This window comes from Amphiura filiformis, chromosome 1 (genome assembly GCF_039555335.1).
Source record: "Amphiura filiformis chromosome 1, Afil_fr2py, whole genome shotgun sequence".
In the NCBI taxonomy this organism is placed as follows: Eukaryota; Metazoa; Echinodermata; class Ophiuroidea; order Amphilepidida; family Amphiuridae; genus Amphiura; species Amphiura filiformis.
Window position 1 is genome coordinate 89672622 of NC_092628.1, and position 117643 is coordinate 89790264.

Consider the following 117643-nt stretch of genomic DNA (forward strand, 5'->3'; position numbering starts at 1 on the left):
TTATTAAAAATAAAAATTCAGCCATTTCCAATTCAGAATATACCAGAAATATGTGTTTTTTGTTTATTTATTTATTGTTGTTTTGTTTCTGTTTGTTGTTTATTTGGGTTTTTGCAGGTTCGTTTGTTTGGTTTTTCGTGCGAGTCCTTTTAGTCATGTTAGTTGACGAATGCATTATTATATTATCATACTCACGACATGTGTTGCAACTCCTCTGACAGTTTACCGGCATCCAGTCTGACGTATCACAATACCCATCGTTAGCCCAACGTACGCATTCATCTGAACTATCCTCACAGCCTTAGCAATGATTAACAAATAAGTTTTCTTCACGTATCACTTTTTATGCTTACATAAAATGACTTTTATTTATTTTTATTTATGACTATTGGGAACTTATTGACCAAGACTTTTTATTACCAAATATGAATCTTCACCACGCAGAGCTATCTTTTTGCTTGAAGAGAGAAAACAGAGCTAAGCAGAGGGTGAGATAATTATACAAATACTACCAAAGTGGTTGTAATGGCTAATTTCGGGAGGAATTTTTCTCATATTCAGATAGATGAGACTTTTCTTGTTTTAACACACGGAGTAAATACCGTAAAATGGTGGTGCGCCCTCGAATCTGAAGGTTACAATTGGGTAGGGCGAATATTTACTATATTAAACTGATGCCGCGCGGATGAATGTTAATAATATTTCAACAAAATGATGTAGGCCTAATATAATGAGATAAAATATAGAATTTCGAAGCATCAAACCAATAAATGCACTTTTTTGGATATATAACTTGGGTTAATTTCAATGATTTAAAGCAGCCTTGTCAGATGGCCCACAAACAAATAGTTCCTTTTCATGCATCGCCCAGGCCTATTAGTGGTACATAACCTCTAGCGTTTTCTAGAACTATTTTTTGAATATTAATTTTGTATATATACTACTATGTTACAGTCTTCTCGGGCTATAAACGTTACCTAATGCTCGTTTGACTCGTGTCCCAACACCTCCTTCATCTCTTCTACCACCTTGTCCTGCACTATCACCTGCTGGCATAAATCATAACAAAAGAAGCCCCAGTTCATGAAAGTAAATTTGTTCGTACCTCTGTATTTGCAGATGGCACTTCATCTTTCGTCAGCGTGAGTAAGACTCCGTATCTACTACTATTTCCATGGTGAGACTGTGATCTGTATCTGCATTATCAGGTCATGACCTCTGTGACTTTAGACTAGATCACAGTCTCGTATACTCCTGGAAGTTTGAACCTACCATCGTCTTGATGATGGCTCTTTAACTTTGATGTGCACTGCCTCCGGATCCTTGACGCCTCGTTCAAACCAACTGTGATACGTCCAAGATATTAACCTGGTCCAGGTTCACAATCATGACAATATGTCCAGGTGATTCAATATGAATGTGAATGTGGTTTGAGACTTCTGAGCTAGTAGAACTTGGTCTCTTGTGCTCGAGAAATCTCGGGTGCTGAAGCAGCTGCACACGAATGCAGCATTCTGTCTCCCTTACGTGGGAGACCGGTTGTAGTTTGGGATGTAATAAACAGGACCAGTAGGCCTAATGTATTTTTGTTTGCGTTGTCTTTCCGTATGCACTAAATATTCTCGAAGGCATTTACTACTTGTACTCCTTTCGAAGGGCGTTCGCGTTTATCACCTGCCAAAGGCTTTTTGATTAAAAGGCTGAGTTGCTCTCCCTTGTGATTGCCACATTTACGGAGGGCGTTGTTGGTGAAAATTTTCTGTGACTCTACAGTAGTTCTATCCTGTAGTATAATGTCCGGATCACTCCGAGTTTATGATACACCGGGTGGTTGGATGCGAAGTTCGGAGCCCGGGTTTTCGGAGATTGGTCCGTGTATAAATTGCTGATTTTCTTATTTTCTTCTCTATTGGTAGTGAATGTCCTGCTTGATCAAGGGATTACAGATGGTCAGCGACCTCCAGCGAATAACCTTTCTTGGTCTAACAATGCGTGTCATCTACATAGCGATACCACCACAAAGAGAGTGTAATGTTCATTACACGTATTCTATGTAAATATTGCACAATATCGGTGACAATGGATGGTCCATTACTGCACCATGGAGTTGTGCGTAGAACAGGTAGCTTGAACGAGACGGCAAGCAGGTAGTCCATTGCACAAGACCAATTTTGTCAAACGAGGCGTCAAGGTGCTATGCAGTGCACTCAACAAAGACATGGACATGCTCAGACTTCCACATCTATCGAATCAACAGCGAAAAATGGACCTTATATATATATATAAAGTTACCTAAACTTCAACATGACCGGAATTCACTTTATGACACGGGTATCCGTGCAAAAACAAGCGTGATTGGTTCCGGGGACTGGTATCGCTTGAGTGTTTCATGCAATTCCGGTCGTCTATAGGGTCTGTGGTGTGATCGCAATGTGCGCTGGGAAGAGGTTACTGGCTTCTCTGGTTTATTACGTACCTTGTCGCTGTATCAACTTAGGATGCTTAAAGAACAATTGATTTGATGTCCCCAAGTTTTGACTCATCACAAGTACCGGTAAATGGAACATCAGCAATATGACATTGCCCAACATGGTGGTGTGCATAAAAGAAATCTGAAAATAATTGGGTACATTTAGGTATAATAAGCTATTGTAAATACTTTCTGGACAAAGGTGGCGCTTGTCCTACGAACAAAATCTCAATGGATGTATAGATACGGCACTCAATTTGATGAAGAATGTCTCCTACCATGATAATTTGTACATAACACCCAAAACTACGGTGTACCATAAGTGCCAAAATTCACCCCAAATGGCAAAAGGTAGTTACCAACAACAACAACAGACGTCTTATTTAGTTCGATATTTGATATTTGTTTCTCGTGTATTTTGTACGATTGCTCCTTTTCTCTTCTTGGACGTGTCTTTTTATCATTTATGTTTATTTGTTTCAGAGTTTGATTTTGTTTTTCAGTTTCATCGATTTTAAGCACCTCCTACAGATTCCTTTTACTTAACTTTTGATGAAACGATTTCATCTTCAACAATGATCTCTTTTAACTACTGCATATTATTATCATCATTGTATAGTAAGCTGTAATAATCCAGCAAACACAAAACGTTTTCGACATCATTCGCAAAAGGTTACCAGAAAACGTTTAAATGTCGGGTTATGTAAAGGATATAAAACGTTTCATAACATTCAAAAACATTTTATGATAACTTACTGCAAATATTCCAACGTAATGTTACGTAAGTGTTTACAAAATATTTGGCAAAAAAATGTTTTCAAAACATATTTTACAATAACATTTTTATAACATTTTACAAATATTTTTCACGGTGAGTTTTCACACAAAACGTTTTAAAACGTTTTCATGACCTTTATATAAGCCGACATATAATGTTATTAAAACGATTTTTCCAAAACCAAAATCCCAAAATATAACCTGTATAAAACCTTTTAAAAACGTTTTGTGTTTGCTGGGAACATACAACCTGCACAGTCTCTAAACACGAATGGTGTCATGGAGTCATGGACACACATCGTGATCTAAATATAAAATGAAATTGAGATATGAAAAGAAGACCATTTTCAAATGATCATGCTTGTATCCTATTTCAAGAAGAAAATTTCAATGAATGCTCTGAAATTGACCAGGTCACCTAGTCCAAGAGAATGAAAGACTAGTCCTATCCCGGGTCCTATCCTACTGAGGGTGACATAAATAACAATCACTAAGTATGTAATAGCAGTCTCAAGTTGCGGTGTCTATTACTGACTAAAAATATAGCTAAAGCTTTTCTCATAATAAGTTGAGATAGTTGAAGTTCTATTGAAAACTGAAAACGGTTGCAGCCACTGTATATACATGCTGTATCTGAAATATGTTATTGAAATGTTTTTGTATAAATGAGCCGATACCTACAAACAATATAATGTCTGAATATAAATTTTGTTAAACCTGATGCAGTGAGTGTCTATATAACAGACTCCCACAAAGGGTCTTAATCATGAACTATGTAATGTTTAATGTTGTGCATTATATAAGCCACTTATTTATTTATCAAAGAACTATGACAACACCAAACTGGATGGAATAAAAAGCGTTGTAACTTAAATTACGCAAATTTAAAACTGTCATATAGTACAAATCGGCCATGTTTGGTTCAACCATTTGGGACAGGCTGTGCAGTATAATGCTTTTCTCATACGTTTGAGATAGTTAGCCTAGTTCCTATAGAAAACTGTTACAGACAAACTATGTGAAACTAATGTTATTGAAATGTATATATAAATGATAATGATGAATATAAACATTGTTATATCTAATGCACTGCAATAGGCTTTCACATAGGTCTTTTAATCGCAAACTGTAAAATAGAAACCCAATGAGACACTATAAAAGCATTAATAATAAACATCATAAATGTGCTAATATTAAAACGTTAATGTAAATGTTTATATCGACACACCAAACACACTTAAAATGTTACTAGGCTCTAGTGTTTATAAATTAACACATATTCCGTTTACGTTATTTAGATGTATAAAATGTGCTTTAAACAATTGATCACATTTTTTATATTAGCGTTTAAAAAAAATAACAGTATTACACACGTTAACCTTAATTTTATAAATGGGTGCCAAAACGCTCGGCAGCAAATCCGGCAGCAACTTCACTCATTACTTCAGGCATCGGTTATGAGACAAATTTGTGAAAATGCTGATAACGCGTTTAACCTAACTTTATGTCCTTATACCATGCATATACAGTCAAATTGAAAAATAAAAATATAACTTACCTTATTGAAATAATATAAACCACCTTATTCCATAAATGAAGACGTTGGCTATGTGCCTTAGTATGACGACGTAGGCGAACAATGCGACCTATATTAGGTCACGCTGGTGGCAGTGATGAACTTGTCCAGGAGACTGATGAGAGGGGTCATGTATCAGATAGTACCAAAACGAATCACTGCTTGAAGGTAATTCAATTTATTAGTTCAATCCTACTTATTCCATTCATTCCAATATTTAAACAAATATCCCGACAAATATGACGTGTTTGTTTGAATCAATTTCAAACTGGGTTTATTTAGTTATTTTATCAATACACACAGCGACAGGTTTGAACTTCAGCTTACAAAGTGTTTAAATTAATCGCGGAAACCTTTTTTCTTCTTCAAATAACAGAAGAAAAAATGATGGAAATGATTTCAAAGAAGCAGAAAAGGTATAACTAACATGGTTAATGTATAACTTCAACGAACATTTGAAAGATCAGGTGGAGTGGTCTATGATTTGTACCCGCTGACCGCTGTGTCAACTTTTCTGTTACGGGACAACCGTCACAAACATTTGCTGGTCCGAATAAATTAAATTTGCCTTCCTCTATTTGAGTGTATTTACAGATGGTACAAAGATTACATTTTGAAATGAACAATTTCTGGTACTAAATAATATACAAATAATTACTAAATTGTGTATTTTACAAGATAATAAGCGGTGCGTGACTACTACAAATTATTTACATCTCCAATAATTCATATGCCGATATATCATTTCTTTGGGGTGGGGCCCGGGGTGGTGCCACGGTGGGTATATCGACAATGTTTTGGGGGTATGGCCAGTATTTTGACAATGACAAACTTATTTTGCTAACTTGGCACACGTACGTGGAATGCTCTCGATACATTCTTATGTCAAAAGTGATCATGTAGAGCAGATACCGTAAACGTTCGCCTAATGGCGCTATGGAGTGCATGGAAATGAGAGAGCGCCATCCCTGTAAAAGCCGACTATTATCACTGATCATTAAGGTGATTTAAGGGTACGTGTAGTTAAAGGGTGAAACCTATCGACACATACAATTATGAACAAGATCGAACAAACTTGTTCATGATAATGCGGTAATCATTCACCTGATACGTTGTGGCCCAGTGAGCAGAGCATTAGACTATAGTGCGAGGATAAAGAGAACTTGTGGAGAAGATGGTTGGTTCGAATTCTCATGCAGTAATTTCTGACAGATTATGATGTCTGTCAATGTTTTTTTTCTGATTTGAGGAAATTTTATTCTCTATTTTATCTTTAACATTGTTTATATAATTTTATTATTTTATCTTGTGTGTGTCTTTTTTCATGCTTTGTTTTTATCGTTTCATTTTAATCAAATGTTGTAATGAACCTATTTGATTGTAGGCCTATAAGCATTTGTTATGTGTGTGAGACGAACTGTCGTGTGCGACAAGTCTTTCAATTCGCGCGAGTGTCCTTGCCTATGCATCAGTGGTCATAAGAGGTATATCATTTTATTCGAAAGGGGGGTCCCAAATATACGGGGGTCATAAAGTCTTGGAAAGAATAATAGGAGGGGTCATAAAATGTGTTATTTTATTCAAAAAGACTGATTTCAATACAATTTTGGGGTTTGGGATCATAAAATTTTTGTTGCCGAAATAGGGGGTGCGCAATTTTATTGACGCAGACTTTTTGTAAATTTGGGACCCCCCTTCCGAAAAAAAAAATGATAGCCCTCTAAGAGGATTCAAAAGATATCCTCTGCCCCAATAATCCCTAGCTATATTTGTTTGAAACTGTTCCACGAAGGATGTATCATAATAGGCTCAGCCTTCAAATGATATAAATAAAATTTGAATGAGTGAACGAACAAAATAATACAACGACCAACTGAATAGAGGCTGTGCATATGACGTATCATCCCGTAAATATGGCGGACTACTCAAATGCATTCAACAAAAGCATGATTGCATCTACTGCGACAGTTTGTCTCACACACATAACAAAATGCACTACGATCAAATAGGTTGATGACAACATTTGATTGAATGGACTGCACTGCGCCATGATTACGGGGAAGAAACCGGTTCAAATCCTTTGTTTGGAGCTAATCGATAAACGCAAGGCCTCTATAGCTATCATTGAATACTGGCTAGGATTCCACAACACAATGAGAACATGTTATAGAAGATGATAAAAGAGGAGGTCGCTCGCTGCCCACATCAAATAAATAATGTGTGCATCCGCCTATTGATGGAAACAATGATCTAATCCGATTGATCAACTAATACGATAAGTGGCTTTGCGAGTCACGACTGTCTAGCTCTAAACGACGCATGCCCGGATATCAATTTGTTACGTCAGTTGACCGCGAAATATAATTTCTGTATTGTTTGGCATGACTGGCTGCTAAGTTTGACCCGAGATCCCTGTGAAAAAGACCCTCATTTTGGATCCAAATAACATTTTTGGACACGTTTGGACACAAAACGGGAGTATATGGAGAAACTGACACGAGTTTGAATTACTGATTACACTGGTTTTATGTTTCCGTAAACTGCCGCAAATATTCAAATAGTTATCATTTAAATTTGTTTTCCTTTGACCTTATATTAATTTGACTGGAAAATTAATTATGCTTGACTTTCCATAACTTAACAATTTTTGATTTTTTAATGGGAGTTGCGATATATATAATGCTTTTTCACTCGTTTAAAAATCATGGTCACCCTGGTTAGTATTATTTTTGTTAACAAAAAAGCATGATTTGACTGCAAAATTGGGACTTCAACGATGTACTTCCGTGTGTGGAATATTTTCTCCACTAGAGAGAACTACCAAATCAGACGAGCGTGTGGCGGATGAACAGATTACCACAAAGGAAGTTTCAAGTGGTGTTTTAAGTAGGCCTACCCCAAACAAAGAAAAGTGAATAGAGGTTAACTGTGGGTAATCGGATTATATGTTCGAGCGATCTCCTCTTTTCTCATCTTCTCTGCTATTATAAGGCGCTTTGGAAGGCACACAATACCCCAATGGCTTTCCATATTATATGCACTCAACAACTATTCAATATCGAAGCCCGGTATCGAAGTTACGTAATGTTACTATATCAACGGGATCACGCGCTTAAAATATTAAGTAATGAACCACGATCGAAACAATCAGTACAGAAAAAAGGTATACCAAAAGAGCGTGATCGTAATGATCGCCATACAAACAGTGCTTGGTTCCGATACCATCACGGAGTTACGTAACTACTTCGTGGTCTGATAGTTATATGATCAATGATCAATGGTCTGATCTACTTGGGTTCGATCCAAAAGAAAAAATAGCTGATCATTTATAATGCATAAATAAATAAAGTAATGTGGTTACACAATTTGAAACATTGAGGCCGTTCTATTTTTCAAAGGTCATTTAACTGTTAAATGTAGTGGAATATATCACGCATTGATAGGTAGCAGGTGGAGCAAATTTTGTCAGCGGTTTTTGCTGCCGTTTGTTCGCAGTGCCTATTTATCTTAAAAAAATAAGAAAATTTAAATTAAATTTTTAAAAAATTCACAATATTCATTCGTAAAATGGGGACAAAATCCAAAAACATTTCTTGACCCTTCTTCACATAAAAGTGGGAACAGAAATCAAGATTCGAACAAGTACCATTCACCATTCAAGGCGCACCCTCTACCGACTGAGCTAACGGGTCAGACAAAAGCAGGGTGTAATTTTCAACTGAAGAATATTAAAAAAATATGAAGATATTACAATGTTATAAAAAGATTTACCAAAATGAGTTAGGTATAACGTATGAATCGATTTACAAATTAAGTGAAATGGCACTTTGAGAAAGAATACCTGAAGAAACCCCAAAACATCTGCTGCTCTAGCAACTAACCTAGTGACCTAAAGTATTGGGTCATGTCACGATATTTTTTTCTGAGGCACTATGGCCAGGTTGCTCAATTTAACATACACGTATCCTTAATGCTGTTGAGATTTTACAAGGATGGCGCTCTCACATTTCTAAGAATCCAAAAGCGCCATTAGGCGAACGTTTACGGTATATAAGCACATCAAAAAAAGAAAGTCGACACTACTTTGAATAGCCATAACTTTGAAGACAATATTATGCAATAACAATAACATCCATAATTATGAACGTTTGAAGAATTTTGTTAGCTTAAGGGCTCTGGTATGACCTTTTTGACAGTATTTTTTGTGGAACATAAGAGCACATCAGACATATCGAATTGAAATTTGAATACGAGGAATGTCCTTCTCGTATCAAATAATTTTGATTTTTTTTTAAATTCGCGATATAATAAAAAATTTTGGTATTTAACAGTCTTCGAAGTAAACCTTCTAAATCTAATGATATTGTGGAGAATGGATGTGCGATCTTACGCCCCCCCCCCCCCTTCCTGAGCGGTGCTCCCTGAGAAGAAGGGATCGTGGTAGTTCTGACTTCTTGTTTTATGGAGAAACACGAATGTAGCTGGGATGAAAAGCCGACGATCAATTGAAAATTTTAACCTTTCATATTGAAGATATAATTTTTTTCCCCAAAAGACCCAATTGTTTTTGGTGTTTGTGGAAAAATCCATATCTTCAATACGAACTTGGGTCAAAATTTTCAATTGATCGTCGGCTTTTCATCCCAGCTACATACACTTTAAGTACATAATTAGCTTTATAAAGTGTACTTCGATGACTATTTTAAAAATATAAAAAACATCAATTTTTAATCATTTGCCATAAAATGTGTATTACATCGCAAATTTAAACAAAAATCAAGATTACTTGATATCATCAGGACATTCTTAGTATTGAACGAGAAATTCACGATTTAATTAAATGAATGGAATTTGATGCGATTTGAAATTGCATACCTTACCTCACCTAAATATTTTACGTCTTTTGGGGAAAATGTATATCTTCAATACGACCCTAAATTTTCATGATGAACGGCTTTTCCTCCCAGCTATAAGTACATATCATTAGATTTATAAAGTTAATTCCAAGACTGTTAAATATCAAAAATATCAATTTTAATAATTTGGTGCGTCTGATGTGCTCTCATGCCCACAAAAATACTGTGTAAAGGTGAGTGACCGACCCCTTAAGTTAATTGAGCTAAAATTATGACCACTAAGTAGTGGAGACTTTCTTTTTTTGACGTGTTTACTAAAATAACATTGTAGAAAAAGCTCATGTGCACTTGTTTTTAAAGGTAAACCCATCAGCCAAGACATACGTTTTAAGGGATTGTGCAATAATTATGTGCAGGGCCTACCCCGGGGTGGTGAATTCTCAATGTGGTCTGCTACCCGGGGTGGTGAATTCTCAATGTGGTCTGCTAAAAATCGCTTGCCCTCTCCCCTTTGCCCCACCCACCCCCCTTGACGTGCCAAAAAATCTTTGCGCGCCCCCTTTACACACTAAGATTTTGGGGAACCCGAATTTAAAACCTTAAGGTAAGCAACTATTTTAAACTGTTGCGATTTGGTAGTTCACAGCATTTTGCGAATGGTAGTGAGCTTTTGCAAAAATTGCATTGATTATTTCATAGCGAGTGTGTAGAATTCAAATGTGGTTCTTGAGTATGTTGTAAAGAGGGCTGATCAGCCCGGCTTTAACAACAACACTTTTGTAAAAATGTACATAACTCATTAACAACAATAAATCAAGCAAGTTTTCAAAGTATATGATTTGTAGAATGAACTTTTGCAAAACATCAAAGTGTTATTTTTCAATAATATATTGATTTAGAAAATGGAAATTGATTTTTTGGTTGCTTCGACCGATAATATCTAGTCTACCCTTAAATTGTCTTATTTGAACGTGTTCATGTTTCCTACAGGAGGTAATATAGAAACGATGCCCAAAATATCTGTGCCAAAAATTGCTCCCCCCCTCCCTTTCGACTTGTCAAAATCGCTTGACTCCCCCCTCGACCTGCAAAAAACTTGCCCCCCCTTTTTTAGTCTGCTAAAATCCCCCCTATAATTCACCACCCGGGGTACACATAATTATTGCAAAAGGTAATTTGACCATTTTGGCTGCAAGGACACAAAGATGATAGTTTTTGAACTCCTTAAGACCTCTGTTTTGACCCTGTTTATATGCTTCCGCTAACATCATTAGAAAGCATGGTATGGAGTCAGGGCCGGATTTTGGGCCCCTGTGCATGTTCATTTTCGAGATTTTGTGAGACCGTGAGAAACTGACCCAATGCGTGAGACTCACGGCCAATGCGTGAGAGTTGACAGCCCTGGTTTGACTCATCACTTCAGAACTCATAAATGAATTCCACTGGCTTTCAATCAAACAACACATTGATTACAAAATTCTCTCACTTGTATATAAAGCACTTCACGAACAAGCTCCATCTGACATCATTGATATGCTTCAAATTCGAGTTACTCAAAGGCAGCTTAGATCACCATGCTCAGATGGCACCTCTCTTGTTGAGCCAAGAACGCAATGTTATTGAACAGCAAGGATGAATATAACTGACGAGTTTCTTTTTGTGCCTGGTGTACTTATCATCATTACTTTTAAAGATACAATACAAAACAATGTCTAAAATGTCCCACTTTGAGTGATCATGCCTGTCCCCTTAAACATCACATTAGGCCTATATGCCACTTTGAATTTTGGCTGATTCCGACAAGCACAGATGTCTTCTGTTGCAGGGCTTTACAAATGCACACCAACTCCCATTTTTAAAATGGATACAGTTTTGTCTCAAACCAAAAAAGAAGCAGGAAGAAACCAGAAATACATGTTGATATAAGTTTCTTAATCGAAACTATTATTTATTTTAGTCCTATTAGGACATAATATTAAATCTTTTATTCTCATGTGACAGTTACAAACAATCAATTGCACTATACAGCAGTTTTACTGTTTACATTACAGGCAAGATGGACATTAGGATGTGCCCATATCAGCTTTCATGATATGATTTAATTCCTTTGTAGTCCACATCATGCATACACTACAGTGTTGTAACATGTCATGACTTGTGACTTGAGGCAAGTGACTTGACCCCATTGAATTTGTACAGTGATTTGAATTGAGCTAAAAATTCAGCCAAGTTTGATCTGAATTTTTGCGACTTGTTACAATACTGCAGCATATAAATACACAACCTCGACTTGTGCACAATTACATGTAATAGTATGTAACATGTATGCAATCTTTTCAGTGACCGTACTCTCTTGTCTAGCCACATTTGCTGGCTTCAATTTTTACTTTGGTTTGCATTGTCACTCAACCGATAGATCCAATAACGGAATTGTACAATAATTGAGCCTCATTATACTTATGCTGAGATATGTGGCATTTGATAGTGATACCATATGGAAGTGCACTTATGTCATGACAGATAGAGACCTTTTTAACAAAATTGTGACTATTTAGAATACTTTACTTGTGATCTTTATAATTTCAAGTTCAACTGAATGATTAGTAATATATTATTATTTCTCAAAATCTGACTATGGCATTGTCTATGAAACCATGCCTGTTACAAAATAAGGGAAGTTTGTGGAATCAATCCTTTGTTTGGCAAATGAGCAGACCTCTTAAATCTTGTAGAAGATGCTTATTAGATTTGGGTGTCGTTTGTTGATAATGGATGTAAACCAGAAAATTTAGGAACCATTCTTTCATGATTTTATTTCAGGGCAGCATATAAATTATAGCAAATTGGCAAACTTTACATGTTGCCAATTTTGCAACAGACCCCAACACAATGACTTACATTAGTTCAAACTAAACTCATAATTGTATTCAATTGGACTAACAACATTCATGAAAATAAATTGCCTCAAAACAGTATACAATTGCATATTTCTATTTTGCTGTGAAAATAAGTTACTTTGTCGCACCATAGTTACTTGATAACAAAGTATTAGCTTGAACTTTTCTGTATTGGTAATCCATATCTAGAAAATCTAACTCTTGATCTAAATACAAAATATTTACCTCCCAAAATTTCCAGATGCTGTCAGTGGAATGACCCAGTCTAGCTTACTTCAAGTGTGATGAAATGAATGGGTCATAGACCATTGGTAGCTTGTAGCCCCTGTCCTTGTTCACAGATGGTTGGTTGGCTAGCCCTGATGTAGATATCTTGAACTCCTCTCTTAAATTATCAGGGCTCCTAACCAAGATGAAGCAATGTGTGGATATGTTGGGAGACCTCAGACAAAGTGGAGCTCTGTGTTCAAGAACTCTGGTCCTGGCCTAAGAACTGATCATTACGTCACAGTTCAAAAAAGCTAGATCGGGTCATTCCACTAAAGGCAGCTGTACTAACAATAGCTGATAACGTCAGAGGTAAATATTTTGTATTGAGATCAAGAGTTTAGTTTTCCCATATGATTATAAAATATTTCAGAGCTCCTTCCTATGTGTCCTTGTGATAGGTGTAATTAGTATTTAAAACTTAACCAAGTTACCAAGTATTTCCTGATTGTCAGGTATCACACTGGACTTCCATGAGTCGTAATTCCACAATATATTATGAATATTCTTCAGTCTACTGTTGTTCTCTAAATCATTCTGTTGCTCTCTACTTAGGTCACAAAAAGGTACAAGAAAACAAAGTCTCACTACCCTGCAACTTCAAGCACAGGTATGTGAAAATAAATTTCAAATCAATTCTATGATTGAAAATTTTGCACCTTTTAAAATGTGTTAAGGTCGCCAGAACACAACACAAATTTGGACAAAACATAGAAAAGAAAAGTTTTCCAAAGAATAAAATAGATAAAGAGATTCTGTAAAGCACCTAGCTTTTTTTTCACTTATAAACAAAAATTATGAAATCAAATAGCACATAGCTTTTAGGTCATATATTTTCTGAGACAATTCTCTCTTTTTGGCTTAATAGGTATAATCTGTAAAGTCTTCTACAGCTGAAGTTTTCCTGATTGAGCTAGTAGTTGGTGTTGGTTGCCTTGGAGCCAGTAGAGCTGACGGTAGGTTTGATTTCCGTTGGCTCTCCATCTGGTGTACCTTTTGTCGGATATGACGGATCTTCTTCAATCTCTCTAGCCAGTTGGATGTGTAGGCTTCTCCTGGGGTGGCTCGATATTGGCTCTGGAAGATCTGGGAGGCCAACTGGTAGAATACAAATGTAAATAAAATATGTGCAAATATTGAATATTGATGATTCCAAAAAATGGAGCTCCTACAAAGACAACAACCCAAACATTATTTTTACCTAATTGTGAGTGCTACAAATGTCAGCCATTAGTCCTAAGAAAATGAACATAACCATTGTTATCATAAAGACTTATTTCTATTCATATCAAATAAAGGATGATCAAAGTCATCATTGAAATAAAATACTGCTGAAAACAAACCAGTTATGACAAGTTTTGCCCCATGTAAACATGGTAAAAGATGAACATATGACAATAATCTTGATGGTTTCACTTACATTGGCATGAAGAGCAACTTGTCGTACCAATAAAGCTAGGTTCTTGTTGGATATCATCCTAGCTCCTCGGCTGCCGATCAAAGATTCCAAGGCTGACAAAATAAAATTATACAAGCATTAAAAAATTGCTGATATCAAATTATCACATTCCGGTTATAATATGTTATATTTATTGTATGTTATCTTTAAGGATTCTCTGTGATTTTGTGGGGGAAAATATTTTATAATGTCAATTTCCTGACTTGCAGATAGAGCACATTCCTAACTTAAGATAAACTGTTTTATGTCAGCAACTTATTTTGATATGGCTTTGCTTGTATTGTAACTAAGTTGGTTTATTCTGACATTAAGGCATGCAGGTTGATTCCAATAATTAATTATGTACCTACCTGGCTTTGCTTGTATTGTAACAAGGTTGGTTTCATTATTGAGGGGTTTATTCTGATATTACTACATGCAGGTTGATTCCAATAATTAATTATGTACCTACCTGGCTTTGCGTGTATTGTAACAAGGTTGGTTTCATTATCCAGGGGTTTATTCTGACATTAAGGCATGCAGGTTGATTCCAATAATTAATTATGTACCTACCTGGCTTTGCTTGTATTGTAACAAGGTTGGTTTCATTATCCAGGGGTTTATTCTGATATTAAGACATGCAGGTTGATTCCAATAATTACGTACCTACCTGGCTTTGCTTGTATAATAAGGTTGGTTTCATTATTGAGGGGTTTATTCTGATATTACGGCATGCAGGTTGATTCCAATAATTAATTATGTACCTACCTGGCTTTGCTTGTATTGTAACAAGGTTGGTTTCATTATCCAGGGGTTTATTCTGATATTAAGACATGCAGGTTGATTCCACTCCTTATCTTCCTACCTGGCTTTGCTTGTATAATAAGGTTGGTTTCATTATTGAGGGTTTATTCTGATATTACGGCATGCAGGTTGATTCCAATAATTAATTATGTACCTACCTGGCTTTGCGTGTATTGTAACAAAATTGGTTTCCTTATCCAGGGGTTTATTCTGATATTAACGCGGCTGTGTACTCTAGACATGGTTTCTTTCGCAAAATTGAGTTTTTTTGATAAGTTTGTACTTTGTTATGTTTTTATAAATACAAGGAATGAAAATCCAGATTTGTAAACTCCAACTGCAATATTTTAAGGATTTTATTTCACTATTCCACTCGTATTTGAAATTGAAAAGGAAAGAAAATCTTTGTTGTACCAGCAGTTTACTGCGCATAATCACAAGCATCGCGTTGCGTATCGCGTAATTTGTTAACGCACAAATACGCTACGATATGCATAACGCGTATCTACATGCCCGGCGCATCTTATGGAAGCACCACGGAAGCACTGATTTCACAAAACCTAGCGGTCAAATGGCTCCGTTTTAGCTGATAAAATGTGGGTTTTTTCAAGTTCTTTCCCCGATTTAAATATCAAGTTATGAATGGATTTCGCTCAAACTTCTCAAGGGGCTGTGGATTTACCCGATGTTCACGTTCTATAAGGTAGAAAAATGAAAACTGCCGCATTCTCCTGTAAGATTCGATGATAGTGCATAATGTGACCACTTTAAACTTCAACGGCCATTCTTTCAATGTTCATTTTCTCGGTAAAATGACGATTTAGGTACACGATAACTCAATAAATACAGCATCTATAGGTAAGCAAATATGATCATCGTAAAAAGCATGATCGACTCAAGAAACGGTTTTCTCATTTTTTTATATTTTGGTCTATTTATGATTTTAGGCATCATTTTGTGCAAATAGGCGTTTGTGAATTTCAAAAGTTCAATTTGATGCCTTATATGGTCAATATCTCAAAAAATAAGGCCAATATCAAAAAATAAAAAACCGTTTTTGGAATGGAGCCTCAAGATTGAGCTAAAAACAAAATAAAATATTTTGGAAAGAGTGTTTTTTGTTATGATGTACCTTACAAATATTGCCAAAAACTCACTGTTTTGTGATTTTCTTCATAATTATTGTTTTTACCCCAAATCTGTATCTATATTAAGATTTATTGATGTCTTGCCTACATAAAAAGGTGTACTTTTTATATATCTTGCGCGAATAATTACAAAGTTATTGCACTTTTACTACATGCATATCTGAGAGTACACAGCCACCTTAAGACATGCAGGTTGATTCCAATAATTACGTACCTACCTGGCTTTGCTTGTATAATAAGGTTGGTTTCATTATTGAGGGGTTTATTCTGATATTACGGCATGCAGGTTGATTCCAATAATTAATTATGTACCTACCTGGCTTTGCTTGTATTGTAACAAGGTTGGTTTCATTATTGAGGGGTTTATTCTGATATTACGGCATGCAGGTTGATTCCAATAATTAATTATGTACCTACCTGGCTTTGCGTGTATTGTAACAAAATTGGTTTCCTTATCCAGGGGTTTATTCTGATATTAAGACATGCAGGTTGATTCCAATAATTAATTATGTACCTACCTGGCTTTGCTTGTATTGTAACAAGGTTGGTTTCATTATCCAGGGGTTTATTCTGATATTAAGGCATGCAGGTTGATTCCAATAATTACGTACCTACCTGGCTTTGCTTGTATAATAAGGTTGGTTTCATTATTGAGGGGTTTATTCTGATATTACGGCATGCAGGTTGATTCCAATAATTAATTATGTACCTACCTGGCTTTGCGTGTATTGTAACAAAATTGGTTTCCTTATCCAGGGGTTTATTCTGATATTAACGCGGCTGTGTACTCTAGACATGGTTTCTTTCGCAAAATTGAGTTTTTTTGATAAGTTTGTACTTTGTTATGTTTTTTATAAATACAAGGAATGAAAATCCAGATTTGTAAACTCCAACTGCAATATTTTAAGGATTTTATTTCACTATTCCACTCGTATTTGAAATTGAAAAGGAAAGAAAATCTTTGTTGTACCAGCAGTTTACCGCGCAAGAATCGGCAAGCATCGCGTTGCGATCGCGCAATTTGTTAACGCACAAATACGCTACGCATACGCAACGCTTATCTACATGCGCGGCGCATCTTATGGAAGCACCACGGAAGCACTGATTTCACAAAAACCTAGCGGTCAAATGGCTCCGTTTTAGCTGATAAAATGTGGGTTTTTCAAGTTCTTTCCCCGATTTAAATATCAAGTTATGAATGGATTTCGCTCAAACTTCTCAAGGGGCTGTGGATTTACCCGATGTTCACGTTCTATAAGGTAGAAAAATGAAAACTGCCGCATTCTCCTGTAAGATTCGATGATAGTGCATAATGTGACCACTTTAAACTTCAACGGCCATTCTTTCAATGTTCATTTTCTCGGTAAAATGACGATTTAGGTACACAATAACTCAATAAATACAGCATCTATAGGTAAGCAAATATGATCATCGTAAAAAGCATGATCGACTCAAGAAACGGTTTTCTCATTTTTTTTATATTTTGGTCTATTTATGATTTTAGGCATCATTTTGTGCAAATAGGCGTTTGTGAATTTCAAAAAGTTCAATTTGATGCCTTATATGGTCAATATCTCAAAAAATAAGGCCAATATCAAAAAAATAAAAAACCGCTTTTTGGAATGGAGCCTCAAGATTGAGCTAAAAACAAAATAAAATATTTTGGAAAGAGTGTTTTTTGTTATGATGTACCTTACAAATATTGCCAAAAACTCACTGTTTTGTGATTTTCTTCATAATTATTGTTTTTACCCCAAATCTGTCTTTATATTAAGATTTATTGATGTCTTGCCTACATAAAAGGTGTACTTTTATATATCTTGCTTGAATAATTACAAAGTTATTGCACTTTTACTACATGCATATCTGAGAGTACACAGCCACCTTAAGACATGCAGGTTGATTCCAATAATTACGTACCTACCTGGCTTTGCTTGTATAATAAGGTTGGTTTCATTATTGAGGGGTTTATTCTGATATTACGGCATGCAGGTTGATTCCAATAATTAATTATGTACCTACCTGGCTTTGCGTGTATTGTAACAAAATTGGTTTCCTTATCCAGGGGTTTATTCTGATATTAAGACATGCAGGTTGATTCCAATAATTACGTACCTACCTGGCTTTGCTTGTATAATAAGGTTGGTTTCATTATTGAGGGGTTTATTCTGATATTACGGCATGCAGGTTGATTCCAATAATTAATTATGTACCTACCTGGCTTTGCGTGTATTGTAACAAAATTGGTTTCCTTATCCAGGGGTTTATTCTGATATTAAGACATGCAGGTTGATTCCAATAATTACGTACCTACCTGGCTTTGCTTGTATAATAAGGTTGGTTTCATTATTGAGGGGTTTATTCTGATATTACGGCATGCAGGTTGATTCCAATAATTAATTATGTACCTACCTGGCTTTGCATGTATTGTAACAAGAGGACTGGCAACTCTGGCGCCTACTGGCAGCACTTTTGCAGAGCTCTGTCAACTTGTGCCCATTTTACCAGCTTAAGGGCACTTGTTATTGCAATTTTTGCATAATTCATTTTGGAACATACACTGACTATTTTGTGCTATTTTTCCAGTTTGTGACATTCGTAATTTTGTGTATTTTCTTGAAATATGATTTTGATTTCAACTTTGTTGATCTACAATGTATGCACTACACTGCTACTGGTCACTACATATTGAACCAGTAATACTGTACTGAATTACTTGACTGGATTATTGATCTCTTTGATCACTTCATCACACACTTGGTGAGTTTTTGCCACTTTATATTGAACCTATAACTATTGAACTATAACTTCATCAGGAACCATGCTACTCAAGTACCTGATAATTACCCTGATACTCTCAGGTGTGAGATGTCAACAATGTACTTTGCTGAACTCATAGACCCCGTTTACACAGAGAGAAGTCGACTTCAATTGCGACATCGAATTCAGATTGCCACTAAGGATTAGCATAAATTATTTCTTGACGGGGTGTTTACACGGTAGTCGACTTCAAAACAAATTATGAATTCAAATTTTATGCCATCACTTGCTCATGTTTCAAATTACCATTATGAAGTCGACTTCTAATTACGTGTTCGTTTACACTGCAAAAGTCGAGTTTGAAGTCGTAAACAGGGTCGTCGCAATTTGAAGTCGACTTCTGAAGTCGAGTTCAAAATGCGACGACCCTGTTTACACACAAATGAAGTCGAGTTCAAAGTCTGCTAAAGTCGACTTCAGGCTCTGTGTAAACGGGGTCATAGTCTTCATCAATGAGCTACATACTACAGCATGACAAATTTGTTCAGAAATCGATTTCATTGTATCCAAACAGTACAATAACTTTCCAAATAGGGCTACTAAGTTGTGGAGATATACAGTCCAACCCAGGCCCTGATGATATCAATGAGACAAATGTTAAAATCTCTGCTTCTGATACTAACTCTGCTATACGAAAAATTAGCTACACACGCGATGAACTTCTTCAATACAGAAACAAACAAAACCAGTGGCTGCCAAATGACACTTGGTCAACAATTAAAGATCTGAAGATTAACTTCCCTCCTGTAACCCGGGGATGTCGAGCCGGCGCTCATATCAAACATCGTCGCAACCAAATGAACCTTTCTACTATAGAAAATGCTGAACCAACTGTCAAAGATGAGAAGATAACTAGTCTACCTGATCAAATGCAGGATCAAACGCAGCCTAAAACTATTAAACCCGATTCAAATATTGAGAACATGTATGACTGTTTCCACAGAAGGGGTTTACATTTTATTCATTTAAATATAGATTCAGTTATTCCTAAATTATCGCAACTTAAGATAATTGTTCAGAACTCTAAAGCCTCAGTAATAGGAATTTCAGAATCTAAGATAGATGAAACTGTTCCTGATTCAGAAATTGAAATTGATGGCTATTCTATACTCCGCAGCGATAGAACCCGGAATGGAGGTGGAGTATGTGCCTATGTAAGATCTGATTTGGCCTTTATGTTAAGAGAAGATATCCAAGATATGCACATTGAAAATCTTTGGTTTGATATTCTTCTTCCCAAGACTAGGCCTATAACTGTCGGCATTTGTTATCGGCCACAAACAAATAGTAAATTTCTGGATCATTTTCAGTCTTGTCTTTCCAAAGTCTCTCCTAGTAGTGAACTCATAGTATTGGGAGACTTTAATATTGACTTTAAAAAAAAGAACGAGTGTATGTTTAAAACGTACAAACAAACTCTGGACATGTTTAATTGTAGTCAAATCATTAACAAACCAACTCGTGTGACAGCTACTTCAGCTACGCTTATTGATCACATTATTTGTAATGACACTGATAAAATATGTCAATTTGGGAATTTAAATATTGGTCTCAGTGATCATATGGCTGTTTATTGCACCCGTAAGGTGTCGAGAGGTAATTTTAATCAACACAATACTGTCAAAATTAGATCCCTCAAAAATTACACCAAAGAGGGACTTCTAGTGAAGTTGAATGAAGTTGATTGGTCAGATATATGTAATTGTAATGATGTGAATTTAGCCTGGTTAAGATTTAAAAAGACTTTTATCTCCATCCTGGACTCAATTGCGCCTACTAAACAAGTTCGAATAAAAACTAGAACTGAGCCATGGATGTCAAATGAAATTTTGGAGAGTATCAAAGAAAGAGATCAATTACTCCACAGATTTAAGAATGAACAGAAATCTGAATTGTTCACTGAGTACCGTAGAATAAGAAACAAGGTTCAACGAGAGGTTAAAAAGGCGAAGTCTGTTTACTTCAGAGACAAAATTGATGAGTATAAAATGATTCTAAGAGATTATGGCAACAACTCAAATCTCTTGGCTATAGTAAAAAAAAAAAAAAAAAAAACAAAGTTGTTCTTGATATTAATGGTACAATGTGTTTTGACTCAGACAAAATTGCTAATCACATTAATATGTTTTATACCACCATAGCTTCAGAGCTTGTAAAAAAACTCCCGCCAGCTACGAATAGGTTTTGTGCTGACTCAAAAGCTCTCTCTGATTATTACAAAGATCAAGGCGTGCAACCAGATAACTTGATTCTTTCTCATGTTTCTAAAGAATTTGTTTTAAAAGAACTTAGCAAACTTAATGTAAGTAAAAGTACTGGCATTGATGATATTCCTTCTAGATTTCTGAAGGATGGTGCTTGTGTGCTTGTTGAACCAATAACACATATTGTCAATATTTCCATCACCACTGATACAGTTCCCAATGATTTCAAATTGGCTCGTGTCAAGCCCTTGTTTAAAAAGAATAGCAGAACTGATGTTGGGAACTACAGACCTGTCAGTATCCTCAGTGTCACATCTAAAATCTTGGAAAGAGCTGTATATGTCCAAGTTGAATCTTACTTGAGGGAGAAGAAATTGCTTTATGATTACCAATCTGGTTTTAGAGGATCATGCTCCACAGATACATGTCTCGTCCATCTTACCGATTACATTCGCACTCAAACTTCTCTAGGCAATTATACTGGTATGGTGTTATTGGACCTACAAAAGGCCTTTGACACAGTGAACCATGATATATTATGTCATAAACTTATCGCTATGGGCATTGGTTCTTCATCATGGTTCCGTTCGTATCTTTCAAATAGGCAGCAAATCGTTAGTGTCAATGATGTGGAATCTGATCCTCTAAACATCTCATGTGGAGTCCCGCAGGGAAGTATTTTGGGCCCACTTTTGTTTTTATGCTATGTAAACGATATGCCAATGAGTGTTAAGTGTAAACTACTTTTGTATGCTGATGACAGTGCTCTCCTCATTTCTGGTAAGGATCCTAGCGAAATTGGTAAATCCCTTAGCAAAGAACTTGATTCATGTAGAGAGTGTTTAACTGACAACAAGCTTTCCCTTCATCTTGGCAAAACCGAATCCATCCTCTTTGGTACTAAACAAAAACTCAATAAAGCTACTGATTTTGTGGTTAAATGTAATGATGAAGTTATTAAATGTGCGCATTCTGTCAAGTACCTGGGTATTTCTCTGGATCAATGCTTGTCTTGCGATGAAATTGCCTTCAATGTCATTAAAAAATCTAGTGCCAGGCTTAAATTTTTATACAGACAAGGTTCGTTTCTGAATGAAAAATCGCGTAAAACATTGTGTTCTGCCCTCATCCAATGTCACTTTGACTATTCATGCACTTCCTGGTACTCGGCTCTCTCTCAAAAACTCAAAAATAAACTCCAAATTATACAAAACAAAATGGTCAGATTCATCCTGAACCTAGACTCCCGGACACATATAGGGCAACAGGAACTTGACAGACTGCGCATGCTTTATGTAAAAGATCGGGTTACTCAACTTAAAATGAATCATGTTTTTAAAATTTTTAATGGCACCTCAGTTGCTTATCTTTCAGACAATTTCAAACTCTTCTCTGATATACATGGCTATAACACTCGTTCCAGTGAGTTTAATTTTATTCTTCCCCGTGCCAAAAGTCAAGCGTGCAATACTTTTTATTTTACCTCGATCCAAGATTGGAATTCACTCCCAAATCATATCAAATCCATCAAAAATCAGAATTGTTTTAAAAGTGCAATAATGACCTACCTAAGTGAAATCAATTCATAATTTCATGGTATTCTTTTAGTGTTTTTATATATGTTTATTTTTCAATTTCTCTTTAAATATGTATATAGATTATTTCTTGATTCTGTAATTGAATTCAGTGTGCTTTTCTTATTATATAATATATGTTTTTATAATTGGACCCCAATGGAAATAAGCCGCCTTTTGGAGGCTTTCTTGGGTAATCCAAGATTTTAATTCAACATTGTCTGATGCATTGTATATTTGTAATTTAAAGTTATATTGTATATTCTGTTTTTTGCTGTAATTTTATGTTGAATTTTAATCGAATAAAATCAATCAATCAATCAATCAGGTTGGTTTCATTATCCAGGGGTTTATTCTGATATTAAGCCATGCAGGTTGATTCCAGCAATTATGCACCTACCTGGCTTTGCTTGTATTGTAACAAGGTTGGTTTCATTATCCAGGGGTTTATTCTGATATTAAGCCATGCAGGTTGATTCCAATAATTAATTATGTACCTACCTGGCTTTGCATGTATTGTAACAAGGTTGGTTTCATTATCCAGGGGTTTATTCTGATATTAAGCCATGCAGGTTGATTCCAATAATTAATTATGTACCTACCTGGCTTTGCTTGTATTGTAACAAGGTTGGTTTCATTATCCAGGGTTTATTCTGATATTAAGCCATGCAGGTTGATTCCAGTAATTATGTACCTACCTGGCTTTGCTTGTATTGTAACAAGGTTAGTTTCATTATCCAATGGCTCAATAACAATCTCTGCAAAGTTAAACTGACCCTGATAAAGATACAAACATATGAATGGTGTTATTAGATTTTGCATCAACTCTTTCAATTACATTATGAAATGAAACCTACAATCTACATCCAAGTTTCCTTTACATGTATAAAAGTGAGAGCTTTAATAAATAATTGGTTGTCCTTGCTAAATACATACTATCAAAATAAAACTCATGTGTTATGTTTTGCTAACAGCGGGGGTCTCTTCCAATTCCTTTTTTTTTATATTGATACATCTGGAGACTTTTTTTTTTATACTGATACATCTAGACACATTTTTTTTGATATTGATACACAACAGGGTCTTAGCTAGAAATTGAGGGTTGCCCATCATTTGAATCAAATTGCCTGTCCTAATTTGACCTTTAAAAACATTTACCAGACATCTATAGCCCATTGGGGGTTCAAAGAGTTCAAATATGGGCTGAAATGGCCTTGTTCTACAAATTGGGTCTACTAAAAAGGGCAATTAGCTTCTCAAAACACACAATTTATAATATAGCATCTGTCAAAGGCATTAATTTTGCCTGTCCCAGGAGCAAACTGGCCGTCTAAAATGACGGCCAGACGGGTAGCTAGCTAAGACCCTGTTGATACATCTGGAGACATTTTTTTTCTCTTTTCCACTGAGTAAAGCTGGTGCTTCTATATTTACGGGGAAAACCCAAAAGATCAATGAAGTCATATCACCAAACTAGTTGCATTTGGTAGGGACGGGTTAAAATGTTGGCAAATTGAGTTACTGCTATTACTGACTTGCTCAGTACTGGGTACCTACAATTACTGATGTTGAATCCTCAGGTTTCTTGATACTTGGGTTGCAAAGTTATGAACCTTTTATATGTCCATTTTCTTATGTTTTTTATTGTTTTTTCTCCTTATGTTTAGCTTATATCTCAGTTTCATTATTGCCAACTTTAGCCTGATTGGACCAGATCTGGTCACATTTATAAGGAATTGATCACTCTTTACATTTGTTCTCTAACTATAACCATTTGCTTCCAATTCAAGAACTTTGTGGAATACATCGGTATGTTTTTTTAAACAAGATTTTAGCCAGACTGAATTTTGACCATGTATGAACTTATGACCTGTTCCTGCTAAAAGCTACTGATTCAATTAAGACCATGTGTGCCATGAAGTGAAATATCTAAGGTGCTTGTTCCAAACTCTATTATGTGGGTTTAGAGCATACCGCGGAAACATGGCATGTTGCCTCAGGGGATCGACGCTAAGTCAGGTACCGCGTAAGCAAACTCAAAAATAGCGCAAACAGCGAAAGCGTACCTAAAAAGAAACTTCAGCGTAAGATAAGCGATATCGCCAGGTCTGTACGCTGTACCGGCGTCAGCTGAATTCGAGTACGCTTAGAAGGCACAGGCATGAAAAACTCCAATCTGTGTATTAATAATCTAAGGTTTAGAGTATATACTCTTACATACCTTGATGGTTCCAAGTTGATATGGTTCTTTACTCTCATTGTATACTATAGACACAAAGTCATTGCCAATGTGTAACTTCTTGGCATTACATTTAGGGTCTACCTCCTTGTTGGGCATCAGTGTTGCTACATGGAAAATCACTGTAAAAGGATAAAGACATCCAAACTTTGAGTATTTTGCTCACAAATGTATAATTAAATATTACACTGATTTGTTTAAAAACAAAGAGAGAGACAGAGAAAGAGATGAGAGAGTGGATTAGCAAAAGATTAAAAACAAATTGTGAGACTGTATGTTTTGCTATCAATACAGCAGACTGGCAGGCTGGCTACAAGTGCTTGTGCTTATGATCATTGCGACACATAATTAATTCAAATTTCAAGCCACACATTGCACCAACCAATAAACTTCGACGAACCAATAGACTGCAACCTGGACGCAATGTTCCCGGAACCACCGCTAGGTGGCAGCACATGACGAAAGCTTTGATGGAACACCTTAATTACTTTCATATGGAAAAACCAGGTAATGCTCTGAGATGCCCGAGATATCTATGATGTAGCCACAATTTTGACATTGTAGCGCATGGAATGCCTTAGAATGGTTTCAAAAGGGTTGGAAATGCTGATAAATATACGAAACAGCACAGATCTGGGCAAAAAAAGTGCATTTAATCGACAGATCTAATAGTCCTGTGACGTCTGTGTGACATCACGGGTCTATACATGTACAGGTAGCCGGGTATAGCCCCCTTCATCTGGCCAGACGCCACCAACGGCATCTATCTCTAGTTCCGAAAAACTCTGGATTCTTGATTAGTTGAGGTGATAAGAGATCATAAGGTATCTACATGCCACAAAGCATCTGCTTACTCTGAATGAAAAAACAAAACAAAACATGAACCACATTTTCTGTGTGCTTATAAATTATTATTGAATGGGATATTGGATCCCTCAATTTTTGGTGCCATGGCTGCAGCAATATCATACAGAACACATATTGCATTATCTTTCTTACCATAAAGCAAGCACCTGTTTCTTATTTTGCTTCAATTACCTTGCATAATATCATCATGCCACCAGTATGCAAATTTTCCATCAGCTCCGGAGTGATCCAAACCACCAGTGTACACTGCATCTGTTGACATGTCCTTAAGAGATATCAAGGTACCTAGACCTTCAAGGAATTCCACATAACGTGATGACCCATAGACATTGGATAGGATGGCCGCTTCATCTTTAGCTTGTCCTGGTCCGACATAGAGTACACCAATCTTGTGTGTATCATATGGTGGGATTCTATCAAGCACCTTTATTGCCCTCTGTGCTATCTGAAATGCAATACAACAAGAAAATATTTGAAAAATAAGCGGACCCTCTGGCTTTCATTCATTTCATTTGACTACAGAGCAGGTGACTACTATGTTTCTCCATCCCAGCACCACAATCAATAGGTAGTGAGGCAATAACATCTGGTTGTATTGTTATCCCCCTACAACTCCAGCTCCTCTTGTTTAATGCTTATGAAAGTAATGTTAGAATAACTGACGGGCCATGATGCAATATTCTACTACAATTTGGGGTTCATTTTTGTGTTGGGCGCAAACACTAAGATGGTGACATCATCATCATCAGTCGGCTGCGGAGCAGGCGACTACAAGCTTTCTCCAACTAATGCGATCTTGGGCAAGCGAAACAATTTTGTTTGGCTGCAGCATCCCTACAGTATCTCCCAGGAGGTGCTGGACATACTGTAAGTACAGTGTGCGCGGCCGTCCCGGTTTCCTCTTCCCATGTGGTGGAATATAAAGCGTATATTCTTTCACAGGCTCGCCATCTTCAAGACGCAGTATATGGCCGAGAAATTTGAGTTGATGGATCTTGACTCTGGCAACCAGTGGAGTGGTGTTGGTCAGGTTGTAGATGGTTTCATTTGGAATGCGATCCACACGCTTGATGTTGAACATGACTCTGCAGCAAGATGGTGACATGGTGGGCATAATAGTTTGAATTTGGATTCTTTGCTGCTTTGAACATTGCTCACTTGGAGTTCAAAAATATAGGAAAAATAGGAAATATAGGGCCACAAAAGAAAACTGGATGCATGAATTAAAAAAAAATTGTCAATTCCAGCTTAAATCATACATATCGTCTGGTGTATTACATAGTGACGGATGTCAAAACCGGGGTTTGACGGGCCATGATGCAATATTCTACTACAATTTGGGGTTTATTTTTGTGTTGGGTGCAAGCACTAAGATGGTGACATGGTGAGCATAATAGTTTGAATTTGGATTCTTTGCTGCTTTGAACATTGCTCACTTGGAGTTCAAAAATATAGGAAAAATAGGAAATATAGGGCCACAAAAGAAAACTGGATGCATGAATTTTAAAAAAATTGTCAATTCCAGCTTAAATCATACATATCGTCTGGTGTATTACATAGTGACGGATGTCAAAACCGGGGTGCTTTACATAGTGATGGATGTTGATTGCAAATTTATCAAGACATGGACATCGGGAAAATGTTGAGTAGGTGAATTGTATTAGGCATAGATTATAAACTTGCCATTAATGTTCAGTAATTTATGCGTCTATTAAAAGTAGACCTTGGCTTTGGAAGTTATTTTCAAAACGTTAAAATCGTACATCTCACACATTGCCAAAGTTATCCGTCACTATGGATTTTACAGTATTGTTCAGATCCGTCAGTATGTAATACACCCGGCAAATATTTAATCAGCCATGTTAGTTTCACTTTTCTTCCTGAAAAAGGTCAAGTGAGACAAAAAGAGTCCAATAACAAATGACAACACTTCCAATCCCATATAATAGCTGTATGCATTACCCTGCACCAAACTTACCTAGTTCAGGAAAAAGGTGGACCAGGAAGACTACAGCTTTTTATTTCTAAACAAATGAGTGATTCTTGTTTGTATTTATTTACCTGTGATGTTTGTGATGAAGGAATATTGAGTGGTTTTTCATTCTCCTCACGGAACATTGATGAGTAGTAGAGTTGTAGGAATACAAAGCTGAAAATACAGCAACAAAGACAAAAACAGTTCAGAATTTTAAACACACTAAAATGAAAGTTTGGCCTTATCTTTGTCTGGCAAATAATTTTTATCAAACTATTTCTACTGAATGTGTGTTGCTACATAACTTGACACTATATTTCTTCTTCATGTGCAAAATTGAAATAATAATAATAAAAAAACAATTTGTAAGATCTGTTCTTTTAAAACATGATAGCAATGTGCATATTAATTGTAGAGAGTGACAATGTATATGAGCAATTATAAACATGCAACAAAACTAGAAACACTGTAAAAAGTGTGGCGAGTCGGCAGCTACAAATCTCTAGAAATTCATAGGATTCAGGTTACTTTGGCCTAGGCCTTACTAGTAACCTAACCTCACATGTTTGTTTTAGACTATACACCCTCTCATCTACTCATGGTGACTCATTAGCATCTCTGCTTATAAACCTCAATGTCTCACCTTAACTAAATCCACCTTGGGCCACAAAATGGCTGATTTACATGCATACAGCAAATTTTAAAAAGGAAAAAACCTAGTATTTCACAGTTCTCGACCTGTGCGGTTCTCGACGCAAAGCGTCGGCCGCGATGCCTGGCAGCAATGACGGACAACCAGGAAACAAAATACCTCCAGTGGAGGCATAAAAATCTGTGTAAATCAGGCAAGTTATTTAATTTACCTTGGACTTAGTCCTCCTGACTTGTTAGTATCTCTGCTTGTAAAGGTTGTACCAACACCTCTTTGTCCCCTCTGGTTAGCTTGTGACAGCATTGACCCTGCCACTGTATGGCCTCTTGGTCTCTGCATTGGTTTTATGTCCCCATCCTTGCTGGGTGTTACAGCTTGTTGCTGCTGTTGTGTAATTTTGGATGGCTGTGCTTCAGATTGCTGACTTGTTTGGACTGGTTGTTGTCCTGATTGGGATGATTGTTGTTGCTGCTCTGTGGTCGGTTGTTGTACAATGATACTTGGTTGGTTACTTTGGGTAGGTTGTTGGTTACTTTGGGTAGATTGTTGGTAACTTTGGGTGGATTTTTGGGTGGATTGTTGCTCATTTTGGGTAGATTGTATGTTGGATTGTAAACCAGATCGTTGCTGGTCTGTTGGTACACTAGCAATCTGTCCATCCACTTCAGTAATTGTAATATGACTGGGACTAGCTTGAGTTCTGACAACACTATGTTCCGTTATTGATTGCCCCTCTATTGTAGTAGGCAACATATGTCTGATGTTAGTAGCCACAGGTGTAGAGTTGCCTGGTTCATTTCCAACTGTATGTCGTCTGAATCTTGGTTGAATCTGTGGTGCTGCAATAGTATCTTTTTTAACTTCAGTAGTACTTGATTCTTCTGTGGTGACATCTCTACCATTTCTTTCCTGATTAAACTCACTTATTTCTTTGAGTTCATTACTAAGACTCTCTCTTCTAAGTGTGAACTCATCTTCTTGATAGATCTTTTCCAATGTAGATGTTTCTTTATAAGAACTTGGACCATGTGTGCTTTGCTCTTTCACTGATATAGCCAATGATCTTGGTGACGTGCTCATATCCTCTCGCTGTTTGGGGATGCTTTCCACTAGGCTAAGAATATCTGGGGCAGAGTTTGATCGAGTGAGTGGTGGCAGCAGATCTCCAAGGTTGCTGTATGTCAGACAGTGTCGTAGCGCACTAGCAAATTCAGGCTGAAAAAAGAAGGTTGTAAAACATGAAATTACTTTGAGAAATTACAAAAAGAAAACAAAATATGTAAATAAGCTCATTAATATTCAAAACGCATTATAAACTACTAGCCTGCTAACTTTGAAGTTATTCTGCTGTTGCATATAGAGCTATATAGGCAGTGGAGATGACTCACAATATCTTAGTTAAGATGTATGTACGACAACTTGATCTACAAATTCATCATCCAGGAGGACAAGTTGTCTGTAGGTCAATTTGTCCTGAACATGTGTGGAGTCTGTGTGTCTGGGAGCAAGTATGTGATAAGGTCTGTGCAAACTTGATATATGCAGGTTTAAAGGTCTGAAATGCTACACCTGCATGCCCCTATCAAATTCTGATGCCTCTACTTTATTCTGTGTTAGCTGACTTACTTACCCCAACAGTGCCATCTTCTGATCCCATACCATAAGGTTGTCTAGGTGCCATTGGTGATAGGCCTAACTCTGGCTGATGGAAATCCAAGCTCAAATTATTCACATCAAAGTCAAATTCTAACAAATTGAAACAAACACATTATCAAACTTTAATATCATACAACTTTATTTACTCTAGCTTCCTAAATATGAACAATTACTGAAAGACAATTCAAATTAAATTAATTAACATCTTGCATTTGTTTTATTGTCACAAATTTATCATAACGTTTGCTAGTTTCAAAGATTTGTTAGCACAAGTTGATTGTATTTTGTAGCCAGGATGTCTTGAAACTAACAACTTGCGACTTTATGCTAATTTTGTGGTAGCAGGTCACAAATGTATGCACTTACTGAGATGTTTTCTGTTGTTTGTGTTTGCTTGTTTGTTTAATAAAATGAAGTATTCACCAATTTTCCTTTTTATCAGCTGCTGATAATGTTGGTTTTTAACAAAGTGCTCAAATTGACTAATTGTTTCTACTGCTCTAGGAGTAATTCTATCACTATGATAATGCCAAGTGCTTTTCCAACTCATTTAAAGTGCACCACCACCATGTTATTCATTTATACTGTTGGGTCATTTGATAAAAGAATCATCTGCTTCATGTGAACAATTGTATGTGTAAGTATGACCAAACATTGGTAAATGAGGAAAACCCAGGGTGTGGTGGTCCATGCAACATTAGGAGAAGCTGTCTTCAAATGTGCATTCTTAGTCAGTGGGAGTGGTCTAGTTCGTAGACACATTTCTGATTGGCCAAACGCATGATTTTGGGTGCCGTCTATCAGGCCGTAGACGCGACCCCACGCCATCATGCGCCTTGATAATGCGTAACACGCGTGTAGAGATGCGCGTATGTATTGCGCTGGATGCGTAGACTAGTGCGGAATACGCGAACGCGCTAGCAATACGCGCAACAGAATACGTGAAGTTGTAAACAAGTTTTGTTCATTTTATAATGAGGGGAGTTTTATGACGGTAACTTAGTTTTTACTTTAAAAAAATTGTTTACAGTTATTAAAATAATATTTAACTGACTAAGAATGAGAATAAGCGATAGGAATTTTTATTTTGCCTATCCTCTACCTATGATAGCGACAGGCAGGTCCAATATTTTTATCGTAGTGGATACGGCGCGCCGGCATCCACTACTCAAAATATTGGACCTGCCTGTCGCTCTATCACACGGTAGAGGATAGGCAAAATAAAAATTCCTATCGCTTATTCTCTAATTTATAATCTGTCATCGTGTATTCAACTCAACTAATAACATCATGCCTAGCAAGCCAAGTGCAAATCATCATCATAACTTTATCGTTTGTTGTGTAGATCAAAATAAAAAACAAACAAAAAACCCAAAACAAAACAAACAAATATAAAAGCTTGAGAGAATAAAAATTAAACAGAAAATGCAATAAACCAAAGAACAAAACATAGACAAACAAAAGCAACATATTAGAATGCAAAATGGAGAATCTGGTTACAGAATGGTGTGTAAAATGTTGCAGGATTTCTACAAATGATATGAGATGAAAAAGAAAGGAAAAACACTGGAAATTGACAGTTTATATCTGGCATCTGTCTTATCATATAGCACACCAAGATTCACCTAATGACGCACATCAGCTCCTTTGCGTTAGGGTAAATTTCATGTATGAATAAAGAGCTCCCTCCTCTGTTAATCCCAACAAGAAATAACTGTACCTGCCCTTATTTGCAGGTAGGATTTTTACGGAAGGACACTTTTAGTTTGTGGCTAAAATTCCAGTTATGTCAAGGGAACCCATATGTGCTATTAAGCAAATCTTTACGGTATACAGCTGTATAGCCAGGTGCTGTTGGAATGGTTTTTTATACTAGAAGTGAAATTAGGTGGGATAAGTCCAGATCCCTGAAGTGGACACAGTAAACCCATACCACAACAGCTGGCAAGAAATTCTTACAAATTAAGTATATTCTCTGATTCTTTGCACCGCAGAGCAAAATCCCTACATTGATGTACAGAAGCATCTGCTGGTTTGTGGAATCTTTTTAGGTATTCAAGGAAAGGATTTTGCATGTTAAAACATGCCAAAAAGAGTCTAAAAATATAAGAAGAAGAAAAAAACAATTGCAATAAAAAATGTTGCATGCCACGCACGTTTCTTGAAATGATCAAGTATAATAAAGTCCACACCTAAGAAGTGGTTCATTTATAACATAAAAACTAGCAATCAAATTGATATGAAGGTGTGAAATTTTTTTTTTGTTAGCTACAGTTTGGTACCTCATAAGTTAAGGAAATGTCAAATTCCTTTTATTCAAGTGAGGTAACAACCTGCATCTATAAAACTATCAACACATTCATATGAATTATCGTATTTTAATTATGTTAAAAACTGTGACCACTTCATCAAGTGTGGCCTTTATTTCTATGCAGGATTAGTTGAAATGGCCAGTATTCAGACAGGGTAACCTGAATAGGTGGCTCCATTTGAAAACTACACTCCCTGTGTGGAAGATTGAGGCCATGTCTTCCATAGAGGGTGTATAGGTTTCAACTGGAATGGCCTAATGGGTATTTTGGACAGCAATGCTGAAGGTAGGACCGAGTTTGTAAAATAACTAGAAATAATAATTATATTGCCATCAAATATATGCCAATTCCTATCATAAAATATTGAATTCAGATGAAATCAATGCTCTTTCTTGGATATGGAATGGAAATATTTTGACAAGGAGATAAATTCTGACAGTTAATTTGATTTATAAATCTTTTATGGAACTAAAAACTTGCTGTTGGTGATTGTTGCATTTGACTGACATTTCAGAATATTTTCTTTGTATCAAAATAAAAGTAACGCTGAACTAAAATGGACTATAGAAAAAAAGAAAGAAGTAAAATGCATGCAATTAACAAAATAAAGCTGCTTACTTTAAGCTATATTGACTTATTGTTTTTTCAGAGCACCTAATCCTAACACAGCTATCCCCATAGCAACAATAATCCCAAATCTTGAGTCTGATGCTTAAACAAAGGTGCACTGGGTACTCCAGAATTTATCTTTTATTTTGTTAATAAGCTAATATTGTTAATGAGCTAACCATCAAGCATTGTTGGATCACAGGGTCCCAGGCTACTTTGATGGAATGACACACTATGCAAGGCAGACGGCATGTTATCTACAGGAGATGTGATGAAATCATGCTCAACGACGCTCTCATCCTCCTCAGTGATGATGGCAATGCTTCTCTGGTAGCATGAGTCTGTTCTCAATCACAAATACATTAGCAGTTGATGGTGTTAATAAAAAAAGAAACATAACATTAACAAACAAAGACAATGCAGAAGATGATCAGTAAAAAACAGTCAAACTTTTAGCTTTTTTATCTCCAAATTTATTGATTCATATAGTTTTATTATTTAAAGAGGCTGTTAGATGTTAGACAAGCAAGAGAGAGAACAGAAAATAGTTAAACCATGCACCATGCAGACACTACTGCAAGCTTGAAATGATCTATAGCACAGTATTATGTGACATGATCTGCTTCCACTCAGGCCAAACATGGCAATTATGAGCATGAAGGTTCTAATATTGCTCACAAACTATATAATGCTGCAAATTTCATACCATTGGCATACTTGATTGTGGGTTTATATATTGTTGGAAGTATCTTTTATTCTGAGGTATTGTTTTTATTAATACATATTTGAATTTCATGTTCACAGATTTTGGCCCAAGTATATCAGATAATGTCACAAATACCTGCTAAGTCTAGAGAGTTGCACTACTACTCTGTTTGAACATCAATAAACAAGAAACTACATTTGCCATGAACTATATTTTTTAATTTAAAGTCTAAGAAACAAGGATAGTAGTGCTCACACAATATATGCTTCTAAATCAAAAGTCTCTCAACAACTGCTGAAGTTTATTATACCACATACTGCAAATATTGACCTACCTCTCTGACCTTCCCCTTCTTCAGGCTCACCATCTCTTTGCGTTTCATCCAAATCACCTCCTATTGAGCTACCGTAACTACTATCCTCTGATGGCAGCATGTCCCCATCCACATCCAATTCACGATTACGAAGCAGCAATGTTGACACATCAGCCAGTGGAAACTCTTCTGATACTGGTAGGAGACTGCCGCCATTTTGGACCTTCATAATCCATGATGTGATACCTGTGGGTCTTCGTATGTACACTTCTGCCCATCCGATACACCAGCAGTTACACTGGTAGAAGTAAGTGGATGAGAGTTTTGCAGCAGCTGCAACTGCATCAAATTTAGCCTCAAGTGCTGCTCTTGCTGCTACAACTGATTCTTTACTCTGCTCAAATGATGTTGGCGATCCTGATCTTGTTGAGTCATTGCTTCTGGCTGTAGGTGATCCTGGCTTTGATGCTTCGCGTGATGTCACCTTCGATGCTTCTCTTGAAGGATCTGATTTTTGTGAAATCACAGATTGCAAAGAATCTTGGCTTTGATCAATAGGTGAAGGTGGTGGTGGCTTTGGTTGTAATGGCATGTTGGAAATCTCTTCTTTGACAGAACTAAGTAGTGACAAATGATTCACTTCTGCTGAATCTTCTTTCTTGAGCACCTTTTGTGGAAGCACATTACCAGCACTATCCACTTGGTGAGTGTTTCCAGATTTAGATCTTTGCCGCCTCACTCGGGGAAATTTCTTCTGGAGTGGGTGAACGTCTTCTGCAAAAGCATCATCATCTTCCTTTTCTGCGTCCTCCAGTTGAGACATGCTGGAATCCATGGTGGCCGATCTTTCCCGTTCTATAAGTTGATTGCATTTTTCGCACACCCCATTCTTCTGTGCTCGTGAACTGCCTCCACTGGTTGTTATGGTGATAAGCTTGTTACCAAGCAACCAACTTTGGCTTTGACCACCAGCCAATAGGAATTCAGTTACAGGGGATCTAGAAAAAGATTATCAAGACAGAATTAGTTATGAAATCTTAATTAATTTAATATCATTTATTGAATTATTGAAACTTTAAAAACATTTTTTTTTCACAAAAGTACATTCACATTATAAGTTGATGATCAAGCCTCTTCCATGACATAATATTCCATAGAGGACTCAATTCTGGCTTAATCACTGGTTAATAAACTCAAAATTTAAGGCATTTTAGTTCCTACAGTATCTCTAAATCTGATGTCACCCTACCTCACATGGTGCATTGGCTTAAAAATTATGATTTGTATCTCATCTATGGGGTTTCCCGGTCGTCAGGGCACTGTATTAACTAACTGCAAGCAGCGTAAAATTGAACACACAAACCATAAAAATATACCACTGGGTCCTTTCAAGTTTTTGCTTACATTACATAACCCTACTTTAGCTTCTATTTTCGTATTATATCTTATATTCTCAAGTCCAAGATGTAGGCCTAATTGACAAGCACAACTGATGATGTGTGAAAATGCCTATTGAGGAAGTAAGAAAGAAATAGAAAAGGACAATTCAATTATTTCACTGTTAGATTTGAGTGCTGCTGAATAACAAAACAGGGATATTCAATAAACTGTCTCGTAGAAAGGATGCCTTGTCATACAAAATAATGATAGAATTGTGTTTGACACTAACCGTTTTGGTACAGTTGTACAGTTAGAAAATGTATATCTGGCCATCATATCCATACATGTCTCAGTAAGCAGTTGATGTAATTCATACAACATCTCTTCCATAGATTGAATAGGTGGTTCCTTCTTCTCTTCCTTAACAGATGAACCTTTGCCTTTCTTTGGAGAGCTACCCAACCTTGTGTATAAAAAGTATATATCTCAATGTTAGTTACTCATCCAGTAGTTCAAACATTAACTTGAATTATAGGTTAATAAAGTTTTCTAACGTGAAACAGTAAGAAAACAACTTTGACCCCATGCGGAACATTTCCGGGTCATCGGGTCATTTTTTTCCCGGGGTTTTCATGAATTTTGGCGCTATTGGGCTTTGGCCTATCAGAGCTGCTCTTTCATATCGCTAGGTCGTGACCATTTCCGGGTCAGATTTTTCATGGGGTTTCCATGGCTCTATGACGCTTTCGTGCTTTGACCAATCAGAGCTGCTCTCTCAATTGCGCTAGGTCGTCATATTCGGCGATGTAATTCATTGCATTATTGGATTCCAGTCAGGATAGACGGAAAATTTTTACTCATCGTTTTACAATTTTATAATTGCAATCGTCTTTGGAAAAATCAAATTAAATTTGCTATATATATTAGCAGCATCGTACGTACGTAATAAGCTGTAATAGCTGAAATCATGGGTCGTAGGCAAACGACGAAAAGAAAATCAAAACAACAGCCATCAAATTTGCGTCGAATGAACGTGAATGCAGCTTCAACTTCATCGAGTGGAGTGAACAGTAACGTTAGACAAACAAGAGCTCAGGCTAACGCCATTAGGAACTTAGTACAAAATGAACCCGATCAAGCCATACCAGGGGATGACCAGGCCGTGGCCATAGCTGACCAAGCCGAGATGATCCACGACAGCAACCAATACCAGTCGTTGCCGTTGGTCAAGGTAGCACCGTACACGTAGGTCAGCAGCATGACGTTCATCAAGTTGTACATGAACCTCAACCTGAACTGGAACGACAAGTACCAGCTGCACAAGTGCAAGTACCACCAGCGGTGGGGCAACACCAGGAGTTGTTGGGAAATCAAGTACATCAAGGTCAGCCGTTGTCAGTTTGCGGACAGGCTTTTTAGCAGGTATGGAAATAGTAAGGCAAGATGTACACATGATTAATAATAATAATGCGGGCATTAGTAGTAGCAATATGCCAATTCAGGTTCAATGCGTAGAAAATGCACTTGGTCAGGTAGTCGGAAATAATGTCCATGCTAACAATCCAGTAGCATCAAACCATGGCAATATTTCGGGAACACAATCATCGTTTAATTTGCCAATGCAAGCACAAACATGTGCAAGTTTTGTGAATAATAGTAGCAATGTACCAATAGGACAGGCTAATAATACAGGCAGTGGTAATGTAGTTAGTGGAAATTATATGCAGGTTAATAACCCACTGGCGGGGACATCGACCCACAACAATGTTGGGCAACAGTCAACTATAAGTATAAATAGGCCGATGCAGGCACAAATAGGATTTACGAGTAATCCGGGGCCATCAAATTTTACAATGGCTCAACCGGGTCCAAGTGTGCCAATGCAGAATAGGTCGAGTAGTACAGGTAATACTGGGGGCCCCAAGTACATTTACGCCTAATGGCTCAATCTTTAATCAACCTGCCTGTTCACTCGGACTTCATAAACAATCCGACAGTGGGCATGGCAGATAATATTTATCAGCAACAGCTGGGTTTTACACCTTTGACATCAATATGTAGCCCATTAGGAAGCTCAGTGCCCCAAACTATGAAAACGAAGATCATTAATGGGGAATATATAGATTTGGCTCAATTGCTCTATAAAAGCGATCCGAGCAATCTCATAGATGATGATAAGGGCATGTCTCTATCTGTTGACAAAGAGGGCCAGATTTGTTGGAAGAGCACAAAGCACAAATTAATTATTACTTCAATCCACTCTTGGACATCAGCGTTCTTAATTTACAGTGCAATTTATTTACAAGCACATCCAACCAGGGTACAGGAAATTCTGAAATACACTGAAATTATTAGAACGGCAGCTCATAGATTTGGGGGCTGGGGTTGGAGGTCATATGACCAACAATTTCGGATGAGACAACAGTCTCGACCTCAACAATCATGGTCAGTAATTGACGGTGAGCTATGGGCGATATACGTAGCAGCTTCAAAGAGTGAATTTAAATCCCCATTTAATCGCTCATCATCAACATCATCCTGGCGCCAAAGAGGGGCTCTTACTGGGGGGTTCGTCCCCAACTTAGAATTCAAGAGCAATCACAGGCTGTCCCCTCTGGGTTCAAAGGGAGAAGCAAAGGAATCTGCTATCTCTACAACAAGCAATCATCATGTGCTCGAAAAAATTGCCCATACATGCACAAGTGTCAAAGGTGCCAAGAGTTTGGCCATGGAATGCTCCAGTGTAAAAAATCTGGGATGTAAAGCCAATTACAATTCAAGTAAAAGTGCAATGTGTACTACTCAAGAAAATTGCCTATGCTGCAAATATCCATCACCAATTAAAGTAGAAAAGCTGATGCCATTATTGAAACTATACTCTGACAAAAAAGCAGCAAAGATATTAGGGGAAGGTTTTACTTTTGGTTTCAAATTAGGTTTTCAGGGAGACAGGTGTGCTAGGGACTCTCCAAATTTAAAATCGGTATTAGCTGACCCAATCATGGCTAAAACAAAATTAATGAAGGAAGTCAATTTAAAACGTCTTGCGGGTCCATATTATCAAAGACCCATTGCAAATCTTATAGTATCTCCAATAGGCCTAATCCCAAAATCGGAACCTGGGAAAGTAAGATTAATCCAACATCTTTCATTTCCAGAAGGTAATTCAATTAATGATGGTATTGATCCTGAAATGTGTACAGTTAAATATGCAAGCTTTGACACCGCTGTACAAATTGTAGTCAGTGCTGGGAAGAAGGCGCCCTCATGGCTAAAGCTGACATAGAGTCAGCCTTCCGGTTATTACCCGTTCATCCAGACGATTTTCAACTGTTAGGTATGAAGGTAGGAGATGAATTTTTTGTTGATAAGGCTTTACCCATGGGAGCCTCATGCTCACCAGCTTTGTTCGAAAAATTTTCTACATTTTTAGAATGGGTGGTAAAAAGGGAAGCAGCAACAGAGAGAGTAAGTCATTATTGTGACGATTTTATTTTTGTAGCTCATGAATCAAGTCAAATATCTTGTGCGCGATTAGTTGCAAAATTTGAGGAAGTGTGTGAAAATCTGGGAGTTCCCCTATCCAAAGAAAAGTCAGTGGGCCCAACTTCTAAGTTGACTTACTTAGGTTTGGAAATTGATTCTGTTAAGCAAATGATAGCTATTCCACAAAGCAAACTAGACGACATAAAGAAGAAAGTTCAGGATGCATTAAAGGCATCTACCGTGTCTTTAAAAGAATTGCAGTCTATAATAGGGTCTTTATCTTTTGTGTGTAAAGCAGTGTCCCCAGGAAGGGCATTTTTACGCAGACTAATTGATCTCACATGCGGCATTAGAAAGCCTTGGTGTAAACTGAAACTATCGGCAGGCGCTAAGAAGGATTTACAAATGTGGGTGGTATTTTTAGAGCACTTTAACGGATCAGTGATGATTCCAGAACAAGCTTGGTCCGAGGAAACCGATATACAGCTTTTTACAGATGCAAGTGGCAGAGTAGGATATGGGGGTTATTTAAAAGGCATGTGGTTTCAAGGTGAATGGCCAAATGAATCAATCAGAAGTAGATCCATAGCATGGTTAGAATTCTTCCCAATTTTAGTATCAGTGGTACTATGGGGCAAACAGCTTGCAGGAAAAAGAATTCTAATAAGGTCAGACAACAGTCCGGTAGTGAGGATCATTAATAAACAGACATCAAAATGCCCCAAATCATGAAGTTAGTAAGATTCTTTGTTTTGCAATGTTTAAAATCAAATGTGTCCTTTTATGCAAAGCATATCCCAGGCAAGCAGAATAACATCGCTGATGCTCTTTCACGATTTCAGATGGGGAGGTTCAGACAGCTAGCGCCAACAGCAGTACCAGAGAGCACTCGGTGCCAAGTTTTCTGTGGAATCTTTAAATGTAGAATCACAACGACTGTTAAAAGCGCCAATGGCTCCAGGGACGTGGGTGGCTTATAAGAGAAGTGTAGAAAAGTTCATCATGTTCAGAACTCAGTATCAGTTAAATCAATGCTGGCCAGTAGGTTCACAGCATATTTCGGCATTCATAGCATTCCTGTCCATAGAGGGTTTTGCCCCCTCATCAATTAATCAGGCCATTTCAGCGCTCGCGTTTGTGCATAAGATTAATGGGTGGCAGGATCCATCAGATAATTTTTTCATTAAAAAATTGAAAGAAGGGTGTAGAAGAAACAATCCCCGAGAGGATGCTAGGCTTCCAGTTAGTCCAGTGATTCTTCAAGGAATTATAAATAAATTAACATCCATATGCAAATCGATGTACGAGGCTGAAATGTTTAAGGCAGCATTTTTGGTAGCCTTTTTTGGGTTTTTGAGAATAGGAGAATTTTCAAAAACAGGCAATCATGACATATACAATTCCCGAGTCATAGCAGTTGATGACGTAGAAATTTCAGGGTCAAGCATGTTAATTACAATTCGAGGGTCCAAGACGGATCAAAGGGGAGCGACTGCACAGTTAAAGATTGATAGTTCATCTATCGCAGATTTATGTCCAGTAAAGGCAATGGCTGAATACCTAAAGTCACGACCTGTAGGAAAAGGTCCACTTTTTATTCACTTCAATAAAGAAACACTAACATCACGTCAGTTTACACGTATGTTAAAAGAGGGAATCAAATTGATAGGCCTTTGCCCCACATATTTTAGCGCCCATAGTTTGAGAATAGGTGCAGCGACTGCAGCAGCTTCAAGCGGGTTTTCAGATGAAGAAATAAAATGTATGGGAAGATGGAAATCGGATGCCTTTCAAGTGTACATAAGACCACAGAGCATCGTAACTAGTGGCATGTAGATTTCAAAGAAAATCTTACCCCTCCTCATTTCAAATAACTATCTGGGACATAGGACCCAGTCAATGCAAAAGTTTGTAAGTTAAGTGGATAAATAAGGTAAAAAGAACGACAATTTATAATGCATCCAGGTATCCTACCTGCGCTATGCTTGTTAGAGTATACTACTCGGTAACAATGATAGAAATTTAATGTGGAAAGTAATTAATAAAAACTGTGTTTTTGTTTCAGGAAATTTCCTGCAAGGCCTACAAACCAATCAACTCCATAAAGTGGAGTAAAAAGTAATATAAAATTAATTAATACCTAATATTATACTGTCTTTTTCCCTAGCCCCAGGTATCTACTTGCAGCGTCGTCCGAGTAGCTACTCCAGACAATGTCGGAAGGGACAGTATATAATGGCAGTCAAAATGTTCCAGAGACTGTTTAACAAAGGTGTTAATTTTGCCTTTTTAGTTTTACAGAAATTGTAGATCGGAAAGAAGGACAGTGGAGAAAGATTCTTACATGCTTGTGAATTATAATAATTATGTGTCTTTATACTTGCCCTGCTGTTTCCTGGTTCTTTTTGCTATTTATTGTTACAGAAAATATGCGCACGTGGATAATTGGCGACTCCATTATTAACCGAAAGGGAAAAGACCAGGTCCAAATCCATGGCGGGGCAAAGTGTTGTGGAACGGCTTACCAGGCGGACATTGTGTAGATTTCGTGGGCCGAGTGACAAGACTGATGAATATCCGCCGGCGGGCCGCACCGACCACGCTTATAATACATGTGGGCACCAATGATATTTTTTCGTCCCCATTATGGGAAATTCGTCAAAGGGTTGAAGAAAATTTAACAGGGTTGAGAGCTCTATTGCCTAACACGCGCATAATATGGTCAGATATTTTACTCCGGCTTGGCTATCCAGAAGAGTCAATTGATGGGGCAGGAAAACGCGCGATGCGTACCATCAATAAATGGGCCCACAAAATTTGTAGGGAAAAGCTTGGAGAGAATGCTTATGTCATTGTGCATTCCGGGTGTTCGTGATCAAAACTATAACTTGCATGGCAGACCTATTTACAAGTACGATTGTACTCACCCCTCAGATTTTGGATTACTTCTTTTAAGACAAAATATGTCCAATGCGCTAGTTCATTTTAACAATCAGCCAAATTCAAAACACTACCCACCGGGTGCACTGAGATTCTTGCCAAAAGAGTAATTTTCAGCTTTCAGCTTTAAGGGGGGGGGGGAGGGGGGGGGATTTTGGCAAGTTTCTCAGTCATTCCATTCCTAATAAACTTGTGTGGAGATGTTTGTTTTATTTTAGCTTACATCGTCCAATTATATGCACTTGTATACCTATATCCATTATTAATATTCTTTCACATTCATTCTTTCAGTCTTTGTATTTCTTCCAGGTAGGATTACCTCGAGGAATCTCCAAGGTGCCAACCTTCGAGCAACTGTTTGTATGCACTAATCACAGAATGAAAATTAATTGATTGAAAAATTCCAGCCATTATAAATTCCCCTTTGTTGGGTTTGTGTGAGCACCACGTTCCTCAGCACCGCTTGCTGTAGAATAGAAATTGGGTGGAGTAATTTTACTCTTATTCTGGAGTTCACCTTTTGATTGTGCTTGATTGGGATTCGGATTCTCCAGTAGGGTAATTACTGTTGAACAGAAATTGGGTTGAGTAATTTTACTTTTATCTTGGAATCCCATCTTTATGATTTTCCTTTTTTTTTTTTTTTTGGGGTTCAGATTCCTCAGTTGGGTGTTTACTGTCGAACAAAATTGGGTCGAGCTGTTTTGCTCTCATCTTGGAATCCCAGGCATCCTTGTTGATTCAGGGTTGTGTACAAACCCTTTGCTTTTAATGATGTAATGGCTGGAATCTTTGCAAATTTATATGAAATAAATTATTGTCTATCCTGATGGCCAATAAGTAGACCAAAAATTCATGGTTCCTTGCGTTTCATTGTCTCCGTCTGGGGTTAATAAAGTTTTCTAACGTGAAACAGTAAGAAAACAACTTTGACCCCATGCGGAACATTTCCGGGTCATCGGGTCATTTTTTCCCGGGGTTTTCATGAATTTTGGCGCTATTGGGCTTTGGCCTATCAGAGCTGCTCTTTCATATCGCTAGGTCGTGACCATTTCCGGGTCAGATTTTTCATGGGGTTTCCATGGCTCTATGACGCGTGCTTTGACCAATCAGAGCTGCTCTCTCAATTGCGCTTAGGTCGTCATATTCGCGATGTAATTCATTGCATTATTGGATTCCAGTCAGGATAGACGGAAAATTTTTACTCCCACCCACCACTCCCAATTTAAGGGGAGCTTATTGGGTTTAATAAAATAATTTAAGCAAGTGCAGCTATTCAAGAAAATTAATAGTCTGTTTATAAAAACAGGTGCTGTCTTCCTTACATGAATGAGGAAAACAAGAAAAATTTTGGTTTTGCATGATATAGCATGCGTTGGGCATGCTGACTAAGCGCTATAAATACATTTAAATGAACTTTTGCACACAACAAGTGGAAATTAATTTATAAGCTCCTGACATGTTCGGTCAGTTTTAATGGAATAATATTAAATTTTATCATAATGCTTATAGCTGCAGCAAAGGAATTAGCATCAGCTTATAGCATCTTTAATAATGCAAAAGCCTTGTCTTTTAGAAAAAATTAACAGATAGAAAGGAATCCACACAGAAGAAAGACACTTCAACCAGGATTTACAAGTCTGTTTAATATTATTAATCTAAAAAATAAAAAAAAGTCAAATATTTAAGAAAAATGGAGATGTTTGTTTTATTTTAGCTTACATCGTCCAATTATATGCACTTGTATACCTATATCCATTATTAATATTCTTTCACATTCATTCTTTCAGTCTTTGTATTTCTTCCAGGTAGGATTACCTCGAGGAATCTCCAAGGTGCCAACCTTGAGCAACTGTTTGTATGCACTAATCACAGAATGAAAATTAATTGATTGAAAAATTCCAGCCATTATAAATTCCCCTTTGTAGGGTTTGTATGAGCACCACGTTCCTCAGCACCGCTTGCTGTAGAATAGAAATTGGGTGGAGTAATTTTACTCTTATTCTGGAGTTCACCTTTTGATTGTGCTTGATTGGGATTCGGATTCTCCAGTAGGGTAATTACTGTTGAACAGAAATTGGGTTGAGTAATTTTACTTTTATCTTGGAATCCCATCTTTATGATTTTCCTTTTGGATTTGCCTTGGGGTTCAGATTCCTCAGTTGGGTGTTTACTGTCGAACAAAATTGGGTCGAGCTGTTTTGCTCTCATCTTGGAATCCCAGGCATCCTTGTTGATTCAGGGTTGTGTACAAACCCTTTGCTTTTAATGATGTAATGGCTGGAATCTTTGCAAATTTATATGAAATAAATTATTGTCTATCCTGATGGCCAATAAGTAGACCAAAATTCATGGTTCCTTGCGTTTCATTGTCTCCGTCTGGGGTTAATAAACACATATCACTTGTTGGGAGTGAAATTGAACAGAATAATGCATGGGTACTGAGATGTTGATGAGTCTAATTAGACACATCAATATCTCAGTACAAGTGCATTATTTTGTACAATTTCTCGAGCAAAAAAATTCCATGATTTTTGCTATTTTTTATAACAAAATTGCTACTGTTGGAAAATAGAAACAAATATAAATGCATCAACCTGCAAGAAAAATGAAGGCGTCCGAAAATGCAGTGTATTACGCAGAGCGCGCGCTAGCTGCACGCCTGTGCATTTAGACACAATCAATGCGTGGTTTCCATTTTTCTAACGCTTGCTCTGATTGGTTATCACTATCTAAGAGTGTATGAAACTTAATCAATGAATGGATATTTTAATATCCATTCATTGATGGTTTTTCATTTCCATTAGATTTCACCAGCTTTCAACACAATCATTAATTTTGTTTTGCATTAATCAGAGTGTAGCAAACATCCAATTATAAAGAGCAACTCTACACTCATATATGTACTTACATATTGAGATTTGGTTTCTCATTGTAATTGCTACCACGTCTACCTCTTAGTCTACTTTGATAGGAATCCATCAAATGAATCGGAGCCACATTGGCACGTAAACCCTAATATACAAAGCAAAAAGAGCATCGCTAAATCATTTCCAAATAAGACAATTCTGATTGGGTCAAGATTGTTTAAAAGACCTGTTTTAAAAGTTGTCTATTAATACTGGTACTACCAGCTATGCACAGCTGCATATGTTGGACAAGAATTACTGTCAACCAATTTGTCCATTTACTGAGATTTTTGTTTGGCCCAAGGAATGTTTGGGGTGCGGAAAACTTGGGATTAAGCTTAAAAAACTTCTTTCTGGAAGGCTTTGCGCCAATTCTGACAAGTCTTGTGCTAATTGCACTTCACATGGCCTGAATGGAAACACTGCTGTACACAATACTGTGTGGCATCTTTCAGAAACTGTAGTATTAACAATATTGAAAGATATGTCCAGCCATGCTTCACGTCTTGTTAAGGCTAAACATATTACATAAAACAGTGCTCATGAAATTATTTCACCAAAGTTCCCAATACAATCTGAGCACAAGGATATATAGGAAATACTGGTTTACTTACAACAAAGCGTTTCATTTAGCAAACCCTATAGTACATATACACAAATACACATATAACAAATACTTATAAATATCTTGGTTTAGATTTAACACCAGGAAATACATGGGGAAAAGCAACACGCACTTTGTCGGACCAAGCTAGTAAAGCTATGGCGCAGTTGCGTTTAATTTCAAAAAAGGTGGGTGCTTTGCACATGCGGCACTTCTTTAAAGTTTTTGATTCAACTGTCGCTCCCATTCTTATGTATGGTTCTGAAATTTGGGGCTTTGGTGAATATCATCTTATTGAAAGAGTCCAAACAAAAGCGTGTAAGTTTTTCCTTGGTGTAAATTCATCAACTCCAAATTGTGCAGCTCTGGGTGAGTGTGGTAGATCATCTTTATACACTCGTCAAATAATCAGGTTTATAAAATATTGGCTGAGGATTTTGCGACTTCACGATCATAGATATCCAAGAATTGCATATAAGATGCTACTTAGACTTGATGAAAATGGTAAAACAACTTGGGCAAGCGCTGTTAAAGATATTCTGTTCTCGTATGGCTTTGGCTATGCATGGCTTGCACAAGATATAGGTAATGAAATCGAATTCTTAAACTCGTTTAGCCAAAGAGTTTCTGAAAATCTCTCATCAAGACTGGGTGGCAGAGGTATCATCAAACGGTCGTCTTATTCTAGATCGGGAATTTAAGAACATGCGCATGTCTGAACACTATCTTGATGTATTTTATGGTTCGGCGATTCCTGACTTCTGCGCCAAGTTTACGCTGGTCGAGTTTTTGCTTTCGTGACGTCGAGACAGGGGAGAGAAAATTTGCCTTATGATGAACGTGTTTGTTTTTTATGCGACGAAGAAGAAGTTGAAGATGAATTGCACTTTCTCCTAAAATGCAGCTTCTTCGATGATCTTAGAGCAAAATATTTCCCCTCCTGTTTGGACTCGAGGCCAACAATGGCAAATTTCATCCGTCTTATGACTTCATCAAATGAACACACTTTAAAAGAACTTGCTTCATACTGCCATTATGCACTGCTTACCAGATACAGTATTGAAAAAAATGACTGACTTTGTTTGTATGTGTTTCTATAATTGGTAAATATTGTAATCATTGATTTTATAGATGTGAAAAGGGCCGGTGGCCTTTATTTACAATGTAATAAAACTCTCCTTTTGGGGAGGCTGAAACTGAAACTATACACAATAGTTTGTTCCAAGCTAAATGTGCAATTTTGATAATTCTTGAGGTGCTGTTCTTATGCATTTAGCCAATTATCATACACTTATTTTATTTCATTTCTTAGCTAACATTGCTTTACTCGACTTACCCTTACTATGCAATTCACAAATGCTTTCCTAAATGGCAGTCTGCATTTGATAAACCACATGGCTATCACATGGTGGGCTAGTGACACTATGTACAGGTTGAATCTGGATGGGTGAAAAATCACATGATATGAGATCATATCCTCAGTGGAAGAATATAACACATGGTTATCACATGGTGGGCAAGTGACACTATGTACAGGTTGAATCGGGATGGATGAAAAATCACATGGTAAGTAAGTATTGGAAGAATATATCACATGGCTATCACATGGTGGGCAAGTGACACTATGTACAGGTTGAATCGGGATGGATAAAAAATCACATGGCAAGTAAGTATTGGAAGAATATATCACATGGCTATCACATGGTGGGCAAGTGACACTATGTACAGGTTGCATCTGGATGTGTGAAAAATCACATGATGAGTAAGTGATCATAGACTCATTGCAAGAAAATATCACATGGATATCACATGATGGCAAGTGACACAATACATTTGGATTTACTTGTGTAAAGAAATAACATGATGTGAAAGTGAATTTCTATGCATATATTTGAAAAACATATCACATGAGGGGTTCACAGTAACTTCAACATGTGTTTAAAATGCCGAAATGATTTATTAATATAATACACCCATAATTCTGTTACTTTGGTGGTACATCACAGATGCTTTATATATTTTATTAGATCTACTCAAGTGAAAGATTGTCAACTGACAGAAGGTGTGTGCTGATGCATCGTTAACAGAAACTACACAAACTATGATGATACATTACAGCACAGTGGCATATGAGCAATGTAATATACATAATCTTGCATAACTTGCAAACGCAAAATAAGAATCAACTGAAATTTTGGGAAAACACTTTTTCGTGGATATCTACTCAAACATACCATAAAAAGTAGTTACTAGAATCACAAAATTCTCTTTTGATGCTTTGTGATGCTTAAGTGTGGGCTAACTCCCAATACTTACTTGAATGGGTTGGTGTAGTGTAATGCCACAGCAAATATACTCATATACTGATCCTCAACAAAACTGGCATACAGTGATGGGAACCAGATAAGACCTGTCAAATAAAATGCATAACATTTATTTTAAGATGTTTGTTCATACATATTATATAAGGCCCGGCAGAAAACGCAATCTTGCTTTTCACGCTGTGATTCTCGCTATTAACCAACTATCTCGCTTTTTAAGAAAATTCCCAAGCAGTGTACTTACTATAAAAATGTTGTAATATGCCATAAAAAATTCATCAAATTCAATAAAATGCAAGTCAACTTCGGCAAAGTGCAGAATTCAACAGCCATTGTAACTGCATGGACCAGTGAAAAAGCCATGCTTTACTCAATAAAAAATGACATTTCACTGCAAATGTTCAGGCCAAACCATGATATTCATTGAATTACTGGAGTATTTTGACTATAAAACATAATTCAAGGGCAAATTTGGTAATTTTTTCTTCTACGGCCGTCTGCAAATTGATGTATTCTAAACATTGCTAATTCTGAATTCTAGAGGGCAGAGGGCAATTTTTTTTTAATTATTTATTTATTTTATTTTGGACAAATTTTTGTTTCTACGGGCATTTTTAAAGCTTTTTGTTCCATTTTGGGGGAAAATCACGCTTCTCTCACTTTTTGATATTTTGGATCTTGTTTGTTACCTCATAAAATTGTGTTTTTTGCCTAGGCCTAATATTATATCATACAGAAATTGGGAAAATGTTTAATATTTCTTGTACTTTTTTCTTTCAATGTTTCTCACACAGGACAACTATCGTATGCATCTTCATTCAACTCTAAATTGGCCAATGATATCAAAAGATATTTCACTCTAGACCTGGTGACTACTGACGCTGCAGAAAGCTGGCATATATACCAACCTCTACTACACTAGCTGCCATAGAAGTACACAGTCTTTTGCTCCGATCGCTTCTCTGCAAGAAAATTTAGCATTTAATCAACAAGCAATGTAACTCAAAATCGCTATTGAATGTACTATTATGGGCATAACCTTAACAGTTAGCACATGTATCTCAAACAGAAAGGAGTATTCATCACATTCTTATTGATTGGAATCACATCACTTACTGAAGAGGAATTCCAAAACTGGTATCGCCATTTGTTGTGTAGTGGACATCTTAGACATTTGTAGGATGATAGAGGGCAGTATTTTGACCATGATATCCTGCATCTCAATGACACATAATGTGAGTCCATCCACACATTGCTGGTGACACTTCAGTTTCAGACCGGTCTCTAGGCACTTCACTAAATCAACCTGTATAAAAATGTAGTGACAGACAGATGGTTAAAATACGACTCACAAATTAAAATCATGGTATTATCACTAATAAAAAGGAAGGTAGAAAAAAGGGAAAGACAAATGGGAAGACAAAAGGATTAGAAAAAAAGGGGAAAAGACAGGAAAACTACAAGGAATGAAAAGAAAGAATAAAGTAAAAAAAACAAGAAAGTATGAAAGGAAAAACAAAAAAACAAAAGAGAAAAGAAAGAGAAACTACAAGGAATGAAAAGAAATAGAAATAATAAAGTAAAGAGAAAAGAAAAGAAGCAAAGACAATCAAGTAACAAAAAAGAAAAAAGAAAAAACTAGAGCGGTTCTCGGCTTTCGCGGTTCTCAGCATTCGCGGTTCTCGGTGGGTGTTTTCGACGCAAGGCGTCGAATGGGATGCCTCCACCATGGGGCGATTTAAGTGGTAAACAATGGGCAAAAATAAGAGTCACATAGTGTATACAGAATTATACGACAGTCTTTACTAATTTGACTTCAGATGACCACTAGGTGACCCCAGCTGACCCAAAATGACCTTCCAAAAATTCAGCCCTCAATGTTGATGGTACCCACCAAGTTTCATGCCCATATGGCAGTTTTTACTAATTTGACCTCAGATGACCCCTGGGTGACCCCAGATGACCCTAAAATAACCTTCCAAAAATTTGGCTCCAAATGTTGAATATACCCACCAAGTGTCATGCCCATACGACAGTTTTTACTCATTTGACCTCAGATGACCCTGGTGACCCCAGATGACCCCAAAATAACCTTCCAAAAAATTGGCTCCAAATGTTGACTATACCCACCAAGTGTCATGCCCATACGACAGTGTTTACTAATTTGACCTTAGATGACCCCTGGGTGACCCCAGATGACCCCAAAATAACCTTCCAAAAATTTGGCTCCAAATGTTGACTATACCCACCAAGTGTCATGCCCATAGGATTTGAACTGTTCATATGAGACCAAATTTACAAGTTGACCTCAAATGACCTTTGACCTCAGTATATGACATTCAACCCCACCCAAAAAAAAGTATCCAGGGTTTTTGACCATGACCCTCCTATCCTGTAAATGTGAAGTCAATCCGCCCATCCATGCCCGAGATACAGCATCCGGACGGACGGAAGGACGGGAAGCACGGAAGGACGGACAGTGCAAAAACAGTATGCCTCGCGGGTGGAGGCATAAAAAGAAAGAAAGAAAAATAGGAAGGAATGAAGGAAGGGAATTTCATACAGAATGTATAAATCATAATAGTTTCAAGATTAGTTACAAACATAATGTGATACAAACAGAAAATCAAAGGGGATAACAGACTGGTCATTTTACATTATTCATTTTTACAATTTTGAATTACCTGTTGTCTGTTTTCCAGCAGGTTGTGATATGGCACTACAGCAGTCAACACACGGTACACTTGTTCATAATAGTCAGCCCTATTGAAGTACTTAGAGTTCTGCTGCAGATTACGGATGTGGCTACTGTCTCCAATCTGCCATCAAGGAAGCAAAATAGGCAAATATGGTTATGATATCAAATTATGAGTAGACTCTGCATCAATAATTTTCTTGTGAAAAAGGTGACTGGAAATCAAGGTCAATATAATCACATCACTGCTGGCTGGAGACTGAGGGTCTCCTTTGCAATGTTGGTTCTCCTAATAACAATAAGTATATCCAGCAGTCCAGAATTATTCTACTAGTTTGTATGATTCTCTGATAAATGATACTGTACAGTTACGTATCTAAAGATATCAAACACAGTGACTAAGGGGAGCTATAATAGCACCCCTTAGTTGCAATTTGCTTACATCCCTAGCATACTATGTTGTACAGTTATAAACTTTTACAATTAAAATTTCCTCATGTAATTTATCACAATATTTTTTATCCAGACTTTTTGGCTCCATATTTTGGCTTGAATTTGAATATTTCACCCTTGGCCTGAGTTGCTCAGGTAGCATCTCAAATATTTTACATCTGTACCATATCATTGCATTATGCAATCACTATGGAGTAAATAAAGTATGATAATTAATTTTGCAAGTTTCACTCACCATAGAGCAAAGTGTGCCACATAATCTGTCAAGATTGGCATTAGCAGCTACCAGTAACTTCTTATTTTGTAGAGCGGTTGCAAGACCTTTCAAAACCTGTAATAACACCCGCCAATCTGTCTCCTACAAGGCAAGGGGAAACCACAAAATATACAGTCAACAACAATATGACAAAAGAGAATTTGTTTCAAATTAATGTAAGTAAAATGCAAGAGATTGAGACTTGAGGATATAGATTGATATGACTGACTGATGTGCTACATACCTTGATAAGGCATAATGTCAGTGTCTTGAAGGCTTCTGCAAAGGGTATACCAGTGGTCTTACAATATCTATCTGTTGGTGGTGGGGATGTACAGGTGGGTGTTGGTGACATCTTGGTGGTAAGGTCCATTTCCATTCTGAAAAAAAAACCCAAAAAACAAAAACAAAGGTTAGACATATAGAGGCAATACCACTTTCAATACTGTTTTCTACAAAAATACAGCTTTCACTTTCAAAGCCTGCACAACATCCTTGTGTGCACACTTCAGTAAAATAGGCAATGCATGTTAATGAAGTCCCAAATTACTTTACTCACCTACTGTCACAGATAATATATGGACTGAATTTCATAGTACCATCCTTCTGAGGCAACCCCAAGCGACACAGATTGTCAGCCCTTAGCTCTAACAAGCACTGGAACACCTGAAAATAACACACATTGTGTTTTTTAAATTTGAAATGTTCTGATGAAAATGAATATTAAAAAAAGTGGAAGTCAACATCATCTTACTGTAGCACAAAGTTTGCCTGTTGGGAAATCATACAATGTGACAAATGTTAGCTCTTGAAATGATAGCATCCTTGAGTAGAATATTTACTATATGATTCTGTTCTATTACAGTGAATCGTGGACTTACATCCCATCTTGAAGGTATTTTTTTGATTGTGGTTTTGTCCTCTTTAACAGTCTTGGCATTAATAAAAACACCACTAAGCCAAATTCATATACCGTACTTGAATTTCAAAGCTTTGCATTAAAGCATAAGATTAACAAACATTTATTTTAAAGAAAGTCCTTACCAATGCCCTGATTTCACAGGCGATTTCCGACTCATAATTATTTGCATACTGACTCTGCATGTGGGTCACCAGAAGTTCAAATGCTCTCACCGCATGAGTAGAAGGCAGCCGATGAAGCTTTGTCTAGTAGGCAAATAAGAGAGATAAATATTATAATTTATAAACACAAAAGAAACCTTCATATTTGCCTGGAGTGTTTGAGATTGGGCATGATAAGTACAATGAGTCATTTCAAATTATTAGTTTTCATATCTGATCAATTTCTGCTTACTATTTCCATTGATACAATATTTACAATCTGGCTAACAACCGCCATCTACACCTGTTCAATGCCTTTGCAATATCCGATTCATATTAGTATGTTATTATTGTCTTACAACAAACCTTCATGGTAGACAAAAGTAGTATCCAAATATTGTTACATGCACATAAAGTGGAGCCTTGGATTTTAGTTTATGTTATCAGGAATTTCATGTTAACAGATTTTGTGCTTACAAGTTTTCACTGTAATTTGCACTGTCATCTTCTAAATTTATGAACTACAAGTGAAACAACTTTTCTTCTCATTTTCACTAATCACAATAGAATAGTGGTAAGTCCATTTAATGGCACAACGCCTATAAACTAATATAGACAGAGAGACAGAACAACCAATATGCAGTTTTGATGTATGTCAACTAAATTTGTGTCATGGCTTTGCATATGGACAGAAAAACACACAGACATACACCACTTACCCTAAGCAGTTCCAGTAGGCCTACTACAGCAGTTTTGATGTCAACTAAGTCTGTGTCATCAGCAGCTATATTACCTGGCATTGGTTTCTCATTATTAGCAGATGATGCCAGCCAACTTCCTTTTGTATGCAATGGCTTCTCCACAACCTGTTTGCAATAGATCACATAGTACTTAGTAATCAACTCAGAGAACAAGTATTGCATGAAAAAGACAGTAGGGTACAGATCGGAAAAAGAAATGGAAACTGAACAACCTGTAGTGTTAGCAATAGATCACATAATACTTAGTAATTAATCAATTCAGAGAACAATTATTGTGCGAAAGCGACAGTAGGGTACACATCGGAACATTTACTGAAAAGTAATGGAAGCTAAACCCGACATGATATTGTTGTCAAATTTCAGGTGTCTAAGTCCCATTGAAATCCATCAAAGCATGTGTGAGAAATTGCCAAAAGAAACCCAGCATTAAGATTTGTTTACACTGCCACACCCACAACCCCCTCCTTCACACAGGTAACAGCGCCATTTTCATAGTTCCCTTTCCAAATTGGTTCACCAATTCTGAATCTTTCAACTACAGACACACATACCTTTTTAATGATATCCAATATATCTTGACATCTCTGTGTTTGACACACCTGGGCAACGTCAACCAACAGCTGCACTGCCATGTTACGAACTCTAGGGTCAGGATCATCTGTTATGTGACCCAGTTGAGGCAACACTACTAGCTCTATTAAATCATCCTAAACAGGAGACACACAATGAACAAGAAATAATAATAAATGTAATCAAAAATAAATAATTCAGGAATGAAAACAAGCACTGACATAAATGCATGAAATTGCTTTAACATTGCCTGAAAAGGTGTATTTCCCTATACTTTGTACAGGGAAGATCCAAGCAAAATTTCCTGAAGATTTACAACCCTGAATAATAACACTTTGATATAATTTTTTTTGTTTCTCATGCCCCAAACAGGGCTTTTATTCTCCTCTTGCAACAAAATGGCACATTAAAATATGGGAAATTATATTACAAATACATTACAAATATACATTACCAAAATTTAAAATCAATTAATGAGATAACAAACTTTGATATAATTAAGGAAAAACAAGACACTTCACAGAAAGCAATTTACTCCTGGAAATCTAACAAAATCGCAATACCCCCCCAACAGAAACAGGGGAAAGGAGGCAGCCATGCATGAATGCATCCTGATCCAACCCATTTCAGCAGTCACAAAAGCAGCACCACTAAAGCAGCCACAGGGAATAAAACATAAACACGGCCAAATTAAAAAGTCGCCACTAGTTCCATCCCCATTTAATCTGATGAGTCTGATGAGTTTTTTGACAAAATCGTTTATAGAATAATTTTCTATACACTTTCCTTCCAATGTTGATACCAAATTTGATATCAAAAGTTTAATCATCGTGGGCATAGGAACCGTTGTTTGGAAATTCATGCAATTTTAAAAATGACAAATTACAAATTGACCACGAAAAAGCCAAAGCATGGTATCAGCTTATTATGTAGCCCGAAGCAACCCGTACAGGTATCATTGTACACTTGCCTGCGCACAATTAAAAGAGCGGGGTATTTGATTTGCATTTTGAGATGCATGGGTAAATTCCCGCAGTCACAAACAGGGTAAATTCCCGCAGTCACAAACAGTCACGCTTTATAATCAATTCATAACATCATTAATATACGCGAAGCCTGTGATCCAATCAAAAGAAATTGATTGCCTGACCTCGCACTAATTGCGCGGTCATTAATAACTCACAATGACTCCTGACGTGCTACAATGACTTCTGCGCGCGTGTGCGTGTATAAGCTAAGCGTTATGGCAACGCACACGCCTACACGATGCCGTCACGCTTCTGTGATTGGTAGCACTTGTTGTCAGCGTGAATGTTAAATTCGCCTGGTCTATTTTTATGTAGGGTAGGTAGTAACAATAATTAAAACTGGTTATATTTAACAGCGTTTTATGACATAAAATAACATAAAATGCCATCTTGATTTGTTTTAAAATATCAGATACAACGGTAATGAATGACAATAATAACTTTGCCCAATCTATTTTGAGTTCATTGTGTGAAATTGTCGGGTTTTATTTTGCGCCTCGGTATTTTTCCTCGTGATCTACTGCTCCCTTGGAAAAATACCTCGGCCCAAAACAAAACCCTCCGATTTCACACAATGACCTCAAAATAGATGGTGCAAAGTTATTATTGTCTAATTAACCTGCTGGCCTATTCAGGCGACATAATTCTTGGCATTCACACTAGCTCCACCGCGTGTTACAACTCCCTATGTCATTTTTAAAATTGCACAAACTTCCAAACAACAGTTCCTATATGCTCACGATGATTAAACTTTTGATATCAAATTTGGTATGAACCTTTGAAGGAAAGTGTATAGAAAATTATTATATAAATGATTTTGCCATAAACTCATCAGACTCTGATTAAATGGGGATGGAACTAGTGGCGACTTTTTTAAATTTGGCTGTGTTTATAAAGACCCCCCCCCAGGCATATCCAGAAGGATGCAGCCCCAAGATCCACACCACTCCCTCTCCCCATCGGGCATAAAGACAGTGCTGCTCATGCCACTGAACAGAGCGAGGCATCACAAAAGCAACCCTCACCCAAGAGAGCACACTGGCAGTGAAGGTAGCTCTCTTCCTGTGATGTGTATAAAAACAAAAACACATTACAAAAAAAAGTAGCAACTTTGCCAATATGTATTGTCTGTTTTTTACTCTTTTTATACGCCAATTTTAGGAATTCAAAATTAAAACATTTTTGCCTGTGCACAGATGATAACACATTCAAATGTATTTTACAGAGGTCCCAAGTACCTATTCATTACTGTTAGTACTCACCTCATATAGATGACTAGTAGAGCTAAGCACAGATGATAACACTCTCAAAGTAGCTTCTCTTACAGAGGTCCTATGCTCTTTCTGGAAGTACCTATTCATTACTGTCTGTACTCACCTCATAGAGATGACTAGTAGAGCTAAGCACAGATGATAACACTCTCAACGTAGCTTCTCTTCAGAGGTCCTATGCTCTTTCTGGAAGTACCTATTCATTACTGTTAGTACTCACCTCATAGAGATGACTAGTAGAGCTAAGCACAGATGATAACACTCTCAAAGTAGCTTCTCTTACAGAGGTCCTATGCTCTTTCTGGAAGTACCTATTCATCAAGTTCTGCAGATTCTGAATCCAGTCAGCCTTGGTGGGATGGATGCTCTGTGCTCGGAATGCAATCAATGATAACACTGAACGCTCCTGAAAGATCCCAAGAGGATCACAGAAAAATATTGATTTCATTATGTTAAAATCCTTTACAGTCCCCCTTTTCTGGAAGAGGAAGATGATAAAAGGGCTGTTTGAAGGAGGGGTGCTCTAACCTTCCTAACTGACTTTATACAATCTACACATACTATCACATGTTATCCTCTCTGTTGTCATTATTTTGATATGATATTGTGCGTTTCAAAAATAATAATTGTGCATCACCAAGGTCATGGTACCTGACAGCACCAACATGCATCACAATACAACAACACAACAACACGGCCACCATACCGGCTCACAGGAGATTTTATAAACAAGTAAAACCACAAACTTAATTTGCTGCAATTCTGGACGATGAAATAACTAGGAAATATAATCCACATCTACAAATAAACCTGTATATTTTCCGAATTTGTCTTTGGGGAAGGAAAGAACAGAAAACAAGAAGGTCAAAAGGTAAGCTTACATTAATTACAACAGGCCTACACATTAGTTAGGCCTGGTGGCTAAGTAAGCTTAAATTTTCATTTTACCACACTTGATAGAAAAATATTCTTGTATCATACTCAAAGCCATTCAATTTTACATACATATTTTTGACCAAAGAGCATGTAGTAATGAACTATGGTACAAATGGATAGTACTTTAATGGATGATGCCCCTTTAAGTAGTTTTTATACTTACAGGTCTCAAAGTAGCAAAAGCTTCAATAATGGCAAACAATTTGCTGGCTGATCCTAGAAAAGATTGGTTTTCATGTAGCATTTCTACAGTACTAAGTAAGTCATGCAGCTGGTTTGGTAGGTACTCATGGGTCTGTTCATACATCTGTGCGGAAAAAACCCAAGTATATTCTTTGAAATGAAATCGGCATCTTAAATTACACATGACAATCTTATTCATTTAAGGATATAAGACAACTATAGAAATGCTAAGATTGCATCATGCACAAGGTAGGGGTAGTTCATAAAAGGGATGTTACTTTTAGGCTAAGGTTATATTTAGGGTGTAGTGCTGCCTTAAACTTAATATTATAATAAGTACATGTAGTTAGTGAAATTGATGCCATACCTGAATGTTTTCAAAGAGTTCTTCAACAATCCCTAGTATAATTTCCCATGTCACTGGTTGAATATCTTTGCCATACTTAGTCACAAGTCTGTGTAGAGATAGGGTCACCTCATATGCCACTACAGGACTTTTACCAGCTAGAGCCTGAAAGAAACACAAAATTCAACTTCATCTCCTTCTCCTACATTCTAGCCATCTGTTTAGACATCAACACTCACAACATTGAATATCAATAAAAACATATTTTACTAACACATAGGCCTACATGGCAAAATACATGTTCATTTGTATAATTGGATTTAAATTTTCACTACACAACACTTTATGATAGCCAGCGAAAACAATGTTCATTTATGTTTATGTGCCGCACATTTAGTACACAAAGTAGTGTACCACAACAAAATCAACACAACAAACATGTTCATATTCTATGAAATGTTATTCACCACAAGAAAATTTTCCTGGAAAGTAGCTTTTCTGTCTCACATAATACATTTGAACCAAACTTCCAAACTTTTACTAAAAATTGAAACCCAAACAAATGACAAAAGACACACAATAAGTCTTAATAAATATATATGTATCATGATCACAACTGAATCCTGAACTCACCTTCCCAAAGGATGGTAACACTGAAGTGAAGTTATGCTTGAGAGATGGGACTCTCTGGGACCCCCAGCATGCCATGCCTACATAGATATGAACTCACCTTCCCAAAGGATGGTAACACTGAAGTAAAGTTATGCTTGAGAGATGGGACTCTCTTGGACCCCCAGCATGCTATGCCTACATATATATGAACTCACCTTGCCAAAGGATGGTAACACTGAAGTGAAGTTATGCTTGAGAGATGGGACTCTCTTGGACCCCCAGCATGCCATACCTACATAGATATGAACACCTTGCCAAAGGATGGTAACACTGAAGTGAAGTTATGCTTCAGAGATGGGACTCTCTTGGACCCCCAGCATGCCATGCCTACATACAATGTAGATATGAACTCACCTTGCCAAAGGATGGTAACACTGATGTAAAGTTATGCTTGAGAGATGGGACTCTCTTGGACCCCCAGCATGCCATACCTACATAGAATACAGCCCCACGGACTAAGATCACATCTTGGATGTTATCACTGAAAAGAACACACATGAGAAGTAATTATTCAGGGTATATCCTACATATGAAATTAGCCTATTATCAAGATTTCATTGAGGGATTGCACAACTTTATTCCGTAAGCAGTATAATGTGTATATCCCTGTTTTGATACAATGCTATATCTGCCTATGCTTACATCGAGGTAATACCTTATTTAGTCATCTTTGCCAGTGCACCTGTTACCCATCAGTGTTTAGAGAAGATAAGACTTACTTATCCCCAACATTCCATTTAGCAGTATCTGGCACCAGTGAGATAGATTGAACTATATAAAGCCGTACAAAGAGTTTTTTATTTAAATTGTTTCAAAAGTGTATCCTCTAATATGTGTACATCCATATCAAAAGGACGTATTTGTTGGCTGCTACAAGTGTCTCATTTTGCATAATAGCTAGGAATAAATACCAGAATCACTTCAAATCAAAGCAAAAGATACATGGTTTAAGAAATACAGAGAAAATTCCAAAACCATGTGACTTGAAAGTGATTTAAAGTTACCTCCACTTGATATGAGTCTGGTATTTATTCCTAACTATTATGTAAAATGAGCCACATGTAGCAGCCGACAAGTGCATCCTTTTGATATGGATGTACGTACACATATAGGAATGTGTGTGCATGCAAACATACCCCATCCACACACCCCACCCACACACACACATGCAATATTTGCTACGTATTCCTTACCTGCTCTCCATAGTACAACACATGATATAAATAGCACTGTGTCCAAGGTGGGTGCCAAGTAAGTTTCTCATTAGCTGAAAGAAGGTCAGAAATATCAATTAATTCAAGCTTTTGAAATTAATACAATTAATAACATAATATACAGGTATATTTTGTGTAATCATTGTGTTCACTAACTTGTAGTATTGTAAAACAAATTAATTGGCAAGCAAATTAATCTTGAAAAGGCTGGCAACCCGGATTCCATCATGGAAGGTCGATAATCTTTGTCGCTCCGTCATTTCAAGCAGAAATTTACATTTTTTACATGAAATTGTCATTCAAATATGAAATAACCATATGGACTTGATTATGTAGACTGTTGTGGTAACATTGATCATACCAGGATGGAGACACAGAGCAGTAAAACAACACAAAAAGGAATAATTTTACAACACTTCGCACCCAATACCACAAATACGGGAAATACATGTACAACAGACAGCAACGGTACAGCACAATGCGTTTATGGCGGGTAATGTGAACAATGATTCAGAACTCAAGGAGATAATGTTACGCATGGAGTCAACTTTGACAAAGCGAATTGACGATTTGCAAAAACAAATGAGTGACATGAATAAGAAAGTAGACGAAAAATAGAAAGATATTACAGATTGAAGGCATCGGTTAAAAGATTTTGTTACCAAGCTTGAAAATGAAAACAAGCTGAAGGAATTATATGAAAGAAAACTGAATCAACTCTTTTATGGTGTACCGCAAGAGCCCGGAGAGACAGTAGAGGAGCTATGAGGGATATCTTCCGAACTGATTTTGGGGTATCAGAAGAGCAGATTGAATACATTTACTTTGTCGCTGTCCACAGGTTACCAAGAAAACATGGAAATGAGGAAAGTGGTGAAGATATCTATTTTGGAGCCATGACAGAGATGGGATATTGCTTCAACAGTGAATCAGTCCCTTTTTTAAGGATAGGAAGCCTGTAATGGCTTACACAGATCTCACAAGAAGCATGAAACAAGACAGAGGCAAGCTGGTTCAACATGCAAAGACTGTACGTCAAGAAGGGAAATTAACATGTATCTGAACCATCGGATTAGATGTGATCTTGGAATTTAAGGACAAGGGAATCAGAAGAGGAGACTGGAAGAGAATTAACCCTAACAACTAAATGAAGGAATCACGAATTCAAACTTAGAATTTAAGCTGAATTGAGGCTTTTCCACAAGAGAGTCAGCTGAAGCGCATGTGACTGTAATGGTTCTAAACTTGTGAACAATACTTAATTTTGCTTTATTCAAATAATGTTTGTGATATGAATTACTGCCTTCATGTGCTTTTGGATTCTTCATTTTATGTCAATTTGGTTACAACATAATATTATGTAAACGCAAAAGCTATATCCATGTAATTATATTGTTTTGAAGTTCTTTTAGGGAGGTACTACACCCCTGGCCAATTTTGTGCCTATTTTTGCATTTTTCTCAAAAACTATAGAGCATTGGTGCTACAACTACTGCACTGAAAATTCAGCAACTCGAGGCAAGCAGTTATTGATTTATTGATCAAATATTGGGTTTCCCTCATTTTTGACTGTAACTCCACAACTGTTGTCTGTGTTGAAATAAAATTTCCAGTGCAGTAGTTGTAGTCCTTGCCCCTATAATATACATATCTAACTTGTCACCAATGCGCTATAATTTTTAAGAAAAATGCAAAAATAGGCACAAAATTGGGTAGGGGTGTAGTACCCCCTTAATGAGGTCTTAAATATGTATTTTTTAGGGTTTGTGCGTGCCTATATAAAGAGTAAAAAGAAAAAAATTCTATAAAAAAAAGAGGAAAAAATAAAAAGCGGGAAAAAAATTAATTGAAGATGATCAAAGCACATGATGCAACTTACGTAAACCAAATTACCACCAAGGCAAATACAACACTTGGTTTTGTCAAGAGAAACTTCTAGTTCACTACCCAAGATATCAAAGCCAAAGCCTACAAAGTGCTTGTCAGTTCAACATTGGAATATGCATCATGTGTGTGGGACCCCCACACCCAAGTAGACATCAAGAAGATTGAAAGCAGCTAGATTTACCATGACAGCAGCTTCACCAGCATGCTGAACACTCCTAGAGTAGGACACTCTTCAAGAAAGGCGAAAAGCTTGCTTAGCCATGATGTACAAGATTCGGCATTGTGGGCATCCACCATGATGAACCAGGATGTCCAAGAAATTCAAACTCCAAAGGGACGTCCACAACCATGAATGTGAACAAGTTCTCCTATTTACAAGACAATCACTGACTGGAACACCATGCTAAATGAAACCACATCTGCACCTTCACTACAGTTTCAAACAACGTCTCCAAAATTAAGAACTATTGCTCTTTCACTCTCACATAATTCACACACTTATAAATATTGACCTACACCATTTTAGTCCACCAATTTTGGTTAAATTACGACTATCTTGAGTTGGAGCTGCAGAGTTGGAGCTGCATCTTCAGATCTACAGGTTTGTCTCTCAATCACTGCAACTGCTAGTATCAGGGCCGTAGCAAGCGGGGCGGCCGGGGATGCCATGGCCGCCCCACTTTTTGAGAAATTTGTTATGTTTTTCTTTATGTCTTTATTTCAATTTGGCCGCCCCACATTTGTGATGGCCGCCCCACATTTTTCAACCTTGCTACGGCCCTGGCTAGTATGATACAGACATTAGAAGGCCGCACATAGAGATGCCATGAAGTGATACACAAAGCATTGTACTTACCTTCCAGCTAGGTTCACAGAATTTAGGCAAGCTGACAGTTCTGCACAGAGCTGTGATAAAATGGTACAATGACTCTGTCGGCAAGCAGCTATAGCAGATGACCGCATCTAATACTTTCAGGGACTGGTCAATATCTTCTACCTTGTCTGTACGATTACACACTGTACAGGTATGTCTGAAAAGGACAAGCAAACATAATGTTAACATGTCAAACCACTTGATGGTCCTTATCTCAAGGCATCATTTAACAAGATTGAGGGATGTGTATCAGATACAACCATTTGTTTCACTTAATCAAGTCACATCAAATGATTTAACCTATTGTTATGTACCTACTTAGATGAATATGTCAAACTGATTTCCAAAAGGTGTGTTGCTTCTGATTTGGATTTAGATATTGGCTTTAACATGTTTAATCAAGAGACTTCATTTCTAAACTAAAATGTGCCTTATTTATAGGGACGTCTATATGTATATAAATAGTTTGTAAAACTGATCCCCAAATTGGTCATTGAGCATAAATAAAACATGAGAGGAATTGCTTTATGATGTATACACAATCAATCAATCAATCAATCAATCAATCAATCAATCAATCAATCAAAGCATATTAAATGTACTACATACTGCAAGATGCTTATCTCTGCATATAACTTACTGTACAAGTCCAGTGACAATATTGTCATCCAAATAACAGGAATTAAACTTGATGACATTCACAAGCAGATTGAGAAATTCACATGTTCTGTAATTGAAATAAAAAACCAAAAATAATGTCAAAGCTATGTTACCCTAATGTTGTTTTTTCTCATTTCATCAAGGATTTTAACTCTCTTCACGCGGGTGTCGACTGCAGACGACATGTTTCAAAATTTTTTTTTTTAATTCAAAAATTTCAGAAATGTAAATTGTCATGACCATATTTGGAATGAGCATGAAATATGCATGAAAATGAGTACAAACAAGCCTAGTATTGGTTCAGTAGTTAAGATAGCTCTTGATATTTTGAGAAAATATTTCAAAACTTGAAATTTTTCCGTTGATGAAGCGCGTGGATAGCACGCAGAGTATTAATGTAGTGGAAGTAGTTTGGTACAAGCTGGAATCTAATAACTACACTCACTGAAAATAGCTTGAGAATTCATGGGGCCCAGCTACTCAACCCATCCCTAACAATTCCCATCCATAGGCATCTCCTTAACACCTACACTACTATTGACAAATTTGTAACATTACCAGGGTCAACTTACTATGGATATTTGTTTCTTTTCTGTATCATACCTTTGGATGGCACCTTTACATCCATGCTTATTAATTTATGTCCATGATTAGTGAACTGGGACATCATTTTATCATTATGCTTTGTATAACAAGTTTTATCAATTCATAAAATAATTCTGAATCTGAATAACAAGGCAACATAGAAATAAAACCTTTCCTACATGTCTCCATTTTAAAATACTTCAATTTCACACTGGAAAATCATAATATGATATACCATACCTGCCATAGCTTATAACATCTGGCATCCACTGTAACAGGAATGGTCCAGTTTCCTCCTCAAAATCTAGTAGGTTCTTCCCATGGTCACTCAAAGCTCTGAACAGATCCAGTCTAAAAGAACAAGTAAGCACTGTAATACTACCAAATAATGAAAACAATGTGTATGGTGTAGCGCACACAAGTTCCAGGTATGGTAAATTCTATGTGCTAACGAGTTTACATGATTTCATTAACTTGCATTTGCGTATCACTACTAGCAAAGTGTGGATTCATCACAAATTAACAACAATTGGTATTGGAAGAGTTGAATATTGCTTCAATGTCTGATTTTCTGACTTTAAATTAGTACAGAATAGCTTGTATAAATTCATCAATTCTTGTGACAATTATTACAAAAATGTGCAAAAGATTTGATCAAATTTCTATGAATATTATTTATTAAATGTCAAAGCAAATTTCAGCATAAACAGCATGAATTTGCTGTCATGTAGAAACTGCTGCCAATATGCACCCAATATGAAATCTAACACTAGAAACAGCATGTTTGACACTGAACATTGTATGGCAAAAGTAATTTACAACTCCTATTAAGATGGGGTCTGGTGGACCATGTCTGTAATGTTCTTTTTTCCTTTCCACCAGGCCCAAGTACAGGTGAATAAAAATGGAAAAACAAAAAATTTACAACTCCTCAACTGCTCGGTAGTGCCCCCCCCCTCCCCTTTTGAATTATATTCTACACTCTATACATATTTTATCAAAATGCATAAACTAATAAAATAATGTTGTGATTAGAAAGAATAATAACCTCAGTGGAAGATCTTCAAAGATTGAATGATTTCTCAGGATGTTGAAGAAATGCTCTCTCATCAGACCTAGTCTGTCATGCTGCATGGATGAAGAAAAGTAAATATCAGTAACATTGACTACGTCAAGCTAAAGCATATGATAGTCAATCAAGCAATTGTTTACCCTCAAACACATAAAAAAATGTGCACACATGCCTCCATGCACAAACAACATTTCGAGAACGTTTTAAAAATGTTGCTGCAGTGTTTTTTCAGCCAAAACCTAAATACATGGATAACATGAATATAACGCTTAAAAAAAATTTGTGTTTGCTGGGTCATTTGTTGGAGATTACAAATACACACAGCCATCCCTCCACCCAACATAAACACACACAATGAGAATATTTAATGTCCTACCTGTCCCATAATAATACATTTGATGAAGTTGAGCACCAAATGTCTGCTTTCAGTTGGTAGTTTTGGATCAAGCAAATCTGATATGCAAAGCCATAGAGTTTCTATCCCATTCTGAAATTGATCATATCATGTTTAGGTATGAATAAGCACTTAACTTATACAGTTTAAACATCAATCACACCTTATACTTTCAGCATTGGTCAAGGGATAAAGCAGCCCAAACATTCTTTCCAGCAACTTGTGACCCATCACACAACACAACATTGGCTTTGACAATGTAGTTTGATATCCCATCCGTAAAATGACTGCTTTTTCACTTTTATCTTTTTGCACTATTTAAATAATTTCATCAGTGCATTGAAGATATATCTTTTTCTTGCTTTTAAATAACTTGGCATTTCACAGAACCTGGGCTAAATTTGGTCACAAAGTACATGAGTAAGTCTTGACTCTTGCTAAAGAATTTTGCAGCAATTATTTGTTGTTGATTATTGATGAGAAACAACTGTAATTCTTGCTAAGTATCTCTGCCATTTAGTTTTTGAAATTTTATGAGAATCAACTTTGATACATGCCAATCTTTTGAAAAATATCTTTGCAAGAATCAATTTGCAGATTATTGCTCCAAATCTAACGCTGAAGAGACCCATCTCTAAGCCTCATTTCTTAAATGACTGTCTTAGTCCAAATAACATAATAATAACAAAGGTTTGACTTACATCCTCAAGTCTCTTGGTTGTAACCAGGTCACACATGTCCCTTATAACTTTGACTCTTTGATTCAAAGGAGTTTCCTGTGACAGCTCCTACAAGAAAAGAGTGACATAGCATCAGTTTGGTTATCGATGGAGATCCATGTAGATGTGAATGGTGTACACCATTGGTGATAGCAAACATCCCCTACTCCTCTGGTATCTTTATGTTGAGATTTGAGAAGGGCTGCTGTTATAATTTATCCTTCAAGAACCTCACTTACCTTGACAAGGGCTGGAGTGATGAGAAACTCCTCAAACTTTTGGTTTGCTGATGGAGGTCTTTTGATAGGTCCACCTTTGCTAAAGATTTTAGAAAACTTTTCCCTGAACGTTTCCTTAGACTGTTGCCTGGCCATTGTTAGTCCTTCACTGTTAAATTATTTTACATCTCTTGATTTTCTGTGAGAAACAAAATCAAAGTGTGCAAACTGTTTTAAGTGATCACATTTACAAGCCTATTAAAATACATTATGCCAAGCCTTAAATACGATAACCTGCATACAAACACTAACTTGTATCTTTGCAAATGGAGCAAAAGATTTTATTTATTTATTTATTTTAATCATATTTATCCAGGGTAGCCCAATTCAGCCAAATACTAAGCTGGTCTAACATGGGGCCCTGCTACACATATAATAATTTGAAAGCAACAATTGTCAACATACAATTTATATAGTATAGTATAGATTAGGCTATTGAAAGTTGATTCCTAGTTACCCATTACCAGACCCTGTACCGCAAAATTGCCGGTTAAATACCTGTAATTCATTATTTACAAATATTTCATTATTTGATATAATTTTGAAAAGTTTTAGAAAACAAAAACTATAATTTTTGGAAACTTAAAAAAAACCATATTTCAGGGGGCTTAAAAGGGGTATAATGCACTCAACTGACATCATGACATCGTTCATAGCTAGTGTTGCACTTCTGCTATCTGTTTACCACATGCTGGTTTGGACACTATGCACCACAGTCTTAAAATAATGAAAATGTCACAACTAAATTTTCAAAAAACAAACTGGAAATTGACTTTCATTAGCCTTAATAGCAGCTGCTGAAATGTGGTTCTAGTAGAAGTACATGAAAACAGGGTACGGTACTGAAAACTTCAGTACACAATGTTCATATGGGCCATGAGTTAGTTTGTTTACATTGCAGTAATTCCTTCAGAATAGTCAATACAGATTCCAAACAGATAAAACTTACCTCACATCAGTTTTAGTTGCCCTTAATAACTCCAAATTGACATGACATTGAATTCTATTTGCTCAATTTCATACCAAAATCAAGGAAAACATGGTTTTGTTATTGAAAAATAACATGGAAATCACACAGGGTTATATCTGGTCACATCCAGTAGCCCACTCCACTTGAAGTAATCAATATTGGTACTTGAATGGCATGACTCAGTGACTTTCTGCCCATTGTAAGACTGATGTGTTGTAAACTTGATTGCATAACATTAAGATTGCCAACTGATGTCCTTTGTATTTGAGTTTTCAATTATGTGAGTACTTCTGTCATTGATGTAAACATTGACAAAAAATGTCAACAAAACATGCTACTGCACAACTCTATGCCTGTGTGTGTGAGGGCTGATCTGAGGGCTGATGACACACATTCGATGGGTGTACTACAGAAGAATCTTAAAGATATCATGGGCAGACCATCAAAAATAAAATGCATGAGAACTACAACTGGTAGCCAGCCAATGCTTCTAACAATTTTTTGCGATCGCTGTCTTGCATGCTCGGCCGAGATTACAAATAATTAATCAATGTAAATTTCTTACTGCCAACGATTTGTCGCAGGCATTGGACGACAAGCTTTCGACGTTGTACCTCAATGCCGCCTTACAAACTCTTGTCATATGGAATTAGCAACCAACTTACTCAATGGATAGGATCATTCCTTGCAGGTAGAACCCAGAGAGTTGTGCTAGAAGGCCAAACATCATCATCACTTTCTGTAGACTCCGGTGTTCCCCAGGGAATGGGCCTGGGACCGCTTTTGTTTCTTCTTTATGTTAATGACTTACCAGATAATTTAACCTCAACCACACGTTTGTTTGCAGACGATTGTTTAATTTACAAAACCATAAACTCACCAGAGGATTCTGTTGCTCTGCAAAAAGACTTGGACAACCTTTACAAGTGGCAAAACAAGTGGCTTATGCACTTCAATGCATCCAAATGTTACGTTATGAACATCAACAGGAGTAGATCTGTCATTCCCTGTACCTATAGACTTTGCAGACAAAAACTTGAAGTTAATTGTTACATCTCACCCCTATCTCGGGGTGCACTTTCAGAGTGACATGGAGTGGGATACACAAATATCACATGTTACCTCCAAAACCAGCCGTGTTCTTGGTCTCATGAGGAGAAACCTATAACTGTTCTGAAAAAATCAAAGAAACGGCGTACACAGCTCTTGTAAGACCCCATGTGGAGTACGCTTCGGTTTTATGGGATCCGTACACCAAAACACACACCAATAAACTTGAAAAAATACACAGGAACGCACCAAGATTGGTTAAAAATAACCATGAATGATCTCCTGGAACAGTCACTAAACTATTGTCAGATCTGGACAGGCAATTCACATCTGTGTTCTCCAGAGACAATGGTGCACCAATCCCCGACCTGGGAGACAGCCAGCATCCCTCCATAGATGACATTCATGTTAGCCTTAATGGAGTCATCAAGCTTCTTAAAAATCTGAAGCCTTTCTCTGCACCCGGTCATGATGGGATTCCTACCATGCTCTTGAAGGAAACAGCTGAAGAGATTGCACCAGCGGTTAAGTTGTTATTTCAGGCATCAATTAACCAAGGCACCGTACCATCCAGTTGGAAGAAGGCTCATATCGTCCCCCAAAACAAAAAGGGAAGTCGTTCTGAGGCTGCAAACTACCGACCAATCTCTCTAACATCTGTGCTGTGTAAATTATGTGAGCACATAATTCACTGTGCCGTAATCTGCCACTTCTCTGCCAACAACGTTTTATCCGACGCTCAACACGGATTCCGCCAGCGAGATCATGCGAGACCCAGTTGATCATCACTGTAGAGGACTTAGCCAAGGGCTTGGACAACAAGGCACAGATCGACCTGGTGTTGCTTGATTTTGAAAAGGCCTTCGACAAAGTGTCCCATCGCCACCTCCTGAAGAAGATCCACCATTATGGTGTACTTAGAGGCCAGACCCTGAAATGGATCACCAACTTCCTTCAGAATTGCACCCAGTCTGTTGTCGTCGATGGCCAGAGAAGCACTGAATCTACTGTCACCTCAGGTGTGCCCCAGGGCAGCGTTCTTGGGTCCCTTCTCTTCTTAGCTTACATCAATGATTTGCCTGACTGTGTCTCCACATCTACCACCAGACTCTTTGCTGATGACAGTGTTCTGTATCGCTCCATCTTTACTACAGACGACTCAGCTAGCCTCCAGCAAGACCTAGATGCTCTACAGGAATGGGAGCGGAAATGGCTCATGAGTTTCAATGCATCCAAGTGTCAAGTACTACAGATTACCAACAAACGTAGACTAATTCCAGCCAATTACACCATCCATGGCCACAATCTTGAAGTTGTCAACTCTGCCAAGTACCTTGGAGTCAGCCTGGATTCTCGGTTGAGCTTCAACACCCATATCAACACCATCACGAAAAAAGCCAACTGTACCAGAGCCTTCTTCTCTAGAAACTTGAGCCATGGCAGTCACAAGGTCAAGGAAGCTGTCTACACCACATTCATCCGTCCAACAGTAGAATATGCTGCTACATCATGGGACTCCCACACACAGAGAAATACAAGTATACTGGAACAAGTCCAACGCAGCTCAGGTCGGTACGTCTATGGCGGATTACAGCAAGTATAGCAGCGTCTCTACCATGCTGAAACAATTTGGCTGGACATCACTCCAGGAACGCCGTCTTCAGAGTAGGCTGCACATGATGTATAAAATCAGTAACAACCTGGTCGACATTCCCTGGAACCACTACGTCTCAACTTGCATCGTCCACCAGAGGCCACAGTTCCAGATTCTTCCTTCCACGTACCCACTCTTCAGCGTATGCCAGCTCGTTCTTCCCTCGCACCATCCGGGAGTGGAACCGCTTACCAGTAGACCCAGCTGCATAACCATCCCTCAACTGCTTCAAGACTGCTCTGAGGAATGCCCGTCTGAAGTAACCTCATCACCAGCCTTTTTACTCGCACCTGTATATACATGATCATCATGTATTACATGCACCTGTCTTCAATTTTCCTGTTGTCTTATGCGTCGCATGCCCACACACGTTGTGCGTTTATTCTCAGCCATTTGAGAGCAGCACAGTATTGGAAGGAAGGAAGGGCTGCAGAAGTCTGCTAAATGTTTTAAATGTCAAATTGGGACAGGCAATTTTATTCAAATGATGGGCAAACCTCAATAGAGGTAGTCATTGGATGTCAATACCGCCATCTAGAGTGTGTTGCTATAATTTTTTGGTCGGACAGCGGTGCAGTTATTTGCACCGGAGGTTATTTATTCTGTTAATGTTGAAATTTCGATGAAAGTTGAGTCGACTGTATCTTTTGAGCAAGATTTGCCTATTTTGGACAGTCTAAAATTTTGTTGAAGTGTAATTTTAGCAACATTTTTGATGCGATAGTGAGTATGATAGTCTGTCGTGATCGGCTGTGTTTACTTCTGAACTTCCATTGCTTTACACGGTGTCATGCTTCGAATCCGACTAGATTTTGAATGCAATGGTCTCTAGCCTAGTATGTGAAGCTATCGGTGAGTAAATTCTTGGCTAGACTTTTCATGTTTTCGAGCAATGCATCCATGGCATGAATGGGCATTGCCATACCATTCCATTGTCCATTGATTGAAGTAAGCTTAAAAATAAATCTACAGCTAGCGCTAGAAAGGACAATTTTTTCATTTAACTGGAGACAGTGTCATGAGTGTGTGAGTTCTTACTCTCTACAATGATACTTGCTTTCCATTCCTGATGCGATTTCAGGCCTCGAATGCCTAACTTTCGTTCAATATTTTTGACATTTTTTTCAGTGACGAAATCACGGTATTGTATATTGATACCGTGTGACTGTGGGCTCGGATATGTCACATTAAATTCTGTAATAAATTTTCATTGACAAAACACGGCTACCAGCTAAAATGACCTTTTCCGTGAACTTTGTAACCTTTGACCGGAATCATTTTAACCTCATAGGCAAAAGATATGAAAGTACAAAATAACGGGTGAGCATTCTTTGTTCTCGATAGGCACTGTGCAAAAGTTGCAAGTTTTGTGGCAGAGATGGATATGTTTACATGGACAACTTTTTGGGCAGGAAGTTGCAACGTTGTCTCTAGATAAACTTTAAAATATCACAATTAACTGGCCAGAGTTCCGTTGTCGTGAAGCAAGATGTCGAAGTACATGAAGTGAATAATGCTGAAATTCTCTAATGGTCTTTACTTGAATTTTGTCTTCCACAAAAATGGGATCTTTATTTCAAAACGGTAAGCTTAAAATTTTTTTTGTAACTATTCAATTCATGCATGTACATGTAAATTGATTCTTTAAAAGATTGGCATGAATCAAAGTTAATTCTCATAAAATTAAAAAAATCTAAACAGCAGATACTTATACTTGATAAGAAACAATTTGATTCTTGATAAACTGAAACTGAAACTTATCAAGAATCAAATTGTTTCTTATCAATGGATCATGATGATCAACACCAAATGATTCCTACAAAATGGTTCCTGGATAAAGTTGGCGTTTAATAATACAGCTAAGTCTGGATATGCATATTCTCTCGGTCGGGCTGACGTCGCAAAGGGGAAATAGCCTTGTAAAACCAGTGTACGCATGTGCAGAGCATGTGCAGTTTCCCTTTCTCGAGCTGGTTACTATGGCTATGCGCGCGCTTGTGCAAAGGGGACGAAGGGGACAATGTTCCCGGATGTCCGACCGAGTGAATGCCGACTCAACCAAGAAGAAGAAGAAGAAATTGCAAGAATCAAGACTTGTAAGTTGTACTTGCACTTGTGGCCAAATTGATTCCTGCTTCTACGATGTATGTGATTTTTGACTTTAACGAATACTTTGCAATGCTTCCAAGGTTGAAGTCAAACATGAAGGGTTTTGAGGGCGTTTAGGTTGCTTATTCTTCTTGTTGTTCTTTAGGTGATCTGTTGTGTCTTGAATGTAGATGTTATTGGCATGTTATTGTTAATTACCGTAATTGTTCATGGAATCAGGCAATACATTCCACTCATGAATTGTTCTTGGGAAAAACAAGTCTTAACAGTTTTTCTTGGCTCTTGGTCTGTAATAGGCTTGACTATTATGAGTGGGGCAGACAACCGGTGTAAGAAACTTTTGCGCCAGGATGGTAACCTGACCTGCGTTTTTTTAATGTGTAGCATTACATGCCTGTCGGCGCATTTAAAGAGTGTCCCATTGTAGTATTTATGCCAAGTTATTAGATCAAGAAAAAGATACATCTTCAGTGCACTGATGGAAATTATTTAAATGTTGCAAAAAGATATAAATGTTATGGTAATGTAAAAATGATATAAACGCTTCAGGGACTTTTTAGGTGCAGTCAGTGCAATTACTAGTCCTTATGTACATTATGGTCCAAAAATGGTCTCATAAGTATGTTTACTTTCTTTACAGGTGGCGCTAGATGTAGGCGCATAACCTTTTCATGATAAGATCCTCCACTTTCTTGAATTTCTTCACTGTGGCCGCATCATCCGAAAGTGATGGACGTACACTTCTTGGCGCATCTGTGAGGGACATGTGGCCAGTTTGGAAATTCCTTTTACAAAAAGCAACAGTGCCATATGATGAGCAATCATCACCGTAGATAGCTTTCATTTCATCATAGATTTTCTGAGCATTGTAGGCCTAACCCTTCAAATGCAGGAACTTAATCACGCCATGCGTGCCTCAATTTTCACCATTTTACAGGTTATGCGCCTACTGCCCATCTAGCGCCACCTGTAAAAAAAGTAAACATACTTATGAGTAGGACTGGGCTTTACGGGGGCCAAACTGCCTTTTTTTGGAATTTCCATTAGGGCTTAGTTTTTTTGCCTTCCACTGAACCTATCTCAACATGAAATGAAAAAAATTTTGGCCTGAGGTCCAAGAAAAAAGTGTGCAGCGCCCTCTTGTGTTACCATCCTTATATGTGAGAAGAGTGGATTTACATACAAAATCCTTCAAATTACTGCTTTTCTTGCATGTTGGTTTGTGTTTGGTGTCTAAACATAATGTAAATGAGCTAACAGTATCTAATTCTGAAGGTTACAAGAAAATTGAACTTTGCGTTTTCTTAAAAATTGACTTTTTTGGTCAAATTTAAGCATGAGGGCGCTTTTCAAGATTTGTCGCAAATTTTCTTCTGCTCACTGTTTTTAAGTATACAGCTGTAAAGAAGATCACCAGATCAAAATGCTCAAGAAATTTGAGCAATTTATCACAATTAATTTGGCTGTAGTACTCGTTTTGAATTCGCCTCACTTGCTCCTATTCAAATGCATAGGGGTCAACGAACTTTTCCTGTGTACTATTCAATGGTGGTATCCAAATTAGCGTTCTAATTAGCATTGCGGGCAAACCACTTCTGATGAAATTCTCAAATTTGTTGAGCGGGTCAAACTTGAGGTTGCCTCCATCATTGTAACTTAAAAATAGCGTTAGTGACAAAACCTGTGCAAAATCCCAGACAAACAAGAACCTAGACCTATGACTTTGGTTCGCGTAGTGATGCCGACACTCATGGCAGGAAAGAGTGGGCAATACGGGAAGCTCATTGCCGGGAAATTTTTGGTCTTGGACCAAAAAAATAAAGAAATACATAAGGGAAATATGTCATACTGGAGGGAAATTTAGAAAATTGGAGGGAAATTTTGGATTGCTTGCAGGGAAAAAAACATTTTTTCAGCCTCTGCCGACACTGCTTAGCTACGACTTTAACCGGACGCGTCGACGCAAGCAAGCAGATATGTTCGCGTCTACGGAACATGTCGCATTTGACGCGAGCGATAATCACGCAAATGAGCGCGTCTTTCTCTCCAGACATGAACGCTTATTTCTCCGCGTCCGACCACCCGACCAAAATCACCTTGGATACGGGGCTTCACCTCCCGCTGTGGTAAGGGATGGGCAGTAATAGGTCTAGGTGGTATGTCTATGTGCAAAATCTTGAAAAGCGCCCTCACGCTGAATTTTGACCTTAAATGTAAATTTTCAAGAAAACGCAATGTCCAATTTTCATGCAACTTTCAAAAGAATACTTTTTGACCTCATTTGCATGTGTCTGGACACCAAAATCAGAACAAAATTCTGAAAAGGGGTTAATTTGAAGGATTTTGCACTCTGATCCACTCCTTCCTTAAATATAAGGATAGTGACATAAGAGGGCGCTGCACACTTTTTTCTTGGACCCCAGACCAAAAATTTGGTCATTTCATGCTGAGATAGGTCAAATAGAATACAAAAAAACTCAGCCCTAAGCAAAACAAGAGATGACCCATTTTATGCCCACTCCTATTATGAGACCATTTTTGGACCATAATGTAGAGAAGGACCAGTAATTGCACTGACAAAATTTCATCGATATAGCTCCTTCGCTTCTTGGTGATGTCAAAAACTTTTGGATACCCCCTCGTACAATGTATACCTCATTTCTTAACATGTATAATGAACCACTTGTCTTGAATCACTACCATCTACAGTATAAAAATAAATTTTGTTTTAGGATGCCAACATTACTTACACTCATCAGCTTTCATACATCCATTTACACACAAAAATCCTGCAGGAAAAAATTGGCCTTACACTCCCAGGTATATCCATCTCGTTCAGTCATCAGCTCACATACTCCCCAACTAAAAAGAAACATGCATCCAACTCCTATACAAAATAATCTTTTTAAAATCAATACACAGGCAAACAAAAGAGACAATACAGAAAATGCAAGATGCACCAATCACAGTGAGGAGAAGCAGTGAAGTGAATCAAGAGTGAATACAAAAGTAAAACAGGTGTTAAACAAAAAGATGAAATTGAAAGACACTGAAAGGTAAAAGGTCAGAAAGTTTCAGACAAAGACAGAGGGCAGCAGAACAAATCAGTAGAAGTAAAAGCAGAGGGTGATGGCACATCCAACATGAAAAAAAATACATTTTTATAAAATTAATCAAATTATCTATTTGAGACAGTATGGATTCCTTGCTCCTATAATATATAACTTTGCTACCAGTGTGTAGTTATTTTTTGAGAAAAATGCAAAACTAGTCACAAAATTTATCAGGGGGTGTAGTACTACCTTAAAGTCTGGATAATGATGACATTCCCATAAAAAAAAATGAAATTTTGGAATTCTTAATTGGACTTTCAAATCCTTGAAAGTACTTAATAAAAAGAGGTTTATTTAATCAATAAATTTAACAGTTGAACTATGATAATCCCTATTTAATCCTGTTAAGGCAGGAAACTAATTGACCCAACACATAGCAATTTGGCAAAAATATCAAGGTATCATCAGGGCCGTTCCTAGCGATTTTGCCGCCCTAGGCAAAGCCTCTCCCTGCCGCGGCATGCCACCCCACCAAAGCATACCAAAAAGTGTTAAGGAGGATCACCCCCTTGAAAACTCATCAGTTTTGACCTATCCGCCCTCATTTTTTCTTGTTTTTTCTTTATCCATTCCTGTTTTTTCTTTTTTCGTCTTTTTTTGGCGCCCCTCTGCGTTTGCCGCCCTAGGTGACCGCCTTACATTGTACCTGGCTTAATGGTCGGAATGGCCCTGGGTATCATTTACAGAATTATCCATATTTTGAAAAGTATTGATGCTATTTATATGATTTTGGTGTCGTTTTTAGCTTATTGTCTAGTGCTTACATCTATGATCTTTTTAATCAAATCATGAAATGTCAAAAATGCGACTTGTTTCTGGTTTTGTCAGAGCGGGTCGCATACATTGTATGTCCCATTGTTTTATTATACATGTACTCCTTGTGTTTACAAACCATCACTTAAGTTTTTCTTGATGTGGGTGCTCTTGATGTTTACCAGTATTATCTTGGTTTGAGTCTACTGCTGACTACTTACCAGCTCCATCTATATCATGATGAACCATATTTTGGTGTATTTTATCCGAGACCTTTGGTCAATGAAATGCCTGTACCGTATTCATTCCAATAAGCGCCCAGGGCTCTTAACAAAGTCATTTTGGGTGGGTGCTTATTTTATACCTGGTTTCCGTAATTTTTTCGTAAGGGGCGTTTATTAGAGACAATTTTACATATGTTATAAAGGGCTCTGAGATGTTTTAATAGCTTTTCTGATGCAGAAAATGTATTGCAAGTTTACACAGGATTGTAGCCCTCCAGCTATTTCACTGTATCGATGTCTCTCTGTCACTTCAACATTAATGGTATCCTTTAGCAAATTGAAAATACCCTAGGTGGGCGCTTATTGGGGCATGGGCGCTTATTGGAATGAATACGGTAATTGTGTTTTAAACATGAAGGATTTGCAATAGATTAGCAAATGAAAAGCCTGTAATTTACATGTAAATCATACCAATGCCATTGTGTTAATTTGCTGCAATAAATCAAACCTATCGATGCCTTGATATTAGAACAATCAGTTTAATGTGACATGTAAAATGATATAGTAATTCTATACTGATGTTGATGGGATGAAAGTGACTGTTAGGGGATAAATCAACATTTTGATGACATCCTAGATAAATGGAAGTTCTTTCATTAGGGGAGAGGGGGTCACAAAGTGTGATTACATTTGTAAAATACTTAGTTAAAATATCGGTCAAGTTTTTGTTTTTCAATATTTCACACTTATGTCACAGGGAGGGAGGGTGGGGTCACTGTCAGCCTCCCAATAAAAGCACTTTTGTTTATGGGACATCATCAAACTTTTGGTTTGTTTCCTTATCAGATGTGTGAAAAGCAATAAACTAATCTTTTAGTTTTGACCAGATAATTCAATTACTTTGATAGTCAATCTGGTATAATTATTCTGATATCACTTTGGAAACGTGGCAATTAGTAACATGTCATGTAGATGAAATAAAGTTGAACCCGTGGAGCAGTGGTGTAATAGACAGATATAATTACACTGCATTGATTGTAGAACAGCGCTGAGCAGGATTGCTTCCATTGTGAGAAGTCTTTGTTTCATTGTTGTGGCTACATCATCAGCTGCTCTCCATTGGAGATGGCTAGCAACTAGCAATGGATTTGGTTCAAGAGCAATTTTCCATGCTAACATTTGGTACTGTACTCTTCTGATATTTTAAACAATCATTTTATCACACCAGTTATCGATCTTTGTGCTTGTTACTTTCATTTTTTAATTTGTTTCATGTACCATGATGCCTTGCATATCTACTACCTGTATCCAATATTGCTTTTTAAAAATAGATACACACTGAAAATAAATTTATATTTAAGGCTTACAAGCTGAACGACATGTACTGAACAAGAAGTTCTGATAATGTATGTAATTTGAAAGTAAATAATTTTATTATCTTTCACAGGACGTGTCCGACTAAATATCGGCGGCCCAAAGTATCAGCGTCTGGAAAACACAGATCCATGGGTAGGACTAGATGATGATGAAGATGATGAACTCCTTACAAACAACCCAGCATATAGGGACAAGGATGATGGAGACTTTGAAGAACTTACCATTGATGTGGGAAATGATGATGAAAGATTCTTATATGATAGGCGTATGTTAGAAAGACAAGGGTCACCTTTGTATAAAACTTTAACTGCTAAACAACAAGCTTCATGTCAGCGCAATCAGCGGCGCTGGTTTTGTTCTCTGGTTGCGGTTTTTCTATGTATCTCAGTAGTGTGCCTTATATATTTTTTACTACCATGTTCATCAGAGTCATCATTAGGGTCAACTAATAGTACAATTCTAGAGACGTCAAGGGACTTTGCAATCAATGTAACAGGAGGTGAGTAGTCCTTCATGTGAAATCAGATTTGCCATGTTATTCTATAGGCTTGACATATGTTAGACTTTATTTAGTTGCCTATATATACCATTTTTCACCCTGATGTGGCAGTGATGTCAACACGTTGAGGCAGCTGTTTTTCGCCTGCATCTATGCGGCTTCTTCAAGCGTGTAAATGTGACGCGTATGCCAGCACTTTTTTGAGCAAATGTGTCACTGCCACATCAGGGTGACAAATAGAATGGGATTGAAAGCTCAGGCCATTAATCAAATAAGAAAGAATATGGGAAAAAAGGTGCAAAAGAAATCTTGCCTAATGCATGGCTTTGTAAAATAGAGAGATTTGGGTTTGATTTGAGGGTTAGGATTAGGGAACAAGATTAACATTAGCAGAGGGATTGTGAGACTATAGTAAAAATTTCATTTGAATAAACACGGTTGCCAACAGCTGTACACAATCTGGCTGTGATTGTATTGCAAAATGCAACGCGAACATACTTCCGTGGATACTAAAAAAATGCAAAATACTGCAACAATCACATGTGTCGTTGGCATGGTTTGATTCACAAGTATCAATGCTGTTGGCAGCTGTAGTTTCTGCTATATAGTATAGTATTGAGATTTTCATAAATTAGGGTAAGATTTTATAATCATTAAGATACGTTAGTCATTTGAAGCTTCCAAGTTTCACCATGAATTGCACATTGCTGCTTGAATTGACATATTTGAGTCCATATGTCCTCTTTATTATAAGTTTACTTAAATTTGAACATAAAATGTTGTCTTTCAGGAACAGAGACCACAATCCGTCTATTTGATGTGAACAATGATGGCATAGAAGACGTCATTTTTGGTTACTCAAGGGCTTTTGAGAAACTGGATGAAGAGGGCAGGAAAGCATTCTGTGAATATATAAGTGAGTATATGCTAGAAATACATCCTTACACCAAATGAGAAATTGAAATAAACACCCTGATGGCCTGATGGATGGAGGGTTATTAATCTGAAGCACATCATATGCGATCAAGCTATATGAGTCTGATATCAATCAAAATCAAATTTCAGTTTTCAATTTCATGGCATGAGCCATTCTCAGAGCTCTATTTAGCTGAAAACCCCCATCAAAATTAGACTCGGCCATTTTAGTGTTGCTCAGAACAATAAATTTCAAAGGAAGTTGAATACTAATACTATTGGCTATATCTCATAATCAATATTCCAGACATGCGACTCATTGACTTGATCACATCACAAATGTGTTAGTTAAACATGGTGGGGGTGCGTACGTGTTGGCCGACAAACGAGGACACACACAAGATTTTTTTCACCCTAAACTGTGGACCTACTTCCAACCGAGGACTGTCCTCGGTCTCAAACTGCTGAAAAAGACCTCAAATGCATGCTAGATGCTTTAAACACTATTTGCCTGAAACCGAGGACCACACGTGTAAAAACTACCGTCGGCAGGGTGATGGCTAAAATTCCGTTTTGTTTTTAGTCCACGGTTAGGCGATGAAAACATCATACACACATCCTCGGTTAGATAGCAAAACACAATGTCCACGTTTGGAGGCAAACACAGACAGGGGTGTGTGTGTGCATGTATGTAATGGGTGCTTGTACATGTATGCAAATCTGTTTCAAATAATATTGCTACTACAAATGTATACATGTACTATGTTTTGAATTCAAGTCCTGTATTCCGTTTCATATAGACATGGCAGAACCCTGTTTAGGAGCTGTCAGAGCAGTAGATGGTAGAGATGGTACATTGCTATGGGAACACAACCTGGAATGTGAAGTATTTGCCATTCAATGTGGTCAACTTGATGTGAATGAAGATGGCATGGATGATTGTCTTGTAGCAGGTCGCTTGGGAGTACTACAAGCTGTAGATAGTACTGATGGTAAGAAATGAATAGCACAGTCTGTCTTTGTTTATCCATTATCACATTGCTTAGTCATCCTGTTCGATAATATTTTCAAAGGAAAATATGTTGTCACAGCCAAATCAGACCTCATTTTTGTGCTTTGAATTATTTGAAGACCATTTTGTTGTTGCTGCTCTCAGTAATATTTAGTGGTTCATTTCAACAGTTAACTTTTAGCATTTCAGACAATTGTATGGGAAATAACATGTAATCCTGTGCAGATCTGGAACTTCCACATACCAGCCAATCCAGGGACCCATCATCAATGAGATTTTTTTTTCATAATCATCAAGTAGTAAAACAATACTTTTCTTCAGGAATTGCAAAGAACTATTAATGTTAATGTTACTAACAATAACAACATGGAGACTGGAATGCAAGGCAACATGCACTTGTTACAGTGTATAGCGCTCTTTATTAGAAATAGGGCCACATCTGAAATCAAAATTGGTTTTGTAGTATGTTTGATAAGAAACCTGCCTTATCAATTTTCTTGACCGATCAAATATATAAGATTATATCACCAATTGGATTATATCACCATTTTCAATTCCTCTTTACCCCAGTTACCTTGGAAGAAATATTTTATTTTTATTTCATGTGATACAGGTACAATACTGTGGTCTGCTGATCCCACAATGACTAACGACAGCTGGAATTACTACCAACCTCAAGTGGTACCAGACTTGGATGGTGATGGTGTATATGATGTAGTTGCTACTCATGGTGGTAATGGAGATTATCATTCTGATGTGAGTAACCCCCTCTTGTAAAAATAAAACCTTCAAGTTGTACCAGATTTGGATATCTGTGGTGTCTAGAATTTCAGACCACATACTAATGTTTTGTTTCATATTGCACTTATTATTAGCTTTGAAGTTAGTTTCAACAACTCTTCCTATATCTTTGTACAAGAGCCAATGTTGTTAATCGGTGATGAATCCACACTTTCACAGTAGCGTATACTCGAACACATGCTAACGGAAGCATACATTTGTTGTGCATGAGTATGTCAAATTTGTCATCCCTGGAACTTGTGTGTGTATACATGATTACACATGTTGAATTCATTATTTTGGAGGAAGCTGCTAAACTTTTCCATTTTATTCTGTAGTTTTTTTGCTGATATCAACAGAGAAATCATCAATCTTCTTGTAATGTTAAGTGTCAACTGGCATTCCTCTTGAAATAATCATGTGAATTAAACAATCTTAACTTAACTTGTTAACCTGTTATTGTGAAGTAAACCACACAGACAATGCGGACCAATGATAAACAGTGGAACATAGCATGTTTTTAATTGATCATCATATCTATATTTTTGTAATCAATAAAAGCAAAAGGTTAGCATTTTTATATTTTCCTTTATACAGGAGACCGACAGAGATGCTAACAGATTGTTATTGCTGTCTGGTAAAACTGGCAAATCATTGGGAAAAAAGTATCTAGAAACACCAGACCAAAAAGAGACCTACTCTGCAGTTACTCTATATGAGAAGGATGATGGGGCAGTATATGTGTTGTTTGGAACAGGTGGAGAAACAGTGCAAGGTATGATGGGTAAAAGAAACAGGAAGGTCATGTTTGGGAATGATGCTGTTAGGCCTAGAAAAATCCTTGGCTTTATGTCAGCATTAATAACAGTTGCTTCTGACTTTATTGTAATGATTTTGATTATAATCAATAATTATTGACAAATTAGAGAACTCTTCCTGGCCTACAGAATGACCATCCTGATTGTTTTATTCCTGATTTTAATGTAAGGGTAGAGAAAGGGAAAGTCAGGGAGGGAGAATGACTGTGTTCGTAAACACTGGTAAACAAGGACGTATGTGACAGCTGTGCATAGCAGCAGGCCCACATGAACCGCTAACCTCCACGGTTCCTAGTCAGTGTTACTAGATCAGAATGGATAGTAAAGACTTAAAATCCATGACAAGGTGAATAAAACTCAATTGTGTGTTCACAGGTGAATAGTGAGAACTCCAAGTGGTGTATCACTGTCCATATTTGCTGGCTTTTACATGTATGTGTGTGGGGGTGTTTAGTACTGGTGTGGGGGAGGGGGGGTGTGTGCATGTATGTGTTCAACCTCCCATCTTTTTGTCCATCTGTCCCAGGTTGAGTCTTCATGTGCATAAGGTGACAGTGTGTGTCTCAGTTGTACATGTATGTAAGCAAATTTTCAGTTTTGATAATGGTGGTTGTCCTATACAGCATGTTAACATCTGACTTGTGCATGTGTTTATATCTCTAGGTTCATTGTGGGTAATTTCTCTATTGGACTTGTTTTGCCATGTTATGGACTATGGCCATGAATGTAATCAGGCTCCAGATGCTATAAATAAAGTACCAGCCTTCCAGCATGCACATTATGATGATTGGGGTAAACCACTGCAAGCAGAGACTAGTGCTAGAGAAATTCTAAGGTATTGTAGTATTTTCACTTTCCTTCTCTCTCACTCTCTCCAGTCCTCTGTATCTCTCTCTCTCTCATTGTCTCTCTGTTCAATTTGGGCAGTCAAAAATGTAGCAATGCATTGCTTGTTGCTTTGCATTAATACTGCAGATGACAATTAACATATTCAAAATGTCACAAAATACATTTTTACGTTGTCCATTCATAATTATTATTTTGAACTTTTTTCAACTCACAAAAGTGACATCGTTTTTACACTGTCTCTGAAAACGAGAGTAACCGCAGAGCATGTGTGCGATTTGCTGATCAAAATATAAATTCAGCTTTCACTTTGAAGGTGTGATAGCAGCAAGGATGTTAGAGGCAGAATCTGTTTTCTTCATTAATTCTCTGATTGTGTTTTACTTGAAGGTGTGATAGCAACAAGGGCATCATGGTGCCAACTGTTCTAGCTGATATGAACCAAGATGGCACTATGGACTTGATTGTGTCAGTCTTCAATGGTACTATTGCTGTATTAGATGGACACGATTTCAGCATCATGTGGACAACAGAAGAGAGATATGCAGAATATGAAACTTACTCGTAAGCAATATTTAAATAGTTGATGTATTCCTGGTAGCACAATAGATTGATTGATTTGGGAACATACTTTGGGTGTGTAAATTAAGACCTTAAGGTAAGATGTGGATATGTATGCATGCTTAGATGATGTCACAGGCTATTGTGTCACTATTGATAGACCTATGTATATACACAGGCGGAATACATCAACTGCTCTATGTGTATGATAACCTCATCCACATCTGTATCCACTCACTTCCTGAAGGTGAAAGTGGTAAACTGTGTCTCTGGTGTATGTGTGTGTAAAAATTTTAAAATGTAGACTTTGATCAAATCATATCAACTTAGATTCCATTTATAAAGTGGAAAATTCTCCTATGTAGTAGGCTGCAGAAAAGTTCCATTGTCCTTTCGGTGCCAAAATAATAATGGTTGGTAGGTCGGTAAAAGTTTGGGTCAGTATTCTTTTGTACAGTAAAAACTTTTTTTTGACATTTTCAAAATGTATGTAAATTGTGAAAGTATAATGGAAACTTTTTTAGGCTTACTACAAAACAAATGAAACACCTACCTGTTCACTTTTGTTTATCTTGTTGCTTGGTTTCCCACAGAACTCCAGCCCCAGGATACTTTAATTCTGACAATATTCCTGATGTGATGATAAGGCTCAGCCATGGCAACTGGACTGGACATTACGATTTCACTTTGGTAAGAAAATGAGTCTCTGTTTTTATTTTATCACATATTTATTGGCCTCAGCTTTTGTTTGATCAAAGGCAAAGTATATTACTTTACTTTTGACAAAGATTTTGCTAGGATCAAAAGCTCAAGCCAGTGAGGTCACTAACTAAGTTTAACTACAGCCTTTTGCTGTGTAGTTAACTGTTTAACTGCTTTGGATAAGCAGTTTCTAACAGCTTGTTTTTAACTTTAAAACAATAATACATATTATAATAATATATCTTTTTTGGCCAATATAAAAATCAAATCAACTACACAAGTACAGAAATCATAGGAGGCAATTTAAGACTTCTACGCTACTCAAATTTCACTCACCGGAGCGCTTTCACCGGGTCAACCGGCGTCTTCAGCGGATGTTATTGCTCTGAAGATTTGTTGTTGCTAGTGATGTTATTGGAACACCTCCGATGATGTCACAGATGAGAGGAGATAAGACATGTGAAGGAGGTGCTACACGAGAGTGGCTACAAAGACTGGACATTGTTCAGGGTGCGTCCTAAACCAAAAGAACACAATAAGGACAGCGACGAAGATAGCTGCAAGAAGGGCATTTTTGTCACCTTGCCGTACGTGGAAGGCCTTTCGGAACGGTTACGCAGGGCTTTTAATTCTGCTGGTGTCAGCACATCCTTCAAACCGTAGAATAACCTACGTAGGTCCCTTGTTTCCCCAAAGGACAAAACTGAACAAGAAAAACAATCTGGAATTGTGTATAGCATCCCTTGCAATGACTGCCTATACATTGGTGAATCTGGACGTAACCTTGAAAAGGGGCTAAGATAACTTAAATCCAAAGCGTCCAGTTCCAAGTCAGCAATTAAGGAACATATTGACAGGAGCAAAGGGCACCAGATTGACTGGGAAAACGTAAAAGTGTTAGAGAGGGAGTCTAACGACTTCCCTCGTAGGGTCTTGGAAGCCATCCATATCAGAACTAAAAGACCCAGACTGAACCGTCAACCGTGACAAAGGGTTAGACATCGACCCTGTTTGGGACAACCTCCTGACCCCGGAACGAAGGGGGGGGGGGGCGCCACCACATCTCAAGTTTGATGTTATCTACATCTGTGACATCATCGGAGGTGTTCCAATAACATCACTAGCAACAACAAATCTTCAGAGCAATAACATTCACTAAAGACGCCGGTTGACCCGGTGAAAGCGCTCTGGTGAGTAGTTTGAAATTTGAGTAGTGTAGAAGTCTTAAATTGCTTCCTATTTACGTTTACCGCTACATATAAATATACATCATTATACAGAAATCATGTTTATCTCTCCTGCAGGTGTTTATTTTGGATGGTAGAAATGGCCAGATGTTGTGGAGTTCACAAAGCCATAGTAAAGAAGCTGTCATGTCATCACCATTGTCAATAAAAGGACAAGATAACAAAGATGCTTTCCTATTCTGGATGCAAGGCAGAAACAATGATGCTGGGGATAGAAAGCTTAACGCGGTATGTGTCAACACTTAAGCTTACTTTAATTGAATTAGTGTATTAGACCACATCAGATGTAAGATTGCTTAGAACAGTGCTGTTGATGTAGGGATGATTCCACCAATAATCTTATTGGCAAAAACCTTGGATTTGATTTTCTGTTCTCTTCATGATTGCATCTTAATAGCAGGCCCAAATGTGGCTAAGACAACTATGCTGCCCAGCTATCAGGGTACAATGTCTTGCTTTGTATTTATTTTATTTATTTTATTTTATCTTTTTTAACCAGGGAAGCCCCTTCAGTATCTGTAACTGATCTCCAAGAGGGTCCTGAGTAACAATTAACAGCATACAATTTAATTATAACAGAAGGTTACATAATTGTAAAAGCAATGCATGAAAGCAAAGGTTACATAAATACTGTATTTAAATTGAAAATCAGTATTTGTTTTTAAACTACAATATGTAGTTTTTGCTGTTTAATTTTATATTTTGTTATCTTTCCCTGAAGAAGAGCAGTTTATCTGCTTGAAACGTTGGTTGGTTTTTTTTGCCTGTTTGTTTTTTTTATCTGCTTATGTACACAGTGATTTTCATCACTTCCAATATTGTTTTCCTGACACTTCTGTGGGCTCTGGTATTGGCAATTTTTGGCCATCGAACTTTGCCTGCATTTCTATGCCTACATTTGTTGTTTTTTGTCCCCCTCTGCATACCGTCTAGTCTGTATTTGACCACATCAAATTGGTGAACCTTTCTCTTTTTCTTTCCATTTGTTTGTATATTCAAGGTACCCTTTTGTATCATTTATTGAACCTTGATGTGTTTTGTGTCCTCGTCCGTTGGATACACCATTACCCACCTTTTCATGTGAATTAGACAATATTTAGCTTGTTTTCTTTATGTTCATGGTTGAGAGGGATTCAATCATGTTTCTGCGTTGTTCATCACCGTTTAACAACTCACATCTGGCGTGTCTGCGTGGTAAACCATGCAGACTACGCGGAAGCATCGTTGTTAAACAGTGATGAACAATGGTGAAACATGATTGAATCCCTAACAAATTTACACATATTTAGGCCTTGAATTTGACTGCAGTAATGAGAAATGTATGCAGGGTGAGGCTGTCAATCAGGTCATTCTCCTTTAAGTATACTCTGTATAATTAAATATTTTCAATGTTTTTACTTAAGCTTAAATTTCTCTTTCACACATTCACTTTGCAGCACCATCAGCATATAACAACACAACCTACAGATGGCAAACATGACAGACTTCGTAGGCATGGTGGTGAAACCATGAATATCAACTGTGAAGATTATACTAAACAGTTTGAAGCGGAATTGTTTCTCATGAATAGAGACATAGCACAAAATCCGCTTCGGATTGAATTGATAGAGCCTCCCAAAGTCTACTTAGGTAAGTGTTTATTTCATCAGAGGGAACATTTTATGTACCCACAAGAGAACTAGTGTAATACCATTGTCATTGAACTTACTGGTCTTTCTAATAATTTGGCCATCATAAAACATACACAGTGTAAGATGCAGTCTACCTGCCTGATAATAATGTCATCCAGAAGCAAGATTGGCCAGTTCTGGAAAGGTACCTTACGTGTGTGTGTTTATGTCCGCAAAGCTGCACACACATAAGTGTTCCACGAATGACACATATTAGTTGAATTATCAGTAGTATTATAACCCAGAATAAAAAATCTGGATGACAAGGTAACCACTAATATAAGGAATTATGCTAATGACATGATGTATATGATCATCATTGAGTTTGAGTTTGGTACAGGGACAAAGCCAAGTGTATATTCTACACAAGTATTCCAAATAATTTGACCAAATACCATGAACAGTCTGTGCTTATTTTGAGGAAAAGTTGCCATTCCATTATCTCAACAAGTGAAACATTACAGCCTGTTTGTGGTGGACAGTCACAAATATATTATAGTTGCAGGGTATTCTTCAAAACACTCAAGTATCTAGCCTTTCTTTATGGATACCAATGTGTATTAGATACTTTGGTTGAAATTGCATGTGTGCAAATACAAAGTTGCATAATGTATTTGTACATTATATTTGAATTTGAATTTTGTATAAAAGTGGTTGTTGAAGGCACAAACAGAGGAAGAGGCTTAGGCATCATACACTGGAACATGGAAACATTCAAACATGTACTTAAACCTCCGCTATCAATCACTTCTAGGTCTGTAGCTACAAGTTGGACAATTTAATTTTCTCTTTTCTGCACAGTAATATGAGTTTTCAGGTATACAATTCTTGTACCTCAATGTTACGAAACAAAGTGACGGCTTTAAATTATAAAATAACTTCTAGCTCACTATATTGAGGGAAATTGAAGAAGGAAGTAAGCACTGTGTAATAAAGAGATACAGCCTTACTACTTCCTAATTATATAGATTATATTGATGTGAAACTGAACAAGGAAGTTTTTCTCACATAAATCCATTATATTGCTTGTAATGAAATGATATGTTATGGCAGGCTTAAGGTTTTGAAGTGAGAGTGTAATTTGACCTTGTCTGGTACAAGTGGAGCTTCATGAAGCACTACTTATGTTTGATTAAAAACAAATTATAATCCACTGTTAAATTATGTGGCTAAATACTGCCAGCAACATTTAAAGAAAAAAGATTTCAGTCTTAATATTTACATGGTCTATATAAAAAAATTCTAGTTGTCTATATTTTGATTGACAAATTAGGGACACGGTGCAGATGAGGGTGCCAATTGACCCATCCTCCATTGGTTTCTAACACCATCAGAGAGACTTATTCATGTAAACTGTCATTACTACAAAACATCCCAGGCTATACTTCAGAGAATGACATCAGTGCATGCTCCAGTGTGCATAGTATTAAAACATATGCGTTGAAACAAAGAACTGGTGTGTTTACATGTGTGATCAAAGGTGGTGTGTATGTACACATGCAAATTAACTCCTACAAAGAACTGATGTCTCTCTTCTCTGAAGGAAGCCAAATGGAAAAAACTTGTCTGTCTATCATTAATGAAATAATTCTTCACAACATGTTCAGCTGAATGAAACACTTTTGTTTTTGTTTTTTTAGATACTCAGAAAGAGCAATCCACCATATTTAGTCCTGAGAATTCACCACTAAGAAGAAAAAGAAACCATGAATCTTCTAGCAATTCATCCCAGGCACTTGAACTTCCAGAAAGCCCATCACCTATATCAAAAGTGCTAACATCCCCAAAGATGCCAACAAACCAACGATCAACAGCAAGTCAACAAACTCAAACACAGACCATGTCACCAAAGCCAAGCAGTAATACTGATAAAGATCTTGATGCTGACGTGCCCTTAGCAGTTACTGAGAAGCCCAATGAAGATTCTAATGCTGGCACGCCTGTACCAGTTACTGAGAAGCCTGATGAAGATTCTAATGCTGGCATGCCTATACCAGTTACTGAGAAGTCTGATGAAGATTCTGAAGCTGACATGCCCTTAGCAGTTACTGAGAGGCCTTCTTCAACCACATTTGCTACTACTCTTAAAACATCAACAACTGCTCAATCAGGAACAACTTTTCATTGGGCAAATAAACCATTTGATGGTTATCCTTATGCAGGTACAGACATTACAAGCCCTTCTGGTTTTGACAGTGGTTTGAAATTGACATCACCGAAACCACAAACTACGCCACATGTTGATCATGAATTCCCAGCTTATTTTGGTAACCCATTTGATGATGATGATGATGATGATGAGAATGGTTTGAGACCTACATCACCAAAACCACAAACCACACCATCTTATGATGCCTTTTATGATGGATATGATAACTTTGGTCATAATCAGGGACATCATTTTGAAGATGATCTTCCAGGCGACTTCATTGATATGCCTCCTCCAGATGAAGCGGATAATCATCCAGAGGAGAATGCGAGTCCTCCGTGTTTTCTGGAATTTTCATGGATACGATCAACAGGTTAGATGTGTATATGAATGTGTCTTTTAGTGGAAGTAGGTTTTGGGCAAGAGTGCAGAATGTTACCCCAAGATTCTAGGGTCCAGATGGTAATAATAAGGTTAGGATTGATTGGAATTGGAAGTTCCTCATTTTTGTGACGTGAGATGTAACTAGTGAGTCTGGTCATTGAGGTCAATGAAATTACAGAAAATGTTCTGGGATCCAAATTTAATTGTAACAATTAAGGTTAAATACAATTGATTTTCAAGGCTTGATTCCAGAGGGGCGTAAGTTAATAATGGAAACAGCCATGCAGAAAAGAATGAACTCACGCGTATACAATAGTGTATCAATCTGAACTAGGGCCACGGACAAACCGCGGCTCGGGAGTCATCCTATATGTTGCAGGGATAGGGAAGGGGCGATCATGATAGGACCATATGGGCTGATGGGGGGTGTGATTGTGGGCAGCCGTTTTCGGCAATTTTCCTTTGGATTTTCTAAATTTTCAATTTTTAAAATTATCCTGGATGTTATCTGTCGTGAAATAAATCAATGCTTCTATAGGCTATAATAGGCCTAGTATGCCTATTTATACCCTGATTATGCAATATATAGGCCTACAACGATAACTAAAACAACAGTAACAAAACCAACAACCAATATTTTGTTAATCTAATTTGTAAAAATATATTCATAGGCCGCGCCTATTAGACTAGTATAGCCTAAAAATTCCTGAATCATATAATGAAAAAAAACGGGCAAAAACAATCAATCGCTGCAGTCAGAAAGAAAGAAACGAACAAGAAAAAAGAAAAAATTGAGAGAAAAATAAAATAAAATAGATGGAATGGACCACATAGGGACTCGAACACGTACCAAAGTTTTCCAGCTCAAAACTATTGTATTATATAGTCAAACGTGATTCCAGCGCGCTAACCGATTGAGCTACTGAGTGATCTGTGAAATCGATTGATCTCAAACTGACTATTATGGAATAGTGCATACCAGGCTCTTATGATAAACAATCTCATCACCGCTGTAAATGTCGGAGGTATCGATGGCGAAAAACCTTGATTTTTGCAAAAGTAGCTTAAATTTGGAGTGAAATTCAAATGGTAAAGGAATCGACATACTTTTGAGAAATAATGTAGGCAGTTAGAAATCAAAATTAATGTTCCACAATCCAGATATCGATAATGTAACATAACAGTGTTTTGTGGTACAAGATTCTCGAAAATTGTTCCCAAAAACGGGCTAATAAAATTTAATCGGTACTGTTTTTGGTTCTTCCCCATGGCAACATTATTTCTTTGGTCGATTTGTAGTACAATACAAAAAAGGAGAAAACAATCACTCGGCGTAGTTTTATACGGAGCGAATATTTGAAAAAAACTGCATGGAACATGTTTTTGATCTTGTGAACATGGTGCATAAAAATGATTTAAACGAAGGATTTTCAAACGGATTCTAAAAATTTGTATAAGCAAACAAAAATAATGTTAAGATACATCCATGCACCAACATTTGACTCACTGCGATATTTGATTGCTGAGAAAAACGCGGTTTTAGAGAACAACTTTATACGTCTTTTATACGTTTTTTATACGTTTCTTCGTGTAACCTTAAAGGCTTATTCAGTGATCCAGCAAAACAAATTCGCTAAAATGAAAGTCATTAAAATTGTCATTAGTTATTTTGAATTGAAAAATTTGGCAAAAAACAAGGAAAACAGCAGTATTGACAAGTTGAAGTCCCATTCAAATACAAGTAGTGAATTTCTCTACCTATGTAGAGAAATTATAGATTCATGTAAAATGTCTTATTTTATCCTTAAAATAGACAGCTTTTGGTTATACCACTGGTTGGCTATGTTAGCACATCTATAACCATGCCAAAATTTGAATTTTGATGATTTTTACAATCAATGAGCAAATCACTGCAAGCCTGCAGCAGTGGGTGTAATGGCTGAATGAGACAATTCACTGTCAAAGTCACGTAATGATCGGATTAACTACCATAGCAATAGGTACCAAAATTTTCATTATGTCATGCAGACGATATAATCAAAAATTGTTTGTACCTATTGCTATGGTAGTTAATCCGATCATTACGTGACTTTGACAGCGAATTCTTGACTTGTGTTTGTATGTCAACATTGAATCCAATGAGGCTAATTGCTGATACATTGTACATAATTCTATCATAAATTTGAAATCATTTCTTGTTACAGGAACCATAGGAGACTTAGACAATGACGGTGTGCTGGATATTATATATATCATGACTTTCATAGCTCCATCGGAGGGTAATAATGGACACATGGGCATAAATAAGGCCTACTCCACATTGGTCAAGAAGAGTTTCAACAATGCCAATCAAGATTATGTCAGGCTGGATCCTAAGAAAACATACTGTGATGCCAGTGTCAAAGGTCAACCACTGAAGGATGGGAAAGAAGATTTTGATTTCAAAATGGACGGGGAGTCAAAATGGATGGGATACTGCGGAACAGATGGAGACTGTCACTATGAGTGATGGTATCATAGGAGACTGTCACTATGAGTGATGGTATTATTGGAGACTTCACTATGAGTGATGGTATTATTGGAGACTGTCACTATATATGAGTGATGGTGTCATTGGTTTCGTCTAAAAATGAACACTTTGGAATCCAGGGTGTCCAAATAGAGCACAGGGTACACATTTAAAGAGAAAAAATTAGAAAATTGAGTGAGAATTTATGCCAGAAATGTTGATATTTGGAATATACAGTGGCAACTCGTTAACACAAACCCTCTTAACATGAAATTCCTGATAACAAGAAGTATGTTTTACATTCCCAAGCATACATTTCACATGATATTAGAGCTGGATAACACAAACTCCTGATAACAAGAAGTATGTTTTACATTCCCAAGCATACATTTCACATGATATTAGAGCTGGATAACACAAACTCCTGATAACAAGAAGTAAAATTTGAATTCCTCACAACTTGTTGGTAATGAGTTTCCACTGTAATTGGTGGGAATGGGTTGATTCTTATTGAATTTGCTGCTGTGAGAATTGGGTTAGCTTTCTGGAACTGAACCTGTGAAACAGGTCCAAGTAATGTTCAAATACATTTCAAACTTCTACATGTACAAGAAACTAGATTTTTGTTAATCTGGGGAAAAGGTTTTTCTGGATTTTCAGAAATTAGGGTCGGTATTCTTTTTTCCCATTTTTCGAAATTAGAGTTGGTCGATTGAGGCCAAACAAAAACTGTTTTACTTAGTGAGAAGATGACAATGAGATGGATGAAGGCGAGGTATAGTCAATGTGGTGACTCATAACTAAGCTGCTTTAGACAATCATGAATATAATTATATATAAAAGGTTAAACTTAATTTAAAAGATTGTAAAAAAAGGTTAAACTTAATTTAAAAGATTGTATTTTTATATGCAAGACAGAAATCAAATGTATTATATTGTTTAAATATATGCAATTCAGTAAGTTCAGTTAGAGCATTTGTCTATAGCAACTTGAACTTAAAGATCTATGTAATTCCATGTGCCTTTATGGGATATATGCACAAAAATACCTGTTTATTTTATCATGTCTCACAATTTACTGTCAGTTAATATTTTCACTTGTAAGACTAAATAGCTATATCTAATGGATTTCATGTCAAATCATTTAGGGTATATCCATTTTGTATTTTTGTAATTCAAAACTTTTGGTGCTGTTTTTTGAATTGGGAGTATTTCAATCATCTATTTAAAATCCTACTTCACTATGAAATTATGTATCATTTTATTTTCTAAAGAGACAACTCCGATCTTGCTATGATTATCTTCATCTTGACTATATATTACTTGAGTATTAGCTGTTGATGGAACTTTCAGAGTTTCTGCATCTCAAGAGTGGAATAAGCCACCTGTGTATAATAGACAATCTTCATCTACATTGTACAAATGTGTTCAAAAAAGCTCTTAAAACATTTGTTCCCTTAACCTGTTTCTATTTCTATTGTATTTTGTACTTAAAAATGCACCTTCATATGTAGTTCTAAGTGGTAATATTAAGGTTATTATTTTGTAAGCGCTCTGAGCCTTTTGGAAATGGCACAAATGTTGTTGCACATCGCCTTGTTGCACAGTCGCCTTTGGCGATGTGCATTGTTTTTTGACAATTTCTTCTTTCTTTCTGTCAATTTGCTTCTTCTCGCACACGCAACATTGTACAGTAACGCCACTTGCACACATGCATTGTTGTTATTTTGCCTTTGGGGAGTTCACAGATTTGTGGTCAAAGGTCATTAAGGGGTCACTACTTCCGGTTTACGGCCAAAAACATGATTTTTGACACTCAAAATGCTTCTTCTGCCAGAAACAACATAGCAGAGTGACGCCACTTGCACACATGCATTGACATTAGCCAGTGTCTATAGGGTGTTCACAGATTTAGGGTCAAAGGTCATTAAGGGGTCACTTCCGGTCTAAAACCAAATACCGTCAACAATTTTTATTAGCAAGGAAAAACATAGCAGAGAGCGGGTATGTTCACACATGAATTGTTGTTACCCAGTGTATATGTGGTATTTTTTTTATTCAGAGCCAAAGGTCATTAAGGGGTCACTTCTGCCACAAACAATATAGCCGAGTGATGCCTCGTGCATACGCATATGCAGTAAAATTACCTGTGAAGGTAGGGTCTTTACAGATTTACATCACTCCAGGGCGAATGTGCATGCTCGCGGTCGCAGGCGACCGCAGCCCGTTTCTAGTTTGTATTGTACTATATTGTATATAAGGATGGTCTGATCCACAGCCTCATCTCCTCATCATACCTACTTTTCACCATCAAAATGGGGATGATGCTGTCAGTTGAATGTGTGTACTTTTCTCATTGCCCCGTGAAATGTTAGGGCTGTATGTGTTTTGTTTGGATTTTGTTAATCAATTAGTCAAAATGCATTCAACTCATTAGTTATTCACACAGTACTTTATGGGACTTTCAAATTCTCTCTTTGTTTCCCTTTTATATGCCCGTACTGACACAAGTATAGTATAGATAGTCCCAACTTCAGGTAAAGTCCTACCCCAAATTTTTTCGAAAAATTATCAAGTCAATGATTTCAAATGGAAAAAATTCCAATGCATTTTGAAATCATTAAGGGGGTACTACACCCCTGCCCAATTTTGTGTCTATTTTTGCATTTTTCTCAAAAATTATAGCGCATTGGTGACAAGTAAGATATGTATATTATAGGGGCAAGGACTACAACTACTGCACTGGACATTTTATTTCAGCACAGACAACAGTTGTGGAGTTACAGTAAAAAATGAGGGAAAACCAATATTTGATCAATAACTACTTACCTTGAGTTGCTGAATTTTCAGTGCAGTAGTTGTAGTCCTTGCCCCTATAATATACATATCTTACTTGTCACCAATGCACTATAATTTTTGAGAAAATTGCAAAAATAGGCACAAAATTGGCCAGGGGTGTAGTACCCCCTTAAGACTATATAACATGAACACAAATTGAAACTTTGCATAATGAAGACACAAATAATGGTTTTTTTTTTTTAAATCAGCCAAGAAAAAACAAAAAAACAAGAACGATTTTTTTTTCAAGTATAGTCCTCCTACCCCCGAATTTGGATCATTTTTCTCCTAAAAAGGGCGGGATACTTTAGTCAGTACGGTATAACATAGTTGAAAAACAAACATGAGTGCTTCATAGGTAGGGACTGTGGATCAAGATCATTCAACTAAAGGGAAAACAATGAAGAAATGGACCATCCTTCTTTAACACACTTCACACATAAGGTGAACAAAAATATTTTACTTCAGGTATATTTATTATTCTTTTAGGTATATTTATTAAAAACACTCTAAATTTACATGGTGATTCACATCCAAATTCATGATAGACAAATAATAATAAGATACATAAAAAGATCATTATTGCAATGTGTTTAATTATAGGAATATAATATGATAACACTATTCAGTCCATTTCAAGAACATACTTAATCCAACCTTATCCAAAGGTTTTATCCAATGGAGTATAGATTTCCTGTAATTTTACCAAAAATCAAGAATTGGCATTTTATTTTTGACTTAGTTAATGTTCCTTGTATTTTAACAACAGAATCATGATGTCACTGCCATCCGAAAGGTGGGGATGACATCACTACTTCGCAGCTACTACTGATTCATTCAGTGGTGGTGCCAGAAATTTTTCCCTGCAAAAGTAAATTTGGGTTTTTACTTGGGGGAAACAAGAGTTCTGACTGGGGGAAGTCCCCCCATGGCACTGTCACTGTTCATTATACAACCTATTCAAAGTATTCATTGCAGATCACATACCTTTTCCAGTGATGTTATCAGTTAAAATTGGGGCCAAGAGACAGCCTGTGTGAAAACAGCATTCAAAGTGATTCACATGCAAACACAAAATGCAGAGCCAATGCAAAAGATTGGTTTGTGTCCCGCTGTGGCCTGCGCTTTTAACTATCACATGATATGCTTTGAAAATGAATAGCAAAGAAATCAAACATTTCCATTTATCAACAATTTTGAAGTAAACCAATGTGGACAACATTTGAACAAACAATTTTGTGAAAATTGAGGTAAAAATAAACAAATGAGAAAATAAGAAAATAAGCGATGAGGTGTATTTTTCACATTTTTGTGTCATGTTTTTCTACATCTAGACCCAATATACTACAAGCCATCTTGGACATAAAATTAATTGTGACTTGATGGGAAAAGGTATATAGACTATGTCCATTTAAGCAAGCGGAACTGACTATACATGCGTTTATACTGTGCTTCACACCAGTCTACTCTATTGATTTTACAAACATAGTTCTGTTAAGCCATTGTCCAAGCCAAGTTTCATCAGTGATGAAAATGTTGTTGCATCAAAATCTACAAGTATATATGCCGCTAAATAAGGTTTTTGATGAAAGAGACAAAAGGGAGGGACACCTTCCTCAAAAACATTATTTGGAGTTCGAGAAAACTATATTACTGATACAGGCAGTTGTACAAACATGTATAATTGTAAGACTAATCTATTGTAATGTCTGTGTGGATGGTGTCTGCCTTTTGTCTATTTCGTCAAAAAGACACTCATTTAAAGGCATACATTGCTTGTAGATGGCATTCTACAGCACTGTTAGCTAACATTGATAGAAACTTGAATTATAAATTGTAGGAAATCTATAGTTCTGTTTCATTTTGAGCCCATTGGATAAGGCAAGTTGTTGAAATGACATGAATATATTCTCTTACCATACTTCTTGAAGTTATCAAACAGTAATTTTATCTGATAGTGAATATCAAAATGTGAATAAGACAATATAACTAGGCCCCTAAATATAATGTTTTGTGCTGTGTCTTTAAAGTGCCTTGTAAACCACCCATCTTGCCAATATTATGCCATGTCTATTTTGTAATTTGTACTGTAAAATAAATATGTAAATTGTGTTGTATACTATTTCGAACATAGCAAAAATGTTCCCGATGCATTTTACTGTCAGTTTAAAATGTGAATGCTTTGTAAATTTACATAGTTGTTTGAAATAAAGCTTTGTATGTAGGGTCATGCGGTGGCGTAGCCAGCACTTTTTCGGAGGGTGGGCTGGGGGGGGGGCAAGACAACTTTTAAAGGTGCAAATTTGACGAAATTGGTCTATAAAATAAAAGAAAGGCCTAAAAATCTTTAATATCAGGGTGGCCATCATCCCACCGAGGGCAAAAGGGCCAAAAGACTTCTCACAGGGTGGGGGTGCAGATGCCGCTTGGCTACGCCACTGGGGTCATGATTTGATATTTTAAGCTATTAAGAATATGACTTTCAAGGGACAAGTAAATCCCTTGCAAAATGCTATATATCAGTAGAAACTCACTAATAGTCATAAAGATTGTAAGAGTGACCTGAATATAGTTAAGATATAGTTTGTAAGTCAGGAAAAGGAAGTATTTGTAATCTCTGTTATTTATTTAAATCAACTCATTCAATCATATCCACACCTTGATTGAAACACACACACAGTAGTAATGTTCAGACGAGGCGTGAACCGTTGAGTCCTTTTCACCTCAATCATTGGCCAAAATTGTGTCAATTACTAAATTTTAATGCGCACATTGTCCCAATAAAACCTTTTTGGTAATACCAGGTCAAAATAATGCAACCTGGAATTTTTTTTGTCTTTACCCCAAATTGTTTTTATTTTGAACCCCTTCTCCCCCGACCAACTGTCATGTGTAGTCATCCAGTGCGCCTCTGAATGAAACTCCTTACATGTCAAACCCCTGACTGAACTCCAAAGGTTGTGATCAGTGTTTGCGTTCTGTGAGAACACTCCATACAGCTGGAGAAGACCTGGAATGTTTGCACCTGAGTTTCCAGGTTGTACAGTCATACATGCTGACATATAATATTCAGGATGTTATGGTTATTATGCTTACCTGCAAACTATCACAAACAAACTGAACTGAACTTGAATTTGGGTCAGTGTCATGCCCACAATTACAGGTAAATGTACTTGAGTTTGTCAGCTTTTACCTCATAGTCTGGAATGATAACAAATTACAGGTAATTAAGGTGACTAACGTGAGTTGTGGGTGACACTGGTCATAGTTCCACCTGATGGCAAAATAGGTGGCAGAAGGGTGGGGAGAGATGGAGGGGACATGTCCCCCCTAAATTTTTCCATGGGGAACATCCCCCTTAAAATCCTAATAGAATAGAATAAAGCAATCTCTGTGTATCCTATTTGTTAGTGTGAAACACAATGTTTTGTGTAAAAATAGGACAACTTGCAGTCTGCAAGGGGAGGGGAGCACACTTATTGCAAAGTTGGTCTGATCTGCTTTTTGTGACTTTACCAAGACAAATGTGTATAGAGTAAATTGAAGAGAATATTGCTCCGAAATGGGCATAGAACAATAGACACAACCAATTTGTTTGGGTACAATTTTGAGCCAGTATAGGGAAAATAATTCAAATTTAAGGGTGCATACAGGGTCACTCTTAAGTGAGAAATTTTAGATATTATTTTGTATTGTTTCTTTAAATTTTATGATGATAGCTACATAGAAGAATACATACAAAGGAAATGATGAAAGGAATTTTACCTTAAATTTAAAAATTAATGAATATTTTTGTTCTAAAGGATACAAAACTAGCAAAGGTTTTCTCAATTTTTTGAATGTGGACCTTTTAATATTTTTATACCTTAAAATAACATAAATTTTAGTCAAAATTGAAGAAAAACATCAATTTTTACCTGTATTTTTAAAATGAAGAAATAATTCACTAAGGTACAAGCTGATAGAGATTTGTACCACAAAATGTAGAAAACTGTTGATGAATAATTGTTATAGGTGCTGTTTTTGATGCGTAAATGCAGTAATAATGGCAAATTTATTATGAAAAATATAGTTATTTGACATCAATGGAATTAAAAGTACAATGTATTGCCTAAATATTGTATTGCCTGTAATAATGTACATCACTATGCATATAGTCTGCTTGCTTTTAAATATGTACAATACTTGTTTACAGAACTGTTTATTTTGTATACGTACATAGTATATTTTTATGTTTGTATTAATGCATGCTGGAAACATTTTGAGCTTGAAAATAAATTGGAAGCTGTGAATAATAGTAATGATTATAATGTGAATATATGTCTTTAATTCCATGATTTCTCATACACTTGATTGAGTTACAAGCAGCGTTCGAAAATAGAGCCGGTCAGTCGGCCATTGGCCTGTAACTTTTTGGCCGGGCCGGTAACTTTCCTGACTAGCAGTCTAGTTACCGGCCAGCCTGCCGGTAACTTTTTAAAGCTCTTAGTTTTTAAACATGATTCGTGAATAATGCATCGTCATTATTTATTAAATCACTTACGAAGCACGGTATAAAATAATTTTTGATAACTTGTTTGCAGAAAATATTTTCAATAACATTATGAAAACATTTAAAAATATTTTTCTAGTGTGTTTTCATACAAAACGGTTTAAAACGTTTTCACGAACTTTATATAACCCAACATTTAATTTTATTAAAACGTTTTTACTCAAACCCAAAATATAACCTGCTTAAAACGTTTTGTGTTTGTTGTATACTGAACTTGCTGTAACTTGACGGATATATGTTGATACATGTATGTGTCCCAGCTTATAATTTCCCGTTTCAAAGCTCTAAAAAGTTTTGGCCGGCAACTTTTCACCCGGGTGTGTAACTTTTCAGTGTTACAGGGCTGGTTGGCCTGTAACTTTTTGAGGCATATTTCGAACACTGGTTACAAGCTCTTTTCATGAGTATGGTTAAGTGGAATTCTGGTTGTTTGTGGAACCTAATATCTTTGTAACTAGTAAAAGAGTTCTAGTTGTTTCTTTGACAATTTAGTCCTGCAAGTAAGATGGGTTCCTATTCAATATTTCTGGAATAGCAGAGTATCATTGAAAAGGTGGATAGTTATACATCTATCTGGCCAGAGATGGTAACACAAATTAACAAGTTATGATCAGGATACAAGTGGGGTGAAGTGTTGCTTCAATAGATGCCAAGACATCCTCCCTGATAGTGATAGCATACCACCAACAAATGTATCTGAGAAAGAGAGGATATATTCCAGTTTGTATTAAGAATTACATATGGGGAAGAAGTATGTGGAATAGAAAGCTGTGAACTGGTCAAATTGTAGTATCCTGTGATTAGTAATGGCCTCTGGCAAAAATTGTTATTTTGAAACAGGCTTGACAAAGAATTCAAATATCACAGTTACACTTTTTATAGGTCCGGTGGTTGTTGAGTTATGACGTAAAGAGTGTCACTAACAAAGCGACACATATCTCAAGAACCAAAATAATTTGAAAGTGCATAGCTTGTTTATGTTTTGCATTCTGTACCCATTCAAATCTCCTAGGTGTAACTTTTCATTAATCACCTACACAATGAAAATCTCTTCTTTTTGTTTCTTTTTTTTTTGAGTCAACGACCATGACCCGGGCATGGACCATGACTACTAAACCCGTAATGCTGTAACTTCATGCAATGGAAAGAAAAATGCTTTCTAGTGAAGAGACAAAAGTAGAACGAAACAAAGACAATGGATGTCATAAATGCTCATAGAATGGCAAACAGAGAGAGACAGAAACATAGATGACATGAGCTAGAGCCTACATCGGAAGTACATGGACATTGGACAAGCCTAACTTGGCTTGGTATAAAAATTGTGGGTTTGACAATGCATGGCGAGACACAGCCAGTGAGGTGAGGCGAGGTGTGGTGAGATAAAGAATGTAATCCTCCTTATATCGGGGTTGCCAAACCTGCAATTTAATAGCCCAATTGGGCAACTTTCAAAGATTTTTCCTGTGACTTCTGATAATTTCCTGTCCTAAAGAAACATATGGTCAAGAAAAAAATTGGGTGACTTTTCAACATTGGCTCATGCTTTCAGTAGTTTCCTGTCCGATAGAAACCAATGGCTAGGAGAAAAATTGGGTGACTTTTCAATTATTTGACCCACAATTTGGGCTGACATTTTTTGGCAACCCATCTGCCTAATATGCCCAATTATCATCACTGCCATCCTCCCCCTTAACATCATCCTACATGCATTGATATCTTACTCTACTACGATTAAGTCAAGGGCTCGTTTTATTTTGCTATTAGAGGTTCAACAGTTTCTTACATTTCTGTTTTTAAGAACCAATAGTGCACTATGACTTACTGTGCAAATAAAACTGCAATTAAAAGCTAACACTAAATACCTTCACACTAAGTGTGCTTGCCAAGCCTATGAGATGACTTGGCCTCATTTGAAAATCCATAGTCAATAAAAGACATTCTTACTGTCACACTTGTAATCAATAAGAGAGGTGGACAAATAGATTTCTTCTCATTAACAATTCATGAACTAACACCACTGAGCTACCGCCAGCAGCACTTGTAATGGGGGGATTTATGTTATTGCAAGGAAGTTATGTAGGGTTACTTTATAATTCTAATAAGCATGGAATTTAAATTATAAATTATAAATATACTAACAAAAAAACCAACAAATTATGAATAATTGTCAACATGTATTTGGAATCAAAATGTCCAAATTTGATGATTTAAATGTAGAATTTTAGCAACATTGCATATTGCATATTGCCACCCTCTTTGATGCTAAATGGATCATGCCAAACTCAAATGGTATAACCCTAACATCATCTCAGGATCTATATTTGCTACTGATGAAACCTGTAACCAAATGAAGACTGCTTTCACTCAAAAATCTTGAATAATACCTCAGAAAAATAGGAAATATAATATCATTTTACCCCTCCAAGTAAATCCTGGTAAGTACATACTTTTTATAGTATTCTTTGTATTTTGGTATTTGTAGCTATAAACATTTGTGGACATGAGGCCATGGAAGAAAGATATCTCTTTCTTTCATGATGATGCTAAGTTGTCTTGGTGCGTAAGCATGCATTAAGTAATCACAAGATCCATGGCTGCAGTAATCAATATCTACATTGTAAGTTATTGTATATGCAACTTTCAGCAAACCTGTCTCTAAAAAGAAGCCAATTCATCAATATAGAAATTGTTCTTCTGCATATTAATGTTGTTGATTAAGTTAATAATATTAAATTAAACAGCATCATGTAGTATGAAGTACAATGATACCAATTTTAGCCAGTGCATATTTTGAGACAATGTTTCACGCAACACTTAGTAAACAATCATATAATTATTTCTAAGTTAGTTTTATCATTTAGTATCTATGGTTTTATTGGTACAAAGTTTTACTTTACAATGTTATGACGAAATTTTCAGAGGGGGACTTATTTCTTGTGATGTGTTTAGTTAGACTACATTTGACATGTTTAATGCAGAATAAAATTTCATTTTTGGTGCTCTCAGGGAAAAGATATAAATTAAATATTCTTGTTTTTCATCACCAATCGGATGAAATTTGGTATTCATGTATGCAACATTTTCAATTATTTGATTCATATAACACTTTGTTTTTGATATTACAGATCTGATTTTGCGGAGTGGTCTTGTTCTTTGTTCCACTGCTGATGCAGTGAACATTCTTCCAGACCTTAGTAACCCAGATGGTAGCTGAGACCATGATGAACGGCGGGCCACCAGGAAGTCTGCACGGTATGCAGCGCAGAAGCACAGTAACAGAGTCTCTATCCCTGGATACAAGCTATGCTAGCTCTAGTATATCAGACTGTGTTGGACTGAATCACACTCAGGATAGCGTAAGAGGACTAGTGGGCAACAAGAAAATCAACAACATCCATTGGGAGAATAATGATATTAGCCAAGATGAACACATTAATGTCAATTACAGGGCCATACATAGGCCTTCTTTACGCTCCAAACATAGACTTGTTGAGAAAAATGGAAAATGTAATGTGGTGCTTGAAAACGGAGAATCGGACAACTGTGGTCGCTTCTTCTATGACTTTTTCACAACTGTTGTGGATATGCCCTGGAGATACAACTTTGCTATGGTTGTCTTTGGGTTTCTCATAAGCTGGATTATATTTGGCGGGATATATTATGGCATTGCATATGGAAGAGGGGATTTTAAACATATAAACAACTCAAGTCATGAGAAGTGCTTCAGGAACTTTAAAAATTGGCGATCAGCTTTTATGTATAGTCTTGAGGCGCAATCCACTATTGGGTTTGGATTCCGAGCTCCTCTGGAACAATGCTGGGAATCTATAGCTTGCCTCGTTGTCCAAGTCATCTGGGCTAACTTTATGGAAGCTTTTATTATTGGTGCTTTTATCGCAAAATTTTCCCGACCAAAGATGCGTGCAAACACTCTTATATTCAGTAAAACGGCTTGCATATCTAAGCAGGATGACAATGTGTGTTTCATGTTTCGAGTCGGCGATCTTCGTCGGAAGAGTCCCATCGTGGAAGGTCACATTCGGTTACAAATGATTAGACATCACATTACCAAAGAAGGCTGTTTCGTACCATACAAATTCTTTGACATGGACATTGGACATGAAATAGGAGTTGACAGGGTGTTCCTAGTTTGGCCACTTCTTGTATCACATGTTATCAATGACAAAAGTCCCCTTTATGACATTGCCAGATCAGATCTCCAAACTGCTGATTTTGAAATTGTAGTGATTTTAGAAGGAATTGTTGAAGCAACAGGCACAACCACACAAGCAAGAACTTCCTATCTCCCCAATGAGATCCACTGGGGATTTTACTTTGATAATCTGGTCAATGAAAGGAGAAATAAACACTTTGTTGATATGGATAAATTTGACTGGATACGTCCGATGCCAGACTTTTCTGAGCTGAGTGTCTTGGAATTAGAGGAACAGGAGAAAAACAAACAAGAGGGAGAAAACGGAGACATAGTCTGGCAGGAGCAGACGGAAGAGACTTGCCCATCACGACCATGTTCTGTCGTTAACAATGTTGATGTAGAATCTAGATTATGACATGCCAATGAAGAAACTCTTGTGGTTGATGAAGGATATGGAGATCGAACCAGTGTTGCCAAATCCATGATTTTGTAGCCCAATTGGACTACTTTGAAGCCTTTGTCACGATTCCAAAAAATAGTTACCTCCTAAATTGTTCATCAAGTTGATCTGGACTGTGATAAGGCTGGCAACTCTCCTGTGATGTCATTCCAACTTGTCATGGGTGTCACAGGTTGCACACACGGAAATTTTTACATAACATTCTGCAAGTATTGAACCTCAAAACAATTTACCTCAGAACTTTGTAATATTTACTAAATTAAGTAAAATTTTAATCAAATTAATTAAAATTTTACATATTTTGTAAATATTACATAGTTCTGCTTACATAATGTTATGTAAATATTCCTCTGTGTGTAATTGATGAGCGCCGTACCAGTTGCATTATGGTGCGGATGAGATGTGACACTGTAAATTAAGCCATAAATGAAATAAAGCCAGATGAACTGATTGATAATTTACTTAACTTTAACAAAAAAAACATCACTTTTGATCAACAATTTTTAAGTCAGTTGTGTTTTGGCCAAGTTGGTGACTTTACTCATGGCTTAGGCTAGCATTGATAACACTGGGACTGTTTTAACCAATATTTTTAAATGCCCATATATATATAATTATATACATGTAGTGTTATAATAAAGTATGCATCCCTACTAATGCCAAAGAATGATTATTGTAAAATCACAGTTCACCAAGTTCTTGCAATATTGAACAAAACATGGTGCACTAGGGTCTTAGCTAGTTTGACAACTGTGCCCGTCATTTTCACCAAAACTTCCAGTCCAAAATATGACCCTGAAAAGTGAAAACAAGTGGCATAGCTAGGGGTTATGGCACCAAGGGCTAAAGATACACACTGCCCCCACCCCCTCTGATTCTTGAAACAATTGCACGCAGAGCACGAAAATTTGCACAAAACGGGGCCTACCACTTAATTTTGGTTATACATGTTATAATGAAGTTGAATATCGGTCTTAAATTAATGATCTTTCAAATGAATTTGTGCGGAAATGTACTTTCGAAAATTGTACCTTCCATCGCTTTGAGGGGGTGCAGAATCGATACTGAATTGGTTAATTCAGTGCCCATCTAAGGGTTGTGCCTAGGGCATGTGCCCCCAGTGCACACCCCCACATACTCTACAAGCAAAAATACCCGTTAAAAACCCATAACCTTACATGTATATACCAAATGTTTCCTAACAAGTTTTCATACATGTAGTAACACTTGCACCTTTTTTGGACTCCAGTACCCTTTTTAGGTGATGCGAAAAAACATTCTATGGTCCAACCAACCTGTATTTTGGGGATGAAATTAAAAACAGCTGGTTTTTGGTGTTGAAGTGGATTGATTTTGACTGAAATGTTTTTGAAAAAATGTTTTTGAAAAAAAAAAGTCATGTTGGATATATACATTTGTATACATACCATTCTTTGTGGTTGGTGCAACATCAAAAATCAATTTATTGATACTTTGAAATTGTTGAACATGCCTACATCTGTCTGACCCGGACAGGTTTACCTCCCGGGTTCATCTTTCACACCTAAGATAATAACATTTATGCAAGAATTGAAGTATCAATAATTGCCCATCTCATTGTTACTGTTTGTATTGGGTGTTTAACAAATGAAGTAGCAGAGTGTCTCGGAAAAAAATGTTGGGAGAATATTTTCGATACCTGAATCAAACAGATGAACAGTTGAGTAATAAAATACCTACACAGTGTTTTTTGGTTTTGCTCATAATGTTTAATAACATTAAATGTTGTAGTTAATTAAAGATCATGAAAACATTTTGAAGAAAAAACACTACAACAACATTTTATAATGTTGTCAAAATTAATGTTAAATTGTAAAATATTTTTTGGATATTTTATCAGCACTAACTAACATTTTGTTAGAATCGTTTGTAGCAAGTTATCAAAAATGTTTTTGAGTGTTATTAAAACATTTTATACCCTTTATATAACCCAACAGTCAAAACGGTCACCCAATTTGTATCTTAACCCAGTGGCGTAGTGTGAGTCATCCTATGGGGGGGCAGTGGCGTAGCCAGGATTTCGGTACCGGGGGGCACAACAAAATTTTGTTTCACCAACGCCTTCCGTCTACCGATGGTGTTACATGAACCGATGGCCATGACGAGGGAGGGCATTGGATCTGATTGGGGGAGGGACACACACCATTTTTTGGCCATTTTCTTACAGGATTTTCTAAATTTTCAAATTGATTGGGGACACATGCCTCCTGGTGCACCTATGACGCTATGCCACTGTCTTAACCATTAGCTTCTATATGACAGCAACCTACTGTAAGTTGTGGGAAGCAATATCAAAAAGTCCACCAATTTTAACAACCAAAATTACTCCAAAATTAACAAGAAGTTGTCAACAATTGCAGGAGAAATCATCAAAACTCGCCCAATTGGACTTCCAAATCATAGGTGAAGTAACCCAGTTGTCAATGTCAAAGGACCATCCTGTGATTTCTACACAAAAATGGACACAATGAATATCAACTACAGACAGTAAAAGCATTTTATTCCTTGAAAAAGAAATTAACCTTTTGGATCCATCCTTTGGTTCCCTTCTGGTCAGTTGGAACAGATTTCCCCTGTTTTTATAAGACAGAAATATCATAAATTAGAACCAGCAGCCAATAGCTGCATCTTTTAGCTGAGATTTAAGACTCATTTAATGAAATTGGTCAAAAAATTAAGACACAGTGATCTAAAACTTCAAGGAAGATGCAAATTCAAAAGTTTCAGATTGCTCCATTGGATACTCTACTTTAAAAGCATTCTTGAACCGGATCTCGAACAAGAAAACTAGCGTATGCTTTCCATTGATTAATAAAATATAAATAAAAACGCAACTTTTGATTTTGTTCCTTCCTTGGGTTTTCGATCACTATTTCTTAATAATTCTCAACAAATAAGGTCTTTGATCAGCGTTAAAGGGTACATGCATTTATAGCTGCTGTTAATATTGACACATTGGTCTATGTTTAGAGTATAAATGGTGAATATAACTGGCCGGATAACTGGAACCTGGACATTATTTTGCTGGCTGTATGTACTGTTGTTGATTGACTGACTGTCCTGATGATCTTCTAAATAAAATGAATGTACTTGTAAATGCTGATTCTAAACATTGTACACATATATCGGTTAATTGATTTACAAAGTGTGAAGATTTATATATTTTTGTATCTGTAATTGCAAAACGGGTCTTAGACAAATAGACAAACATCATTGGACATACATGTGTGAGTAATAATAGCTAGTGTCTTGAGTAGCTTGGAATCTAGTAAGAAGAAATGTATAAATGAAATAGTCAATTTGATTAAAATCTAATTAGTACAATTCAACTAATATTCTTCATTCTAATTAGCTACTGTGTTTCAATGAATAATAAACAACTTTCTCTGAGACTACACTTGAGCCATGTCTAGTTTGTGAGTGTTTCTGCATTGTCTTATTAAGGGTGTGATCCAATCAACAGCCTCCTGGACATTTTGGTATCAGAAATATCCCCTGAGAAATGTTTCATTTAGATTAGGCCTTCTCAACTAGTTTATTTGAAGTGCCAACTGGAAAATTTTAGTGATCTTGAAGCGCCAACACAAAGGGAGGACTCTGCGAGGTACCCCGGTAGCGCATATTGAAAGCGGTTGCAGTGGCGCTTTATCGGGGGTGCAAGGGGCAGCGCCCCCGGAAGCTCATGGATTTTAAGGGTTTTTAAAGGCTCAGATTAGGTATTTTCACCTCTTTTTTGTTCAAGATTTATGTGAAAAAGTTATTAAAATTACAGTGCGCCACTTCGACTGACTCCAAGCGCCACAAGTGGCGCGCGCGTAGCCAGTTGAGAAGGCCTGATTTAGATGGTGTGAACAAAAATGTGGTGAATTGTGGTAATCTTACCCGTAGTATACATTTACTATACCCTATGGGCCCGGGACATTGTTATTCGCTGGCGAAGTGATGTAATAATCGGATTAACTACCATAGCAATAGGGTAAAACAATTTTTGAGTATATCGCACTTCACTAGTACGTCGACGCGGTACCTCTGCATTGAACCATATCATGCTGATCACTCACACCTGTAAAATTATTTTCAATTTTGATCAATTCACCAACAATATTTGAAATTTGGGTGAAAATCAGGCTTTTTTATGATTTTTGAGTAAAATCTAGCATTTTTCAACCATTTTTGGCAAAAATTTCTCAAAGTTGGTCAAAATTCAAAAAATGCAAAGTTTTGCAATAACAATAAACATGGAAGCACTTTCTTGATTTATTGAAAAAATGTGGAAAAATTCATAGGCGTAGATCCGGGGATGGGGATAAATTATCCCCCAATATTTTGGTAGGGGTGATGGTTCATATAATCATCCCCACCCCGCCCTCCATGTTGAAGCCTGCATATGGGTTTCTGACCATGCAAATTAACCTCATATTTGGCCATTTTAGCCCCAAAGTGGCCATTTTTGTGTGCTTCACACACATTTATTCCAGTTTTGCACCATATTTCATTAGTTTCAATATGACAAAAACTTTTGTGCACTTAGCACGCATTTGTACCATAAGGGGCAACTTATTCTGTTGCCATAAGGGGCTGGATTTTTTTCAACCCTATCCTCCCAATGTCAAAAAGAAATCTAAGCCTCTGGAAAAATTGCCCCCTTTAAAACCATATTTCTGACATTAGCATTGCAGGACCCATATCTGAGCCTAAAAGCCTACCCAAATCTGCCGCACATCCCCTTACCTACCATGTCACTAAGAAGTCATGGCTCCTGAACATTAGCATTTGGGGTCTCTTTATCTTATTGGTCAAATTTGGTTTTAATCTTGGGGTCAGTTTACAAGATCCCAGTCTGAAAAGCTTGAAAACAGTGTGCAAACAACTTTTGAAAATTCTTCAGTCAAAATTAATTTGGCCAAAAAAATGGCTGTATAAAAAAATCCCCAAATATCAAGGTCAAAACTGTAGAAGAGGCCTTGCATTGGAACTCACCCATCGTTGAAGAGTCCATCTATTGTACCAAACCAACATAATTAGTCATCTTTACAAATTGCTTATTGTTTCACAATCAATAAAATAATGCAACCAATTGAGACAGCATGAATCAGAGCAATCACAATCAATAACAACATGACAATTATAAAATAACACACTTGATTGGTGTTTAACAGTTGTACAGGGTCAGTGACCAGTTAACCTGCTGTTTTCCTATTCTTCGATGCCTCATAAGGAGCAAAACAAGAGACTAATGTTGTTTTTCCTACTCCTGGGTGCCCAATAATGTGCAACATAAGAGACTTAATGCTGTTTTCCTACTCCTGGGTGCCCAATAATGAGCAACACCAGAGACTAATGTTGTTTTCCCCACCCCTGGATGGCTAATAAAGAACAATATCAGATAGCAATGTTGTTTTACCTTTAAGCGCTCCACAGACTCCGAGTATTAGACGTACAATATTGTATGTAACATATCTACGTTATTTAATCTATTGCCATTCTATTTCCAGTAATGTTTAAGTTCTAACGAATGTTTAATGACGTAAAATCGATAATATGTCACATATAATATCTGGTAGAAATATATTATCGATTTTACGTCATCAAACATTCGTTAGAACTTAAACATTACTGGAAATAGAATGGCAATAGATTAAATAACGTAGATATGTTACATACAATATTTTACATACAATAAAAAGTCTGTATACTGCTTTACCTGGGTGTGCAATATTGTGCAACATCCAAGATTAAAGCTGTTTTCCCGCCCCTGAGTGCCCAATAATGAGCAACATTAGAGACTAATGTTGTTTTCCTACCCCTGGATGCCCAATAATATGCAACATCAGAGAGGAATGCTGTTTTCCCAGGCGCGGATCCAGGCATGGGCACACCGGGCCCGTGCCCCCCCTTTTCGAGGGTCCTAATTTTTTTTTTATTACAATTTTGTATGAAAAAATAAATATAACGCCCCCTGTTTTGGTTTTCATTTTTACATCAACGGCCTCCCATGCCAGTGACGGATCCATGCAGGGGCACACCCGGACCGTGCCCCTTTCATGGTCCATGAATTGGCTTCAATTCGCCTTTATTGTTAATTTGTTTCCAAATACTGAGGGGTCGCATCCTCCCTCAGACACCCTCCCTCCGCGTATGGATAAAGAAGTCAGTAGGCTTTTTTAAGCAATGATAAAAGTGTAAAAATGATGCACCAACTTGACGACCTTCATTTTGCAAAATTTCTGAGGGGAGATAAACAGGGGACCGTTTTCACTTCTGTTTTGGACATCTGCACACTTTATGTTTTAACATGTTTAAGCAATAATTAGGCCTACAGTAATAGTGAATAATGGTCTATGAGTGGCTTCAATCGTGCCTTCATTTTCATGTTGCCATTTTCACCGTTCTTCTTTGGACACCAGGCCCTTTATTTTTCAAGCATTAATCATGTTAATTGACACAATATTGAAAGTTTGTTGACGAATGACTTCAAATAATAGTAGTATTAAAAATTTTCCACCAAATAGTTTCAATTGGACCTTCATTTTTCAAAATTTTCCAACTTCTCAGAAGGGAACATTCCCCATCTGCGTATGCATAAAGAAGAGCTAAGAAGTTGCCATTTTCACTTCTGCTTTGGACACGGTTTTATGTTTAAAGCAATATTTACACATTAATAGTGAAAAATTGTCGACGAATAACTTCAATTGGCTTTCATTTCACAAATTTTCGGCTTTTACAAATTAAAACTTTACACAATAATAGTGCCAAAATGGTCCACCAAGTGCTCCTCAGGAGGGCACATCCCCTCAGCTCAGACACCCCCTGCGTATGCATAAAGAAGTGAACCTTTTCGCTTGTTTTGGACGCCCGACCCTTTATGTTTAAAGCAATAATTTAAACTTCTCGGCAAATGACTTCAATTTTCGCAAATTTTCGGCTTTTTCAAATTAAAATTTTACACAAAAATAGTGCCAAAATAGTCCACCAAATGGCTTCAATTATGTCTTTATTTTGCAAAAGTCTCTCACTTCTGAGGGTGGCACATCCCCCTCAGACACCCCCTGCGTAGGCATAAAGAAAAATAACCTTTTCGCTTCTGACACCCGACCCTTTACACGATAATAGTGAAAGCTTGTCGACAAATGACTTCAACTTTGGACCGTCATTTCGCAAATTTTCGACTTGTTCAAATAAAACTTTTACACAATAATAATGCCAAAATGGTCCACCAAATAGCTTCAATTAGGTCTTCATTTTGCAAAAGTTTTCTTCACTTCTGAGGGGGCACATCTTCAAGCGTCGCGCAATAAAGCTTGACGTCACGTCGCTGTCGCTACCGATGATTCTAAGTTTGTGCCCCCCCTTTTCAAAAAATCCTGGATCCGCCACTGGTTTTCCCACCCCTGGGTGCCCAATGAACAGCATCGGAGTGAGTTTGAAACGGTCCATGGCTTTCCCAAGGATTAGCATGTGTCCATCACGGACCAACCAGGGTAAAAAAACCAAAAAAACAATTAATGTTGTTTTTCCCTCACTTGGATGCCCAATAATGAGCAAAACCAGAGACTAGTGCTATTTTCCTACTCCTGGATACCCAATAATGTACAACATGAGACTTAATGCTGTTTTTTCCAGTTCCTGGATGTCCAATAATGTGCAACATAGTGAGACTAGTGCTTTTTTCCTACCCCTGGATGCCCAATAATGGGCAGCTTATGTTGTTTTTCCCTCCACTGGATGCCCAACAGTGAACAATATCAGAGGCAAATGCTGTCTTCCCATCCCTGGGTACCCAATAATGAGCAACATTCTACAGATAATGTTGTTTTTTCCCACCCCTGGATGCTTAATAATGTGCAACATCAGAGACCAATGCTGTTTTCCCTTCCCTGGATGCCCAATTATAAGCAGCATTAGAGACTAATGTTGATTTTCCCACCACTGGATGCCCATAGTGAACACTATCAGAGACAAAATTCTCTTTTTTCACCCCTGGGTGCCCAATAATGAGCAACATTAATGTTGGGTTCCCTCCCCTGGATGCCCAATAATAAGCAAAACCAGAGACCAATGTTTTTCCTACCACTAGATGCCCAACAGTGAACAACAGCAGAGATGAGTGCTGTTTTTACACAATAATGTGCAAAACCAGAGACTAATGTTGTTTTCCCACCACTGTATGCCCAATAAAGAACATTCTTAAACACTTGAGAACGTTCCAGCAATCCTATTGGTTCTTACCCATGTGATATGACACGATATCACACGGGTCAGCGCGTGTGCATCAACACGATACGCGTACTCGCTATTTGAACCAATCGGAGGCGCATAGCAACAACTGGACTGATCGATTTTAAGCCCAAGGTAGTTCCTTGTAACGTGTAGGATTTAATTTGATTAATACTTAAGATATTTCTATTAAAATTGAAGTGTTTAAGAATGAGAATAAAGGTATTGTTTTTAGCCGCTGTCGTGCATCTATCGTCTCATATAACATGGGCGACATCATTATTTTTAGCGTAAAACAACGAGGCGAATACTTAAAATAATGATGTCGCCCGTGTTATATGAGACGATAGATGCACTCCAGTGGCTAAAAACAATACCTTTATTCTCTAAATATCAGATGCCAATGTTGTTTTCCTATAGGGGCCTACCTATTTGCTCAATAATGTGCAGCATCAGAGATTAATGTAATTATTTCATTCCTCTGAATGCCCAATATTTGAACAACATCAAAAATCATCAATTCCAAAGCAAAGTGCAAAACCTATGAAAACAGGGGCAAACAAGTAAAAAATGCAAAAGTACACTGGAACAAGTGATGAAAGTCACTGACTTATCTTAACCATGTCAGCAATCACTTGTCTTCCAAGTCATCCGACTGTCATTTTGTTGAATTCAAAAAACAAGAACAGGATGTTTTACCATGTGTGCTTGAAATGAAGTATTTAGGGGACAAAATATCCATAGTAACTTCAGTTGGTGGTATCTTTCCCCAGATAATTGTAAAAACAAAACAAAAAAGATTAATTATGCATGCATAATGGTGTCTGGAAGGAATTGCTGTCCATGGCTACTGCCAATAAAATGTTGAGCAGGTTAAATAGACCGATGTGTTTCCTGCTATCTTCTGAAGATAGCAATTTTGTGTAAAATGTGTGTCTTTATAAATAGAATGTGTCTGATATGCTGAATTTATGGGGCTATTGGGTACCATCAAGCAGAATCCCCAGAAATGAGTGGGCAAAATCATGGTTGGGCATATGAATTATATACAATGGCATCTTTGCCTGCAATGGGAGGTTGGCCAGAAATTCTGATCTCCCCAACCATGCCAACAGGCCCGTTGTTGTTATAGCCTTTTTCATTGATCCTTTGCAGTTTTTATCCCAGCTCGTATGCTCATGTAAATTCGTGGCAAATGAGGTGCTGATGTGTTGACCAATTACTACACATCTTGCTAAATCACAGGAAACGACAGCAAATCTGATCAATCTGCTCAAATTACCCTGAATCGCAATAAAGTCTGCTAAAGTAACAGCAACTTTGTACTGAATTCTGCAATGTGAGCATAATTGTAGCAAAATATGTGTGATTTGAAGATTTCTCATTTGCCCCCATGTGACACAAGCCTCCCAAATTTCATTTTATAATAATTGGTGTACCAGAATAGGAAAATGATTCACTCAGTCACAGTGTAGTAATATTATAAACTTAATTACTATTCAAACCAATTAATTAAATAGTATGACATCATCAAATAGTAGCTTCAACCAGTTTGCACCAGTCTATGTCAATAACCTGTCACAGGCAAACTTTACCTCCCTATCTTCTGAACCTCTCTTCAAAATGCAGACAAAATACCATGAATATTCATTGATTGAACTTATTGTTTTCATAGTATATTGACCATTTATGGATCTGTATGAACTATTATAATAGCCAAGATGATAAATCTATAACAATCCGACTGTGCTTTTATTTGTAGTTTTCAAGGTTTGTTAAAATTGATATTTGAATCATGGGATGGAATGGGGGAATGCAGCAACATAGCCTTAGGATGTTTTTGCATACATCTGACTTGTGCTTAGTCTGGCTTGAGCAACTGGGGGAGGGGGAACTATTGATCTTCATCTCACCTCTGCTTCACTGTGACATTTTATTGTGTTTGACAAAACATATTTTCATAGTACAAATGACCATACAGGGATGTGCCGGCTGCAAAATGGCTCACATTTTCAGCCTTTGTATTAATTACCCCTTTTCTAGACCGAATTTTGGTCATGGTTGGATCATTTTATTCTCCCAATTTTCTCATTTTTTGTTTGAAACATAGCCTTAGTTTGCTTCACTGTAGCCAAAATGTTAGAAATTTATAACAATTTTTGGGAAAAGTAACAAAAATTGTGTTAAATTTGGCCGAAATTAATCTTTTGCAATATGTTTCATGATAAAATCCGGAAATTACAACTGCATTTCCTTACCCAACCAAACTTGAGTCACTGACAGGTTCTGCATGGAATACTAAACATAATTGCACTAAGCATCAGGCAGGCATTTGGCTCTTGATCACACTGTTGCTATTTTTGTACTGCTACCTACATCATGACAAAAACTAATTGCCACTCAATGAGCTTTCATAATGGTCTTTTGAAGCATCATCAATTAACTTAAAACCTCACAAATTGACGCATATGCAATGTTCGGAAGATACATTAACATGATTAAGTTGGTTCAGACATCTCAAAGTTAATTAAACAAAAATATTGGTTTCAATTAAGCAACTCCACAGCATATGCAACAAGCTTGCGCTCTAAAGCTTGCGATGGCGGCTTCTTAGATTGTAGGGCAAGGATGGAAAATGTCGCTTTTTTGTTTTTTGGGCCACACTTAGGGAGTTACCCCGGTATTTATACTTTGCCAGTATATATCTTGGTGTTGTAGAATTTAACTCCAATCGATTTTTGATCATTATGGCTGAAATTTGTGTCAGAGATATCAATAATGATAATGATAAATGATAATGATAACACCAATAATAATAATAATAATAATAATAAACCCACATTAGTAGAACACTGTTTGTATGCTTCATTGCCCTGAACAAAAATACAAGACCAAAAGTAAAGAGATCCACACACTAAAAATACAACATGAGAATGATTACTCACTGTAAAAATTCCTGGATACCACTTTTTAACACTTCTTTAATACATTTATTTCTATACCTTACACCACAAGACATTGCTCACACACTACCTATATATCTGCACATGCTAAACAATGTTGGAGTGCCCATTCAGAGCAAGGAATTGTGAAAGATGTACGCATACGAACCAAGGAAAAACTTGACAAAGTGAGGAATGAGCGAGGATTACAAAGCGAGGATTTCTAGATTAGGCCAAAAAAAATAAAGTGTTTGCTTGTCCATAGATCACTTTTAGAAGTTGTGTTAGTCGTCCTGGAAAAGTTTTTCTTTTTTCTTTTTTTTTTCTTAGATCTTTTTTTCTCCCAAGTACCAAAAGTATCATACAGGGTGTCCCAAAAAAAAGAGGCCCCTCATTGCGCCCTCTTTTTCTCCTATTTCTGAAAAGTTGATCAAATATATTTTGGTATGTAAAGAAACCTCAAGTCGTTAGCTTTAATAAACCAAAACAATTATATCAATCGGCTCACCCACTTTTGAAGATATGCTCTTTTAAAGAAATGTACCTGTTTTTCACTCTGTCCACGGAGAAGGTTTGGCTACTTCAAAGATTGAAAATGCATGAATATCAAACATTCCTCAATGATAACTTTATAAGATAACTTTATTTATGGAATTGGCATTTCCAGTGGGTTTATGGGCAATGGATTTTGTTAATAGTGTCATAAATTTGTGGGTAAAATGGATGCCGAATGGGACTTCTTTTGCTTTACTAGCAATTACTTATTTTTATCTTGGTTATTTATACCTTTTTTGTTTTATTATGTTTCTTACTTTCTTACTTTGTTGTTTCTTGCTTTTTTTATTTGTTTTTATTTACAACATAAGTCATTTCTCTTTTTAGGATAAAAGGTAGCCCTAAAAGGCTGTTTGGTTTGTCTTTGGTTCTTCTGAAGTGAGTTTACTGTGCTGCCCTGCCCTCTACCTGGTTGCCTCCTTGGCGAATACTGGTTTCAGCCCTGGTCCTCATTGCATCAATTGCGTTGCGTACCATCCTTGTGCGCCGAATACTTGCGAATGTATTCAGTAATACGTTTGCGAAGATCTTGGATTTTGCCACAAAGGAAAAAAATCAAGTGGTGTGAGGTCTGGTGATCGTGCAGGCCACTCCACAGCATGAGCCATCCCAACCACTCTGTTTGCTATCCGTGGACAGAGTGAAAAACGGATACTTTTATTCCAAAGGGCATATCTTTAAAAGTTGTGGGCTGATTGAAATAATTGTTTTGGTTTATTAAGTCTGACGATTAAAGCTTTCTTTACATACCAAAATATCTTTAATCAACTTTTCAGAAATAGGAGAAAAAGATGGCGCAATGAGGGGCCTCTTTTTTTTGGGACACCCTGTATGTGATATACTTGTTTGTATGTAAAACACTCACTGACCACAGAATTTCCACCAAAGACAAATTCAAGGTAAACCATACTTTATTTGATTATACATGCCTGGCAGACTTAAAATAGACTGCATTTTTAAGTTCAACAATATTTTACTTGTGTAGACGCTGAGGATGATAATACGAAATATCAGAACCCTCATCCAGGTCCCATGCAGCTGCAGGTGTGACTGGACAGGGTAAACATGCAGGAAATGGTATATTACAACATTTCTTTTATATCTTCAGTTTTTTGGATGAAATGTTCCGCATGACCTTTTGGTCGCTCACTTGGTATGGGTGTATGAAAAACACACTTAAAAGCTTTCCTCATATGGGTGTAGTGTGGATGCCTCGGCATGTACAAAACCTTTTTTATGTGTGAAGTGTGTAGGGTGCCCTCGCTTTCAATGGGCTTATACATAATGGTGTGTATTAGCCTTTTCGATATGGTGGACACAATAGGATGGTGCTGCACAAAGTGGGTCAAGTCTTTTGAATTTGCCGGGTTTTACCCAGATTGAAGACTGCCCTCCTTTTGTGTACGCCATACTTCGAAAAGGCTAATGGGGGTGTGAAGAAAATTATATTCTGAATAGTAACCGAACATAATTGAAGGAGCTTGCAGGATTCCCAACCTTATATTATAGGAACATTTTGAGACAGGAAGAGAATTCTCACCTAAGGCAAGCCCAACTCTTGCAACTCTCTCGAACTCTCGCACATCATATTAGCCCGACTGACAGTGCAACGCCTTAAGCACTTGGCCATCTCACCTTTTTCATGTCTAAAATGGTTCTTTTTGGTCTTTGCAGAACCTTTTTAGTTCTTCTAGAACTATTTAAAACCTTAAAAGGTTTCACATATAGGATAGCTTAAGAACCTAGTTCTACTTGGAACCATTTTTTCTTAAAATGTAACACAGAAAATAAATAAAAATTATCTGCATTAATCCTATTCACATTTTGGTGAGAACATACAAGTTGTCCCTGGAAGAACTGTGTCGTCGGAAACTTAATTGTTTGGTTATTTTAACGCCACTACTAAATATAGCTAATTAACTGGTGTGGTTGAGGAATAAATCAGCTATCACATACTTTTTGAATTTTGATAATTGACCACACCGTTCTTGAAATATAAGAATTTTACGAAACTCTCTCATTTTCAAGCCTTTCCACAGATTCAAATATCAATCGATGATCTGTCTTCGAAGTACTATCATCAGCGCATGAGGCGTCTATTATCATTGATAAGAAATTTGACTCCTTAGAACAGATTAAAAATGAGATAGTTTCATAAAATTCTTTTATTTCAAAAACGGAGTGGTCAATTGTCAAAATTGAAAAAGTATGTGATATATTCCTCAACCACATCGGTTATTTAGTCATGTGTGGTTTATGCGTTGAAATAAAATAAAATAACAAACAAATTCAGTTCCCAATGATACAGTTCTTTCAGGGACACCCTGTACCCTTAATATACAGGAAGGAATCAGTCTGCTATCTTTTTGCTCTTGACCTTGGTGAGTCATTCTAACCATAAGGCCTAAAAAAATTGATTGCCCTTAGAGCTCCAAAGTCAGGGTCAGTCAGTCTGTTTACTTTTTTTAAATACCAAGGTAAACAATGATTTATAGGGTTCCGTAGCCTTGTTTTTTTAATATATATATATATTTTTTAAGTTTTTAAAATAAACTTCCATGCATTTGAGACTATGTTAATACTAGCAATCCCTGACTGATTAGGCCTATAGTTTTTATAGAACTGATTGCATTTTGAGGCCATAGCAGCTTGCTGGAACTTTTCCGGTATACCAAAGGTTTTGCACTGAACCACCTCAACATGCTCAAGGTGGCAACAGCTGTTCAGGTACTAGGTGTACATACTATGTAGTCCAATTACCAATTACAGAAATCAATATTAAAACACCACTTTCCAAAGGCAATTTGGAGACTTAGTTAGACATCT

The 117643-nt window shown here is 37.0% G+C and overlaps 3 protein-coding genes across 7 annotated transcripts; 2 read left to right on the plus strand and 1 right to left on the minus strand.

Moving 5' to 3' along the window:
- Nucleotides 1-13447: 13447 nt before the first annotated feature.
- LOC140156867 (tuberin-like) lies at nt 13448-70538 on the minus strand. Of its 5 annotated transcripts, XM_072179867.1 has the most exons (35): nt 70429-70538; nt 65678-65855; nt 65421-65507; nt 64702-64812; nt 64302-64381; nt 63494-63604; nt 62649-62735; nt 61991-62165; nt 59227-59300; nt 58388-58514; nt 57383-57526; nt 56996-57139; nt 56117-56302; nt 53579-53734; nt 52986-53132; nt 52249-52371; nt 51764-51870; nt 51449-51584; nt 51184-51306; nt 50485-50619; nt 48917-49106; nt 47796-47889; nt 46816-46918; nt 44878-44981; nt 35830-36003; nt 34182-35158; nt 33321-33482; nt 30195-30310; nt 28776-29779; nt 27999-28086; nt 26109-26382; nt 25053-25192; nt 23530-23608; nt 14264-14355; nt 13448-13941 (listed from the first exon to the last, which is right to left on the minus strand). In XM_072179867.1, exons 2-35 carry the CDS (start codon nt 65810-65812, stop codon nt 13705-13707), a joined length of 6222 nt encoding a protein of 2073 aa, XP_072035968.1. In that variant the 5' UTR covers nt 65813-65855; nt 70429-70538; the 3' UTR covers nt 13448-13704. The 5 variants fall into 5 exon arrangements, with proteins under 5 accessions (XP_072035968.1, XP_072035978.1, XP_072035988.1 ...); XM_072179877.1 differs by lacking the exon at nt 33321-33482; XM_072179887.1 differs by lacking the exons at nt 58388-58514; nt 59227-59300; nt 61991-62165; ... (5 more) ...; nt 65678-65855; nt 70429-70538 and adding an exon at nt 58189-58268.
- Nucleotides 70539-70741: 203 nt separating this feature from the next.
- Nucleotides 70742-91958, plus strand: LOC140156891 (uncharacterized). The gene is made up of 13 exons (XM_072179912.1): nt 70742-70974; nt 77037-77465; nt 78256-78381; nt 79181-79372; nt 80006-80148; nt 80770-80947; nt 81654-81825; nt 82227-82400; nt 82991-83087; nt 84404-84574; nt 85783-85975; nt 87657-88538; nt 90754-91958. The coding sequence occupies exons 1-13, from the start codon at nt 70953-70955 to the stop codon at nt 91056-91058; spliced, it is 3084 nt and encodes a 1027-aa protein (XP_072036013.1). The 5' UTR covers nt 70742-70952; the 3' UTR covers nt 91059-91958.
- Nucleotides 91959-100751: 8793 nt separating this feature from the next.
- LOC140167456 (G protein-activated inward rectifier potassium channel 3-like) lies at nt 100752-103655 on the plus strand. Its single transcript, XM_072190766.1, has 2 exons — nt 100752-100883; nt 101574-103655. The coding sequence occupies exon 2, from the start codon at nt 101652-101654 to the stop codon at nt 103017-103019; it is 1368 nt and encodes a 455-aa protein (XP_072046867.1). The 5' UTR covers nt 100752-100883; nt 101574-101651; the 3' UTR covers nt 103020-103655.
- The last annotated feature ends 13988 nt before the right edge of the window (nt 103656-117643 follow it).

Excerpts from the sequence above, each read along its gene's own strand:
- LOC140156891 (XM_072179912.1), top strand. The coding sequence starts at position 70,953 with ATGGGATCTTTATTTCAAAACG. Across the intron at positions 81,826-82,226 it reads AGTGCTAGAGAAATTCTAAG|GTGTGATAGCAACAAGGGCA; the intron begins GTATTGTAGTAT and ends TTTTACTTGAAG. Across the intron at positions 84,575-85,782 it reads GGGATAGAAAGCTTAACGCG|CACCATCAGCATATAACAAC; the intron begins GTATGTGTCAAC and ends TTCACTTTGCAG.
- LOC140156867 (XM_072179867.1), bottom strand. The coding sequence starts at position 65,812 with ATGGCCAGGCAACAGTCTAAGGAAACGTTCAGGGAAAAGTTTTCTAAA. Across the intron at positions 52,372-52,985 it reads GCCTACTGGAACTGCTTAGG|ACAAAGCTTCATCGGCTGCC; the intron begins GTAAGTGGTGTA and ends TTTGCCTACTAG. Across the intron at positions 29,780-30,194 it reads CAGAAGATGGCACTGTTGGG|CCTGAATTTGCTAGTGCGCT; the intron begins GTAAGTAAGTCA and ends TTCTTTTTTCAG.
- LOC140167456 (XM_072190766.1), top strand. The coding sequence starts at position 101,652 with ATGGTAGCTGAGACCATGATGAACGGCGGGCCACCAGGAAGTCTGCAC.